The sequence below is a fragment of the Emys orbicularis genome, chromosome 3 (assembly GCF_028017835.1).
Source record: "Emys orbicularis isolate rEmyOrb1 chromosome 3, rEmyOrb1.hap1, whole genome shotgun sequence".
NCBI lineage: Eukaryota > Metazoa > Chordata > Testudines > Emydidae > Emys > Emys orbicularis.
Window position 1 is genome coordinate 160,761,751 of NC_088685.1, and position 121,896 is coordinate 160,883,646.

At 47.4% G+C, this 121,896-nt stretch overlaps 1 protein-coding gene across 1 annotated transcript; it reads left to right on the forward strand.

Annotated features, from left to right (window-relative positions):
- The first annotated feature begins 35,979 nt into the window (after nt 1-35,979).
- On the forward strand, nt 35,980-100,584 carry STUM (stum, mechanosensory transduction mediator homolog). The gene is made up of 2 exons (XM_065401480.1): nt 35,980-36,178; nt 100,352-100,584. Exons 1-2 carry the CDS (start codon nt 35,980-35,982, stop codon nt 100,582-100,584), a joined length of 432 nt encoding a protein of 143 aa, XP_065257552.1.
- Nucleotides 100,585-121,896: the final 21,312 nt, after the last annotated feature.

Genomic DNA, 121,896 nt, shown 5'->3' on the forward strand with positions numbered 1-121,896 from the left:
CTACCTTCATGCCTCCAGCTTCCACCCCGGACACACCACACAATCCATCATCTACAGCCAAACGCTGAGGTACAACCGCATCTGCTCCAACCCCTCAGACAGAGACCAACACCTACAAGATCTTCACCAAGCATTCTCAAAACTACGATACCCACACAAGGAAATAAGGAAACAAATCAACAGAGCCAGACGTGTACCCAGAAGCCTCCTGCTACAAGACAGGCCCAAAAAAGAAACCAACAGAACTCCACTGGCCATCATCTACAGTCCTCAGCTTAAACCTCTCCAACGCATCATCAGTGACCTACAACCCATCCTGGACAATGATCCCTCACTTTCACAGACCTTGGGAGGCAGGCCAGTCCTCGCCCACAGACAACCCGCCAACCTTAAGCATATTCTCACCAGCAACCACGCACCGCACCATAACAACTCTAACTCAGGAACAAACCTCGATGCCAACTCTGCCCACATATCTACACCAGCAACACCATCACAGGACCTAACCAGATCAGCTACAACATCACCGGCTCATTCACCTGCATGTCCACCAATGTTATATATGCCATCATGTGCCAGCAATGCCCCTCTGCTATGTACATTGGCCAAACTGGACAGTCACTACGCAAGAGGATAAATGGACACAAGTCAGATATCAGGAATGGCAATATACAAAAAACCTGTAGGAGAACACTTCAACCTCCCTGGCCACACAATAGCAGATGTAAAGGTAGCCATCTTACAGCAAAAAAAACTTCAGGACCAGACTCCAAAGAGAAACTGCTGAGCTCCAGTTCATTTGCAAATTTGACAACATCAGATCAGGATTAAACAAAGACTGTGAATGGCTATCCAACTACAGAAGCAGTTTCTCCTCCCTTGGTGTTCACACCTCAACTGCTAGCAGAGCACCTCACCCTCCCTGATTGAACTAACCTCGTTATCTCCATACTGATTTATACCTGCCTCTGGAAATTTCCATTACTTGCGTCTGATGAAGTGGGCATTCACCCACGAAAGCTTATGCTCCAATACTTCTGTTAGTCTTAAAGGTGCCACAGGACCCTCTGTTAGTTTTGGAGATGTTGCCAGGCTGAATCTATGGCCAAGGCTGGAAAGAAGATGAGAAACACAGCTGTACATTATGTAGTTGCACCCACTTTGTGACCTTAGAAACTAGTGAAGGTGTACTATGGATGAATGCCATATGCAACGTTCAGAGCTGAATCCAGGTTTGGATTTTAAACATCTTCAAATTTCTGGGGTGTGCAGAAAGATTCAGTGTTCTGATTCAGGCCCAGGCCTAATTTAAAGGCGAAAGTCTCCGATCATTTCAGTGCATCACAATGTGAAAATTGCAACTCTAGCTATGATGAGGAAACTCTGCTTAAGGTCAGAAGCTGGCCTATGGAAAGTTACATCTCTGTGAAGAGAGGTCCTTTTGTGTTGCTTGCAGCAGTCCTTACTCAGACTTCAGTAAGATTTCCGCCTGAGTGTGGACTCCAGGGTTAGACCCAGTGGGTGTTGAATTTAAATAAAAGGTCATTTTTCCTCTTGGTATTAATTGACTTTATATTCATTAGGTGTTAGTTAGGTCTCACATTCTCTTGTGAATGGATCGGATTACATCAGAGAAATTCCCCTTTGCTCATGGAAGCAATATAGAGAACCTTTTCTCTGACTATTGCCTGCACAATACTCTAACTACTAAAGCTACTGTAATGACTGAGAGCTCACTAGAATTCCTGTAAAGTGCAAGTCAGAAATCTGAGAATATAAAAACAATTTAACTCAAAATACATGCTCCATATGTTTCTTTTAATCATCTCTACTATCTCTGCTACCAATGAAAGATAAGCTATAGGAGTGTGAGGTAGATTCTATTCTTTCTCATGCATCATCAGTAGAATTGTCGCTTAAGCTCTATTTGCAGATTCTCTCTTACAAGTGATGGTGTAAGAGGCAGAACGCAGCTGGATTCTCAGAAAGTGAGTTGAGGCTATGGGCCAAATTCTCTGTTGTGTAAACTGACACAGCCCCATTGACTTCAGGTTGCAGAGGAAGCATTAAAGTGCAGTTATGCTCTGAATAGTGTCTGCAAAACAGACATTGTGAGGCTCCATATTCCTTCACTCGCAGCAGTTTTCAGATCAGGTTCTCAATTTATAACATTTTTTTAAACTGTCAGAGCTTCAGGCTACTGTCAGAGCCAAATTCTCTGCTGATATAATTTGGAGCTGCACCAATTTACAACGAGTTAGAAGCATGATTCTTTCCTCCTTGCTGATTTCCCACTCTCGTATCTTGTTCAGCTCAGTGTTTTGTCGTTCAGTATTTAATTAGTATCTCAACCAGTTTGTCGGTTAGTGAAGTAAGCCTTACAGGTGTGTAATTCCCAGGATTACCCCGAGAGCCTTTAAAAGGACAGGTACTACATTCGCTGTTTTTCAGCACAGTAGCTGATTTTAATGACAGGCTGCATATCTTGTTAGCAGTTCAGCCTCTTGCATGAATACTCTTTCGTCCTGGTGACTTGTCGCTCTTTAATTTATCATTTTGTTTCTGTGCCTTCTTTTGACACACCAGCCTCTGACAGTTGCTCACCTTTGTTGCCTGAAAAGAATACCTATCTCCCAAACATCCTTTCTTGTGAAGACTGATGCAAATAAATCCTTTTGCTTCTTTGTGGTGTGGCTTATCATTAAGGCTACGATTTTGTCATGGAGGTCGTGGAAGTCATGGAATCTGTGACTTCGAGGAGAACTCTGTGACTTCAACTCGCAGCAGCTGGAAGCTGCAGGGTCCCCCTGCCACCCACTGGAAGCTGCAGGGTACCCCCGATGCAGCAGGGGTCCCCTGAGCTGCCTGGGTGGCGGGGGGAACCCGCAGCTCCCGGCCACCGGAGGCTGTGGGGGAAGGGGGGTACCCTGCAGCTCTTGCCCACTGCAGCCCGCCCCCAAGCTCCCAGCTGCTGTGGGCAGTGCAGGCCCCCGGAGCTCCGAGCTGCGGGGGGAACCTGGAGCTCTGAGCTGTGGGCAGCGGGGGCACCCTGGAGCTCCAAGCCACCATGGGTAGTGGGGGCACCCAGAGCTCTCAGACAGGCCCCTCAGCTGCCCAGCCGCTACGGTTTGTGTGGGGACTCTGCAGCTCCCCATTTTGCCATGGATATATTTAGTAAAAGTCAGGGACGGGTCACGGGCGTCCGTGAATTTTTCTTTATTGCCCATGACCTGTCCATGACTTTTAATAAAGATATCGGTGACAAAATCTTAGTAGGAGTGATGATAAGTCAGGCTATTACCCAGAGTTCCACAGGCCTTGCTATTCTCTGACAGTGCTGTATGTCACAGGATCAACTGACCAAAGGAAAATTTAAACCTGAAACCTGGTAGTGAGCTCTATTCGACTGGCACAATCAGGGGCGGCTCTAGCTTTTTTGCCGCCCCAAGCACGGCAGGCAGGCTGCCTTCGGCGGCATGCCTGCGGGAGGTCCCCGGTCCCGTGCCTGCGGGAGCTCCACCAGTCCCGCGGCTTCGGCATACTCGCCGCCGAATTGCTGCCGAATCCACGGGACCGGCAGACCTCCCGCAGGCAAGCCGCCGAAGGCTGCCTGACTGCCGCCCTCGCAGGGAGCGGCAGGGCGCCCCCCGCGGCTTGCCGCCCCAGGCACGTGCTTGGAGCATTAGTGCCTGAAGCCGCTGCTGGGCATAATCTACCCAGGGGAGCGGCAAAAGCTTCATCACCTGGAGCATTGAATTATTAACTGGCCAATGCATTTGGGATTTTATGGCAAGGACTGATCCACCACTGCTCAGGGAGAGCCTGGATTAGAGGACTTAATACAACAGGTCTTTTCCCATCTAATTTAAGTGGGCCAAATTCTACCCTCAGTTACACTGAAACAATTCCCATTAAAGTCAGTGGTGGTTGCAGACATAGACAGTGAGCAATGGAGAACGTATCCCATAGACACTGATTTGGGAAAGGCTTAGGCTATGGCTACACTACAGAGCTGACACAGCAGGGCGCAGCTGCCCCGATACAGCTGCCCCACTGTAGCGCTGCTAGTGCAGATGCTCTAAGCCAACGGGACAGAGCTCTCCTGTCGATTTAATTACTCCAGCCCCAGCGAACGGTGGTAGCTATGTCGGTGGGAGATGCTCTCCCACCAACATAGCACCGTCCACACTGGTGTGTAGGTCAGTGTAACTTATGTCGCTTGGGGGGTGGCTTATTCACCCCCCATAGGTGACATAACTTATATTGACTTAAGCTATAGTGTGTACATAGCCTTCACGTACCAAGTCATCTAGCTCATTGTTAAGGGTAAGATTTTGTCATGGTTATTTTTAATAAAAAGTCACAGACAGGTTGCGGGCAATAAACAAAAATTCACAAAAGCCCGCAACCTGTCTGTGTGTGTGGGGGGGGGAGCTGACCGCAGGGGGGGCGTCTGAAACCTGAGCCCTGCCGTGGGGGCCGGGGGGGGGGAGGGGGGGGAAGAACGACTGACAGCTCCACCCCTGCTGCCCAGGGGCTAACAGCTCCAGCTGAAGAAGTCCCAGAGGTTCATTAAAGTCATGGAACCGGTGTCAAAATCATATCGTTACTCATCGTCTCCACTGACCAGCGAGAGCAGAATTATTCCCTATAGTATAATACTAAGTGCATTATCCAGTCATTGAAAATATGTTTTAGGGATTTTTTTTAGGGGGGGAGGGAGACAGGGCATGGTCATATATTAACTTTGGTCCTAAAAATAAGCATCAGCATGTTGAATAAGAAATCTGATGGCAAGGGAGGGAGAGCTCAGATTTAGGAGAGAGTTCAAGGCTCAAGTCTGAATCAAAGCTAAGGTTTGGGTTTGATGGTGCCAAATGATATGAGCAAGAATTGAACCCAACCCTTTGAAATTCAAAAAGGAATCGGCTTCAAGGTTCTGGTTTTGGCTCACCTAACACTTTACATACCATTACTCCTAATGGGAGAGCCAGTCGCTGAGTCTAGTGATGTATTAGAAGACAATGAGAATACTTTTTTTCCCTATTCTACATGGTAATGTGGCGGTAGAAGAAAGAGAGCTTTGAAAACATGGGGAGGAATAAGACCTTCCATTATGAAGATGCTTTAATTCATTGTCAGCCTGGCTGTTGTGAAATAGACGCTCCTCAGCCGCAATGTGCTGCTTTTGTGCCATCATCATTCATAATGTTTCATAATGACTTAACACAATGCCTTACCAGCTATAAAGAGTCACATGGCACATATCCAGAGGGAAGAACATGCTGATTTATTCCAGTTAGAGGAAAGAGGTTAAGCAGAACCTTTTAACTCACATCTCTCATCTATTTTTTTTTCTCCTCAATTTACCTTTGAGATTTCTGTGCTTTGTAAACAGGTGAAGGGGAAAAACAAATCTACTTGTTAGACAGAATGTTTAACTATGTTACAATTTCTTAGAAAACAGATAATAGAAGTTGGAAGTGGCTGAAGGTGCTCTGCAAACACGAGCCTCAGTCCATTTTCTAGCAGCCATGTTGGCATCACAAAAGTCACAACTGTAGTAGGAACACTTCACACTTAGGGTGATGGCTTCTACAGAAACTGAGGCACACAGAGATGAAATTACCTGCTCTGGGTCCCACAAGTAACCAGTAAAAAAAGCTGTATCAGGGCTCAGTTCATTAGCACATGCTCTAGATCGGGATTATGGCACATTGGCAGGGCAGTATATGGGGGAAGCTTGCACGGCCATTGCCCATCCTGTACCTGTTCTGTGGTTAAACAGGGGTCTTGTATCACTAGGGCTATTAATCTGCCAACTTTCACCAGCACTAAATTCACTAAAAAAAGTTAATTTAACAAACCCAAAGCACACTAATCAGAGTACAGGGTGCATGACCTCAGCTGGGCCAAGCTCTGTGTTTCTGGGGCCACTTAAAGACAGCAGGTGACTGCAGGGGCTTTTATATATTAATTAATGATCTCTACCTATGGCGAAAGTCTCAGTTGGAAGCAATAGGAAAGGATGGGAATCTTTCCCATAGAGAGGCAGCCAGTATATTGTACACATGTATTTCCTCAAGAAAGCCTATGATTCCTTTTCTAAAATGCATCCCACAGCTACTAAAATAATTTGTCATTGTGGATTAAGAAAAACATCTTTTGTAACTGCCTTCAGACTTTTCCCCTGGGACTCTGTTCCTGAGTTAAAGGTTGATGCGTATGTTAACTTTTCCCTTTCCCTTAATCTCTTTCACTCTTCCTTATCTCATAATGAGGAGTTGTACACAGTCAGTAGTTTTATATCCATCTGTAACAGTTGCTGCTAAAACAGAGAAACCCTGTCCATCATGGTTCCTTCTCCCCCTGCCTTCCCCCCCCAGCCAAATTCCTGGCACTTGTACTTCCAGATCTCACTTGATTGAGCAGATCATGCAGTTCTGGCACCATCAAATCCAAATTTTAGCTCGGAATTAACCTTAAACTTTATTCAAAATCTAATTCAGATATGGATACAAGTGCTGCCTTCTTCATTATTCATTCACACTGTTTGTTCATTGCCTCCCATTCCCCCTTCTTATGGTTGTACATTGTTTATATTTCAGAGTAGCAGCCATGTTAGTCTGTATCCGCAAAAAGAACAGGAGTACTTGTGGCACCTTAGAGACTAACAAATTTATTTGAGCATAAGCTTTCGTGGGCTACAGCCCACTTCATCGGATGCATAGAATGGAACACACAGAAAGAAGATATTTATACATACAGAGAACATGAAAAGGTGGAAGTAGCCATACCAACTGTAAGAGGCCAATCAATTGAGATGAGCTATCATCAGCAGGAGGAAAAAAAACCTTTGAAGTGATAATTGAGATGACCCGTAGAAGGTGTGAGGATACTTAACATGGGGAATTCAATTAGTGTAATGACCCAACCATTCCCAGTCTCTGTTCAAACCCAAGTTAATTGTATCTAATTTGCATATTAATTCAAGTTCAGCAGTCTCTCTTTGGAGTCTGTTTTTGAAGTTTTTTTTGTTGCAAAATTGCCACCTTCAAGTCTGTCACTGAGTGGTTAGAGAGTGTTCTCCCACTGGTTTTTGAATGTTATGATTCCTGATGTCAGATTTGTGTCCATTTATTCTTTTGCGTAGAGACTGTCCAGTTTGGCCAATGTATATGGCAGAGGGGCATTGCTGGCACATGATGGCATATATCAAGTTGGTAGATGTGCAGGTGAACGAGCCCCTGATGGCATGGCTGATGTGATTAGCCCTATGATGGTGTCACTTGAATAGATATGTGGACAGAGTTGGCATCGGGCTTTGTTGCAAGGATAGGTTCCTGGGTTAGTGTTTATGTTGTATGGTGTGCGGTTGCTGGTGAGTATTTGCTTCAGGTTGGGGGTCTGTCTGTAAGCGAGGGCTGGTCTGTCTCCCAAGATCTGTGAGAGTGAGGGATCATTTTTCAGGATAGGTTGTAGATCTTTGATGATGCGCTGAGAGGTTTTAGTTGGGGGCTGAAGGTGATGGCTAGTGGCATTCTGTTATTTTTTTTGTTGGGCCTGTCCTGTAGTAGGTGACTTCTGGGTACTCTTCTGGCTCCGTCAACCTGTTTTTTCACTTCAGCAGGTGGGTACTGTAGTTTTAAGAATGCTTGATAGAGATCTTGTAGGTATAAAATACCTTATCTAAGCTAACAGCCATACCAGGCAGAGCATTGTTTAGATTGTAAACTCTGCAGGGCAGGGATCTTGTTTTTATTCTTGTCGCTAGAGTGCCTGGCACTGTGGCACTACACAAGTAAATAAATACATAATAATAAAACCCAGGGAAAGACAGGAAGAACCAGAAAATGGTTTTTTTTTTTCCTAAGGGTGTGTCTACACTGCAATCAGAGGTGTGATTACAGCTTGTTTAGACATATCTGCGGTAGATTTAATCTAGCTAGCATAGCTACAGATTGCAGTGAAGACACAGTGGCACTGTACAAGCCCACCTAGAACTCTGAGTATGTGCTCATGTTCCTAACCCACCCTCAGGTCTGTGCCCCCACGTCTTGGTTGCTATTTTTAGCAATGCTAGCTTGATTAAAACTAGTGCTGGTATGTCTACCTGAGCTGCAATCACACCTCTGATTGCAATGTAGACAAATCTTAAATATGTTCCCTACCACACCAGGGGATGAATCCCCATGGTTAGGATCATTTAAAAGTGAACTGAACAAATTTCTGAATAATATACTGTAGGGAACAATCCTGTCTTGGCAAAAGGATGGATAGATGTGACTGTAATGGAATGTTAAGCTGTATTATACCGTTCAGCCACTAGGTGGCACTAGGTATAAAATAGCTTAGATAAGGTAACAGCCATACCAGGCAGAGCATTAAAGGATCTTATAGTGAACACATCTGGTGTGTATCTCTCTGAGAAGTATGCTCTGTAGTCAGTCCATATCTGATACAGAAGCTTGACCTGCTAGTAGCAGCCCTGCAACCTACTGTGTACAACATGATAGCGACTTATAAGGTCTTTTCCATCTTTAACTTCAGTGAGTCTGTGATGCTGAGACACAGTTGGTTGGAAATGGGATGAGATGCTGGGCATGCAGACGTAAAAGCCATTTTAAAAAAAACCTACCTCTCTTCCCCCATAAAAATGGATGCCTATGAACAAATAGTAGCAAATTATCCCACAGGGATTGGGTAAGGGCTATACTGGTCCTAGATCATTTCAGACACTGAAGAAGGCTTTCCATGCAAGAAACAGAACTGTTCAGAATATTTCTGATAAAAGATTTGCTGTTGTTGAAAAATAGGATTTCAGCAAAATGTTTTTTTGGTGAAGAATCAATCTTCAATGAAAATCAGGTTTTTGTTGAAAACCTCCAACTCCCCCCCCCCCCTTATGAAAACCCAAATTGTGTGTATGAGTGTGTGTGTGTGAATCCCTTCCTGACCAGCTCTAATGATAAGCCTTGGCATGTGACGAGCACTACAATAGTGGGTATGTCACTAGGGTGACCACTTCTGAATAATTCTCCCTTTTGTGAGAAATCAGTAGAGCCAGAACAGACAAAGGATGTTGGCACAAAACTAGCAGGCCTGGCATGGGCCAAGTATAACATTCATAAAAGTATACCTGGAAAGCAGAGCCTAGAATCTGTCTGTTAGAAGTCCCCGTGACTTGTAGAGGGATGGAATAAGTGATCTATTACTGTACTGTAGATTTTATTTCAGCCCCATCCCTTTGAATGGATCAACGCTTCAGGCCCCATATCCATTCCTTCCCACTTCCCTCACCAATCTCATTACACACAGAGGAGTTTAGTCCCACCAAGACCTTGCTGAAATCTTCACCTAGGCTGGTAGGATATAACCAGCGGGTTGAAACCAGGTGGACAATAAATCTGTAGGGACAGAGAGGACTTTGGCATGATCTCAGGAAGGGCCAAGGATTACAAAAGAGAACAACAGAGAGAAAAAGAAATTGCCAGGCCTGAGTATAAGTCCTAGAGAATGAGTGAGGCAAATAGCTTCTAGAGCAAGATCGAATGAGCCTAAATGTGCCCAGAGCATTCTGTGAAGTAACAGAAGTTGCATGAAAGCAGATACTGATGTATTGCAAGTAAGCAGAAGTTAAATAGATTGGAATGCTGATTCTAATAGTAGCTCATCTTAATCCTCAAGAAAGAAAGTGGAGGAATGTGTCAGTGGATGTTATGAGATGCAAATTGCAAAGAAAGAATATTACTGTTTCTGCATAAAAACAGACCCTGGATATATTTGCAATTCAAACCATGGTTGCATGTGATCTTATTTGTTTTCACAGTTTTATTTTTAAAGAAAAAGATGATTTATTTGATTCACACAACAAGAAAACATCCTTTAAAACAGGTTTAATAATTAAAAAAACACTTTCATCTGTCAGGCTATGGTTCATTATGCACAAAATACCACATTTTGGTCATTTGTCACACACTGCTGGCATCATGCACTAGCAGGTTTTAAGGGTCAGAGATATGCCTGAAAGTTAGGGCTGGTCTACACTGAAAACTTATATCAGCATGTCTATGTCTCTCAGGAATGTGAAAAATCCTCACCCCTGATAAATGTAGTTGTGCTAACCTAGCACCCGGTGTAGGCAGTGCTCGGTTGATGGATTAATCACAGTGACAGGAGGAACCCCTCCTGTTGCTATGGTGAGTGTCTACACACTTAAAGGTACAGCAGCACAGCTGCTGCAATTAATGTTGCCAACCCACCAGGATTGTCCTGGAGTCTCCAGGAATTAAAGATTAATCTTTAATTAGGGTTTATGTGATGAAACCTCCAGGAATACGTTCAACCAAAATTGGCAACCCTATGCACTGTGGCCTAAAACTCTGTGAGTAAAATAGAGCACCTATGTTGATGTTGCCTTTCCATGGAGTGGATAAGGGGAACAGACCAAAATGAATTGCTCCACAGATGACAATAATACACTAGAACTGAATCATGGCTGTGCTTTAAAAATGCAGGCCATGTCAGCAATACAACTAGCCCTGCCATGAACTGGCTGAGAGGACAAGCAGCCAGAAGAAGTGGGGAGATAATGTAATGAACGCGCAGGCAACAAATGCTATAAAATAAATACCAGCCTGAGTGAACAGCCCCATCTTACCTTCACAGGGCCTGATCCTAGGAGCTGAGGGAGCTCAGTACCTCATAGGATTCGGCCCACATAGGGTCTTTTATCCCAGAGCTCTTCATGGATACATGCGGCATCGCTGAAGTGAAGCCACATCTGTGGTGAAGGGCAGAATCCGAACAGCATATGTCATATGGCACAACAAGGGGGGTGTTGGTGGGGGGAGTGGAGGAAGGAGCATTTTTGGTCACAGACACAGCAGTACTCTTACAGGAGGTAGTTTAATGTCCCCACAGAACCTCAGGTCTTGAAGTCTCAGTGGACAGACATGAAATTGCCTGAGAATCTTTCCAACCTAGGGCTTGTCTACACTAGCAATTTACAGTGTTGCAACTTTCTCGCACAGGGGTGTGAAAACACACACACACACCCCAATCGCAGCAAGTTTCAGCGCTGTAAAGCACCAGTGTAGACAGTGCTCCCAGTGCTGGTAGCTACAACCCTCGTGGAGGTGGGTTTTTTTAGAGCGCTGGGAGAGCTCTCTCCCAGTGCTCTGCTGCGATCACTCTGCGCTTTAGTGTTGCCAGTGTAGACTAGCCCCTAAATGTATTTTAAGGACTAAATCCACCATGCTGGAATTTGTATCACAGGAAGACTAGTTATTGCAAAACTAGAAACCACTAGCCCACCTCTCCACTTTTCATGTGGCAGCAGGTAATCTGGGCCTATGGGAAGTGTCACAGTTCAAGACAGAAAGTCCTGTGGCACCTTATAGACTAACAGACGTATTGGAGCATAGGCTTTCGTGGGTGAATACCCAGGGCCGGCTCCAGGCACCAGGCAACCAAGCTGGTGCTTGGGGCGGCACCTGGAGGGGGGCGGCGCGGCGCTCGGGACGCGGGGAGAGCGGGGCCACAGCCGGGCTCGCCGCCCTCCCCCCCGCGCCCTCCCCCCGGCTGCCGGGGGGAGAGCCGAGCCCCAGCCGGGACTCGCCGCCCTCTCGCCGCCCTGCCCCCGGCGCTCTGGCCGCCGGGGGGAGAGCCGAGCCCCCGCCGGGGCTCGCCACCCTGCCCCCGGCGCTCTGGCTGCCGGGGGGGGGGGGAGGAAGAGCCGAGCCCCCGCCGGGGCTCGCCGCCCTCCTCCCAGGGCTCCGGCCGCCCTCCCCTCCGGCGCCCTCCCCCCAGCCGCCGGGGGGAGAGCGGATCCCCCGCCGGGGCTCGCCGCCCTCCCCCCCCGCGCCCTGCCCCCGGCCGCCGGGGGGAGAGCGGAGCCCCCGCTGGGGCTTGCCACCCTCCCCCCGGCGCTCTGGCCGCCCTCCCCCCCGCGCCCTCCCCCCGGCTGCCGGGGGGAGAGCCGAGCCCCAGCCGGGACTCGCCGCCCTCTCGCCGCCCTGCCCCCGGCGCTCTGGCCGCCGGGGGGAGAGCCGAGCCCCCGCCGGGGCTCGCCGCCCTGCCCCCGGCGCTCTGGCTGCCGGGGGGGGGGGAGGAAGAGCCGAGCCCCCGCCGGGGCTCGCCGCCCTCCTCCCAGGGCTCCGGCCGCCCTCCCCTCCGGCGCCCTCCCCCCAGCCGCCGGGGGGAGAGCGGATCCCCGCCGGGGCTCGCCGCCCTCCCCCCCCGCGCCCTGCCCCCGGCCGCCGGGGGGAGAGCGGAGCCCCCGCTGGGGCTTGCCACCCTCCCCCCGGCGCTCTGGCCGCCCTCCCCCCCGCGCCCTCCCCCCGGCTGCCGGGGGGAGAGCCGAGCCCCAGCTGGGGCTCGCCGCCCTCTCGCCGCCCTGCCCCCGGCGCTCTGGCTGCCGGGGGGAGAGCCGAGCCCCCGCCAGGGCTCGCCGCCCTGCCCCCGCCGGGGCTCGCCGCCCTGCCCCCGGCGCTCTGGCCGCCGGGGGGGGCGGGAAGAGCCGAGCTCCGGCCGCCCTCCCCTCTGGCGCCCTCCCCCCGGCCGCCGGGGGGAGAGCGGAGCCCCCGCTGGGGCTCGCCACCCTCGCCCCGGGGCTCCGGCCGCCCTCCCCCCGGCGGGAGAGCGGAGCCCCCGCCGGGGCTCGCCGCCCCCCTGGGGCGGCAAAAAAGCCAGAGCCGGCCTTGTGAATACCCACTTCGTCATGCGTCTGACAAAGTGGGTATTCATCCACGAAAGCTTATGCTCCAATACGTCTGTTAGTCATGAGGTGCCAAGGACTCTTTGTTGCTTTTTACAGATCCAGACTAACAAGGCTACCCCTCTGATACAGTTCAAGACAACTGCATCTATATTCTCCCTCTGTGGGGCATCCACTTTTAGGCTTCTGGCTCCAAGCCATAACCTCTCTTGGCTGACCCACATCTCTCTCCCTCCTGACCTGGGTTTCTCCAGGCTGCCCAGTACATTGTGAGTTCCCCTGTACGCCAGACTGCCTAGACAACCAGCATCTACACTTTGCTTTCTCCTCAGAGTCTACAAACAGTGTAATTCCACAGTTAAGTCACCACACAGCTCTTTCTAAGCAAGCACATGTATTCTTAAGGTGAAAGCCTTACAGAGAAAACATATTAAAATCAATAAAATCTAGACACATGATAAAAAACTTACCAGAGGTCCTCTCAACTCCAGCCTCAGGCTCTGGTAGGTGTTGGGCTTTCCAACCCTTCCCTAAATATTGGGGCCCCTCTGTTGACAGAAGGTTCTATCTGTTGGCTGGATCAGAAAGAAGGCCTTGAAACTCCAGCTACTTATCCAAAAGTCCTTTTTTTTTTTTTTTTTTTTTTTTTTTTTGGTCAGTTGGTCTCTAGTGAATCCAGCCTGAACCAGTGTATGTGAGCCTCTCCAGATGGAAGTAGTTCTCTGGAGGTGTTACAACCTGAGTGAATTTGCCTAATCACCTCCCACTGTTCTTGGTTCCTGGAGGGCTGTGGACACCATACCCCCATGTAATTACATACTACCCCTGGCCCACAATGATACATAAATTTAACGCAGTGAGAACTCCCAAAGATATCACAGGAAATTGCCATATCTGTCATATGAGGTAGTGCAGAAAACATGAAGGGGAGGAGAGGACTGCAAGAAGGACAAAGAAACTGAAAGTGATTGAAAGGATGATGAGAGAAGCAAGGGTGGAAACTAACCAAAAGAATGTGCAAACAATCTAAATGGAGGAGAAAGGTTCCAGTTACACGGAGAACAAGAGTTCATTTAAGGAGACAGGCCCCCAAGAAGGTAAATGGGTCAATTATAATATACAAAGAAGAAGCAGACTACTTAGTAAAAAATCATTTGCCTTGTGTTTACAAGGAGGGATGGAGGCCATGCCAAAAACAGCCATACTTTTTCTAAGGGAGACAGTAGAAATACTGTCAGTAGTTGAGCTCATGCCAGAAGTAGTGATCAAGAAATTCAGAATGCCACAAAGCTGACACAACATCAGGGCCAGGTGGGATCCATCTCAGAAAATCAAGCAATTAACTAAAAAATTACAGCAGATGGTTAAGCAAAGGAACACAGGAGACCAGAAAGACCAAAGTTCACCCATTCCTAACCCTGGCAATTGCACACCCCACCTGATCAGAGTAATGACCCTGATCAATGTTTCAGAGGAAGGTAAAACTCTCAAAGTTCCTGGCAATATATCTCAGGGAAAAACTCTTGAGTAAGTCTGGCAGTTAGCTGAAACCTGTGCATGTGAGCTAGTCACCATAAAAAAAAAAAAAAAAGGAAGAAGAAAGCATCTAATCTCATGTATGCTCTGTGGGAACACTGGTGTCCGCTGTCCACAATATTGCCTATTACCTCTTGAAGCCTCGTCAGATGGTTTCTGATGTTATCTCAGTGGCAAGAGCAGTTTAAAAACTCCCAAAGGAAACAAGGGAGAAGAGAAGTTAATGGGCTGGAGAGAAGTTAGTGTTATGCCTAGATTTATGAAGGGATCTAAGAAAGAACCAGAAAGCCACAGCTCGACTTCCACAATGAGGGGGTAGATACATAGAAGAGGCAAATAAGCACCCCTCAGGAAGTTATGACTTCATTAAGGATAATGAATAGAGGGAGAATTATACCTAACAAATCTGATGACAATGGATTTTCCAATTTAATTGGACTTTAGGGAAGCTTTTTCAAACTCACATAGTCTAATATAAAAGGTTATGCTATAAGATAAGCCTGGCAGGAGTCTGAGTGTTGCTCAATGGGCTAACGAATGGGTTTGGATACGGGAGAAGAGGAATTGTGAGAATCGTAAGCAACTCCTGCGGATAAACCACCAACGCTTAGGGTGAGATTGAGGCTTTCTGTCTCTGGCGGTCAGCTTGAGCAGGGCAGCACGGCCCTTACAAGCAGCTCATTGGTGGGAGTTGCAGGAAGAATTCCAGCTGGCTTAGGCTGGATGCCTGTGGGGCAGTGCGGAAGTGTAAACTGGAGTGAGCGCTTCCGTGGTACCAAGTCCAGTGCAGATTCCCTGTGAGGAGTCCAGTTCCACATCCCCTCCCACAGCCCATAGGAGATGCTTTTTTAGCACAGGAAAAGCCCCTTTGGGCTTGGTTATTTGTTTTTAAAGGGCCAGTGTGCCGTGGTTATAGAGTTCCTGTGCCCCCACAGTTACCAGAGAGGGCCAGGATCTGTTGCAAGCTGGGAGCTTAATAAATGGGGCAACTTCCTGGTTAGGGAGTTCTCTAGTTGCTGCTGAAAGCATAGCCCTTTGTGTCCTCATGCTACACAGGGTCAGAAGCGAGTGACTCCCTCTCCCTAAAGAAGGAGTAAAGGAAAGAAAAGAGACCCCCAGACTACAAGATTGGTGAGTGAATGGACAAAGCGGAAAAACACGGAGTTGACCTGTGAAAGCAGCAGCAGGAAGGAGGCGCACAGCCCTGTCTTAGCGCAGCAATGGAGCCCGCAGTGTAAATGGCTCTGTTAGAGAAGTTTGGTTTTGGTAGCTCAGGCAGCTGACCTTGCTGGATCCATAGATTTGAGCGATTCTAGATGGCTTTTGATTTAGCAGAGAATGCACAAGAATAGCAGATAAATGCCCTGATATTTGCAACTGGTGATGCTGCTGCTGCTATCATATGTGCCCTACCCCGCACTGACGAGGAAAAGAAAGAATACTCCAAAGTGAAAGAGATTGCTAAGGCCCATTTCATAGGCAGACAGAATATTATACATAAAAGGGCCAAATTTAATAGGAGATTCCAGGAACAAGAGGAAACAGCTGAGACTTTTATTACTGCACTTCATAGTCTTGCTGAACATTGCAAATATGGAATGTTAAAAGAAGAACTAATAAGAGACAGGTTAGTTGTTGGTATAAGAGAATTTATCTGTATAGCTTCAGTTAGACCAGATCTCACCCTAGCAAAAGTAAGAATGTAAGACGCCATAAACAGGGCCGGCTCTAGGTTTTTTGCTGCCCCAAGTAAAAAAAATTTTGGCTGCCCCCCGTCCCAGCCCTGGGCTCCTCACCGCACCCCCCTGCTGCCCCAACCCTGGGCTCTCCCCCCCCAACCCACACCCCCCTGCCGCCCACACACCCTGCCGCCCCAGCTCTGAGCTCCCCCCTACTCCCCCACCATTGCCCCACACACACACTTCCTGGGCTGTCCCCCCATGCCCTGCACCCTCCTTCTGCCGCAGCCCTGGGTAACTGGTAACTCGCTCCCAGGGCTGGTCATTCAGCAGGAATTTTGGATGTGCACAGAACACCGACAGGATTGGTTCCCATATGGTTACAGAACTGCAGTAAAGTGGAACAATTTTCAGCTTGCTTGTGTGACTGGAGGATATCTGGATGCATATTATAAGACTGTCCTACATAAATGAGGAAAAGTTGAGGTGCCTTTATTATTCTTTTGTTCCACTCTTTCTTTCTATGGGGAATTTGCCAATGCAATATCACTGTCTTCCTTTTAAACAAACAAACAAACAAACAAAAGGCAATGGCTGTTGAAAATAGCAATTCCAGTCCTAATAACCACTGGGAAGCATTTCTTGCTCAATTTTATCCTATTTTTTCTACAGCAAGTTACAGTGGATCAGTATATTTGATTTGGGAGAAATGAAGTAACAGCTGACCAAACTGAGCTTGAGCACTCCTGAATTTTGAGATGTTCAAATCTGGAAGGCAGGTGCTGGGGGGGGCTGTGGCTCCGCAGGGGAGCACGGCACCATGTATGCAGCAGCGTGTCTGGCGCTGTGCGAAGCCAGACACGCTGGTCTGAGTGGCACGGTAAGGGGGCTGGGGGGTTGGAGAAGGGGTAGGGGGTTCCGGGGGGGCAGTCAAGGGACAAGGAAAAAGGGGGGGTTAGATGGGTCAGGGGTTGGGGGGGGGCAGTCAGGGGACAGGCAGCAGTTGGATAGGCATGGGAGTCCCAGGGGTTTGTCAGGGGACAGGTAGGGGGTGGGATCCTAGGGGGAAGTTGGGGACAAGGAGAAGGGAGGCTTAGATGGGGGTGGGGTCCCGGGAGCGGGCAATCAGGGGACAAAGACCAGTGGGGCTTAGATAGGGGGTGGAGTCCTGGGGGGCAGTTGGGGCAGGGGTCCTGGGAGAGGATGATCAGGGGACAGGGAGCAGGGGGGTTGGGTTGGGGTTTCGGGGGGGGGGTAGTCAGAGGGAGTGGATGGTGGCAGGATCGGGCTACCCTCCCTCCCCATGGAGTGTCCTATTTTTTGAATGTTAAAATATGGTATCCCTACTCACAGTGCAGCTCTCCATTCAAAGCAGGCTGCAGCGTGAGATCTCAGCTTCCTCACTCCCTCCCCCTCTTTCCTGTTGGTAGCTGCCAAGGGAATGCTGGGAAATGTAGTTCTTTCCCTGCTCCAGGGCTGGCTCTATAGGCAGGGAGCTAACCAAGGAACTACAGCTCCCAGGGCCCCCTGTTGGTTCTCAGCTTCCATGCTGGATCCCTGCTGCCCCTGCAAATGGGCTGCCCCAAGCACGTGCTTGCTTTGCTGGTGCCTAGAGCCGCCCCTGGCCATAAAGAAATAACTGTGCGACTTGCATGCTTGCAGCATAGGGGAGACCACCTCAAACAATACTGACACAGTAGCAAAGAGAAAAAACACAGTCAGACTGAAAAAACACAGTCAGACCAAATTTACAACATAACCACACTGCAAAACTAGAGAGTGGGAGACCAAAGAACCTGAGTTGGAGAGAAGCTTGGAAAAGCTGTGGAAGATGTAGCAAGACACTAAGACACCAAGACCAGCAAAAGAGGCAGAATGTAGGATATGGCACAATAGGACAGTTTGCAATAATATGCCGGTCACCAAGAGCAGTGGAAACACTCCAAGAGGGAGTGTTATCATCAGATGACAATGAGTGCATATTTCTAGGGACTATATCCTCAATAGACCAGAAGCATGGATCTAAATGATAGGAACCTTAAATTAAAAATTGATACGGGGGGCAACAGTGGCTGAAATACCAAAAAAAGATTCTAATGGAGTGTTAGACTTGCTCTAGCAGATGTGACCATGTTGCCCTCTACTAACTGGAGGCTGAGCATACACATCTTACTACCACACCCAACTGACATGCTCCTTTAGTTCAAGGGGCAAAAGGTTCCTGAGTTTTATCCAGACTGAAAACCATCAGGTCCATTGGGCCACAGCATATGTGGCTGTGAAATCATTCCACGCACTGTGCTATCAGTGACCTGTAGAAGCCACCTTTCAGGCAAGAGCCTGCATCCTTCCTTAGTATCTCTACTAAATGTGCCCATAGAGGTACCAGTCGAGATGGCTTTATTTGTCATGTGGAGTCCCTGTCCCTAGGAACAGAGATCCAGCAACCTATGTCACCGACATCATTAAACGGGCTAGATCCCAGCCAGTAATATACAATACAGTGAAAAGGCTCCATATCCCAGTATGAATCCCCTGAGACATCCAGCCCCCCTTGCAGTGTTTAATATTTAGATTTAAGAGTATCCTTGCTGCTAGTACGTAATTCTGCAGGATCTACCCTGCTGGTTTGAACATAGTAGAGCATATTCTATCATTATGGATTACAACAGCAGGGACTGAACTGAGACGTTTTAGCTCTTCTGCCTGTGGGTGAAATATGTTTGTGAGTGTTTGCCCATTTTTTTTTTTTTTTTAGATTAGAAAGACATACCAGCAGGTTACCCAAACACATTCATTGCTCCTTACTGATGGGGATGGGATGGCTCAGAAGATTGCTAATGCACTACAGGTACTTTTATTTCTAGGTAGCTGGGTGAAATCCAGCCCAGGTTGTTTGTGTCTAAATGTTGTCACCATTTGAGGTCTGATCAGCACCTTATATAAAACTAGCTGGTAGTCTCAGTCCAACAGGCCTTACAAACCTGTAGGCAGTCTCAGCAGAGAGACGGGATCGATTCCTGGTTACTAAACATCCCCCTCATTCCTTAGACCAGTCCCTCCAGATTAGGGGTGGAGCAGCATAAGGGAAGTGGGTGCTGCGGCAGTTCCTGCGGTAATAAATAGAGGACTTCAGTCCCCCTACCAGGCATTCAGACTGGCAGCTTCCACCAGCATTACACATTCACATCTACAGACAAATCAGCTCTGACTGAATTGTGGTTCAAATTCAAAAGGAGAGCAGCACGTTCTTTTTTCAATTTCCCAGCTTTCTGAGAGGTCTGCCATGTAAAATATAACATTTCATCTGGTCTGGAACACGGTATATTGAGCAATAAAAAAGTAATTTGTAAGTGGCAAGAAATTTGGACTGAAACAGTTTCATTTAATGTAGGGTATCAAGGTATCTAATAACGTACCTCACAGCTAGACCTCGGTTCTGTTGCTATCAAGCCACCAGGGCTGGATTTAGGGGCAGGCGACCCAGGCCAGGCTTGGAGGGCGCCGAGCTCGGGGTGCTGTTTTTGTTGTTAGCGGCAAAAGGAAAAATAGAATGTTTGAAGTAAAATGTTTGAGGTATTCTGTATATGGATTCATTTTTCACTAACCTCCTAGAATGTTCTGGACCTTTGTAGACCTTTCCCTGATGCTGTGCTTCAGATCGTGAGGGCAAAGGTGAGAAAAGCGACCTTTTGAATTAAAAAACTAGTGTTAATGTTCTAAGGCTGTCACCTACTGTAACGCTATTTAATACTGGACCACCCAATGTTGGTGCACGGTTCAATTTCTTGATGTTAGTACATTTCAGTTATTTTTAAATTTAAGAAGTTTCTATAAGCTTAGAGGAAACAATTTTTTTTACTGGATTATGTATGGGATGAATCAATACCGATTTACAGATCCTAGCGTGCAAATTTATTGTCTGATATGACAGGAATAAATCATGCATGTAAATCGTGCATCAAAGTCGTGAAATGGACTACAAATGCAATAAAAAATAAGGTATTCAAAAGTTTAACAAATGGACGGGGGACACCGAAGACGCTCCTCGCCTGGGGTGCCATTTGGTCTAGGGCTGGTCCTGCAAGCCACAACCTGCAGCTTGGCTCCTTCAGATGTGATCCTGAGAGAAATGGCGCATAGTGTAATTTTGAAAGGTTTCCATCTCACCTCATAGTCACATCTGCAACCAGGTAGCCAGCAGCTCCTAGTACAAAGACCTTCTTCAGTGGATCACCGTAAATCTACAAAACAGTATTAACAAAACAGTTAAGAACTAGCTCTTGTGAAGAAGTGGATGGCTGAGGGAATTGGTAATGGGACATACAGCCATTTATCTATAAGACACCTGCTTGATTTCAGCCTAAGGAGGGAGCAATTAATAGTTGTGAACCTGTGATGCCATTTTGGTGTCTGACGTGAAATGAGTTTGGGATGTCAGTTTAGTTTGTAGTGGACAGGTGCTCATGTCACAACTGTCAATAGTTGGTTCTTTTCACTGGCAAAGAGGCTAGGGGTACGTCTTCACTTACATCCGGGTCCGGATGTAAGCAATCGGTTTTCTGAGTTCGATTTATCGCGTCTGGTTAAGACGCGATAAATCGATCCCGGATCGATCCCGGAAGTGCCCCGGATCGATCGCTGGTACTCCAGCTCGGCGAGCGGAGTACGCAGCATCGACGGGGGAGCCTTCCTGCCGCGTCTGGACCGCGGTAACTTCGGACTAAGGTACTTCGAATTCAGCTACGTTATTAACGTAGCTGAATTTGCGTACCTTAGTCCGAAGTGGGGGGGTTAGTGTAGACCAGGCCTAAGAATGTAATGGACAAAAGGACTAAATTCCCTTTTCTCCCTTCCACAGCATGGTTACAATACATTGGAAGGGCAAGACGGGGAAGCCTAAACTGCAGTTGTCTCTGTTGTACCTATTCAGTGGATAAATAGGAGTGTCCAGGGTTTCTTCAACCTCACCCCTTTCACCAGCATTAAATTCCAGCTTTAAAAAACAAAATGATTCTAGAGTCTTGCTACTGCACTGTAGCATCTATTCTGCCCTCCCATGGCGCACACAGTTCCCAGTACAGCTAACGGGGGTTATACATGTTCACTGGGTAAAATTCACCCATGTGCAGAGGACCAGAACAAGGCCTATGCACCACTTAGGTCCCACTTCAGCCTATCAAAAGGGTTTAAGTGCCGAACAGGCCTTGTACTGGCCCTCAGCCCAAGGATGAGTTTCACCCACAGAGAGTACAGAAGAGGCTCAAGACAGAGTAATAAAGCAGCTGTAAAGTGAGAGCATGATCATTTCTAAGGCCTTGTCTTGACTAGGATTTACAACACCCCTTTAATCCTTGTCAAAGCAAGACCCAAAGGGTTTGTATACAGAGATAAGCAGGTGAAGGTTTACTTCTGATACTTGCATAGATACATCCTACCACACATCTCACTTTGTTTTGTAGTGTTGACAGCTTAAAAATACTATTAAAATAAGAATTATGCAATTATTATTATCTGTAGTAGTGCAATAATGGTAGATGGCCCCAACTGAGACTGGGCCCCACTGCGCTAAGCACAATACAAATGCATACTAAGAGATAATCCCTGGCCTACCTAAAGAATTTGCAATCTATGCAGGCAGACAAAAGGTGAGGGGAGAGCAGCAGAACAGAGAAGTTAAGTGACTTGCCCATGGCGTCACAGTCGAACAGTGGCTGAGATGGAGTCCCAGCAGGCCAGCATCCTACCCACAAGATCAATCTGCCTATAGACTATTACTTATAGGCAGAGCTGATAGCACTACCTATTATTAAGGTTGTCTGACACACCAGCGCACCAAGCGTGTGCCTGGGGCGGCAAGCCACGGGGGTCAGCCTGCCGGTCACCGTGAGGGCGGCAGTCAGGCTGCCTTCGGCGGCATGCCTGCGGGAGGTCCGCCGGCCCCGCGGTTTCGGCGGCAATTCGGCGGTGGGTACGCCGAAGTCGCGGGACCAGCGGACCTCCCGCAGGCATGCCGCCGAAGGCTGCCTGACTGCCGTGCTTGGGGCAGCAAAATACATAGAGCCGTCCCTGCTGACACATCTCATTATAAGACTCTGTTTTCAGGTGCTTATAACATTGCCAAACTCTATCTGTTCTGGCTGAAATTTTACATGTCAGGTGTCTTCTTCACACTGAGGTTTTTGGAAAATTTCAGCCAGAACAGATCAGCCTTTCCAAGGACAAGGCTAGGGCAAATGATGTTGTGTTGCCATGTTAAAAAATTCTGGTGACCTATTCTTTAAGAAGCTCTAGTGTCCCCCCATGTTTTGGGGTGGGAACTTGCAATTTTGTGGTGGTGAGTGTGGCCTTTGTGTCAGTGTCATGCCTTTTGCCATCCTTGTGAAAATCTGCCCAAATTTGGCCAAGGTATAAACCTTTGAAAAATTGCAGTACACACATGCTCAGTAGAGACTAGCTAGAGCTTCACAGCTTAATCCCCTGGAGATTCCATCATCAATGGGCATGCTCCAGCCTGGGTCTGAACAGGACTTTCTTTGTACTTGCAGCTCTGGGCTGCTATGAGCTGTGCCAGGTCCAGGCACCTGAAATGCGAGAAGGGAGACTGTCTCTCGTGTGCCCTTAAAGCTCATCCTGCTGGGGCCAGGCTGTGTGGAGGAGGAAGCTGCCTGAATCAAATGCAGAGGGGACAAGAGCCAGGCATGGGAGGAAATATAGATTGGGACAAGGAGCCAGGGAAGTGGGCCGGAGACTGAACTGGAGGCTGATAGGAAGGAGAGAAGAAAATTGACTGGGGGTTGAGGTTAGGGGAGACTGGGACTGGCTGGAAAGGGAGAGTAGGAACCAAGGGGTGGTGGGAAAGAGGTTGGGAAAGCAGCAAGACAGATTTGATGGGCAGCTCCTGTAAGAAACAAACAGTTTAGAGAAAGAGAGTCTCAGGACACTTCCAAATACAACAGCTGCTTTTCCCGAAGAAAAACCCCAACCAAACTATGGTATAAAGAGAACTAAATGATCCAGGAAACAAATAATTAAATCAGATAGCCCCTAGTACCCTGTTATTTTCCAAACTTCCAGGCAAATGAATACTTGGGAGGACCTTATAATAGGGTCTGTGATCTCAGAAGGATTCATACTAGCCTTGGCAGAAAGGAAAAGATTGCTTAAAGCAAGTGGCATGAAAAGAGAATACAGGAATGTCAGCTGAGGGACAAAATGGTTTGTGAAGTGCTGTAATAGGAACACTTCCCTGAATAGTGCAGGCAATTAGAGGGGAGAGGAGGTGGTTAGGTGCAGGGAAGAGGGTTAAAGGGCCTTTTCAACACTGTCAAGGAGAATCTCTAAATCACTCCCTCTACACTCCACTGACATCCAAGCATCAGATGGCAAAAGTCCTAATGAGGGATGAAGATGTCCAAGGCTACTGGAAAATAAGCAAGTGGCAATGAGAATGACCTATACCTCAACAGAACCCAGTGATCAGCTGTGCAGACAATCTTTGTGCAAGGCAGTGGCAGCTGCATGTGTCACATACAAAAATCTTTAATCCCAGTGATATTTCCCATGAGCTCTTGAAAGAAGCCAGACATCGTGTGTGATATAGTGATAGTTACATGGGAACTGAGAAGAGATCTGGGTAGGGTGAAATTGCGGCCTTTTGTAGCTGGAGTAGAAATGGACCCAAACTGCCTGTCGCTGAACCTGAGCTTGGAGTAGTTTAGAACTGGATCAAGAGCAGCACTGAATTTTTTTGACTCAGGCTCATCTCTAATAAAAAAGCTGCCTGAAAAGGGAGAACAAAAGGAGTAGAGAACCAGGGTCTTAATCCTGTGGGCAGAGACCGTGCGGGTGTCAGATGGCTCACACTGACAGCATTGTCACAAACAGCTATAGTCACAATAGCACTGAAGCCGCAGCTGCACAGATGGTGGTACAGGCTCGCCCCAGCCACCCGGGACTCTGGGTACTTCTTGAATAGCTAACCCATGCCGCTGCCTTTGCTACCACAGCTTTGCTGCTATTCCTCTCAAGCTAGCTTTGATTTAGCTAGATCAAAGCAGTTCTGGGTCTATCTACACATGCTGCAATCACATCTCCCAACTGCAGTGTGGACATACACTTAGAGGTGGCTGTTTGGCAAGCAGGAGTGATGAGTAGACAACATAGGTAAAGACAGATATCCAGGGCAGGTTATTCTCTCTATTCTGAGTGATTCTTCTCCCTGCCACTTATGTAGGTTTCATTAGCTAACCTCTTTGTTAGTTTGTAACAATGACAGGTAAATTCTAGAGGGGATCTGTTTGAGCATTTAGAGATCAGGCTAAATGCACTAAATCAGTCATTTAGAGTAGCACAGGTTGTCAACAAGACTCTGTATATCTCAGTAGCCTGAACTTGTGATTCGTGGGTAAGTCAGAAAAGCTTTTGAACTAGAGACAGCCTGGGATTTAAGCACTTCTGGACTGTAGGTGAGGGAACCAGAATCTGAACCCTGATCTGCACCTGTATTTCACAAAGGGACTCTTAACCTTTGACTAAACCAAAACCCTAGGTCTGAACAGCTCCGGTCTGAAGAGTTTAAAATCTAGAACCTGATTCAAATGCTCTGGCTTGTGCTCATCTCTCACCTCAAACTCTGAACCTCTTTGACCTTCAGCTATCACTTTATATGAAGGTGTTCTTCATCCCAAAGAATGCTTGACATGTGTAAAATTCTTATGAGATGAACTGCCTAGGGCTGGTACTAGAATCTGTACAAAGTGTAGAAAGGCAGGATGGGCCCGGGAAACCATCACTAGCTCACCTCACATGTTTATAGGATGCAATGTCGTTTGGGCAATTAGGTGGGGAAACAGAGTGGTGGTTACTGGGGTGCTTGTCACTGTGGGTTCATCTTTCAAGGCAAGTGTGGATCACCCCCAATAACTAAAGGGCGTAGCCGCAGAGGTTTGTGCTGGGAGAGATTGCTGAGCAGTGTGCCTACACATGAACTATTATCTGCATAGTGCTCCACTGTGACACCTGACCTGCCAGATAGAATAGAGACTGAATTCGCTAGCTGTCCTCTCCCATTCCCTGCTTGGACAGTTTTGCTTTGTCTCCCTTTCTCTCTGGGCTTTCTGGTCCCCATAGGGGGGCATAAGAGGCCACAGAGGCTGACAAACAGATGAAGAGGGGATTTGCCACAGCCAGAAGCTGTTGTTGGTAAGAGGGAGCAGTGGACACCCGGAGATGGCAGGACCTGTCACCGGTACGGAGGACAGCTAGATGCATTAATTCTGGAGGACCCCATTAAACCTAGGGTCTGCCTTGTGACAACACCCTAGAGCTTCCTTTAACTGCTTGGATATGTACAGAAAGTGAAGGTGAAGTGATGATTCAAAATAGTAGACCTGAGGATTTAACTGGCTGAGAACAGACAGGGGAAATCTGAAGCTTAGTGGCACTCGCACTATTCACTCTTAGAAAGGAGCTGAACACATCTGCAAATGCCACTATTAAATCACATAGGCCATCTGGAACTGAGGCGGAAACCAGTGTTTTCTGTCATAATGATAGAGACAAACCATGTGACACAAGAGTAGTTTACAAATATAGGGCCAAATCCTGGCTCCACTTGAAATCAATGGAGGTTTTGCTGATAACTTTGGGGAGACCAAGATTAGGTCCAAAGGGCCCAGTTCTGCCGGAAGTTTTTTAGGTACAACTCCCATTGATGTTTATAACATGGACTCCACAATGACCAGGATTTGCCCCTGTATTGAAGTCAGTGGGCCAACTTCTGTTCTCGGTTGCACCAATGTGAGCTCACAGACATCTGTGGAAAGGCTCTAGTCTTACACTGGGGTGACTGGGTGAGATTCACCTCTGTGCAGACAGCTCACATAAGGCCTAGGTGCCATTTAAGTCAAGTTAACATAGAGCTGAAGTGGTGCTTAGGCCTGAGGCTGGTTCTCTGCACAGGAGCGAATTTCACCCCCAGGAGGCAGGTTTTGGCAGAAGAAGAGAGTTACACCTGCAAATTGGGGGCCCTAATCTTAGTTTCTCTGTTGAACAGCCTAATTATCTAGCAATACTGTAATGTTTGCATACTATGAATATAATCCCCTCCGTTGTAGTAATTAATTGACTTTTTATATTAGAAGCAAACTGGACTCCTGGTGCCAAATTCTGCCCTCAGCCACACTGGTGTAAATCCAGAGAAACTATTCAAATCCATGGAGTAACTCTGGATTTTTGGCAGTGTAACTGAGGGTGGAATGGGGCTGTGGCTGTTTTCCTGGCCCCAGGGGATTGTTAGTGAGCAGTAACTCTGCTGGGTCCCTTAGTGTCCCTGTTAATAACATTCTTCTTTTGATTTGTCTTTGGGCCTATTTTTGTATCTCTCCCTTAAAATGTTTGTATAATATGTAAGACTGCTGTGGAAAGAATTCAAGCTCCGTGATGTGGGGGTGTGTATTTTAAAGGGACAGTGCCCTGTTCACTCCAGATTTGCTAAGCAGTTACTGGTATTAGGATTTGAAACTTGCCTTGACTTAGAAGGCGAAGACAAACTGCGCTACTTTCACTATTAATAATAGTATAACATACAGAGCCTTTCATTCTCAAGGATCCCAAAATGCTTCACTGACTGCACAGGTACATCTCAACTAGAGCAATCGCTGAGGTGGAAGGCAGCACAGAACACACTGCACATGGGTGGAAAGGAAAACATTTGGCCAAAAACAATAGGGCAAACACCTGCACTTCAGCTATTAGATCTTTAAAGTCCATCTTGGGCTGAAAGGACCATTTTTTAAATTGAGGTCTCACTGAAAAGGCCCTTGCAGTACGTTGTATGGGGTTTGGTTTATCTCTCTTCCTTTCTGAGTCTCAAAAGGATGCGAAAAAGGGGAAAAAACCCAGTTGTCAGAGTAGTGCAAAGCCCTGTAGAAATTCTAGACTCATCATCGCTCCTTGAGAGCCAGGTAATGACTGTGACAATGAATGCCTTCTCCTGCCTTCACTTACCTAGGAGACTACAGACTGCAATAATGATCCACATGTCGGACGCCTCACGACATGATTAATGCACATTCCTTGGGTTGTTGATCAAGGTCAACCACAAGCTCCAGCTTGCCACTGAACGAATGGGACTAGCCACAAAAAGCTCATCGCAATGCTCTGTGCCCTGCGCTGCCTCCCTGTCTACCAGCAGGTCCAATTCAAATCTTAATCCTTAAAACACTTAATGGACTCAGACCAAGCTACCTTAGGGATTGTTTCTCCATTCACAGCTCTTTGAGATTGATGTGTTCATCAAGGACACAGAAGCAAAGATATGGCTACAGCTGCAGGTCTCCACATGCTTAAACCCAACATCTCCCTCCCCTGCCCCGCTGCCAACACATACCCATCCACACATAAAGCCCTCGGACATGTGTCTGTACGTCCTCAGAACATGTGCTTGCTGGCTCGTCTGAGTGCAGAGGTACAAGCTTGTGACCCACTGTAGTGTGTGTCTCCACCTGCTCACTTTGCAGTAGGCCCTACCACTACAGAAGCCTTGTCTCTGGCTCCTGTTGGTCTCATCTTGGGCACAACACTACTACCAACCCGGCCTAGTGCCTTTAACAACTGTCTGCTCACGAAAGCAGAAGGCAAGAAGAACATGGAGAACAGGTATCTGAAGACTGATGCTTAGACTGCTAAGCCATGCCCTCTAGTATAGCTACAATTCTGACCTTCATTTTTGATTGTTTGCCTTCTACAGCACTGCTGCCGTAAAGTCTGGGGAGGGTTTAGGGAAGATGTAGTCAGAGTCAGGGACAGATTAAGAGATCTACACTGATACAGGGATGTTTGTGCTGCAATGCACAATGGGAGTAATGCTGTAATCTGGGGGCCCCTTTGAAACACGGGCCTGTTTCCACCTCCAGTCTGTTTGTGATTACAGTGCAATGGTTTCGTGTGTAACTAAACCAAATCTGAATGCTGTTTCCATGCTGAGAAGATGAAGTGAGACTTGTATTTATTATTAATTTGAACAAATCTTAGTAAAATGTTTGGTGATTAAAAATCCCACCTTTTGTCTGAGTAAGAATGTTCACCCCATTACCCTGGCCAAATTCCAGCTCCAATAATTACACTCTTCTTAGATTCCTGCTGTAGTTTTTCAGCTGAATACTGTGTCCTTCCTCATTTTAAACCCTTCAAGGCAGGGAGCTTTTTTCCTAAACATCCATAAAGCACCTACACACTGGTACTACATGAATAAATAATCTGTTGTATAGTGTTATTGGGTGCTACTAAATAAATGATTTGTTCCACTTCAGAAGTGGCTGCATTTCAATGGTGGATAAAGTAATCCCTACAGATTCCTTACCCACCTCAAAGGAATATTATGAAATTTAATTAATTTCTGTTTGTAAAGAACTTCAAGACTCTCCAAGGAAATGTTCCATAGAAGCACAAACATATTACTAATATAATATTTTTTAAATTGATCTCTGCTCCTGTTGTTGTATTTTGTCTAGTCTCTTTCATGAAACACAATGGCTTACTATTTGCCTATTTTTAGTCTACATAATGTAAACTCACCCTCCCACAAATACCAGAATTGTTAGCAGTTTATCACCTGGTTGAGAATGTAGAGAACGATACTACAGTATTATTATTAATTATTATTATTATTGATTGAGTTCCAAGAATGCACTTAGCCTAGTATACAACCTAGCTACACAATCTTCTTGGCCTCAGGATCTTACAGTGTAAATGTAATTTTATTGCCCAGACATTGGAGAGATTGATAGATCCAAAAATCATTTCCATTAGGATCTAAAAACAGGTGCATACCTGAGATAGCCTTCTAATCTACAGCATTTAAAGTCCTGTGGGGTGTCAAGCTCTACTGTGATATGAATAAATGATGTCATCATAAGTATTCTAGATGCCTAAAGGATGTCAATTACTGTAGTCCAGAAAAATGTCCAGATTAACTACTGAATCAAATAAATTAGAGAAATTTGTAGATCAGATACACTTCCCGAAGCAAGAGCTAACAAACGTGGTTACAATTTCAGAGTTTACACTGGATGTCTACATTTTGGGGGATTGTTGCCCATGTATTTGAAAAATAACACCCAGACTTGAAATATACACAGTTCCTAGAAAATACACTGTAGGGAACAAACCTGCCCTGGCAATGGGATTACTTAGATTACCTAAAAGACTTCTCCATACTCATTTCTGTGATCCTGATCCTATTGTTAAACTGTATGTTTACATTAGATGGGGTTCCGATTACACATAGAAACCACTTAAGCTTTGCTGTCATGGTTAAAATTCTTAACAGCCCTTAAGCCAAATGCAGCTTTGAACTGTATAGTGGCACACAGGTTATTTTCTATTGATCATTGCCATAGAAATATAAAATGCGTGTCACGCTTACTCTTTGTACTGTGATTAATGCCGCTGATATTTCCCATGATTTCTTCACTCAAGACTATCTGCAATGATCAGCATTGTCATCACTTTCAACAACAGATACCTTCACGTTCTATTACCATTTCATCCATCAGACTGCACACTGCATGGTAATCACCAGTCATACAAAAGGATGTTACACCTTATGATAACGATACAAACTAAGATATATTTTCACTCTGTTCCAAACCCAGATTAACTTCTAAGGGGCATATATTTGTTTTTTTCTTTACATTTTCAGAACCACTTTTTTTCCCTAAAGCAACATTTTGCGGGTGTATGAGTGGGTTTAACTTTCAACATTGCCTGCACCCTCGAGAACAGCTTTTTTCTAATATCAAAAGCTATCCGTTTTTGTTATTTTTGTGGTTTTGTGCTGTTTTGCAATGGGTTTCCCCCTCAAAATGATTAAATCAAATACCTTTCGGCCCTGCCTTTCGGCCCTGCCTTTCTCTTATCCTCATTTGCCAGATGTGCAGTGTCTGAGAGACAGTCTTGAAGCGTCTATGTACGTGCAGCATATAGTTGAGATTGGGGGAGAGCATGTGTGACAATGGGCCTGCTTTTCTCACCAACAGCCATTTCACACCAGTGTGGCTCTATTGATTTCACTGGAATTACTCTTGGTTTATGCTGGTAGAAGCTCTCTCTCTCTCTCTGTGTATGAGAGACAGTGAGTTGTATAAGTGTAAGGGTATGTCTACACTACAGTTGCATGGCTAGGGTGGTACAGCTGTGCTGCTGTAGCAACATAGCATAGATGCTTCCTGCACTGAAGGGGGGTTTCCACCAATACACCTCTCTGAGAGGTGGTAGCTAGGTTGATGGAAGAGTTCTTCTATGGACCTAGTCACATCTGGGGGTGGTGGTGGTGTAGGTTAGGTTTTCACAGCCCTGAGCAATGTAGCTAGGTGGATCTAATTTTTAAGTGTAGACCAGGCCATAGAGAGCCACATGTAGGTAATGTGTGTACATGACGAGGTGTATGTCAGTATGTGGATGTCTGTGAGTGTAGCTGGACATGCAGAAGGCTATGGGGGTGGGTTTTAGAGAATGTGTGTGAGAGAGACTGTAAGCATGTGGAGACTAGGGAAAAGGGGCATGTTTTAAAACATTAATTAACATGCCCATTTGACTCCCGTCAGTGTTGACCAGGATCAACTAACCTGTTTTAACTAATATGATTTTAAACAGGACTTTGCACCCAGCCTACAAAGGGCAAGTCATGTCTGAAAATGTGAGCTGGTCCTGCTCAACCTTGGGGTGTGAGCCTAGGCTTGTCTACACAGGCAATACCATATAACTACATCACTTTGGTTTTACCACTCTAAGACCTTGTCTACACTGGCAACTTTCTGCCCTGCAAAGCATCTTTCTGTGGTGTAACTCCCGAGGTGTACACACTGCCAAGCCACTTAGTGCACAGAAACTCTGCAGTTGCAGAACTGTAAAAAACCCACCCCGATGAGAGGCATACAGCTTTCTGCGCTGGGGCTACAGCGCTGCAGTGCCAGTGTAGACACCCTGGTTGATTACAGCGCTACAATTGGCCTCTGGGAGGTTTCCCACAATGCCTGTTCTCGCCTCTCTGGTCATTGGTGTGAACTCTACTGCCCTGCCCTCAGATGACCAACTGTGAGCCCCACCCCTTAAATTCCTTGGGAATTTTGAAAGTCCCCTTCCTGTTTGTTTGGTGACGTGTGCAGTGGTCTCAGCGCATCTTTCCAGATGACCATGCCTGCTCCATGCACCAGGCGATCCCCTGCTTGGAGTAATGCAAAGCTGCTGGACCTCAACAGCATGTGGGGAGAGGAGGCTGTCCAGTCCCAGCTGTGCTCCAGCCGTAGGAATTATTATACCTATGGATAGATTTCATGATGCATGATAGAAAGGGGCCATGATCGGGACACACTGCAGTGTAGGGTCAAAGTGAAGGAGCCGCGGAACGCCTACCACAAGGCGCGGGAGGCAAATCGCTGCTCCGGTGCTGCGCCCATGAGTTGCTGGTTCTATAAAGAGCTGGATGCAATACTCGGTGGCAACCCCACCTCCACTGCGAAGGCCACTGTGGACACTTCAGTGGCTCGCGTGCCAGTCGAGAGTGGACCGAGCCAGGAGGAGGAAATCTTGGACGAGGATGTGGAGAGGGAGGGGGACCCAGAGGCAGAGGACGACTCAGAGGTCAGAGATGCATGCAGCCAGGAGCTCTTTTCTACCCTGGAGGCCAGAGGAGGCTAGCTAGTCACAGCTATTGGAGATTGGCAAAACGCAAACAAGAGAGGAGGCCCCTAGTAAGTGGCTTTGATTTTGGAGATCACTGAAGGAAGTTGTTGGGGGCAGGAGGGTTGCAGAAAGCAGGCTTGTGTCTGTATGATGCATGTACCACCACATGCCTAGTCTGACTGGCGGAACAGGGTGTTGATTGACTCCCTGGGAATGTGCCTCAGAGATCTCCAGGAAACTCTCATGGAGATATTGGGCAATCCGCTACCACAGGTTCTTTAGCAGAGCTGCTTTGTTTCTTGCCCCATTAAGGGTAACTTTCCCACACCACTCTGGTGTAACTGGGGTGGGGGTGGGAGGGGGACCATTCCTGCACACAGGCAAGCTGCATAAGGGTCAGGGCAGAAGCTGCAGTCTTGGAGAAGACCCTCCCTTGATTCCCTGCTCACCCTCAGCAGCGAGATATCTTCCATAATGAACACAACCTGTGGAAAACGTGGGGACAATAATGATTATAAGGCCCCCCCTACAGTGCTGGGTCTCCCCAAGAGTCACGTGCCCAGTGTACAGTACGATCCTGGAACACTGATTTCCCCGCCCCTGTGGTTACTCACCCTCATGTGTGCTTGCCTGGGGTCAGCCAGTTAGTGACAGGTGTGTGAATAGTGGCTGTGTTTTAAATCACTGAATCAGTGGTCTCTGTGTTGCAAACAATACTGCTTCTGTAAAATGTTGCATTTTGCCTTCACAGATATGACCTTGGGAGCCCAGCCTCCCTCTTTGTTATCGCCGGCTGAACGGCTGCGCAGAATTAGAAAGCGGCCACGAAAAACTAAAGAGGACTTTCTGCATGATGTCATGATGCACTCTGCTGCCGAGAAACAGGAATTGAAGGAGTGGCAGGACAGCGAGAAGAGGGACCGAAAGGAAAATCCGGTGCACCAGAACGAAGCCACGAGCGGCTCTTAAATGTTATGGAGCGCCAAGCGGACACACTCCAGGCGCTACTAGCACTGCAAACTGAGCAGCTACGTGCCTGCCCTCCCCCGCAGCCGCTGTCGCAAAACTCTTTCCCATGCGCCCCCCCAGACACTACCAACATACTGCTATCAACCTCCCATCTCCAGTCTGTACCCACTGCATTCCACTCCTGCCCCGTCACAGTCCAGCCCCATGGACTCCCAGTACCCACTGCACTCAACACCCATCCCTGTGCAGGTTAGCCCTGCTGAAGTACAGTACCCACTGCACTGTACTCCAAAGGACAAAGTTGCATATAATACCTGGACATACACAAATCTTTAACTGTCCTGGGACCCAACCTCCTCCTAGGACCCTCCTTTCCCCGATCCCCCACAGTGCTGATTTGTTTTGTTGTTGTTTTTTTGTCTCTCTCCTCCGGTTGTTGTTTTTTAATAAAATAATTGTTTTGGTTTGAAAGCAATCTTTATTCTATTAATTGAAATCAAATAGAGCCCTGTACATCAACAGGCAATTTTCTTAAACATTCACAGTGCATCATTTGCACCAATCACAATCACCTCCTAGCATTACAAGCACTGCACTCCTGAGCATAGCAACAAATATTAGTGGCTTTCAGCTTCAAATTGCTGCCTCAAGGCATCCCTGATCCTTATGGCCCCGCGCTGCGTCCCTCTAATATCCCTGGTCTCTGGCTGTTCAAATTCAGCCTCCAGGCACTGAGCCTCAGTGGTGCAGCCCTGAGTGAAGCTTTCACCCTTCCCTTCACAAATATTATGGAGCGTGAGGCATGCGGCTATAAGCATAGGCATATTGTCATCAGCCAGATCCAGCTTCCCATAGAGGCAGCACCAGTGGGCCTTTAAACGGCCAAAAGCACACTCAACAGTCATTCTGCACTTGCTCAGCCTGTTGTTGAACTGCTCCTTGCTGCTGTCAAGGTTCCCCGTGTATGGTTTCATAAGCCACAGCATTAAGGAGTAGGCAGGGTCTCCCAGCATCACAATGGACATTTCGACTTCCCCTACGGTGATCTGGTCCAGGAAGAAAGTCCCAGCTTGCAGCTTCCTGAACAGGCCAGTGTTACAAAAGATGCATGCATCATGTACCTTTCCAGACCAGCCTGCATTAATGTCCATGAAACGCCCATGGTGATCCAGAAACACCTGGAGAACCATAGAGAAATACCCCTTCTGATTAATGTACTCAGTGGCTAGGTGGCCTGGTGCCAGAATTGGAACATGCGTGCCATCTATTGCCCCTCCGCAGTTAGGGAAGCCCATTTGTGCAAAGCCATCCACAATGTCACAGACGTTGCCCAGAGTCACAACTCTTTTGGAGCAGGATGCGATTAATGGCCCTGCACACTTCCATCAACATGAGTCCTACCGTCAACTTTCCCACTCCGAACTGGTTAGAGACTGATCCGTAGCAGTCTGGAGTAACCAGCTTCCACAGTGCGATCGCCACACACTTCTCCAATGACAGGGCAGCTCTCATTCTCGTGTCCTTGCACTGCAGGGCTGGGACGAGCTCAACACACAGTCATAGGCGCTGACTCTGTGGGTGCTCCGGGGCTGGAGCACCCACGGGGGAAAATTGGCGGGTGCTCTGCACCCACCGGCAGCTCCCCACTCCGTCCCCTCACCCCAGCTCACCTCTGCTCCACCTCCTCCCCTGAGCGCGCCATGTCCCCACTTCTCCCCCTAGCTCCCAGTGCTTGCCGCCGTGAAACAGCTGTTTTGCGGGGGCAAGCGCTGGGAGGGAGGGGAGAGGAGGGGGAATGCGGCGTGCTCCGGGAAGAGGCGGGGCCAGGGCGCGGATTTGGGGAAGGAGTCCAATGGGGCGGGGAGGGGGCGGAGTTGGGGCAGGGACTTTGGGGAAGGGGTTGGAATTGGGGCAGGGAAGGGATGAGGGGGGCGGGGCAGGGGTGGAGTCGGGGCAGGGACGGGGACGAGCACCCACCGGCACCAGGAAAAGTTGGCGCCTATGCACACAGTCCCATGAATATGGCTTTCCTCATTCGAAAGTTCTGCAGCCATTGCTCGTCATCCCAGACGTGCATGACGATGTGATCCCACCACTCAGTGCTTGTTTCCTGAGCCCCAAAGCGGCGTTCCACTGTGGTCAGCAAGTCCGTGAATGCCACAAGCAATCTTGTGTTGTAGCTACTACGCGTGGCGAGATCAATGTCGAACTCCTCTTACCTTTGTAGCTTAAGGAATAACTCCACTGCCACTCGTGATGTGTTAGAGCGAGCAGCATACTGGTCAACAGTTCGGGATCCATTCCTGCAGACCGAAGAGGCAGAGCGCGCAGTACACAAACTGTTGAAAGATGGCATCAAATGTGGATGGAAGCACAGGGATTGCTGGGATGTGAAGCAATGCATCACGGGTCATTGGTACTGGACCCAGGATGCCCCACGACCCACTCCACCTTCCCACAACTCTTAGCGGCAGAAGAGGAAGAGATGCTCTGTGGGATAGCTGCCCAGAGTGCACTGCTCTGAATACTGCTGCAAATGTGGCAAGTGTGAACATGCTATTGTGTAGGCAGCTCACAGTGTGAATGCACAACAGTGGTTGTCCTTCAGCGCTCTCTGAGTGGCACTGTAACTGCTGGCGAGATAACTCTGCCAGTGTAGACATATCCTAAATCCTTATGCAGACCTGTATTTCAGAATCAGAGTGCCCTTTTCCAGTTTAGTTAATACATTTTAAACATGACCATCTATCCTAGTCTAGAGAGAGAGAAATTGAGGAGTGAGATTAGATGTAGGTGTGTGGAGAAGTGTGTGTGTGAGAGAGAGAGTGTGTGTGAGAGAGAAAGAGAATGTGCATTGGGGAGAGCGTGAGGGAGACTGTGTGTGAGTGTGTGTGTGTTGGGGGAGTGTGTGAGGGAGACTGTGAGAGTGAGAGAGTGTGTGTGTGTTGGGGACAGTGTGTGTGAGCGTGTGTGTGTTGGGGGACTGTATGTGAGAGAGAGGGAGTGTGTTGGTGGAGTGTGTGTGAGTGACTGTGTATGTGTGTGTGAGAGAGAAGGTGCGTGTGAGAGAGAGGGAGTATGTTGGTGGAGAGTGTGTGTGAGCGACTGTGTATGTGTGTCTGAGAGAGAAGGTGCGTGTGTGAGAGAGAGGGTGTGTGTTGGGGAGTGTGGGGGGGAGACTGTGTGTGCCTGAGTGAGTGTGGCAGCGCACTGTCTCTTTAAGCCGAGCACTCAGGACCCGGAGCGCTTGTTCAGCACAGCAGCAGCGGCAGCTCCCACTCCTGAGCCAGAGACACCAGCACAGACAGGCTCCCTGTGCCCCCAGCCCAGCTCAGCCGAGACCCGCTCCGGCGCGGCCGCCTCTAGCAGCGGGCGAGCTCCGCGCCAGCCATGGATCCGCTTCCCAAAGAAGGGGCGCCTGCCCCGGCGGCGGCGGGGGCCGGGGAGCCCAGCAGGGGCACTGCCTCCTCCAGCGGGGTGGTGGTGCAAGTCCGGGAGAAGAAGGGACCCCTGCGCGCTGCCATCCCCTACATGCCGTTCCCCGTGGCGGTCATCTGCTTGTTCCTCAACACCTTCGTGCCAGGGCTGGGTAAGGAGCCCCCGAGCTGCCCTCCGAGCCCGGTGCCCGGCAGGGGGGTCCGGCGGGGGGGGGGGGGGTCACTGCAAGGGCGCTTCTGTGCTTGCAAACCAGGGGCGGCGGGGTCACTTATGCTGGGGGTGGGGAGAGACTTCAGGGCTACTGTGTGCACAGGTGGCACCGTATAGATCTGTCCGGTAGGGGAGTGGGTCTGTACCGGGCACGGAAGGGTTACGGTGTGTAACGGGGGTTACGGTGTGTTGCATGGAGGGGTTCCCTTCCCGGCTCCAAGGGCTCCGGGGTGAGGCCAGGGGATTTGCTGTCATTGTTATTGCTACTGTAGCGAACCACCTTCCCTTCTAAGCAGACAAGAGCCAGGCTCCGTCCTTGATTCCCCCCAAGCTTCGGCTCCAGTTTGCTCCCTGCTGCTTGCAGATTTTGCAAGCGGTTAACTGCACGGTGAGGGCTGAGAGTGGCGTGGTGATGGGGCGATCCCGGCCGGGGGGGGGGGGGGCGGCGCTGGAGGACTGGACTGCACCCCCCCCCCCAGCCTAGATGCTGCTACCGCTACTTTCCTAGGACAGCATGGGAGGGGGGAGGCTGCTAACAACTTTTCCTGGCCCGATCTAACAGGGGAATGAGGACTAGTGCCCTACCCTCTCTCCTCCTCCTGGGGCAGCCGCTGCCCTCGCTCGGTAACCTCAGGCTGATTTCGCCGAGCTCTGATCAGGGCGGCTGATGCCAGGAGGTGAGGGGCGAGGCCGCCCCTCTTTAGTCACTTCACACGACTTCCCCTCTCCAGCTGGCCACCTTTTGGCCCGAAGCAGTGCGGGAGATCGCCCCAGGCTGGGCTGGGCGTGGGGCTGCTCCGGGCACTTAGTCTAGTGTGTAACAATTATACTTTAGTTTTGCAAGAGGGGAAGCCGGTGGTAGGGGGGTAGAAGTTGTCTAGACTTCCTGGCTCTTAGGGGGCCGCCTGCCTCTCCCTCTTTCTCGGACCCCGCGAAGATCTGCACCTTCGCTGGCCCTGGTGTGTTTTTCTGCCCACAGCTAGATTCGGATTGTGCAGCGCTGTAACCCCCTGGGGAGAGAGGCAGGTCTGGGGCTGAACCCCCGCCCGGCCGCTTGGCCACGCAATACCCCGCGCCCCTCCGGGATGTGGCAGACAGGGCCCTGCTGAGCGCAGGGAAGGACCAGCTGGCTCCAGAGGTGCCAGGCGCCCGCCCTCGATTCCACCCATGCACCAGCGTCTGTGCCGCGGCGATGGCACAAGGTGGTGGGTGTTCGCGCTCTTAGAAGGTCCTTCCCTACTTCACTCCACCCCCTGCAAAATACCTTTGCAGTGCCGGAGAATCAAGGTGGGGGGGGAGTAGGAGAGAAGCCTGAGCTGTGCCCTGGGCTGCTGAGCTTGGAGGGCCTAAATCCCTTCCCCTGGCTTCAAAGGGCTTTGGATCAGGCACCCTGGAGCTTTCACCAACCTGCTGTGCTTTGTAGAGGAAGTGCTTATAGATCAGGCTCCTGAGGTCACTACTTTTCCTGGCAGAAAGTTCTTCTTAAGGGGGTAGAACTAAATATCAATATTTTGTTCTAGATTGGGGGGTGGGGACAGCATCAGGGAACCCCCTCCAGCCCCAGCTCTGGCTGAAATCTTGGCTCCACTGAAGTCAGTTGCAAGACTCCCCTTGTCTTTAATTGGGTCAGGATTTCATCTTCTGTTGCCTGTTCCTAGTTAGGTAATGTATTTATCCCCTTCTCCTTTCTCTGTACTCTTGTCTGCTTTGCATTGTTCTAAATAATGACACACACAAGCCTGTGGCTTCCCCCATCCCCTTTAAGAAGTGGCACAAAAATGAACTGTTGCTTTTTTTAATACTCAAAGGAACTGCCTTCTGAAAAATCAGTTTGTTCGAACAAGTGACATTCAACTGTGTCTCACTTCCTGCAGCTCTGAGCACAGACACAGCCTAGACACAGGAAACAGGAGAATGTCATTTTAGTCACAGCAGAATTTTCCACCTGCTAGAATGAAAGCATATTTTTCTTCATCTGTTAAAACAGGAATTAATAGCATCCACTGTACTACATCTTATATTTCATTTATTTTTAAAAAGCAATGATGGAAATGCCAAAATATGAATTTTTACAGCAGCCAGGAAATGATGCCAAGACTGAGATGGCATCCTTCTGGCTCCCCCTACCCTGTGCTCACTGTGTGGGTTCACAGCTGAAGTTGTGGCTGCACAGAGACCCAGCAATCTAGTAATTATTCTTATCATAAAGTTCTCAGGAATTTCTACCCCTTTGGACCAGTTAGCCTGCCCTTTAGGCAGGGATTTTCCACAGACTGTTTGGAAGCTGTGCAGTCTAGTGGTTAGAGCAGAGGACTGGCACTTAGGACTCCTGGGTTCTAATAGCCTAGCTCTGATAGTGACTACACTAAGTGACCATGGTCAAGCCACTGAGGTCAACATTTCTGGAAACTTCCATTAATTTTGTTGGCCTCCATTTTTAGATGCTCCCTTTGAGGCGCATTGGTGCTTATTCCACTTCAATCAATGATGTCCATGGAAACTGTGGATGCTAAGGTCTTTGACTATCAGACGTCTGGTTATTCTAGTAGTAGGACAGTCCCCAACTGAGGCCGCTCTTGAAAATGTTAGCTTTAACCCTAGTTTCCTCATTTGTAAAATGGGGATACGTGCCTACTGCAATGCAGAGCCATATGGATCCCTGAGCCTTAGCAGTACAAGGATTCAAGGAATGCAAGGCCAAATCACAGTTTAACAACAACAAAAAACAAACAAACAAAAATCAGGAACAACCCATACCTCAGAACTCCCATTCTGGGCTGTAGAATCCGTACTGCTGTTCCTGCTAGTCTTTCCTTCATCAGAGCCTTCCCTCTGGAGATTATTTTATATCCTAGAAAGATTTCCCACCTTGCCCTGCTCTTAAAGGGATAGCACCTTGCCACACCTATTTTGCAGGTGTGTTTGTATGGTTTAATGCATGCATAATGACTGAGTTCCTGTGATGAAAGTAGTTACGTAAGTGCAACACCATATACAAACTAATGTCTTTACAATGTATGCAATGTTTTAAAAAACCCAGGGATCTATTTCAAAGGAAAATATTATTTTTTTAAAAAGTTGTGTTATATAATTATGACCCTGGAGTACATGCTTCCATATTACACCCTTCAGGTATGTTACATTAGTGATCCTTGTACTCAGCCACTTTAGAACATAGATTAATGGACCATGTACAAGTACTCCAGTTGAGTGCCTCGGTATCTTTATCATGTGACCCTTTATCACATAGAATTTTCTCCACCTCCCCCCAAAAATATTTTGAAAACCAGTTTTCCTTCTATCTTTCTGAACATATCTTTCTATCACAGGAGAAAATATCCCCCCCCCTTTGTAGAATTATAAGAATATCTGGCAATGGAGAGGCTGTCAGTACCCTTTCCCCTATTTATTTGAATACATTATTTGGGGACTACTACAAGCTACTCAGAACCCTAAAAATTGCCTCATCATTTTCCCTGGGCCACCATGGAAGGGCATAGGGGAGCTGTCTTTATGGATCTCTTTCATTCTTTGTATAGGGTTTTCTCCCTGACCAAACCCTGCAGAAAGCCCTCTGTAGTTCATCAGTGCCATTCTTTGCAGAAGGTATTCCCTCCCTTCTAAGGTCTGAGACTTCTACCTTCACAATACTTCCAGTCTTTGCCAGGCTGGGAGCTTTAGGCTTGGACTTGGATCTCTGCATCTGTGCATATTGTATTACCATCAGATCACTAGGCCAACCCAAAGTCCTTTTTTCTTAAGATCCCTAGATCATTCAGATCCCTCTTCACATTGATCTGCTGATTTCAATGGTACTTTGTGGCTGGACCACTTTCCACTCTGATTTTCAGCTGTAAAAGCAACAGAAAAGAAAAAATACCAGCCTTCTATGTCTGTGCATGGGCTTCTGAGAAGGGGTTGACTCACCGCTAGTGACTTCTTCTGGCCAGGCTTGGCATAGCAGCTGTCTCCCCATCAGGTACCTTCTGTGGACAGTTGCTCCTAGCCCAGGGGTCGGCAACGTTCGGCACGCAGCTCACCAGGGTAAGCACCCTGGCGGGCCGGGCCAGTTTTATTTACCTGCTGACGCGGCAGGTTCGGCCGATCGCGGCCCCCACTGGCCGCGGTTCGCCGTCCCGGGCCAATGGGGGTGGCGAGAAGCGGCGCGGGCGAGGGATGTGCTGGCCGCGGCTTCTCGCCGCCCCCATTGGCCCGGGACGGCGAACTGCGGCCAGTGGGGGCCGCGATCGGCCGAACCTGCTGCGTCAGCAGGTAAATAAAACTGGCCCGGCCCGCCAGGGTGCTTACCCTGGCGAGCCGCGTGCCGAACGTTGCCGACCCCTGTCCTAGCCTGTGGTGACCTGTCTCTTCCTGTGAATTGGTCCTTCACACAGGTCACTTCAAAGTCTTTCTCCTTCCAGGGTAATCAGTGAACAAAAACAAGGAATTGAGTTCACAGATAAAAGGGATTGATTCCCTCTCAATGTCCATTAGCATCTGGCCCTCCCTTTTCTGAGGAGGGGACACCAGTGAACTGTCAGCTGGGGAGCACCTGCCTTCAGTCAGCCCTCTCTTCAGTAGCTGAGCATTGAAGATTTGCTCTCCTCCTTGGTCTGCCATCAGCTGAGCTGGGGCTTTTCCTCTGAAGTGTCTCCCTCCAGGCCTGTCATTTCTCACAGCTGCAACAGATTGGAACCACCTGAGCCTTCTTTAGCTCATTAAGCCCAGGTTGTGCTGTGTGGGGTTCGTATAGCCCATCGCAGGTTCCTGTTGACTTTGGTCAGAATAATACATTTGCATCTGAGGCAGATTTTGGCTCTAAATTTGACTTATTTACTTACAGTCTGTCCTGTGATGAAGCTGGTAATATCCTACACATTTCAATGGGAATTTACCCCAGGGGCATAAGGTCACTAAAACAGCCAATGTGAAAGTGACTTTTGACTGTCCTGGCCAAATCCTGGTAATATGTCTCAGGCTACACATGATGTGAAGCAGTAGGTGCCTAAATGTGCTGCAAGGGGTATCCAGTACAAGAGAGCTCACCATCTCAATATAACATCCTAAGCCATCTCTACCTACTGTTGGGTATTTGTTACTGCTTCCTCCTTAAGTGTTTCCTCACTACTAGTGTTGCCATTTTGTCTCTTGCCTAGGTACTCATCAGACTTAGGGCCAGCCATTCCCTTTATCCCTCAAGCCATATTTCTTGTGTGTATTGTACATTTCCAGTCATGTGTGCTTGCTTCACCTCTCATGCCTCATGGTGGGCTCCCATTTGGGATGCTGGCTTATTGAATATGCAATCTTAATATCTTCCCCTTGTTATCCAACAGACCTTGCACTTTGGTCCCATTGATCCACATGGGGACTGTTGTTTTGGTGGGTCCTTTTGTCCATCAGGGGGCATTCTCTTCAGATGTGTCCCAGTAGCCCACATGAGAAACCCTGTAGTGCTTTGAGCCTATTGTCTCATCTGGCTGGCTTCACATCAGGGTGGATTAGCTTCTTAGCCCCAGGTTGTCCCTTCCCCCTAGTTCAGGGGGTTCCCCTGAGGCTATAAAGTTTTCTCATCAGCTGCACGGCCTCTGATAGAGAGCCTGGGTGGCGTCTCAGTATCAACCAGTGGGGGAATATTTGTATGAACTGTTCAACCAGTACTGACTCAGCCACTTGGGCTGCAGTCTGCTTGTCTGGCCATAACTATCAGCAGCAACATTCCTTCTGTTTTTGGGCCAACACCCTCCCCCTCCACACACACACACATGTTGGGCTCCCATTTCCATCCAGAAGTGGCAGCAGTGCATTTCTTTTAAGATATTGAGAAAGTTCAGGATGGCAGCCTTAACCTGTGTAATCCCACAGGGTCAAACCCTCAGTAGGCTGCCTAGACTGGGCCAGTCAGGTAGGGGGCCAGCACAAGGGCTCAGTGTTCTGAAGGCCATTGGGAGGCCACTGCCACTCACTCAAAAATGGTCCAGAAAGCCTCAGGGAGTCGCCAGGCCCCATCTTAGTCAGCTTCATTGGTACTGATGGGAGCACAGGCCCTAGGCTCTCACCCTGGCTGCCAAACTCCAGCTGCCCTGGCAGGCTGTAGCCCTGTCAGTAGTTGTAGCAAGTTTGGTTGCAGGTTCTTCTGCTGGTTGCCATCGCACCTAGCAGCTGCTGCTGTTGGGTTGTTTGTAGCTGTTGTTGAGCGGCCCACTGTTGTAACAGTTGCTGCAGAAACTGCTGTGGCTGCCTGTTGTCGCTGGCTCTCCATCAGCCATTTGCATCCCTGCTCTGGATCAGTGCTGCTTGGATTTTCTGTCTCTCCTGTGCATGGGTTTCCCAGCTTCCGCTAATTTACTCTTGTGTCAGGGTTGGGAAGCGCTCACCTGCATTCACTGCCATTTGTAGCAGGCTATACCTCTCTACTGCCCCCTTGGGGAGAGGGTGGGCGCTGCTCCTGTCAGAGTCAGAGGCACGGCCCTCTGGCTGTGGTACTTAAAGTATTGACCCTTTTGCGGGGGGTGGGGGGATGAGGGGGAAGAAGTGGGGGAGTTAAAGTTGTCCACACCAAAAGTCAGTGTGATTCCTCAGGCCACAAAAAGCGGAGTCCTAGGCCCGTGGGAAGCCAATGAAAAGAAAAGTATCAGCTCTTCTCCTTTCTGAGAGGGCCAGGGCCGCCCAGGCTCACGAGCTGTTTTGCTGGTCAGCATCCCCTGCTTTCAGGGGCTGTGGAGCTCTGAGTTACAGTCCCGCTCCTCTCAGAGTGTCACACTATGCTGAGATCCTCTCCTTTAAGGACCTGCCCATTTCCAGGCTTGACAAGCCTGCCAGGTGCGCTGGGTTGGGGCTGATTACGGGCAGACAGGACCGGCTTTAGGCCGATTCCCCCAATCCCTCCGAATCGGGCCCCGCGCCTAAAAGGGCCCCACGCCCTAAAGAAGAGCGCCTAACTTAGGCGCCTTTTTAATTTTTTTCCTCACCCGGCGGCGGTCCAGGTCTTCGGCGGCACGGCGGCGGCGGCTCCTTCACTCGCTCCGGGTCTTCGGCGGCATTTCGACGGTGGGTCCTTCAGTGCCGCGGAAGACCCGGAGCGAGTGAAGGACCCGCCGCCGAAGTGCCGCCGAAGACCCGGACCGCCGCCAGGTATTCGAATCAGGCCCCGCACTTCCTAAAGCCGGCCCTGTGGGCAAAGGAGCTCTTTAACCCTTTCCTGACTGGGGTAGGGATGTGCCCCACCACATGTACTAAACCAGACTTGATCACCTTAGATTGTGAAATCTGAGAATTTTTAAACATCTAATTTACTTTTCACTGTTAATGCTAATTGCTCCATTTTGGGCCATGAAAATAGGTTAGTCACTTCCACTTGCTTTGCCATAACTTCGGGCCAAATATGACCTGCACGAGTCCCTTTAGATCATCACATTGTATGCTGGCATGGCAGAACATGGGGTACTTACCTTCCTACACTGCTTGGATTCATCTGCGATATTTAGACATAAAAGCTTGTGGAGCTGCTGGATCCGAATTTTCAATCTGCCTTAGCTGCATCTCTCCTCGCTCTGCCTTTCTGACAATACAAGGCACAGTCAGAGAAATAATGGTGGCATCACAAGTTCAGGTCAGAAAAGGGGAAGATACAGGCTGAGAGAGAGAAAAGGGAGAGCCAGAGTCCAGGCACAGGACTGAGCATCAGAAGATCTGGCTTCTGTTCCTGGCTCTGCTTCTGGGTGACCTTGGGCAAGTCACTTCCCATCCCCATGCCTCAGTTTCCCCATCTGCTATGTATAGTGCTTTGAGCTCTACTGATGAAAAACATGATCTAAGAACTAGGCGTTATTTCTAGCTCTGTTACAGGCACTTTGAAGTCAATGGGAGTTAGCTATATCCTGCAGGAAGAACTTCAGGAAGAGAGGCTGTTTTTAAGCCTCAGTACTAAATCCTTCTCTGGCCAGCCCTGAGAGTGGCAGCCAGAGGAGCCAGAGACACTCCTCAGGTGCATCTTCTGCTCCACAGATCCTGTAGGTGCTGGAACTAGGGATGCTGCTGCTGCACCCTCTGGCTTCAAGTGGTTTCCATCATATACATGGTTTACAGTTTGGTTCAATGGCTCTCAGCACCCGCACTATACAAGCTGTTCCAGCACCCCTGACAGATCCTGCTGGATTTCACAGTGCGAGCCACCAGCTAGCATGTGCTGCAGATGGCAGCTGAGATGAGGGGCTGGCCATGCCCCTTTGCTGGCAGACTATGTTCCCTTGGAGCTGCCATGTGCCAGCCAGCGTGGGAGTGGATATGGCTCTCTAGCATTCCCCCTGAGCCAATACACTGAAGTCGTGCCCCTCTCCCTACACATTTCTCCTCCACTAAAGCACGTGGTGCTGTGGGGGGCGTTGGAGGAAATATGAAAAGTGAGTGGAATGATCTGAAAGTGCGAGATATTCTCCGGTATGAATACCCCTTTTCAGAAGGGGGTGGAGGTTTGGACCATGTCCTGTATTGTTCAGACTTGGTGGCTTTAAAGAGAGCATCTTTGTGCATTAACTGAAAGAAATAGCTTAAAATAATGTGAGGACAAGATGGGGGAGCCACCACCAGGTAACCCCTGAAGGTCCAAGTTGAAGGATGTGTGGTCCATGGCCTCCCACAGATATGCAGAGAGGCAGGGAATGATTCTCATCCCACTGAATGTTTTTCTTTAGTGCTGTGCAATTCTTGTTTATCCTGAATGTTTCCATTCTTGATCACAACTCTTCTCTTCTTCTCCATCTGTTTATTCAGTTTACAGTCTCCTTGTTGAAGTTTAAGGGCCGGATCCTTAGCTGGTATAAATTCGTGTAGTACCATTGACTTTAATGGAGCTACATCCATTTATTCAAATGGACGATCTGCCTAAGGGCTCTAATTACAACTCTGTGACAGAGGGCCTCGTTGAGTTCTCTATGCATAAGCTGAATAAGGGCACAAAAAACATCACCTGCAACAGTCAGAAGAATGAAATCTGCATGATGATATCAATATCCTATTTATTTCTGCTGTCATATTCATTAAATGGATGTCTCAAGACAAAGTCTCCTCCCTTTGTTACCAATACTAGGGTGACCAGATAGCAAGTATGAAAAATTAGGACCGGGGGTGGGGTAGGGTTACTAGGTTCCTATATAAGACAAAGCCCCTAATATTGAGACATCTGGTCACCCCATTACCAACAGCACCTCAGTTTATTAAATCGAAGAATTTTAAAACATTCTTATTGTCACATGTAGTATCTGGCAAATAATACAAAAAGAAAAAAGGACTTTCCAGCCTCTGTGCACTAAACCCAGAAACTCATTGTGGTATTTTTTCCTTTTTGTCCACAAATGTGGAAATGAGTGATTTTGTTTGGTTTGTTTGCAAGCAAGTTTGTGGAAAGCAAACACCTGTGCACGTTTGGGTTCATGTGAAGGTTCACAGTGGAACTCTCAGTACAGAACTCTGGCTGAATTTGCACTGTCAAAAAAGAAGAAGACCTGTAATTCATCATGGTGCCCCAATGGTGGAAGGTGTAGTATAGCTGGATCTCAGGGTTAGGTAACACAGTGACAGTAGTAAGAACACCCGAGTCTCGTATACACTACAGCTTCCACCATTGCAGGTCCCATTTTTGCCAGTGTAGAGAAGGCCTTTGATTTCTCTCCTGTTTACAAAAGTTTCAGTCAAATCAGAAAGAATACCATGTGTCTAAGGGCTTGTCTACACTTACTGGGGGATTGACAAGCGGCAATCGATGCATCGGTGGTCGATTTAGCGGGTCTAGTGAAGACCTGCTAAATCGACCGCAGATGGCTCTCCCGGCGACTCCTGTACTCCACTGGATCAAGAAGAGTAAGGGGAATCGACGCGAGAGCATCTCCTGTCGACACTGTGTAGTGTGGACCCCGTGGTAAGTAGATCTAAGCTACATCGACTTGAGTTATGCTATTCACGTAACTCAAATTGCATAGCTTAGATCAACTGTTCCCTGTTGTGTAGACAAGGCCTTAGGCCACTGATTGCAAATAATAACTGATCAAAAATCTGGTCAAATGGGTCTGGAATATGTTTGTAGCATGAAGAGTTTGGATGATGTGGAATAACAAGCAAACTCATAAAATCAAAGTCTGTTAAGATAATTTGTGTACAGAAGAAAGGGCAACATTCATCCAATAAATGATTTGTTACAGAGTCCTCCTGGCTCTCAGGTCAGAAAGGGCTGAGGTTGTGGATGTGCTGTGCGCTAGATGGAATTCACTTCCCATTGATAGCCACCTCCATCCATCTTTCCCCATGTCTAAGAAACATCTCAAAGCTGTTTTCCACCCCATTGTTGTATTTCATTATGGCCACTGCAGCCCCAATACTTATTCCCTTCCTCTTCCCCACTTTTTATGTATTGGATCCTTTAGTTGGGTTTATCTGTTTGGCTTTAAGAGATTATGAATTTATTGTTACAATACTCCAAGCACTTGAACAAGGACAGGCATGGCTGTGCTTTATAAATACAGTTCTCAGCTCCCTGGGACAGGGACATGGCTGTCTACATATGGTTCCTAGCTGAAGGAGGCCCTGATCCTGATTGGGGGCATATAATGGGGTGAGACTCACCACCGCAGTGCCTCCTGCTGCCGTGCTGGGAATTAGCTCTTGGTTGCCAGTGCACCTTCCCCTAGTGTCTCACCGCCGTCACTTCTGCTACACCTCTAAGACACACATCGCTCCCCGGCATCCTCTTCTGGGCACAGCCCTCCATCTGTGCTCCACTCTCTTCCCCTTCCGGGGGAACCAGCTGTCTCTAGTTCATCCACTTGCCACTGTGGCCTACTGCAGCCTTCGGTCTAGCCCCCTCACCTCAAGGGGTAAACTACAGTCTGAATACTGGCCACCCCTCTTTGTGGCAAGTGGGGGAAAAAAGGGGGGGGCAGGCCAGCCCGCTACTCCAGCCACTGACCCAGGGACCCTATAGCCAGTGGCCACATGCTGCCGTTCTTCCAACTCCTGCCGCCTATTTCCCTAGGCCACTTCCCCATAGCCCTAGGATCTTCCAAGTCCTTTGTACTAGGGGCCTCAGTCTGGCAGTCCTCAAGCTGGAGCTCCCTACTGCTCCTCTGACCCTGCCTAACACTGCTCTATCTAAGGTACTCCTCTAAGGCAGCCAGTCCTTCTCCTTTGCACTCCAGGGAGAGACTCCCCTTGCTCTGCTGAGCAGCCCTTCTTATATGGTCCTCCCTGGCCCTGATTGGCTGCTCCAACAAGCCTTCTTCTGATTGGTTCTCTACAAGCCCTCCTCCCATTGGTTGGGTTTTGCGCAGCCTCCTTGATGGCTGCTTTAACCTTCCATCTCCCTGTGTGTGGCAGCTGCCCCACCACAGGGCACTACCACAATACAAATAATAATATTTTTATTTATGTTGTTTGTGTATTTTTTCACTTCAGTCAGCTTGACCAGCGAAAGTAGTCTGGTCAGTTTTATTCTTGATTATAGTGACTCTCTAGTCAGTTTCATTTTCAGGGCATCATGCACTAGCCCAGTGCCACAGTATTTGGGGTGCAGCCACTCCGGGCCGGATTTACACCTGGGGCACCCCAAGTACAGGGGCTCGGACCACCCCCCACACCATCCACGGTGGCTTGGAGTACCCCCTGTCATCTGCAGTGGCTCGCAGCCCCACCCTCCCCCACTGCCCATGGCGGCCGGGAGCTGCGAAGTGCCCCCGCTGCCCACAATGGCTCGGAGCACCCCCCCCCCCGCACAGCCCCACTACAACTTCCCAGTGCCTCCCACAGATCTCCCACTGCCCAGAGCCACCCACAAACCCCCCACACTGCCCAGCACCCCCACCCCCTTACTGCCCAGAGCCACGCCACAAAGCCCTCCAGAGACCCACTCTCCCAAGCCCTGTCCCCCGGCCACACTCACCAGCCCCACTGGGAAGTAGTGACTCTGTCCACCGGATTGAGTGAGGAGCACTCCAGCAGGGCTGCGTGGGGCTGTCTCCCCCTCAGCCGGCCCTGGCCCTGCCCCCGATGGACCCAGGACTAGCAAAATTTGAATGTTTAGGCACTTCTTGAATGCCAGTGCCCCATGGCATGTACCTACTGTGCCTAATGGTCAATCCAGCCCTGCAGCCACTGAAGAGCCAGATTAAATCCAAACAACCCCTCCTATTTTCATCAAAATGGGAAAAGAAAAAAACGAGTGAATAAAAGCACATCTGTTCTCTGCTGTTGTCTATACAATGTCATAGGTGTACATTGCACTTAACAAACAACCAAGAAGACAGAGTTCGCTGAGCATCTCTTGCAATCCAATTCATTCCCTAATGTAATTCAGACAGATACTTTAGGAAGATTAAAGGTGAAGGTGGGAGCAGACAGCAGGAAGAGGAGATTGGTGATACATGACTACATGAATAAAGTGAATTTAAAGGATGCTATTCCAGTCACAAGGTATGATATAAAGGAAAGCACAAAGTCAAGTGTGGGAGGAGAAAGGAGCATGCGGGGGAGAGGACTGGACTTGAGGGGGCTTTATACAAGGAAACGAGAGTTGATCAGTTTGCCGGGGACAGAGCTGTGCAGAGCCTTGAAGGGCAGAATAAGGAGCTTGAGCTCTGTGCAGAGGGAGCGGGGAACCCAGTGAAAGCATCTGAAGAGGGAAGTGACTTGGACAAGGAAGGTACTTTTAGCTGAAGCATTTTGGCTAGACCGGAAGCGGCAATATTCCTATATCCTCCATCCACAAATCTCAGACAGCCTGACAGACATTGATAAAGGACCCTTGCGTGAAGCAGGTTAGTATTATCATCTTCATGTTTACAAACGGTGAAACAGAGAGGTTGTGGACTTGCTTGAGAGAGTCAGTGGGTGAGCTGGGAATAGAATCCAAGTTCAGTGGAGGAGAAGCTGGATATGAGTCAGCAGTATGCCCTTGTTGCCAAGAAGGCTAACGGCATATTGGGCTGCATTAGTAGGAGCATTGCCAACAGATCAAGGGAAGTGATTATTCCCCTCTATTCGGCATTGGTGAGGCCACATCTGGAGTATTGCATCCAGTTTTGGGCCCCCCACTACAGAAAGGATGTGGACAAATTGGAGAGAGTCCAGTGGAGGACAACGAAAATGATCAGGGGGCTGGGGCACCTGACTTATGAGGAGAGGCTGAGGGAACTGGGATTGTTTAGTCTGCAGAAGAGAAGAATGAGGGGGGACTTAATAGCTGCTTTCAACTACCTGAAAGGGGGTTCCAAAGAGGATGGATCTAGACTGTTCTCAGTGGTACCAGATGACAGAACAAGGAGTAATGGTCTCAAGTTGCAGTGGGGGAGGTTTAGGTTGGATATTAGGAAAAACTTTTTCACTAGGAGGGTGGTGAAGCACTGGAATGGGTTACCTAGGGAGGTGATGGAATCTCCTTCCTTAGAGGTTTTTAAGGTCAGGGTTGACAAAGCCCTGGCTGGGATGATTTAGTTGGGGATTGGTCCTGCTTTGAGCAGGGTGTTGGACTAAATGACCTCCTGAGGTCTCTCCCAACCCTAATCTTCTATGATTCTATGATTCCTGACACCTAGATGCACACCCCTGACCAACATCTCTGTGCTGGCAAAAAAACATGGCCTAAGCTATACCAGTATAAGCACATTTACACCATTAAATATGCCTCCAACACTAGGGGTAATATTGGTGTAACTATATTGGTAAAAGATCCCACCCCTAACTGACATCATTTTATCAGTAAAAAGAATGTGTGTAGACCAGGCCTTAGAGATAGCAGGAGTGCCAAGTCTGGATTTCCCTGGTTTTGCTGAAGGTTCCTGATGCGGATTGCATGCTTTTTCATTCATTTATAAGGGCAAGGGTGACAAATTTTTAACAAAGAGGTTTTCCCCATATGTTTTTTGAGTGTTTGAGTTAAATAGGTGTTAAAAAACCAAAGTGATTTGAAGTCTGAATAAGAATCACTTCCCCTCTCATTTAATTGGTTTTCACTTGTTGGTATATCTAATGTTATACACTTACTAGGTTTTGCAGTCTGAGGAGTCTTTCAGGAAAAAACACTGTAGATAAGACTTGAATTTCTAATTTAAGATATAAGGAGAAAATCCCCTCATCCTCTATTTCTCTCTTTTTTTAAACTGCTTAGGCCTTCTTTGAAGATGTGAAAGAACCCTTCTTATACAGATGTGCAAAAGCCCCCCCCCTTCCTCCCCCTCTTTGCAGGTCACCTTTAAGACAAACTAAATCTTTGTCTTAATCTACTTGACATTGTCCCAACAAAGGGCCTATCTACATTCATGGTGCCATCTAAACTCTTGCAATAGATGGCGTTTTTCTTAAATCCCCAGTACCTGGAGTCTTTAGATTAGGTGAGAGTCTCAGCTTTCATTCAAGAAAGTAAGGTTCTAGAGCTCTCATGGTTGCGGAGAAAAGTTTGAAAATGTGAGCCCTAACGTCTCAAAATCCAGAAAGCAAATAAAAAGAATCCCTTATATTTTATTTATTTAAATCTCTTGATTTTGGGGACTTGGGATTGGCAAAACTGCACTAGAGTTTTTAAACTCAAGTTAATTGATTTCCAGTTAACACACTAACATGTTTGTACAAGCTAGTCTGCACAAACCCACAAACATTAGAATCATAGAATATCAGGGTTGGAAGGGACCTCAGGAGGTCATCTAGTCCAACACCCTGCTCAAAGCAGGACCAATCACCAACTAAATCATCCCAGCCAGGACTTTGTCAACCCTGACCTTAAAAACCTCTAAGGAAGGAGATTCCACCACCTCCCTAGGTAACCTATTCCAGTGCTTCACCACCCTCCTAAGGAAAAAGTTTTTCCTAATATCCAACCTAAACCTCCCCCACTGCAACTTGAGACCATTGCTCTTTGTTCTGTCATCTGGTACCACTGAGAACAGTCTAGATCCATCCTCTTTGGAACCCCCTTTCAGGTAGTTGAAAGCAGCTATTAAGTCCCCCCTCATTCTTCTCTTCTGCAGACTAAACAATCCCAGTTCCCTCAGCCTCTCCTCATAAGTCATGTGCTCCAGCTCCCTAATCATTTTTGTTGCCCTCTGCTGGACTCTCTCCAATCTTTCCACATCCTTCTTGTAGTGGGGGGCCCAAAACTGGACACAGTACTCCAGATGAGGCCTCACCAATGTCGAATAGAGGGGAATGATCACGTCCCTCGATCTGCTGGCAATGCCCCTACTTATACAGCCCAATATGCCGTTAGCCTTCTTGGCAACAAGGGCACACTGTCGACTCATATCCAGCTTCTCATCCACTGTAACCCCTAGGTCCTTTTCTGCAGAACTGCTGCCTAGCCATTCGGTCCCTAGTCTGTAGCAGTGCATGGGATTCTTCTGTCCTAAGTGCAGGACTCTGCACTTGTCCTTGTTGAACCTCATCAGGTTTCTTTTGGCTCAATCCTCCAATTTGTCTAGGTCCCTCTGTATCTAGGGTGACCAGATGAGAGGAAGAAAATATCGGGACACAAGGAGGGGGGGGTCACCGGCGGAGCAAAAAAATCCAAAAACCGAATGCTGCCGGTGTAACGACACAAATAGCTCCCTCTCCCAATTCCCTACTGTGGCCCAGTGCTACCAGCAGTGGGGGAGGGGGGGGAGGGCGGGGGGAGAGCCGAGAACAGCCGAGTGCTGTGGGCAGTCAGAGGAGATTATGCACCCTCCCTTAGCTATGCATACCTTCAGCCTCTGGTTTTCAGGAGAGGGGGGGGGAAAAAACCAACCGAGAACAGCTGAGTGCTGCCGGCAGTCAGAGGAGGGGGGGGGGGAAAAAAAGCCGAGAACAGCTGAGTGCTGCCGGCGGAGAAAAAAAAAAAGGCGGAGTGCAGCGTCCCGACCGAAGATCGAGCGGGACGTGGGACAAACAACTAAATATTGGGACGGTCCCGATTTTATCGGGACGTCTGGTCACCCTACCTGTATCCTATCCATACCCTCCAGCGTATCTACCACTCCTCCCAGTTTAGTGTCATCTGCAAACTTGCTGAGGGTGCAGTCCACGCCATCCTCCAGATCATTAATGAAGATATTGAACAAAACTGGCTCCAGGACCAACCCTTGGGGCACTCCGCTTCCAACATTTGTGTCCTGGAACAAACTATTTTTCAAGTATCCAGACTAGTGTGTACTAAAGCATTAGTTAACTAAACTTAATTGGCAATCCATTAGCTCGAGCTAAAAATTCTAGTGCAGACATATTCTAGTCTAGACATATTCGCTGGGTTTTTGCCCCTGTTGTAACCTGAGCCAGTTGTTTGACAATTGACCCAAGTTAGCTTATCTACACACAAAAGGTTGTACTGCTTTACTGAGGCCAGGTTTAAACCGCACAGTTTTGTTGGTATAGTTATGTCAGTCAGGGTGTAAATGAACCAACTCCCCTCGCTGACACAGCTAGGCTGGCAAAATACCCCATGCAGAGGCAGCCGTGCCAACAGAAGAGTGCTTCGAATAGCTAATATCATTTGGGGAGGTGGTGTTACTGTACCAACAAGGAGTTTTTCTTTTGGCATAAGCTGTGTCTACATTAGGGGCTTCTGTGGTATAGCTGTACTGGTATATCTATACTGGCAAAGGGCCTGTAGTATAGGCAAAGCCTGAGATCTGTATAGTTAAAGTGGTACAAACCCCCTAGTGTGGACTAGATATAAGGGTGCTTTTTTACAGCTTTAGCTGTTCTTGTACAGGAAGGGAATAAGCTATACCAGTATAAGGAATCTTTACACTGATATAACTGCATCCACACTAGGGGTTATAGCAGTACAACTATTTCAGTAAAAAGAAATCACACCCCTAACTAAAATAGTTATACTAGTACAAAATCTGTGTGTAGACCAGGCCAAACACCTATGGAAATGCTAATTTAGACATATCATAAAGATTCATAGAGTTCAAGGCGAGAAGGGACCCTTGTGATCAGCTTGTCTGACCTCCTGTACATCACGGGCCATAGACCTTCCCCAAAAGAATTCCTAGTGCAGAGCTTTTAGAAAAACATCCCATCTTGATTTAAACATCGCCAGTGATGGAGAGTCCATCATGACCCTTTGGAAGTTGTTCCAATGATTAATTACTCTTACTGTTAAAAATATGCACCTTATTTCCAGTCTGAATTTGTCTAGCTTCATTTTCCAGCTGTTGAATCATGTTATACCTTTCTCTGCTAGATTAAAGAGCCCCTTATCAAATATTTGTTCTTCATGTAGGTACTTACAGACTGTAATCAAGTCACCCCTTTCTCTTTGTTAAGCTAAATAGATTGAGCTCCTTGAGTCTATCACTATAAGGCATGTTTTCTAATCCTCTAATCAGTCTCATGACTTTTCTCTGAACCCTCTCTAATTTATCAATATCCCTCTTGAACTATGGAAATCAGACCTGGACACAATATTCCAGTAGCAGTTGCACCAATGCCAATTACAGAGGTAAAATAACCTCTCTACTGTTATTCAAGATGCTCCTGTTTATGCATCCAAGGATTGCATTAGCCCTTTTGGCCAAAGTATCACACTGGGAGTTCATATTCAGCTGATTATCCACCACAACCCTCAAATCTTTTTCAGAGTCACTGCTTCCCAGGATAGAGTCCCCCATCCATTAAAGTATGGCCTATGTTCTTTGTTTCTAGATGTGTACATTTATATTTAGCTGTATTAAAATGCATATTGTTTGCTTGCGCTCAGCTTACCAAGCAATCCAAATTGTGCTGTGTCAGTGACCTGTTCTCTTCATTATTTACCACTCCCCCCTATCTTTGTGTTATTTGCAAATTTGATCAGTGATGATTTAATGTTTTCTTCCAGGTCATTGATAAAAATGTTAAATAGCATAAGGCCAAGAACCAATTCCTAAGGGACCCCACTGGAAATACACCTGCTCGATGATGATTTCCCATTTACAATTACATTTTGAGAGCTATCAGTCAGCCAGCTTTTAACCTATTTAATGTGTGCCATGTTAATTGTATATGTTCTAGTTTTTTAATCAAAATGTGCAGTATCAAGTCAAATGCCTTACAGAAGTCTAAGTGTATTACATCAACACTATTACCTTTATCAACTAAACTTGTAATTTCATCAAAAAAGACATCAAGTTAATTTGACAGGATTTATTTTCTATAAACCCATGTTGATTGGCATTAATTTTATTCCCCTACTTTAATTCTTTATAAATCAAATCTCATATCAACCACTCCATTATCTTGCCTAGGATTAATGTCAGATTGACAGGTCTATAATTACCTCGGTCATCCCATTTACCCTTTTTAAATATTGGCACAACATTCAATTTCTTCCACTCTTATGGAACTTCCCCAGTATTCTAAGATTTATTGAAAATCAATATTAATAGTGCAGCAAGCACCTCAGACAGCTCTTTTAAAACTCTTGGGTACAAGTTATGTGGACCTGCTGATTTAAAATGTCTGATTTTAGTAGCTTCTGTTTACATACTCCTGAGATACTAATGGAATGGAAAGAATGTTATCATCATTGAATGATATCATCATCTTTTTCCCCAAATACAGAACAGAGATATTTATTGAACGTGTTTTCCTTTTCTGCATTATTATTGATAATTCTACCATTTCCATCATGTAATGGTCCAATACCATTGCTAGGATTCTTTCTGTTCCTAATATACTTCTAAAAAAGGTTTGTTCAAAGCCACAAATATTTGTTATTTACTCTAGGCTGAGCTTTCAGCAAACCACAAACATTATGCATGTCTATGCTGGAGTTCATAGTCAGGGTAATTAACACAGGTTCATCGGCAAGCAATAAACTTGAGTTAAACCACGACCAAAAGTCTAGCAAAGGCAAACCCTAAATGGCCAAATTGATTTTATTGAAAATTTATACAAGAAAACAATCTAAACAAACCAAGTATTGCTTTGCTGTAACCCTGGAGCCAAGCACATTTTCAGAGCAGTGTTATAAACCCCCGAGAAACTGGGTTTTTAAATGGAGATTCACAAAGTCATAGAGACACCAGGATTAAACACTGTTATAAATGTACTAGTTTAAAAAACAGAATAATCTTACTGAGTATGAATCATAATATTATTTGTGTGACAATATTTTACCTGGTGAGAAATTAATAAGCCCTAAAGTGTTCTGAATAATGATCACCCTGAAACTGAGCTCTGCTTTTCTAAATTTTAAAAAAAAAAAATCCACCAATATCAGGAGGCAAAATCTCCGGTTTAGATTATTTCTTTATTGTGTAGATAGCAAAACATTTTTTAAAGTCTATTTTAAAATGTATTCATAAAAGAATGGATTTTGGATTTCATAAATGGGTTTTGTTAATTTACTATTTTTAAAATACTGGTGAGACCTTTGCTGTTGCCATGACAATTTCATTTCCATAAACATGATTTTGTGTGTGAGTGCATATTCAACATTTCAGTTGGTATGCAGTATTGGGAAAAGTAGGTGGCAACTTGGCACAGGAACATAGGAATTTACCATTCCAAATCACACCAGTGGCCCATCTAGTCCAGTATCCGGTCACTGACAGTTGCCAGAACCAGATGCTTCAGAGTAAGATGCAAATAACCCTGTAATGGACAATTATATAGCTTGCCCAATAAGGGAAGTTCTTTCCTATGACCAGGTAGTTAGTGGTTAGTTTGGGTGCTGGAATCATGAGGGTTTAGATCTCCATATCTAATGTAACGGTGGAAATTTACATTATCCATGTAACTGACTAGCTAGCCCTTTTCTGAATCTCAAGCAAAGGCTGAAAAATTGATTCTAAGAATCCTAGGCACAAATTCTGGCTGAAAGCAGAAATGGACCCCAAATTGTTGCTTACCTACAAAGCAGTCACAAGAACTGCACCTGTGAACTACTGAGTACCCTCAGCTCTCATTGCTTTGTAATCCTCTCTGTGGCTTCTGTCATGGCTTTGGGATAGGACATAGAATCATAGGACTGGAAGAGACCTCAAGAGGTAATTTAGTACAGTCCCCTGCATGGTGGAGCCAGTGGTGTAATGATTATGAGACTCTATTGGTCACATATTCATGTGTCTGTGAGGGAAGCCTATAGTATTCCAAGTTTCCCCATGCCATGCCTGTGTAGGTTACAACTCCCTCTGAAGCCCTGTGTAGTGCAAGCCCTGATTCTGATCTCATTTACACCAGATTTCTTCTCCAGTTATTCAGTGTGAATGATGGCTCATTGGCTTTGCTGTAGGAAGACTATTCAGTGAAGTAAGAATGTTCAGGATGGGGCTTTACATTAGCTCTCACATTCCAAATAAGTCTGAAAACATCGCCAGCTCCGCCCATATAAATGGCAATGATTGTATATGTTTTTATCATGTGTATTTGGAATAAGAGGAGTGAAGGCGTTTCTGAGCTCTGAGTTTGACAAACAAACTATGATTAATGTCTGAGGAGGTAAAAGGGGATTGAGAGAGAGATATTCAGAGTAACTAATATTTTGGTCTCGGTATTGGAAAGACATCAGTTTTTTTCTCCTGCTGACAGTTCTTTATGGTTACAGAGGCCATTGCTTGTGTGACCGAAAGGGACAAGGAGCTGCTAGGAGACTCATAGACTCATAGACTCATAGACTTTAAGGTCAGAAGGGACCAATGTGGTCATCTAGTCTGACCTCCCGCATGATGCAGGCCACAAAAGCTGACTCACCCACAACAGAATCTTCCAGCCTGTGACCCCTGCCCTATGCTGCGGAGGAAGGCGAAAAACCTCCAGGGCCTCTGCCAATCTACCCTGGAGGAAAATTCCTTCCCGACCCCAAATATGGCGATCAGCAGAACCCCGAGCATACAGGCAAGATTCTACAGCCGGACCCTCATTTTACCCGCGATGGCACGTTAATGCCTAATTGACTAAAATCATGTTATCCCATCAAACCATTCCCTCCATAAACTTATCAAGCCTAATCTTGAAGCCAGAGAGGTCCTTCGCCCCCACCGTTTCCCTCGGAAGGCTGTTCCAAAATTTTACCCCTCTGACGGTTAGAAACCTTCGTCTAATTTCAAGCCTAAACTTCCCCACGGCCAGTTTATATCCATTCGTTCTCGTATCCACATTACTACTAAGCTGAAATAATTCCTCTCCCTCCTTGGTATTAATCCCTTTGATATATTTAAAGAGAGCAATCATATCCCCCCTCAGCCTTCTTTTGGTTAGGCTAAACAAACCGAGCTCCTCGAGTCTCCTTTCATAGGAAAGGTTTTCCATTCCTCGGATCATCCTAGTGGCCCTTCTCTGTACCCGTTCCAGTTTGAGTTCATCCTTTTTAAACATAGGAGACCAGAACTGCACACAGTACTCCAAATGAGGTCTCACCAGCGCCTTGTATAACGGAAGCAGCACCTCCCTGTCCCTGCTAGAAATACCTCGCCTAACGCATCCCAAGATCGCATTAGCTTTTTTCACAGCCACGTCACATTGCCGACTCATAGTCATCCTGCGATCAACCAGGACTCCGAGGTCCTTCTCCTCCTCCGTCACTTCCAACCTATGCGTCCCTAACTTATAACTAAAATTCTTGTTAGTCATCCCTAAATGCATCACCTTACACTTCCCACTATTAAATCTCATCCTATTATTGTTACTCCAATTTACAAGGTCATCCAAGTCTCCCTGCAAAATATCCCGATCCTTCTCCGAATTGGCAATACCTCCCAACTTTGTGTCATCCGCAAACTTTATCAGCCCACTCCTACATTCGGTTCCGAGGTCAGTAACGAATAGATTAAATAAAATCGGACCCAAAACCGAACCTTGAGGAACCCCACTGGTGACCTCCCTCCAACCCGACAGTTCCCCTTTCAGTACTACCCGCTGCAGTCTCCCCTTTAACCAGTTCTTTATCCACCTCTGGATTTTCATATCGATCCCCATCTTTTCTAATTTAACCAGTAATTCCTCGTGCGGCACAGTATCAAACGCTTTACTAAAATCTAGGTAAATTAGATCCACTGCATTTCCTTTATCTAGAAGGTCTGTTACTTTCTCAAAAAAGGAGATCAAGTTGGTTTGGCACGATCTTCCTTTCGTAAACCCATGTTGTAATTTGTCCCAATTGCCATTCACCTCAAGGTCCTTAACTACTTTTTCCTTCAAAATTTTTTCCAAGACCTTGCATACTACAGAAGTTAAACTAACAGGCCTGTAGTTACCCGGGTCACTTTTTATCCCCTTCTTGAAAATAGGAACCACATTAGCTATTTTCCAGTCCATCGGTACCACCCCCGAGTTTACAGATTTATTAAAAATTATCGCCAAGGGGCTTGCAATTTCTCGCGCCAGCTCCTTCAATATTCTAGGATGAAGATCATCCGGTCCACCCGATTTAGTCCCATTTAGCTGGTCAAGTTTGGCTTCCACCTCTGATACTTTAATGTCAATTGCCCCTCCTTTATTCCCCTCTGTCCCGCTCCCTCTATTCCTAAGCCCTTCATTAGCCTTATTAAAGACCGATGCAAAATATTCATTTAGATATTGTGCCATGCTTAGATTGTCCTTAATCTCCACTCCATCTGCAAGCTTCAGTGGCCCCACTTCCTCTTTCTTTGTTTTCTTCCTATTTATATGGCTATAAAACCTCTTACTATTGGATTTAATTCCCCTCGCGAGGTCCAACTCTACACGGCTTTTGGCCTTTCTCACCGCATCCCTACATGCTCTGACCTCAATAAGGTAGGTTTCTTTGCCGATCTCTCCTCTCTTCCATTCTTTGTACGCTTTCTGTTTTTTCTTAATCGCCCCTTTGAGACGCCCGCTCATCCAGCTGGGTCTAATTCTCCTGCCTACTGACCGTTTCCCCTTTCTCGGGATACAGGCCTCGGACAGCTCGTGCAACTTCAGCTTGAAGTAATCCCAGGCCTCATCTGCCTTTAGCTCTCTAAGTATGTTAGCCCAATCCACTTCCCTAAGTAGTTGCCTTAATTTATTAAAGTTGGCCTTTTTGAAATCGTAAACCTTAGTCACAGTCATAGTTTTATTTCTGTTAACCCTTCCATTTAGTTTAAACCAAATTAGCTCATGGTCACTCGAGCCAAGGTTGTCCCCTACAACCATTTCCTCAACGAGGTCCTCACTACTCACCAGCACCAAATCTAAAATGGCATCCCCCCTCGTCGGTTCAGCTACTACTTGATGAAGGAATTCATCTGCTAGCACGTCTAGAAACATCTGAGCCCTATTATTGTTACTAGCATTTGTTCCCCAATCTATGTCTGGGAAGTTAAAGTCCCCCATGATCACACAGCTCTTATTAGTTTTTACTTCCTTAAAAACATTAAATAGTTCTCTGTCCGCATCCAGGCTAGATCCCGGCGGTCTATAGCACACCCCAAGCAGTATCTCAGGGGAGGCTCTAGTAGTTCTTTTACCCAGTGTAATTGTTGCCCAGACAGACTCCGTCTTATCCATTCCATCACTTATTATTTCTTTACATTTTAGCTCATTATTGACATACAATGCCACACCCCCACCTTTACCTTTTTTCCGGTCATTCCTAAACAGCACATACCCTTCCATACCTGTACTCCAGTCATGACTACCATTCCACCACGTTTCTGTTATTCCTACGATATCAGGTTTCATTTCTTGGACCAGGAGCTCCAATTCCTCCATTTTGTTACCTAGGCTTCTCGCATTTGTGTATAAACATCTTACCGTATGCTGTCTATCCTTTCTCCCATTAGTTATGCACTTTGGTACGGACCCCGTAGTGTCCATCTGCCCCCTCCTTCTTATGTCCAATTCCCTACCCCTACCTATATCTGTGCTTTTCTCCTCGCCCTCTTTTTCAGTGTTGGAATCTGGCGTGGAGATCAACTGGACATCTCCCAACCGTCTCCCCCAAGTTCCTAGTTTAAAGCCCTTTTGATGAGATGAGCCAGCCTCCCTCCCAGAAGTCTATTTCCTTCCCTACTCAGGTGAAGTCCATCCCGCGAGAACAGCTGTCTGTCCCCGAAAGCCTCCCAGTGGCCATACATCCCAAAGCCCTCCTTATAGCACCACTCCCTTAGCCAGCTATTTATCCTCACAATCCTGTCTGCCCTTTGCTGTCCTTCTCTAGGAACAGGCAGAATCCCACTGAAGATAATCTGAGCCTCGACTTCCTTAAGCGTCTTCCCCAGCCTGGCATAATCTCCCTTGATTCTCTCTAGCGAGAACCTAGCCGTGTCATTCGTTCCTACATGAAGGACGATCAAGGGGTTCTTACCCGCTCCTTTTAGGATCCTTTTCAACCGCAGGTCCACATCCCGTATCTTAGCGCCCGGCAGACAGCACACCCTTCTGTTTTCTGGGTCCGCCCTGGTCACAGGCCTGTCTAACCTCCTCAGTAAGGAGTCCCCAATCACATAAACCTGCCTTTGCCTGGGGGCAGCGCAATCTACCAATCTATCCCCTGTTCCCTGCGGCCGTAACTCCTGTCTGTCTCTATTTTCACTTGTGTCATATAAAAGAGGAAACAGATAGCGGGGTCCATGGATACTGACTGGTGTGGGCACAAACCCTTTTCCTTGTTTTTATTTTAAAACATTAAGTGATAGTGGTCATGTGCTTACCAAATTTGGCTGTCTTACACCCAGCCGTCCCACTGAAGCCAATGGGATGGCATGGATGTAACTGAGCAGAATGGGTCCCCTTGACTCTTAGGGTATGTCTATCCTACAAGCGCTACAGCGACACAGCTATAGTTAGACACTCACTACACAGACAGAAGGAGTTTTTCTATCGCTGAAGTAAGTCCACCTGTGACGTTTTGGGATCACCCAGACCAGTAAGGGGTTCTGTCACCACCTGCCCTGTGACCTTGGGTTCCTTCATGCTGTGGTTCAGAGCCCTGACACCAGTAGTTTGCCCACAAGCACAAGGTCTCACCCTGGCTTCCACCAACTCAGTTATTCCTTGCAGGGTGACCCCAACAGCCCTTCCAGTCCCAAGTCTCCCCAAATCCATCTACCCCAAGCTCTTAACTACCAGACACTCAGACTTTTCTCCTCTGGTTCATCCCCCCAAAGATGTAAAACCAGTCACCCAGACACCACTTCCTTTGGCACATGCACTCCACAGTTTGCACAGCAGAGACCTGCTTGGGGTAAAAAATAAACAAAAACATGTATTTAAATAGAAAAACCACAGATTCAAAGATGAAATAATGGGGCAAAGCAAACATATACAAGCTACACAGAAAATCAACAAAAAGATGCAGTCTGAGGCTTTGCACTTTCAAATTAGATACCTTCCCTTTTCTAATACAAGTTACCTATTGCCTCGGACCAGTTTCCCAGCATGCCCCCTGCCATAGAGGGGACCTAAAGTTTCACAGACAGCACCCGCCCAGTGACTGTCCCTAAGGGCAAGTCTACACTACACATTTAAGTCGACCTAAGTTACATCTTACAGCTACCACAGTAATTGAGTCACCTTTGCATGTCCAGACTACACTCCTTGTGTCAGCGGTGTGTGTCCTCCCCACAAGTGCTCGCACCGATTAAACTGTCAGTGTGGCGCATTGTGGGACGGCTTCTGAAAGGCAGCAACAGTCAATGTAAGCAACACAGTGTCTATAGTGACTCTGCGTTGACCTAACTACATCAACCAAAGTGCTACGCCTCTCGCGGAGGTGGAGTTATTAAGTCGGTGTAGTGGGCGAGTTACGTCGGTAAGAGCTACATTTTAGTGTAGATGCTTACAGAGTTAGGTCGACATAAGTGTAAGCTGCTTTACGTTGACCTAACTCTATAGCGTAGACCAGGCCTCAGTTTCTAGATGAAGACCTCAGTTTCAAGCCTCCTTTTTAAAGGGATTTTTTCCTCTTCTTCCCCCCCCCCCCACCTTTTCAGACTACAGTGACTCATGGCTATTCAGATTGGGGAAATTCCCAGTAGTCTCAATGTCTTCCCATTAACTTCAGTGGTCCACCATTATTCTTTCTTTGGGCTGGACAGTGGATAATTGCTTGGAGCCGGTTTTGTGTAAACACCTGGTTGGTGGGCATAACTGCTCACTGCCCAGCTGTGAGATGTAGCTGAATGTTGAAGCACAAATTATGAGCACAGTTTTATATATACACAAATACATAAATTCATGACCACAATCTGTCTACATCTCATAATGACCATCAAGTTCAGAACATTACAAGCCTTCATAAAAGACATTACTCATAATACTTTTATAGTACAATAATACTTCCTGCAATCAGTTGGCTTAACTGCTTATTCTGGGGGGAGGTTAAACCTGCTGTTCTCCCCTTGGTGAATCTGGACCCTGTTTGTCACACCACTCTCTGAGAGGCGGTAGCTAGGTCGACAGAAGAATTGTTGTCAACCTAGCTGCATCTACAGTGGGGGGTTAGGTCGGCCTAACTACATCGCACATTTTTCACCGCCCCAAGCAATGTAGCTAGGTCAACCTAAGTTTTGGGTGTAGACCAGGCCTTAGTGAAGTGGACATTCAGCTGCGGTGGAACTGATGTTTTAGACAAACTTCAAGTACCCTGAGGTGGCCTCGCTCATACACCTCAAGGGCTAGCTCCTCAGTTGGTGCAAATGAGCAGAGCTCCATCGAACGGTGGCATTTTACATCCCCTTTGCACTACTGTAAGTAGCTGTTCAAGGTGCAGGGCAATGCTGAAGCAAGCCCTTCGTGTGATGAGAAGGAAGGGATTCTGTGGGTGTGTCTACACGCAAACAAAACACCCACAGCTGGCCTGTGCCAGTTGGCTTGGGCTCAGGTTGTGGGGCTATGAAACTGCAGTGTAGTCGTTTGGGCTGGGCTGGAGCCTGGGCTCTAGGACCCTGTGAGGGGTGACAGAGAAGAGAATTTGCCCCTTATGGCATGTACATTTAATGGAGGTCTGCTGATTTACACCAGTGGATGACTTGCCCATAAGGTCCACTCACTCACGATACTTTAAATCCACTGAAGACGTTGTCACTGCTCTTTTAATACATTGGCATCCAGGTAAACAGGCAGGTGACCAGGCCCATAGAATCCCTTACTTCTAATTGCACTAAGGGCTTAATCCAGCATCCCCTGCACTTGTGCAGTAATTACACCAGAGTAAAGTGGGTGTAAAATGGCACCTGTCAGAACTGACAGCGTTCTACACCCAAAGAGCATGGCTGTGGCTGTACAAGGTGCAGGGCAATATTGAATCAAACCCTTAGGACCGGATTCAGCAACTTCTGCTCACCTTGGGTCTGATTCTCTTCTCACACTGGTGGAAATCAGGGATAGCTTCACTGATATCAATGGAGTTACACCAGTGTAAAAACAGAGAGAGAAAATCAGGCCCACAGAGTTGTACTTACATGAGCAACCCCATTGAAATAAATGGGTTTGCTCATGTGAGTAAATACTACTCACAGTGAGAAAAGGTTGCAGAATGGGGCCCCTAAGTGGCACGCCAAACAATATAGACCCTGGTTATTTGCACTAATGACTAGGAAATCTATTGAGAATTATTGTGTTTTCCAAATGAGCAAACAACCACGATTAAAAATCCCAGCATAATGCCTCACAATGTGTACTGTTCTTTGAGAAATGCAGTTTAGTTTTAATTATTTATGGTGCTTCACTGTGTACTAGTCAATGTTTGGTAGTATAGTTTGTAAAAATAATGAAGTCTTAATAAAAGGAGACCTCACTCCAGTGACTATTATGAAATTTTTTCTAAGAAGTGAGCAGAGACTGGCAATTACTGTGTTTGAAGCATAGAGTAGGCAGATTAGCAAGATTTGACTGTATTATTATTTTTATTACAGTAGAACTTAAAGGTCCCAACCAAGTTCAGGGCCCCATTGTGTCAGGTGCTGTGCAAACACATACTGAAAGACAATCTCTGCATCCAAACTGCTGACAATCTAAATAGACAAGACCGACAAAAGTTGTCTTCCTTGGCATTAATCCCATCAAACGGATCACTTGATGATTACCTGTTCTGTTCATTCCCTCTGGGGCATCTGGCATTGGCCATTGTCAGAAGACAGGATACTGGGCTGGATGGACCTTTGTTCTGACCCAGTATGGCCGTTATGTTCTGCGTTATGAGTACTCTCTCTCCAAAGTGATCAATGCCATTTCCTCTATCACACCACAATCTAGCATATCTTCCTCATGAGATCCCAACACTTCTTCTTGGGTTGGCCTCTCTTTTTTTCTTTCAGTCTTGATCTTTTTGACTCTTACCCACTTAGTTGTCAAGACTGCGCTTTACATGATCTTTTTACAGGCTTTACATCTGAGCCCGCACTTCCTCATTCTTTAATTTATGGGTGTTATTTTGAGCAGGTCCCTAACATACACATTCCTCACATGTCTTGCTTACGCCACTCGTCCATCTCAACCATCGCATTTCTAAGGAACAGTCATTTGCTCATGTTTCCTCTTTGCTGGTCAACACTCAGCGCCATACATTAAAACTGGATGGACCACCACTTTATAGACGTTCCCTTTTAATCTTACTGGTATTTTCCTGTCACACTACATCACTTCTCTCTCTCTCTCCATTTGAGCCAGGCATTTATTCTCCTAGCTCTCATTTTGTCCTGCATTTCCCCAGATTCTGGAATCTAGATACTTTACACAAAGCCTTAGTGTGTGCCCATCAGATGCTAGGCACCTACTTGGTGTGGCTAGCCCATCCCATGGCTCGTGTGGCTGTGGCTATACTCTATATTTAGCGCACTGCTGAATGAGAGCTAGCGTGGGTATGTCACCCCTTTGAGCTGGGGATGAGATTCCCAGCTCAAGGTATGTCTACACTGCAGCTGGGAGGTGTGATTCCCTGCCTGGGAAGATGTACATGTGCCAGCTCTGCTTGAGTTCATGTGCTCAATATAGCAGCACGGCCACAGTAGCATGGGTGGTGGTTTGGGCTAGTCACCCAAGTCCGTACCTAGGATCTCAACGGGATTGTATTCAGGGGGCTAGCGTGAGCTGCCAGCCAGGCCACTGTGGCCACACTACTACATTTAGCATGCTAGCTTGAGCAGAGTTAGCACATGTATGTGTATCCGAGCTGGACATCATACCCTTCGGGTGTGTCTGCACCGGAGTCAGGAGGAGTGACTGCAGCAAGTGTAGACATAGCTGAGCTTGCTTTGATCTAGCTAGATCAAGCCTAGTAAAAAGAAATCTATAATAAAAACACACACAATGCAATTAAGTGAAAAGACAAATATTTTCCTGAGTTGTCTGTTTAAACGCAGAGTTTTAAAGGCACAGTTGGGACTTGTTTCTTAGCAACAGTGCTCATCTAAGCCACGTGAACCCTGTCATGTTGTGAAAAGATGCCCACAAGAAAAATGCAGTATAAAAGGACTAGAAACAGCCAAATTTGGGCGATGTCTTCCTGAACATGTAGGAGCATTTCATCAACGTTACAAAGCCTTCAGGCAGTGGTCAAGGTCATTCTGATAAAGACTCTGATCACAGCAAATAGATGTGGGAAAGAACTTGCTTTCACCTGACTTGCTTTAAAGGGAAGAATGATGAAAGTATTTTTAAAAATAGTAAATAGGTTTTTCAGCTCAGATCCTCTCCCCCTTCCACAATAAGTTCATATTTTATATCAGAGCTATAAGAGTCACTACACTGGATCAAACTCATAGTCCATCTAGTCCAGTGTCCTATCCAGTGCTAGATGCGTTAGAGGAAGGTACAAGAAACCCCATAATGAACAGTTGTACAATAACCTGCCCATGGTGTAAATTTATTTCTAACATAGATAATTATTGGTTCACTTATGCACTGAAACATGAGTTCATATCGCTTATCAATTAGTTCAATGGTGAATGTTCTTGTTATTCATACACATTAAGTATTGTGTAATAGGAATATTGCCTTTGATCAACGTTAAATGCATTGCCTGTTCATCTTATTGGTTGCCCTCTTGTTCTTATCATTATGAGAAAGAATAAATTGGACTGACCTTCTCTACAGTGTTCATTAATTTATATCGATCTAACATCCCATATTATTTATCTCTTCTCTAAACGAAACCATCCTAATCTTTTTAATCATGCCTCACATAAAAGCCTTTCCGTGCCTCTGATGATCATCATTGTCCTTCTCTGGACCTTTTGTGTTTCTGCTACATCCTTTTGGAAATGGGGTCACCATACCAAACAGGATTCAAGAGGAGGGCATGCCATTGATTTCTATAACACATTATAATCTCTTCCCTATTTCTAATGCAGTCTAGATCTTGTTAGCCTTATATGGCGGAAAGGAGCCTGTTTCTCCTCCAAAGCACCTGTTAGCCAAGAGGAAACAAAAACAAGGGAGAAAGAGCCACCAGGGACACAGCTGGGAGAGAAGGGGAGTCACCAGGGAATGGGAAGGGGCATGTGCCAGCAGGAGCAATAGGGGAGTGGGGAGGGTCAAGAAGCACTTTCAGACTTTTCCCCCTGCTGATGCGTTTTCATGACAGTTGTGCTTGGCTGGATTACACAAGCAGCAGCAGCTCCATATGTTTCTTCAGCTGGAGCAAAGTATATGGCGGCCCTTCAATAACACAAATTCCACATTGTGCATGGTAGATTGGGGATAAGCATCCAAAGACTGCCTGTGTCTGGCTGTATTAGAACAGCTGCACACCTCCAAGGTACGATGGGGGGAACTTGCATTAAAAGGAGGGTGCCGCTGACAGGAGAGGGCTTTGTATGTGTAGACATTTACGTTAGTCTGTTCTTGGAAACTGGTCCCTTCTCAGGAAGGGTTGTCGGGAATGAAAGGTGGCTAATCCTTCAAATAAAGCGCTAAGACAGTGTGGGCTATTTTCATTTTCTTCCTCTGACATCAAGCCCCAAGGTAGTGTCACCTACCTTTGTAACACCATGGCTGTTCTCTTTTGAGTTCAGGATTGAGGTGACCTTTACTAGCTGTTGAGAGAGCGTAGTCTAGCAGAAAAATGAGGGGATTGGGAGGCAGAACTTGTATGTTCTAGTCTCACCTCTGCTCTTGACTTGTTGTGCAACCTTGGCCAAGTCACTTAACCGCTGTAAACTTTCTGTGAGTTTACCCATCTGTATGAGGATAACAATCCTATGCTACCTCAAATGGGATTATGAGGCTCAACTGTTTAACACTTACCAGGTGCTTAGAGGTCCTTGGATGAAAGTGCAAAGCATCATTGCTGTGAAGTATTAGAAGCAATTACATCTTTCTGCTTAATTCAGTAGAATAAAAGGAGCCTTCTACAACCAAAAGGGGCTTTCCCAGGAATGGCTTACACCTTGTGTGATTGACAGTTCATCGCAAACATGCCCTAGAGCTCACATGGTGGAGAATGGCAGACATCAATAGTTACCTGCTGAGGACAGGTTTCTGATTTGGTAACCGATCTTGGCATACTTGGCAGATCACGTAAGTAACACCACAAAGCAGTTTGTAAAGCTTAAGGAATTTCCCCTCTAGTGTTAAGGATAGAGCAACAAGTTACAATTAATTTAGTCCTATAAATAGAGCTGGTCAGAAACGTAGTTTCATCGGGAAATGCAGATTCATTGGCCCAAAATGTTTAGCTGAATCTATTGCAGATTTGACAAAACTTTTGCCAATCCACAGCTCTGTGGCAGGGGATAAGTCAGTCCCTGGAGCCCTGGCTAGAGCCAGGTCTCTCAGGGCTGATAGGGTCCCTACTCTAAGGCTCCAGAGCAGATCCTCCAGGCGGACTACCCCAGCCATGGGGACCCCAGTGCTTCTGGTGCAATGCAGCCCCTGAACCAACCCCCCTGCCCAAAACACACCAATTATTTGCTCAGCTGTACCTACAAACCCTCATCCTGATTGTTATGAAGAGTTAAAGAATTCCTGGAACTGACAAGGCAGATGAGATAATATCTTTTATTGGACCACCCTTCTTGTCTCTCTAATATCCTTGGACCACCCATCTTGTCTCTCTAATATCCTGGGACCAACATGGCTACCACACTTGAAGTAACAAGACTGATGGTAAACTTCCCCTCTCTCTCACTATTTGAGTTGCATCCCATCCGTCATCTGTACAGTGTCTATTTAGTTCGCAAACTTTTTGGGCCAAGGATCTGTTTGCTTGCTTGCCTTGAGGCTTGACTGTAAAGGGTCTAGCATAATTGCTGGTGCAAAGAAGATCTAATACTAATTGTAACAGTTTAGGTCACAGTGACCTGCTGGGCAAATGTGGCCTTCAGAGTTCTACAATTTGTAGATCTTTAATAGAGAGGAGACTACTGGCGCCAGCATGTACGCTCCATTTTCATCACAGCAGAAGGCCTTGAGGAGGAGGGTGGTTTAAGCCAGGAACTCCTGAATTTCAGTCTAGCTCTGACACTGGCTCCCAGTGGGGCCTTTGGCAAATCACTTAATCTATCTGCCTCAGTTTCCCCAGAGGTAAAACAAAGGATAATGAAAACAAAGGACAAGACCTACCTGTGAAGTGTGTACGAAATACCAAAGATGAAAAGTGCCACTTTCAGTCAGACCGCTTAGCTGAGTTAGGAGAGAAGCAGCAGTGTGTTCAAATCAGAACAAAACAGGAGGATATGCGCAGAGTTATTTGCATATGTTTAAAAAAATGCATGAATTATAAATAGTTCTGAGCCAGACATTTGAGAAATATGAGAGCTGTGTTGGTAGTGTCTCCTTGGGAAGGAATTTGGCTTGGTTGCTAATATTCTGCAATAACTGGAAAATAAAAGACACTTTGGAAAAAGGAGTTTAGTATGGGGGGGGGATGGAATCCGAAATTTTGTGGGTACATTTGGATCACGATTGTGATATGGGGTTGTGCCCATCTAACACCGTTTGTCCTGCAGCTAACAATGCTGATACTTAGCACCTAAATAGTACTGTACAGACATTATGGACGCTGTCACTTCTCTCCTAACTCTCCTACATATTTGTACAGGCAGAGATGTATTAGGGGGCACAGAGGGTGTAAGCAGTGCTGGGACTTGTTAGGGAAGGAAAGGAAGTTCAGGTAGTGATGGCTGGGGGTATTATGTCTGCATTATGCAGGAATCATGCCTACAAGGCACTAGAGAAAGCATACACAAAAATGCCAACTTTAAACATGCTAGCAGTGCCCTTGCAATGCTCCAACCCACCCGCTGATAGTCTTTGGAGAGTGGAGTGCCATCAGCCGTCCCTGGAGGAATTGCTTACATGGAAAGTAACATTAAGAAATTATTTCTATCGTCATTGATCTGTCTTAGTGCAATACATGTTCTGGCCATTGTGAAAAGTGTTGCTCATGCTGCCTGCTGTTTCTCTCCATTTCTTCTCCCCATCCCCATCCTTCTCTCTGTCAGGAGACCAATAAAGGCAGTCAGGGCCCAGGGTCAGAGCAGGGGAAAACCTGAGGCTAGGAGTAGCCAAGCAGTTCGTAGTCATGTCCAGGCCAGGGTCAATACCTAGGGTCAGAGTCCAAGTCACACCATGAATTAAAGAGCAAGGAACAGTCATGGCAGCTACAGGAGTTCCACACCATTGCCTGGACACTTCCTGGAATGCCCCTTGGGTTTATATAGGGCAGGGAGCCAGTCAAGAGCCATAGGGCTACTGTCTGTCAACCACTTGAGGCGGAACTTCCCATCGTCTGTGTTCACAGTGGGTCAAGGGAAGTGGAGCATAAGGTAGTTATAACTGCTGCTGGGTGGCAGGCTGGAGCTGTCAGCTACCTAAAAGCTCCACAGGCCTGGGTTCTAGACCCATGGGGCCTTACATGCTTAGCTGGATACACAGAAGAGAGTTTGTTCCATGTGACTAATTAGCTCTGTGTGGACTTCTAGCAAGTCATCAACAAATCAGTTGGGAAACTTCTGCTGTAGACCTTGAGGGCTTGTTACTGTCTTTGTATCAACCATGTTTCAAAGGTCGCTGTGTTGTTCTAGTTCCAAAAGATCAAATGGCATCTATGGAATCCTGTACAGCACCTCATATCTGCCTGCTTGTCAAGGGGACCTTAAACAAATGGCAATTTTTGGTCATCTATCACAATGGTTCTCAACTTTTCCAGATGACTATACCCCTTTCAGGAGTATGATTTATCTTGAGTACTCCCAGTATCACCTCACTAGAAAACTACTTGCAAGCAAAATCAGAAATAAATACAAAAGTCTCACAGCACACTATTACTGAAACATTGCTCACTTTCTCATTTTTACCATATAATTATCAAATAAATCCATTGGAATATAAGTATTGTACTTACATTTCCCTGTGATACTGAGCCTGATTTTCACTTGTGAGCCTTGTCTGAAGCCCAAGCCCTGTTGCCTGGGGCTGAAGCATGTAACTTAGCTTTGTGGGGGGCCCTTATGGCATGGGGCTCCGGGCAATTGCCCTGCTTGCCACCTCCTAATGCCAGCCCTGCATTTGCGACCTCCCTAAGCCTGTCCCATGACCATCCTTGGGGCTGCAAGCCCCAGATAGAGAAACACTGATCTAGATGAGTTGAGTACCTCCTGGAAGACCTCTGAGTACCCCCAGGGGTCCACGTACCCCTGGTTGAGAACCACTGATCTATCAAACAAGATACAAACAACAGCAGCTGTCATAGTTGTAGCAGCTGGTAGAATGCTCTAAACCTTGAGCTCGACACATCCAGACCTAGGTCCTCCACTGTGGCTGAAGAAAGCATAGTGTAATTTAGAAAGGAGGACACAAAGGTGGCTTTAAGTCACATTTCTGCTCCCCTGAACCTGAATTTAATGCGTGCTGCCGCAGTTCCAGTTGGGCTCTCCTTGCCAGCAACCCACCAGATTTCCACTCACTCTAGCTCCCCCTTCCCTTGGGAAATGTAGGCAGCATTCCTTCTCCTCTCCCCCGCCCACCTCATCCAGCTCCTGCAGCAGCTTCTCTCGTCTTAAGCTCGTAAAAATTGCCAAAGAGAGAGAGCAACAAAAGGAGCTTCTGCCCTTTATAATCTTCTCGTCCCTCCGTCAGAGTCCTACCAGGTGATTTCGTTGTTGGTGACCTTCCCCTGCTAAAACTAGTTCTCCTAGTTGGCAGCCAGTCTCTTGTTAAGAGTGATTACATTTCAGTGGGAGAGCCCTTAAGTCAACTACCCTCTTTTGTTAGCCCTTTGCCACCCAACCTTGGAATTCCAGTCTAACGTGGAGGCAAATGGACAATGGAGAAGGTAAAGTGCTGCATATTGAAAATGGAGCGTGCCACTTGGTAAAGATACATACAGAGAGTTCAGAATCTCACATGGAATTCATGAATTGTACAGACCGATTCCCCAAATCATCCCAGGGCCACACTGGAGGTGGCTGGAGCACCTTAAGACTTCAAGTAGATCCAAAGTTTCTAGCCATGCCTAAGTTCTGACAGCCCCCACCCCCCCGACCCTTTTGCCAGTTACAGGAAGAGTGGTGGAATAAGAGCTGCTATGGCATCTGCGCATCCTCACAATCAGCCTGCTCTGGGGTGATCTTTCATTAACCAGTTACTCTAGCTTTAGGGCTGCTTTTCACCACCACTGCTCCAAAAAGCAACCACAGCCTAGCCCATGATTCAAATCTCCCTAGTGTCAGTGCAGCTCTTCATTCATCCAAGGCAGAGATACTGCATAGGTTATTGTGCAAGGGTAGTTTGGATGAGACCTTACATTCTGAGATTGGTTGCATGTGGTCATTAAAGTTCCTATGGCGCTTTTCATAAGAGCAAGTGTTTGCTTCATCATTCTTGGCCCTAAAGCTCCCATCCCTCACTACTGAGATATGTGCCAATTTGCTGCTGTCTACCTCAGCAGAAAGAGGTGCATTTCAGGGTAGTATATGTACAGTACTGTATATGGCTATACAGTGGCTATGACATTCTCTCCTGTTGAGGGTCTTACTCTGCGCTCATTACTGTGATGGTCAGTGCAAGTTATGTATGATTTTTCCCATGTGGCCATGCACGTCTCAGTGTCTGGTTGATCCTGTTCTAACTGGTCTCAGAGGAAAGACACCAGTATGTGGCATGGCCCTGGCACTCTGGTATCTCTGGATTTCACTTGGTACCAGCAAACCTTATCTGTAGAACATTATGATCATAAAAATGAAGGTAATTTTTTTATGACTGCATCTTGTTAAGCAAATGTTCTTTTGAAGACAAGCTTTTGCAATCAGACTGTTCTGGGTAGCACAGTCAGCTAAAAATACTTGCTTATTTTTTCATAGCATGCACAATAAAAAAGGGCAAAATGGCTCCATCTAATGTGGCAGAGAGAACTGTTTTCGAATGATATTGAACTTAGAAAATTCTTTTTTTGTAAAAGCCTAATGGAAGAAAAATTCCTACCTTTAAAGAGAAAGAAAAAGGAATTGTTTTAGCTAGAAATGTGGGGCTATTTAATGCTTATATGTAGGCTATAATGACTACATAATTATGCCATAGACACCTATATGAGTTAAAATAGCAGAGTTAGGGATCCTGCATAGGAAGATAATACTGATATACTGCAACATACCAATGGTCTGTCTAGCTCCGTAGTCTGCCTTGGAGGGCACACTTTGCCTGATACTTCAGAAGAAAGTGTAAATTCTCCCCAGTTTGTGTCACTGGTTAATAGTACAGTACAACGGTGGAGGGAAATTTCTTCCTGACCTTAGTTCATGCCTGAGGCATGAGAAGGTCGAGCCTTTGTCATTTTATTTCAGCTTGTTAGAACTGCAGGTGCTTTTCTTATTCATACAGATTTCTAATCCATTGCTTGGTCTTACATTTCCGTGACAGCAAGTTGCCTGTCATCACCTATCTGTTGGCTACTCAAACAATCTCTTCAGGGCTCTGCCAGATCCTTTTTGCCCTGCAGGCTAAGAGCAGATGCACCCAGCCCCCGAGCCTTTCTGGAAGCACCCCCTTGTAATATCCAGCCCCTCTCACTGGACATTCACAGCAATTACCAGGATTGCTGGCTGCCCCACAGGGAACAGCGCGCACGCAGCTTGGTAGTCCAACTCAGGATCAGGTTCTTTATAAGATCACAGCACTGAGATTTAGCTGTATTGGAAATAATCATAAGCGTATCAAAGATAAAGGTTTAAGAGATTGCGAGTAAGGATAATAAGTGGAAACAAAATGGTTGCATGTAAAACAAAAGTGTAACACGCTTCTGATAGACTAAATTTCACTTCAACGGGCTAACCATCTGTCTGACAGCAGTCTGATCTCACCCAGAGCTTTCTTGCAGCATTTCCAACCAGGACAAGTTGGGATTCCGTTTTCGTGGATGTAATCACTGATTGCTTCTTCAGGTGCAGGATAACAGGGTGCTGTCCCTGTCCCCCAGTTACAGTCCAACCAACCTTTGAAGTGCACCCTCAAGACAAAGCTCCCCTGCCCCTTGCTGTTCTTCTCTTCCTGTTAAAGCTCATCTGCATTTAGCTCAGACTAGTGATTGTGAAGGAGACACTAACGGACATTTCATGGCTAAACATCTCTGGTCTGGCAGAAGACCAGTTTTTCACCTCTGCTGTGGAGTAACACCTTGACACACACTATGAGGCCCTATTTTCAGCACATATAGACACAACTCCTCAAATATCATCTGTATGAAGCCACACCCACTCACAGCGATGATCAGAATCAGTATGACATAAGCTTTTATTGGATACCTTACATTATATTCTTGATGGATAAATAGTATGAAAGTGGTGTGTTAGGTGTAGTGAGTTTGTCAGGCCTGGTAGGAGTTACTGACCCCGAGTAGTGAACCCTTTGCCAGCTGGCACCGATGGGCTTCTGAGTCACAGCATGGGCTAAAGGAGAGGAAGGCTTAACAAAATTAATTCCCCCAATTGTGGGCCTGGGTGATGGGAAAAATGGTGGTGTTGTCACCAGTAAGGGAAAACGGGGGAAGTGGCTTGGAAGGGAAGATAAGGAGTTTGATTTTGGGCCACGTTCAGTTTTACACAAGAAGAGGACATCCAAGAGGAGGTAGCAGAGAGACAGTGTGAGATGTGGGGCTGGCAGAAGGAGACAAGCCAGGGATAAAGAAGTAGATTTGCGAGTCAGCAGCACAGAGACGGCAGTTGAAACTTTGAGTGGCTACGATTGGCCAGCAATAGGGTGTAAAGTGAGAAGAGAATGGGGCCATAGACACATCCCTGGGGTACCCCATCCCCCGCCACAGGGTACATCTACAATTCAAGCTGGAGGTGTAATTTCCAGTTTGAGGAGACATACCCATGCCAGTTCTGATTGAGCTAGTGCGCTAAAAATAGAAGTGTAGCCGTGAGAGGCAGGAGGGGCCAGTTGCCCTGGATACAATCCCTTCTGAGACACTGGGTATGTACTCGAGGCGGCTAGCCCCTCCTGCCGCTTGCGCCAACACAGCTCGGTCAGAGTTAGCACGGGTATGTCTCCTTGACTGCCCCCAGCTCCAATATACCCGCAGTGAGAGAGGAGAGGATGACGACCCACTGAAAGAGATACTGAAGAGACTGGAAGAGAAACAGGAGAGGACAGTATTCCCACAGCCCGCTTATGGAGAGAGAGAGAGGATGACTGACAGTGTCAAAAGCAGCTGAGAGGTCCAGGAGGCTGAAGATGGAGTAGAGGCCCTGAGATGTGGCCAGCAGTTTCAGCAGAGTACAGAGGGCAGAAGCCAGATTTGAAGAGAACTAAGGTGGAGTTGGAGGAGAGGAAGTTGAAGCAATGACTGTGATCAGCCCACTCAATGAGTTTAGAGATGAGTGGGAGGAGGTAGATTGGGAGGTGGGCTGGAGAAGCAGGTAAAGTTAGAGGACTCTATTCAAGTCAGTAGATTTACACCAGTGAGTGGGTGCAAATTCTGTCCTCCGTTCCACCTGTGCAACCCCAATGGACTGTAGGTGGGTGCACCTTCTCTGAAGCCATGTCAGAATTTGGCCCCTGGATTCCAGTGCAGCTGCAACATTTGGTAACTGTGAGCCCATTATTTTCTTAGCACTACAGCAGTGCTACAGAAGTCAGCACAAATATATGTCATCCAAATTGCCACAGCCTTTCTGCACAGATTGGTCCTGGAGGGCTGCAGAATCGCCAAGGCCCATGGTTCTGATTGTTATAGCGTGAAAACGACACCAGACAGTATACTGAGCTGAATCCACCCCTGATGTAATGTCTCAGAAATCAATGATGTTACGCCAAAGTTACTTTGGGCCCCTTATGAATTTGTGGTTATGAATCCTCTTTAAGAGCTAGCTAATCCTAACTAAACCTCACAGACACATACTCATGTCAGCCCTGCTCAGGATTATGTTTGTATTTGATTTGTCAGCCACACGCTGAGAAGTAGAACTCCAATCTGACATTGTTTGTTGTGGTCTGCGAACATAGTTCCTTTGACTCATCTTCCTGGTGTTTGCACTGCTGAATTGCTGCCAAGGGCCTCCGGTGGGCCAAATTCATCCTTGGTGTAACTCCACTGCAGTCAGTGGATTTATGTCAGGGATGAATGTGGGTCCAGTATCATTTTTATGGCAGTAGAAATAGAACAACAATAGAAAAAACGCATAAAGGACACCCCCGGAGCTGAAAACTTGCCCTTTCAGCTAGAGTGGTCCCTATACGTCAGGCCATAAAGATGTTGCAGTTGGCTAGGAGAGACTCCCCCCGGCCTCACACTGTCCCCTTCGCAGAGATTTTGGACTGTGCCATAGCCTGCAGCAGCCCCTAAGTGGTCCTTGTGAGGCACAGCAGAGACTCTGTCCCCACGATAGTTTAAAGGGACGCTGTCAGGGACGGTGGGCCCAAAATGTGGGTGTTGAAGAAATGACAAACTCCAATATTAATATAAGCTCTTTGGGGCAGGGACAGTCGTTTTGTTCTGTGTTAGTACAGTGCCTAACACAATGGGGTCCTGTTTCATGACTGGGGCTCCTAGGCGCTGCTACAAAACAAACAATCACAAAATAATAATGAACTAAATCTAATCAAAACACTGGCTTTTTAGTTTGTTTTCCTTTGTAGCAGTGGTTCTCAACCAGGGGTACATGCACTGCTGGGGGTACACAGAGGTCTTCCAGGGAGTACATCAACCCATCTAGATATTTGCCTAGTTTTACAGCAGGCTACATAAAAAGCACTAGCGAAGTCAGTACAAACTAAAATTACATACAGACAATGACTTGTTTATACTGATCTATATACTATACACTGAAATGTAAGTACAATATTTATATTTCAATTGATTTATCTTAGAATTATATGGTAAAAGTGAGAAAGTAAGCAATGTTTCAGTAATAGTGTGCTGTGACACTTTTGTATTTTTATGTCCGATTTTGTAAGCAAGTCGTTTTTAAGTGAGGTGAAACTTGGGGTACGCAATACAAATCAAACTCCTCAAAGGGTTACAGTAGACTGGAAAGGTTGAGAACCACTGCTTTGTAGAGTTGGAAACCCAAACACAACAGCACTTTCCAAGACTATAGAACCAGAAAGAGAAACTGACTAGGTACAGACTATAAACCAATCCTCTTTCCCAAGCTAAGGCAACTACAAAAAAAATAAACACAATCTATCCTTTTCTGCTTAGGTGGTTGCACTCTGCCTGTCACTGTGGTATCTGCCATCCCAGTGTCAACGCTGATTTTCAGAATGTTTTCTTTTAATAATCTAAGGTGATCTTATACCCAGGAGAGGAAATTTATACAAATGTGAGACTTTTATTGTCCCTTTAATATTAAGGCCACTATTTCCAGTACACTTCCAGTAGAGATTTAAACTATTTCAATCCACCCCAAAAGCCCAATTTATCCTTTTATAATTCTCAGATAAAATAAAGAATCACAGATAGTATGAAATCCTGATAACTTCTGGTTTACCTTTTGATAGCACTTTTCTTAGTACTTCACAATCCTGCGTGTATCTCTGCTCTAATCTTTAAAGCAAGGCATTCTTGAATCTTTGCAAATAGAGTTGTTATTCTTCTTGCTACACGCACAATGTACATTATGCTAGGAATACAGTTAGATATGTATATACACATATGCATATACATTTACACCTACAAAGACACACACAAATATATAAATATGTATTTAAATGCATGTGAGTGTATAATATATCTATCAATAGATGGTCAAAATATGTGACACCCAAAACAAGGGTAGATTTCCTGTAAATTGGAAACCCAAGAATTCCCAGAGGCAGTGGTGGGTGTGGGACATTCAGATAAACGATTCTGGTTTGGCCCATCTCTAGTACGTACAACAGATACATCTCACATGCACATACCCTTCACAGTTCTGCCCCGATCAGGTCTCAATGCAAATACAGCTGTATGAAAGAGTAGAAAGGGATGAGATGATGCGTAAAGAATCTTAACAGGATTCAAATGACCCATATGCTGAATGTGGGGCGATGCAGAGCTATTTCTCTGACTCACCTTTGCAGCTATACAAGGTGGGTTCCTTCAGCCTCCATTTGGAGATATAAAAGGCTGAGTGGCTCTCTGGGGAAGAGAATTTTGACGGAGATAAGCTTTTTTACATGTGAAAGCACAGTCCTGCTTTAGCGCTTTGCTACTAAAGGCAAACCCCAGAAAGTGGGGAGAGTGCTTGGACAACAGTGTGTGTGTCCCGTAGTAGTGGTGAGGAATGTTGTGGGACTCTGCCTTTACACGGTTACATTTCACAAGTTATTGGGCATGTGGTTCCTTGTGAAAGTATTTCCCATTCAGACATTAATTCCTAGGAGAGTAACTGGACCCATATGTTCAGGTATCAGACAGCTGAATATGGCTTGGCTCCACATCCATGAGTGTCTTGTGTTCAAGGGCGGTCCATGACATGGTGGCACGAGAATGTTGCACAGTAAAAAGAAGCTGAATTTTGATGCCGATCATGCCAGGCAGAGCGTATTTTACTTTGATTTTTATACACAGGGACAAGGGAATAAGGGAGGGGAAGGCAAACTCCCCATAGAGATTACACAGGCTGGTCTTTATCAGCAGTTTATTTTTCAGTATGTAAAACACAGATGCTTCAAAAGGTTTGGGAGTCCCTATTAGGTTTCCCATTAATCAACCTCTATTTATATCAGCTAAAGCCCAGAAGAGACTGGCTGGAATTCCTGAAATATCACAGGATATTTACTAACTGCCTGGTAGTGCTGGTACAGTGCATCAGCCTCCATATTCTCTGCATTTTGTTAGCCCTAATAGGAAACCTTCAGTTCAGAACACTGTGTGCGTTATCTGTAGCTGGGTTTATATTGCCTGGCTTATTCCTAAAATGGGCTCTCTTATCTAGTTTGGTACAGTATCTGCTGTGCACATAGATAGTGAAATTAATCTCATCTCCACAAAGCCGGAGCTTTGGCTTTGTCAGAGGGTGATCAGTGTGTGAAATAATAACAGCCCCTGTCGTTCTACATCCCCTGTGCGCACAGAGTTCCTAGGTTGCAGAATCTGTGCAGCCTGGACCCCCCTGGTCTAGAGTCTCTAGGTATTTATGAAGTGCCCATTCAGTGTGGTATCAAGGCACAGGCATCATGGTCCCGCCTTCAGCCTGTCACCACACCTCCCCTGTATGCTGGACTGTTTGGGGCTACCATAAAGCACCTCTCTAATGCATGTAGGGAGGGATGTAGTTATACCTCTGCACTCGTGATCCTCCCACTATCCTTCCCTGAGAAGCTAAATTGCAGGGCATATGTTGTGTCATGTGTAGGGCCTTGCATTGAATTTCACCTATCACGATTCTAAAATGGATAGGCTGAAAAAGGATCTAGCCAATCAGACCCATCCTGATTGCAGTCTGAATTCATGGGGACTCTTGTCTTCCTCACTCCATGCTATTCCTTTCTAGAAATGATCCTGGTTTGAGAGTCATCATTCAAAGGGTGTTAGTGTTTGCTCTGACTCCTGGGCAGTTATCTAGATGCCTCTGATTAAAGGTAGGACTGGTTATGCCCCAGAAACCTTTCCCTATTTTTCCCCGAACAGGACAATTGGCTTGTTTTCCTTACAGATTTTAAGTGGCTCCTATGTTGAATTCTTGTGCCCGTTCATCCATTCGAGCCACTAAAGAGCATGATAGCCAGATTTGTGGAGTAAGTCACCTTATCCTAAACTGAGAATCAACCTGAATATTGTACATGTCATCAAAATAAGTGACTTTGCTGATAGCAGCACCAGGTCGTCCACAGAAACAAGAACGTGGAGCTTGTGACAGTTCTCTTCTGTATAAAGAGAGTGATGGTCATTATTTGTATTACTGTAGCACCACTGAGATCATTCTCCATTGAGGAATTGTACAGACACATAGTTAAGAGACAGTCCCCTGCCCCAAAGTGTTTACAAAAAACAAACAAAGGAAGTTTTATTATCCTTGTTCTATCGATGGGGAACTGAGGCACAGAGAGATTAAAATGATCACATAACGACTCTGCAGCAGAGCTGGGAACTGAAGCCAGATTTCCCAAATCACAGTCCAGTGGCTTTATCGCAAGGCCACCCTGCCTTGCCTCACACTGTAGTTCTTTAAATGTTGTGCTATGGCTCCTTTTAATTCCATGTTTCAAAAATGTGGGTTTCATATAAAAACTTTTATACTGATTTTGTAAAGAATTATTTCTGCCTTCATAAGAAACTGTTCTTTGCCCACCATCAATGTAGATTACCAATACTCTTGGGAGCTGGTCGCACATGTGGCTCCAGAACCCAAAAGTGCATGATCAGCTTTGTGTTGTGTTCCTATTGTGCTGGGGGCTGGGGCACTTACTCAATTACAGATACACTCAGGTTATTCTGGTCTGTATCCAGTCTAGTTGCCACATGTCCCCATCTAACTTTTTAATACAGTTGATTCTGTCTTGTGTCTCCATAGCCCTGAATTAATGTAATTTGTCTCTGTGGTAAAAGGACTCTAGGGCATCTCAGTAAACCCAGATTCAAACCACCACGCATTGAGGAGTGAATCTGGGAAGTATTTCATCTGTTCCTCCATAAATGAAGAAATGTTACTAGGTAGTTTAAAAGGGCCAGATTAGATTAACAACTCAATTGGAGATAATGGCTGAAGAGACTGAGTGAGAAGCATATAGGATCTGACAGGGTCCTAGTTATAGGCCTTAATCCTTGGCTACTGTTGGACTACACATAGAGCATAGATGTGGGTGGCTGTTACAGTTTGCTGACTCACCACCTTGGCACCTCCTGCTGGTTACCTCGGGAATTAGTTCTCCAGCCTCAGAGCACCTCCTACTGGCCAGTGTCTCTCCTGCCTCAGGGTCCATGTTCCTCCTGGACCCCAGTGCCCTTTACCGTGGGGTTCTGCCCACAGCAGTACCCCCAGACTCTGGATCTCCCCTCCCAGGGGAACCCCCTCCCCCATGCCCACCTTGCCTCAGTGGCTACTGCCAGTCATCATCTGGGGAAAAGTGCAGTCTGTCATGGCCACTCATCATTGGCAAGGGGGTTGGACCAGCTGCCTCTGCCTATCCCCGAGTTGCACCTCTGCAGCCCCAGTACCTCCTTAGGCCTCAGCCTGGGGAGTTACCAGGCGGGAGCTCCCCAGCTCCTCTTGCCCTTCCTCTGCTCTGCTTTGCTTCAGGTACCCCGTGCTCCCACAGAGCTAGGTCCTTCCCACTCCAAGGCTGGAGTGAGACTGACCCAGCTCCTCCCTTAGCCCTTATATCAGGGCCAGCTGTGGCCTGATTGGGTGTGGCCACAGCTGTGGCCTGATTGGGTGTGGCCACAGCTGTGGCCTGATTGGGTGTGGCCACAGCTGTGGCCGCTTCCCCAATCAACCTACCTTTTCCCCCAGGAGCGGGGTAACTGCCCCGCTACAGTGGCTTAAAGGTCAATTTTATACTCCCTTGCTCCTGCTACTGCTGCTGAGTGCAGGTCTGATCTCCTTGTGCTGAATTAGAGCAGCCTGAGGGCTGCTATAACTTACACCGGCTGCTAATGGTCCCAAAGAGCTGAAACCACAGCTGGGGACTGGTGTGGAACACGGGCATCCTAACCATGCCCCTTTTCCTCTGGCCACACCCTCTTTTCCCTACCATGCTGGCAGCAGATAGAGGGAGTAGTGCAAGAACCTCCAGGCCTGCTTGACAGCAGTGGATAAGCCCCTTTTCACTGAGTGGTTCTCTCAGGGCTAGACACTGATTTTAGGGCCAGAATGAGTGGCCAGGGCATTGCAAAGCACCACGTTGACTTTTAGGGCTACCTTACACTAGCACATTTTGCTGGTTTAACTATACCAGTATCATTAAACTAGCAAGACCCTTATAGTGTGGATTCACGTAAAAGTGCATATTATACCTGTATAGCTGTCAGTACAAGGCACAGATAAACCAGTATAACTGCATCCACACAAGGGCTTATACTGGTATAGCTATATTAATTTTAAAAATATCACACACTCCTGACCAACATAGCATACCTTTTCTAGGCCAGGTCTACACTACAGCCTTCTGCTGGCTGGCATGGCTGTGTCAGTCAGGGGTGTGAAGAGGTGTGATCCCTGACCGACAGCTGTGCGGGCAAAAGCCTTTAGGGTAGATGCAGCTATTCCATCAAAGCTGCGCTTTTGCCATTACAGCTTGTTTCACGTGGGGAAGGGCAGGGCCTGAAATAAACTATTCCAGCAAAAGTGCTGAGTTTTGCTGGTATAAACTGCACCCACACGAGGAGTGTAGTGTACCTGTCTACCTATATTGGCAATGTGCGGCTAGTGTAGACATAGATCAGCCCTAAGTCCTGCCATTTCCCAACAAATGGAACGCTTGTATGGCTGCTTGTACCGGCCAGGAATAAAACAAGAAGTGATGTGTGCTGTGCATCAGCTAGTATGCCACCGTAATATTTATTACAAATTATTCATCATTATTGCATTTTAGTGTATCGTTGTACTGCACTTTGTCTACAGCTCATATTTCTAGGCCATCCCCATGGTTTCTAGGTGTCATCACCGATTAAAGCATGTATAAACAGGCCTTCAGAAGAAAGCCAATTTTCCTGTCTAGTTACAAGTAGTTGTCCATGCCTATTTTACTCCAAGGGCACATTGATTGGGCTACTCTGTAACATGGCTATTAAGGGAATCTCCGGCAAAAGGAAACAGTCTTCATCTGATCTGAAGATTGCAAGATTTGGACTCCGCATTGTCTTGAAATTTACAGATTGCAACACAAAACTTAATACACAGAGGGCTGGCTGTTTCAAAAACTAGCCCTGAGACTATACAGACCCTTATGCCCTTCCCATTCTATTCCAGCACCAATCACTGACCCTGGGTATCAGATTATTTATTCATTTGGAGGCTGAAGACATGGGATAAAAAAAATCAGAGAAGTAGTGAGTTTCATCACAACTTTGACCTGCTTGGGCTCCTGAATCTACATCTTCTGCATGGTGACAGAATGCAATGCTCCACCATGGGATTTTAATGTAAACTGTGACAGGGTTCGGTCAGAGAGACCCCCCTGGGACTGTCACCTGATGTGCTGAAATTACCTCTGAGCCCATTTTCCCTGTCATTTGGGACTCCAGAACCCTGTCTTGTTGAGCCAGACATGCAAGCCTGATGCAACACAGACCCAGGGTCTGAACCACGTCCCCAAAGCTGCAGGCTTTAACTGGAAACAGCACAGCAGGTACTCCTGTCTCTAGCAACCAGACACCCAGCTCCCAATGGGATCCAAACCACAAATAAATCCGTTTTACTCTGTATAAGGCTTATACAGGGTAAACTCATAAATTGTCCGCCCTCCATAACACTGATAGAGAGATATGCACAGCTGTTTGCTCCCCCAGGTATTAATCACTTACTCTGGGTTCAATAATAAACAAAAGTGATTTTATAAAGACTAAAAAGTAGGATTTAAGTGGTTCCAAGTAATAACAGACAGAACAAAGTAAGTCACCGAGTAAAATAAAACAAAACACGCAAGTCTAAGCCTAATACATTAAAAAACTGAATACAGGTAAATCTCACTCTCAGAGATGTTCCAATAAGCTTCTTTCACAGACTAGACTCTTTCTTAGTCTGGGCCCAATCCTTTCCCCTGGTACTGTTCTTGTTAGTTCCAGCTCAGGTGGTAACTAGGGGATTTCTCATGACTGCAGCCCACTTTGTACTGTTCCATCCCCTTATATATATTTGGCACAAGGCGGGAATCCTTTGTCTCTCTCTGGGTTCCCACCCTTCCTCCTAAATGGAAAAGCACCAGGTTTAAGATGGATTCCAGTATCATGTGACATGTTCACATGTCCTGTGAGACTTCATTACTCACTGGCTGTCACCCACAAGTAAACAGAGCCATTTACAACCAATTGTTCTAGTTGATGGGAGCCATCAAGATTCTAAGCCACCATTAATGGCCCACACTTTGCATAGTTACAATAGGACCTCAGAGTAATACTTCATATTTCTAGCTTCAGATACAAGAATGATACATTCATACAAATAGGATGAACACACTCAGTAGATTATAAGCTTTGTAATGATACCTTACAAGACACCTTTTGTATAAAGCATATTCCAGTTACATTATATTCACATCCCAAGCCTATTTTCATAAAGCATATGGAGTGCAACATCACATAAACTATAGCACGAAGGAGCCAATCTTCACCTTAAGAGCATAAGAATATAATTGTCAGGAGAAGGAGCCTAAGGAGAATGAAAGGATAATGAGGAGGGGAATGGATATAAAAACCTGAATAGACTAGAATAGAACAGCAGGAGCATGAGGGGCAATGAAGGCCATGAAGCAGGAGGGGATGTGGTCACTGGGACAGTTATAGGGTACAGAGGAAAAAAATAAGAAAGCACTAATTTAACTGGCATGTCAAGGCAGGTCCGTAGTCAGGGCCGGCTCTAACTTTTTTGCCACCCCAGGCAAAAAAGAAGAGCGCCGCCCCGCCGTACCCCCCCCCCACGAGCGCCGCCGAAATCCCCGCCCCCCCAGCGCCACACCGCCCAAAGCCCCGCCCCCTCCAAGCGTCGCACTGCCCGAAGCCCCCGCACCCCTTCCGAGCGCTGCACCGCACCAGCCCCCGCCCCCCCAAGACCCCGCCCCCCCGAGCACCACGCCGCCCAAAGCCCCCGCCCTCCCCCCGAGCACCACGCAGCCCGAAGCCCCCGCCCCCCCTCCGAGCACCACGCTGCCCAAAGCACCGCCCCCCTCCGAGCACCACGCCGCCCAAAGCACCGCCCCCGAGCACCGCCCGAAGCCCCGCCCCCCCTCCGAGCACCACGCCGCCCGAAGCCCTGCCCCCCCTCCGAGCACCACGCCGCCCGAAGCACTGCCCCCGAGCACCGCCCGAAGCCCCCGCCCCCCTCCAAGCACCGCACCGCCTGAAACCCCGCCCCCGAGCACCACCCGAAGCCCCGCCCCCTCCGAGCGCTGCGCCGCCCGAAGCCCCACCCCCCCTCCGAGCGCCGCGCCGCCCGAAGCCCCACCCCCCCTCCAAGCACCACGCCGCCCGAAGCCCCCGCCCCCCTCCAAGCGCCACGCCACCAAATCCAAAAATAAAAAATTGAGCGCCGCCCTGCCCCAAGGTGCCGCCCCAAGCATGTGCTTGGTCGGCTGGTGCCTGGAGCCGGCCCTGTCCGTAGTGCCTGAAAGTCCTTACCACCTGATGGTTGTGTTCGGTGGTCTGTTAAAAGAGTTCGGTTGTCTCAGTCCAGTTCCTACTGGCAGGTGTCCATACCACAAAAACCAAGACCACAATCCCCACCCTTGCTGGTTATCTCGGCAGGTCAGGTTTTTTGCCGGTTAAAATAAAGGTCTGGGACTCCTGGGTGCTATCCCTGCATCTCCCACTGACTCACTGTGTGGCACAGGGCCAGTCACTTAACCTCTCTATCTCATCTCCTTGCTGTATACTACCATCATCGACCTCTGACCCCAAGCGCCAAACTATGAAATACCCATACGCTGATGTGGTGAGGTGCCCAAGGTACAAAGGGGGAAAGGAGAGAGCTACACGTGCAGCTACGTGTTTTTCCCACCACTTCATGCCCTTCCAGGTATTTTGCACAGAAAACAGACAAAGTTGCCAATTTAAGCCCTCCACAGCTATTAACTCTGCTTATTAATGCAGAGGCTATTGTTTCAACCTCCCCATTAGGAAAATCACCAGTTGTCATAGTTAATGAATTTGGGAATCCTCTTGGTCAGAGGACAAGGCCATATGAAAACAAGGGATGGATTTCATTAGATTTTCTGTTTTAGGAAATTCTCAGCGGCTTACGGGCCCAATCCTGCAAAATACCGAGCACTCTCAGGTCCCTCAGATTGTAACTGGAGTTGAAGCCAGTCAGCATCTTGCTGCAAAAGGCCCAAATAGAAATGTTGTACTTTGTCAGAAGTACTTGCAGCTTAGAGACCTGTACTGGGAGGGGGATTATGGAGCCAGGACTCCTGAGTTCTAGTCACAGCTTTGCCATTCACTGACTGTGCAACAATGGGCAAGCTACTTACCCTCTCTGATCCCTTAAGTTCCACATCTCTAATGTGTGGATAGTGACCATTCCCTGCCTCACAGAGGTATCATGAGCAGGGCTGGATTTCCAATTAGGCACAGTAGGCTCATGTCTAAGGGCACCGGCGTTCTAGGGGCACTTTAGCTCTCTAAAACTGTGTGCAACATGAAGATCAGCTGTAGGCGGGGCGGGGGGGCCCTGAAGATGCTGTGCCAAGGGGCACGTAAAGTGTAAATCCAGCCCTGATTGTGAGACTTGATTCACTAATGACTGCTAAGTGATTTGAATGAAAGACTGTAGAGACTGGCACAGGGATAATTATTATTAATGGGGCATCAGCACAATCTCAGGGTATAAACGTGAATAGACAGTGATTGCTATTTGTATGCCTGGGTTGAACTGATCATCAATTAAGGCCTTGGCTACACTCGCGGACCCACAGCGCTGCCGCGGCAGCGCTGTGAAGCGCGAGTGTAGTCGCGCCGCCAGCGCTGCGAGAGCTCTCTCGCAGCGCTGCAAGTACTCCACCTCTCCGAGGGGAATAGCTTGCAGCGCTGCGAGGGAGCGTGCAGCGCTGCAGGCGCTGATTACACTGGCGCTTTACAGCGCTGCACTCGCTGCGCTATGGGGGGGTGTTTTTTCACACCCCTGAGCGCAGCAAGTGCAGCACTGTGAATTGCCAGTGTAGCCAAGGCCTTAGAGTTGGGAAAGAATTTCACCCTGTTGGGATGTACCTTGGGAGGGCGGGGTTATTATTCCTTAAAACTGAGTGAGGATCATCCCTTAGGCTCAAGAGAGTTTATCCCAACTCATCAGTTTCTTGTGATTGCAGGTTCCAGGCACTGGTTGGTAGGTCCCAGTCTTTCCTGTTTCCGGCTATTCCTAAGTTTCTTTGTAATATTTTTTTTTCCTTTCAGAGTGTTATAACTTCATCCAAGAATATCACTGTGGTCCAAAACGTTGCCTAAAAAATCTCAGTGCTAGGAACGTGTTTTTATTTAATACTATTTAGAAGAGAAAAAGTCGTCAGGCTATTGAGCAAGTGTCATGACAACTGTAAAATCAGCAGCATTAGGCCCCAGGCCTGCGATGAGATCTGTATACAAATGCAAGCGTCCCACAGGACTCCACATAGGTCTGCCCATGCAGATCCCATTGCAGGAGTGGGGCCTTAAGCTGCAATTCAACAAAGTACTCAAACACTTGCTTAACTTTAAGTATGAAGTCAATGGAATTTAAACATGTGCTTAAAGGCTTTGCTGAACTGGGGCCTTAGGCAGAGGGGGAGGAGGGGTGTCGGATTCCTAACTCTGAAAATTATTAGGAAACATTGGCAGGAGAACATGCTGTACTGTGGTCTATTTATCAGTAGTTGTTGATTTTTTGTTATCCGGTTGTTGTTGTTTATGTACAAAATATAGCAGTGTTACAGGATAAAAATAATGCTACTGGATCTGTGGGTAACTGAAGCTTCAATAAAACACTTTACTTTCACACAAACCTGGACAACCTGAAATTTTTGCTGTCTATATTTTCACAGGTTTGAAAGTGTCAGTGAAAATCACTTTACAGTCAAAATTTTGACCTTCGTAGCAAACATTTTGAAATTTACAGCAAAACTTGAACTTTTCCAAATTAACTAACAGTTTTTTCCATGGAACAAAAATAACCCCAACTTTTTGAGGCAGGAACTGCCTCTTTTTCCTGTGTGTGGGGGGACAGCACTTAGTACTTTGTGGGTGCTACCACAAAGCAAATTAATAATAATGCAGGCCATGCTGAATGCATGAAACAAACCAAACTATAATGTAAACAACTGTAGCTCTTTATCTGAGCTCTAATGACATATTTGGAGCTGTTCCAATCTACCTTGACTCAGTAAATTATGTGTTTTGTAAACATCTTTTAAAGACATTTTTAATTTAATGGGGCAACTAACAAGATAATTCAATATCAAAAGCTGCTTCTTAAAGGGACGTTGAAGTTGGGACAAACCCAACCGAGATGGGAGACAAAAAGTGCAAATCCGACTCTTCAGCTTTCACTCATCAAGCTGTTGTATATTTTTGTTCATAGTGAGTCAAGAATGATTGGTCAGAGAGTCAGGCTTCACACAGAATTTCCTTGCTTTGCTTCGCTTCTGCCATAACCTTTCAATGTTATTTTAAACATAGCTGTTTTCATGGCAGACGAAAAAATCACGAGAGATGGACTCAGTGGCAATGGCTGGATTCCATCACATTTGCTGCGCATTTTTTCCTCTAGTCTTTTCCATCTCCTCTTCCTATCCCCGCTACTCCCATTTGTGTCACCTGGATCCTGGGTGCGTTCCTGCCTGCTGGGGTGAGTTTTGAAATCTGTGGTAGTTAGTAATTGGTCTCATTGCTGCAGGTGTCCACCAGTATCGCCCGCTGATTTTTTTCTTCATTCCACCCAAACTTGATCTGAAAAGGGAAACTTGTCAGGATAGTGGGTTTAGGAGACCAGTTCTTCAAGAAGAGAGGCAGCTAATTGTGGAGATTGAGTCTCAATATATTTCCAGCATTTAGGTTAACTGAGTAATTAAGTGCTGCATGTTGCGTTTCATTGACCTATATATCTCCTTATAGGTGTAATCCTACAGCTTGCCAAGTAATGTCTTGCTTTATTTCTAGAGCAAAGAAAATAACTGGATCATTAACCGATTTGTTCTTTCATTTGAATACAGCTGTAGAGCTAGAACAGGGGTGGGCAAACTACAGCCTGCGGGCCAGATGCAGCCCGCCAGCTGTTTTAATCTGGCCCTTGAGCTCCCACTGGGGAGCGGAGTCTGGGGCGTGCCCCACTCCAGCACTCCAGCCAGGGAGCAGGGTCGGGGGCTGCTCTGCGTGACTCCCATAAGCAGCAGCATGTCCCCCCTCTGGCTCCTACAGGTAGGGGCATCCAGGGGGCACCGTTCCGCACGCTGTCCCCGCCCCAAGTGCCACCCTGCAGCTCCCATTGGTTGGTAACTGTGGCCAATGGGAGCTGCAGGGGCGTCGCCTGCAGATGGGGCAGCACTCAGCAGAGCCACCTGGCTGCACCTCCGCGTAGGAGCTGGAGGGGGGACAAGCTGCTGCTTTCGGGAGCCGCTTGAGGCAAGTGCCGCCCAGAGCCTGCACCCCTGAGCCACACCCCCCCCCCATGCCCCAACCCCTTGTCCCAGCCCTGATCCCCCTCCTGCCCTCCGAACCCCTCGGTCTCAACCCGGAGCATCCTCCTGCACCCCAAACCCTCATCCCCAGCCCTCCCCCCACCCCCTGCCCCAGCCCTGAGCTCCCTCCCGCACCCTGAACTCCTCATTTCTGGCCCCACCCCAGAGCCTGCACCCCCAGCCAGAGTGTTCACCTTGTCCCGAATCCAACCCCAATTGTGTGAGCATTCATGGCCCGCCATACAATTTCTATACCCAGATGTGGCCCTCGAGCCAAAAAGTTTGCCCATCCCAAGCTAGAAAATGATCACCTGCTCATTTGAGACAGGCCAGTTCTGCACTATAAGCATTACCTGGTATAGCAGTATTGGCTAAGGGTGTGATTTAAAAAGAAAATTTTCTACTGGCAGAAGCCGTAGTGTAGACGCAGTTGTACCAGCATAAGAGTGCTTTTGCTGGTATACCTTATTCCATTTGGAGAATCTGTATAAGCTATACTGGCAAAAGCACTATTTTGCATAGGAGAGTTTACTGGTATAGCTATACCAGCAAACCTTTTCCAGTATAGATTAGGTCCTCGTTGGAGCCAGAATCACAGCAGCTGAAGATGGAAGGGACACATTCATTCTATTCTTCTGGCCAATGAAGCTCTGATCCTAACAGTATATTCTCGAGGGTCTTTAACTAGTGTCTGCCATCTCAAGCAAAGAGAAACTTGCTTTGAGAAACTATTCCAAAGTATAAGGCATCTCACGCTCAGGAGATGTTCCCAGATCATCAGCCTGAATTTTATTATTTTGCAGTTTCATTCCGTGACTTGTAAGCAGTGCCCCTTGGACGGCGCTCTGTTTACTCGAAAGGTGGAAAATCCAAGGAAGGAGCAAGGAATTGTTTAGACAGTTAACAGACATCCTCCTTGTTTGGCTAAGCATTTCCGTAGTTATTTTTATCTCTCCTCATACCGCAGAGTGTGGCAATCACCATCTTGACTGACTCTGGGGATTGAATTGAAGATATCCAAAGCCAAAAACACAAGTCTCTACAGCTACACCTAAAGAGCCAAGAGACCTGTAGCAGACTCACATCCTCTGTGGATCACGCCCAGAGGGGATGCATAACACACACTGACTAGCGGGCTACAGGTGCACATGTACACCCACCACACACCAGGAATAAACCCAATCCTCACACACATTTTCTCCCTCTTTCTTCCTATCACATGCTCTGATCAGGGCTTGGGTTCACTATACATCTCCACAATACAGCCACAACATACTACGTCACCACACCCACACATACCCGCCAACATTGTCCAACACAACAACTGAGCATCATTTTCATGGAAATGCAGCTCTACACTCCGCAACAATTCCAGGCCAATTAATTCTGCTGCCCTGCCCTCCCACAATCTAATTCTACCTCCCACCACCAACTGAGTCCCCCGCCTACCTCCTACACAGTCCCTTTTATTGCTTCTGCCACTGTGTCCCTTTGCCCTGGGCTCTTTCACCACTGCCTCCCCTTGCTCTCCCTGCCCATGAAGTGGTTCTGTTTTCTCTGCTGGGGGTGGGGAAGGGGATTCTCAGCCAGCTTCAAGCCCTGTCCCAATTTCAGGCTATGGGGGCAGTATCAGGAGCATCGTCCAGTTTTGGGGGAGGGGGGAGGGGTGCCCACCAGCAGAATTGCAGAGCCAGCAGGGAGGAGTTGTTCCCCAGCTGGCTTGCAGCTCTAGTGCTTCAGATCTTGAGTCTGTCTACATAGCAACTAGACACTCCTGGCTGGCCCATGCCAGCTGGCTCGGGCTCGCGGGGCTTGGGCTGCAGTCTGTTTCATTGCTGTGTAGACTTCCGGGTTTGGGCTGGAGCCCAAGCTCTGGGACCTTCCCACCGAGCCTGGAAGTCTACACAGCAATGAAATAGTGCCTCAGCCTGAGCCCTGCGAGCCCGAGTCAGCTAGCATGGGCCAGCCGCCAGTTCTTCCTTACTGTGTAGATATAGCCCTTGTGTTTGCATGGGAGAGGGAGCATGAGCACTGGCTGCTCCACATGCCCAGAGACCGGTTGTCCATCATCACATGGAGCAGCTTTGATTGTCTGCTCTTCCCCATTCCCCTGCCTCCTAAGGCAGACAATCAGATGGGGATTTCCTTGTTCACAAGGGTTTTTCCCTGCAGACTTGTAGCTAATTTTAAAAACCTGTATATGGGTTGGCTAGGGCAGCCAAAGCCCCTACAGTTACTGTGCATCCCGCTCCTCACACCATCATCCTTATTCCCTGGCTGTCACTCCTGCTTTGATCAGTCTCCCCCACTCCTCTCTCAGGCTAGGAACCAGAAGGTTATGTTGGGTGGGAAGGCTGGGAGTGTGGGAAGACCAGCATACAGCTGGCAATGGAGAGAATGAGCCAGCAGTTTGAAGCCATCAGCATGTTTGGAGTGGAGTGGAGGGCTGCATCTTGGATGGTCACCAGGGAAGAGCACGAGGACTTGTTTGGTAGAGGAGAGGAGAGAGGGAGCAGGAACATGGAAGAAGGCAGGGAAGGAGAGGAGCTGGCAGACTAGCTCAGTCTACACAGCGAGCAGCAGCTTGTCCCAGAGCCCAGGTTGACATCCTCAGGCTTGCGGGGCTCAGGCTACTTCACTAAAAATAGCAGTGTGGCCGTTCTGGCTCAGACTGGAGCTCGGGCTCTCAGGCCTAGGTAGGGAAGTGGGGAAGCATCAAACCTCGAGCTCCAGCCTGGGCAGGAACATCTACACAGCTATTGTTAGTGCCATAGCACGGACGCCATGAGCCTGAGTCTGTCGATCCGGGCTCAGAGCCTCACTGCCGCAGGCTGCTGCTGGCTGTGTAGCCGTACCCGTAAAGTCCCCTCAGGATGAATATACCGTACTCTCCGCCAGGTTCAAAGGGTCAAACTGCTGAAATTGAAGCCTTCCCAAATTTGCTTGTATAATAAGAAATTGTTTGATTCTGTTGATAGCAAAAGCAAACGCAGCGTCCCAGAGGCTGTTTCCCATTTCCCCTGCAGTCTCTCTTTCCTTGCTTGCCTATTACCAGTTGCAGTGCCTACATCCTACTGACACGTCTGGTGCAAAAAGAGTCATGGTAGTGTCACAGGCTTCCTGATTCTGCCCATCACTGCTGCATCTGTGTCCCTCAGCTGCTGTAGAGAGGCAAAATTCTACCCCAATCCACCCTGCAGTTTCTTCCCACCACCCCAGGGCTTAGTGCCTGAGAGCTCCAACCAGATCCCAAGCTGAGGCCGTAGCGGGTAAAACAAACACGCCCAATCAGCGCCTAAGAGGATCATTCAGGGGGTTGTGATAGGCCTTGACGAGCTGAAGTGCCATAATCATTAGGCAGAGCTGACAAATTATTTGACACAGTCTGTCTTTATTTTTGGCAATTTGTCTACACAGAGATCACAACATGTATTCACTATTCCATATTATTACAAAATATTTGAAGCAGATAATTCTTGGATGCTTAGTTCTTTCCTGAGAAACTTGTTGGGAATATTCACAGTCTGTGTTGTATTGCCTAGTGCAATTTTTTCTTGGTACAGTAGGGCCCTTGATTTGGCAATCCCCTTAGGCAACTAAGGGCTCAATTCTGCTCCCCTTAGGCTTGATCTACGCTACATACTTCAGTACAACTAGTCACTCAGGGTGTGAAAAATCCACACCCCTGAGCGACGTAGTTCTACCAACCTAAACCCCCGCCCCCGTGTAGACAGCGCTATGTTGGCAGGAGAGCGTCTCCCACTGACATAGCTACTGCCTCTCATGGAGGGGAGTTATTAAGCCGACGGGAGAGCTTTCTCCCGCTGGCTTAGAATATCTTCACCAGACACACTACAGCAGCGTAAATTTGTAAATTTGTAGTGTAGACTTGCCCTTAGACACATTGAGCAATACTTTAATCCTTCAGTAGTCCCATCAACTTCAATGGAACTGCCTGTGGAGTAAAAGAACCATGAGACCAGGGTCACACAGAGATGTGGGGGGGTCCAGGGCAAAATCTAAAATGGAGGCCCCCCATCCTTCAAAAAAAATTACCACAGAGGGGAAGCGGGGGAAGGAAGTTGGAGAGCAAGCCTGTCCCGCACTCATCCCCCCATGATAGCTCCTGTCCTGCGGGGCTGGGCCCAGCTCTCCGCTCTGAGCATTGCAACCTGGCATGTAGGGTTGCAGAACTCCTCAAGTTTGGCCCAGCTGCCTCTCCATCATGACAGAGGAGCTGTCAGGCTAAATTTCAGTTAATGGCACTGTGACCCCTGCCCTCCATGAAATACTATTGGAGTATACAGTAAAGGCTTGTCTACATGAACGCTTAGTATGTGGCAAGCTGGGGTGTAAATCCCTGCACTAGCCTGCTGCACTAAGTGTGCATGTGGACCCCGCTGATGTGCACTAAAAGTTCTGTAGGGTGCGCTGATATATAGTGCTTTGAAATGGGACTAGATCAAAGTGCACCATAGGAACTGTTAGTGCATGTTAGCAGGGTCCACGTGGGCAGTTACTGCATGGCAGGCTAGTGGGGTTAGATTCATGCCATAGCTTGCCAGGAGCTAAATGTCAGTGAAAATAGTACTCAGTGCAAGAAAAGGAACCAGGATCATGCTCCATGTATGTATTTGTATTTAGATTAACCTCAGTATTTGCCGTTTTGAAGGTATTTCTTATATTACCTATAGGGAAGTACAAGGAAATACTGCAGATATTCAAAGAAGTTCATCTGTTTACATTAGGTTAAGATTGCAGGGTTTTCAGGGACACCAATGTATATTCAACTGTAATTTTAGCAGCTTACATCGTGTTGCATAGGCGCCGACTCCGTGGATGCTCCGGGGCTGGAGCACCCACGGGGAAAAATTAGTGCACTAGCCTGCCATGCAGTAACTGGCCACGTGGACCCTGCTAACATGCACTAACAGTTCCTATGGTGCACTTGGCTCTGCACCCACTGGCAGCCAAGCTCCCCCCTCCTTGCCTCCTTCTCCCCCACCCCCCCCAGCGCGCCGCGTCTCTGCCAGTGGCGTAGCCAGGTGGAGGGAACAGGGGGAGCAATAAAATAAAAGGTGCCACCAGCTGCGGCGCTTTTACTCACCCGGCGGCGCTCCGGGTCTTTGGCAATGGGCCCTTCACTCGCTCCGGGTGTCTTCGGCGGCACTGAAGGACCCGTCGCCGAAATGCCGCCAAAGACCCAGAGCGCCGCCGGGTGAGTAAAAGCGCCGCAGCGGGTGGCGCCTTTTTTTTGATCACTCCCCCTGTTCCCTCCGGGTGAGTAAAAATTAAAAAGGTGCCAAGAAATTGACAAGGCGCCACTTGTGCTCAGTGGGGGAGCAGCCACTGCCCCGCTCCCCCCCCCCCCAGCTACGCTACTGGTCTCTGCTCCTCACCCTCCCTTCCAGCGCTTCCCGCCACCGCGCCGCCTAACAGCTGTTTGGCAGTGCTTACGACTTTCCAGGGGGGAGGAGGAGGAGCGGGGATGCGGCGCGCTCAGGGGAGGAGGTGAAGAAGAGGCGGGGCAGGGGTGGGGACTTGGGGGAAGGGGTGGAATGGGGGTGGGGCGAGGGCGGGGCAGGGGCGGTGAGGGGTTGAGCACCCACTGGTAAGAGGGGATGTTGGCGCCTATGTCATGTTGGTTAGTTACATCAGTCCTCCAATCAGGGAACAGAAAAAATATCACATGATCAACTTAACTAACCAGCACAGTGAAAGTTGCAAATTTTACAATCAAATAAACAACCTGAAATTCTCATTTGTATCCGAGTATCCGAGTTTGTGAATCACACTTTGTGGGTATTCACCCTAGGGAAGCTTATATGCTTCAGGGAAATGCAAACGCTCAGAGGTCCTAGGCATGGTCAAGTTAATTTGCTTTAGAATTAAAATAAATATTCACTGGTGATTTCCCCACCTAGCTATTCACTCAGCTCTATTAGACTTCTCACTGGGGTTTGTAGTTGCAGACTGAGTGTCACTGGGAGGTCTAGTGTTACCATATTTCAGGTTCCCAAAAAGAGGACACTACCAGAGGGGGGAGGAGTGGGAGGCGAAGCTGGGGGAAAGAGGAGGAGCAGGAAGGGGAGCTGGAGGGGGTGTGGCTCCAGCTGTCATCCAGGAGGTCAGACTAGATGATCACAATGGCCCCTTCTGGCTTTACAATCTATGAATCTATGTATCCTAGTTTATAAACAAATTCTCTCTCTAGGCTTGGGCACACCACTTTTCTGTGTGCTGCCCCATCTTGTGAATGGGAACAAACATGCTTCTCTACGGTACAGGGGTGTTTGGGAAGGTTAATTAGCTAATGCGGTACAGCGTTCTGCCGGGATGAAGTATTGAATAAAAACATCATTGGAAGGGTCTGTATAATAGAACCCCGAGTATTGAGAATTATTTTTCATTTACAAACTATTTCGTAAGCTTGAAGAATCAGGTGGGGGAGAGAGAGTGGAGGGTTATTTTAAATGTAGACTTAGCATACTGACATCCATGGGAATAGAAACGTCCATCCATCCTCTAAGCTATCCCTGATCCAAGTTTGATCTCAGGGTCTCCTAATCCAGTTTTTACAAGGTTTGGGGGATATGCCAACTCCTTTTCTTGCCTTTCTAAACAAACGGTACAGGGAAAGGTAGGGAAAGTAGGGAGGGAGACATCAGGCTATTTCCTCTGGACTGATAGCAAAGCCACTGTGTCAGAGCGGGTTGCCTCTGATAACAAGCAAGGGTGAAGCTGTTGCAATACCCAGAGGGATTAAAATAATTACCCCCTCTCCCCTTTCCCGCCCAGCCTAACCAGCCATTGGCTCAGGCATCTGTCCTGGAAAACAATCTGCCTTATCCGACCTCACCGATTACACACAGCCAGTTGGCACCAGAGTGGTTAATGTTACTTGCCCTTGCCTCCCAAAGAAAGATCCCCCTCCCCACCCTCTCCTAGTTAGAGAGACAAGGTGGGTGAGGTAATATCTTTTAGTGGACCAACTTCTGTTGGTGAGAGAGACAGGCTTTCGAGCTACACAGAGCTCTTCTTCAGGTTCCTAGCTGTAAACTGCATCTTTTCCCATCAGTAAAGAGAAAGGTGACTGTAAAATGACAGTTCATTCGGGGGGTGCAGGGTGGCAGCAACTCAGCTGCCTCTCAAAGGGCTTTTAAAAGGCCTTTCCACCATGGAGATTTTTAAAAAAATCATAGCTAGATTCCTACAATCTCATCTCCCCATCCTCTGCCTCAGACTCCTCTCACATTAACTCAGCTTTCTTGGCATACTACTGTACACTCCCTGCCTGTCTGCCAGCCTCTGGCAAAAAGTCCTCAGGATGAATAAAGCAAGTCCAGATAATCAGTGGTAGTCACAGGCAATTGCATGGGCACCAACATGCATGCAAACATCTCATCTGAATGTGCAAAGCATGTGCACATTACATATAGATCTAACTGGCAAAAACAGTGTAGCTGATATGCATAGAGGCAATATACCTGATACATGCATGTACATCTGACATTTGAGTGCATGTACATGTGCACACATCTCTTTTATGCCATCGTGGGTTGCCAATGAGGACTCAACCTGGGACCCCAAAAGCTGGTGGCAGCGGTGGAGCAGCCTCTAGACAGGAACACACAGCACAAGCTGAACAGTGGGTAATATATATTCACAACTGCATGTCCCCACCTTTAAACTCTGGGAAGACCTGGAAGATTTGCCTGTCCATCCCCACTTCTCTGCTAGACTCCTCCTCAGATCCCTCTCTGCCAGGTACATGCCATACTGCCCCCCAGGAAGAGAACACATAGCTAATAGGTTTCAGAGTGGTAGCCGTGTTAGTCTCTATCAGCAAAAACAACGAGGAGTCCTTGTGGCACCTTAGAGACTAACAAATTTATTTGGGCATAAGCTTTCATGGGCTAGAATGAAGTGGGTTCTAGCCCATGAAAGCTTATGCCCAAATAAATTTGTTAGTCTCTAAGGTGCCACAAGGATTCCTCGTTGTTATGGCTAATAGAGGAAGTACTGTTTCCAAAGAACAGCATAGGGCACAGTTGCTGTTTACCAGGAAACTGAGATGAGGCTTTGGTTGTCCTGGGCTGACAACAGTTTTCCCAGCCTGTGTACCTGGCACTGAAAGTACATTTTGTCTTGGTGGCAGCAATGAAGGGGTTAACTACACAGATGGAACTTCAGGCTTCAGCAGCTCCAAATGTAAAACCCTGGATATCAGAGCCTGAGCAGTAGGAGGCTAAAACCCTGAGGGGATTTCTCACATGGGGGAAGAACTCCCATCTCCCCTCCCCACAATGTTCCAATGCGGGGCTGCCTCCCACTGCTTCAGCAGTTCCCACCTACTCCATTTCTCTGTGTTGCCTCTAAACTGCTTCTCCGCTCCCATCTTCAAGCTGCTGCAAAGGAAATGAGGTGGGAGTATGAAATAAGTTCAAGGCAGCGGCAAGAAGAGAAGTGGGGGCTTTACGAGCTCGGGAAGCATTTGAAGGCAACTGGAGTTGGAGCCTGCAGAAGTTTTTGAGATTAAAAATAGGCTGTAGCATCTCTCCTTCAGCCTTCATCAGGTTTTTAGTTGTCTGGCAGTCCGCCCTCCTTTGCCCCACAGCTCACAGAATCAAATACATCAGAAATGGGTGAGATCATCAGTCCATCTCCCTGTCAGTGGAGCATTGGAGAACCTCGTCCCAGAAGACCTGGTGCTCTCTCTAGAGGGAGACCTACTCCCTTCTCTAGAGCAGAGCACAACTGTAAAAGAGTCATTTGGTAAAATGACTCAGGCACACAGCCCAACAAAGCATTGGAGCATGTAGCCACTCTCACATGTGCAAAGTTGCTCACATGCTTCTGTGCTTTGCGGGATTGGGGCCATACTGCATAGACAGAGCATAGAGATAACTGGACAGGTTTATACAGGACTCTTTAGGCATGTCTACACTTCAATTTAAAACCCATGGCTGGCCTGTGCTAGCTGACTCGGGCTTGTGGAGCTAAGGGGCTATTTAATTGCGGTATAGACATTCAGACTCCTGCTGGAGCCGGGGCTCTAGGATCCTGTGAGGTGGGAGGGTCCCAGAGCTCAGGCTGCAGCCTGAGACCACAATTAAACAGCCCCTTAGCTCAAGCCTGGGGAGCCAGAGTCAGCTGGCACAGGCCAGCCATGGGTGTCTGATTACACCCTTTATGGCCAAACATTCATCAAAGAAATAGGTTTAGGAGGGGGTCATTTCTGTCACCCCTTGTCTATTCTTTACTCTTTGTCTTGCTGTTGTTGGTATTTTGAGGTGTGTCTTGTGTGAGATACAGTACACAACATTTGGATTCAAGAAAGCACTGTAGACAATTCCATCATGACAGCATGTGTTGATATACACACTATGATGAGTAATTGAGTCTTCAGGCCAGGAACTCATTAATTATGGGGTCAGGAAGGTATTTTTTCCCACCTGTCAACAATGTTGCACAATTATTCAGGCAAATTATAGGGGAGGTTAGTCTTTCTCTGAAGCAATTGGGATTGGCTACCAACAAAAGCAGGAAACTGGACTTGATCAACCAATGGTCCCATTCAATATGGAAAAGTCAATAAAAACCTTCCTAACAGTGGGATCTGTCAGATGTAGACTAGTCTCCTATAGGAAGTTGTGGAAGCTTCATTCTTGCAGACATTTAACATTAGACAAATCACTAGAAAATGTATTGTAGGGAACCCCTTTGTATTAGCAGGGAGATGGATGATATGACCTAGTGGGTCTTTTCCCGCTCTAACTTCCATAAGTTCATGAAACGCTACATCTGTATTCCATTATTAAGCAATTTTAAGAGTTTGCAAGTTTCATAAATTTGGCCCGGTTTGAACCAAGGGCTGTGATGCCAACCCAGGAAAGCACAAAGCTGCATGGTGATTTAGAACGGGCCACCCCAATACCCCAAGAGAACCTGCATCAATACAGAAATACAGCCTCCTCCAACTGCACACCCCTAGCTGTCATCTGCACCCCACACTGGAACCCATACGGGGTATCATCAAACAACTACAACCCATACTTTATGGGGATCCCATTGGAAAGAAATCTTTCCCAAATCCCTTATTCTGGCCTTCAAACAACCCACCACCCAGGGCCGGCGCAACCCATTAGGGGACCTAGGCGGTCGCCTAGGACACTACAATTTGGGGGGCGGCGACTGCGGCGGTATTTCGGCGGCGGGACCTTCCGACGCCTCTGTTGGGGGCGGGACCATCTGCCAACTAAGGCAGCAGAAAAGCTGGCGGCGCTCCTGCCACCACCCTCTCCAAGTTCATCATCAAAAGCAAGTTCCCCACAGACCAGGACAGACCAACTCAAAGCAGCACCAGACCCTGCCAGAACAATAGATGCAAAACCTGCAGACATATCTCCACTGCTACAATGATCAATACCTCCCACAACACAACTTTCAAGAGTCATGGGTCCTACACATGCCTATCACATGTGGTGTACCGCATCCAATGCTCTTAATGCTCCAATAGCAACTCTGGGGGTGAAATGAGACAATCACTACACTCTCAAATGAACTCACACAGGAAAACGATAAAAGACAAAAACACCCTATCACCTATAGGGGAACACTTATCACAAAGTGATCACTCTACATCTGACCTCTCAGTCCTCATCCTCAACGGAAAACCTGCATGACACTTTCAAAAAGACAAGCCTGGGAGCTTAAATTCATAACTTTGCTAGTCTGTGTGTGAGGGGTGAGGAGATCTCAGCCCACCAAGACCTGAATAGAGAGGCAGACTTGCTTATTAAAACATGCAGCAATGTGTCCCTACAGGGCGCGATACTGCCATAAAAGGAAGGTTGGAGTTTTAAATTCAGTGGCACTTGGTTATTGCTAAGTTATTCTTAAAGGATGATTATTCCATGCACTTCTGTGGCACTCATCACCATATTGTCTGGCCACTAAATGCAGCACAGCCTTGCCTAGCTGAAGCCTTGAGGTGATGCTGTATGTAGTGTTCCTGGGGCAGATACTGGGGAAGTGAAGCCAGGGCACAGTGAGAGGAGGCTGCCTGCCTTGCCAAAGGCCAACCAGATGAAGGGGGCTGTGGCAGCCAGTTTCCTGACAATCCAGTGCAGGCTGTACTCGGGATGCCCCAAGCCCAGGGTATGCCCAGCAGCTGGACTGTGTCCCCTAGAGAGCTGGCTGATCTCTAAAATCAAGGTGCAGCCTCAGTTTGATTGAGCATTTGTTTCTCAGAAGGAGTCAACACCTCTTGAGATGTCTGGGCAAATACTGTGATGCGTTTTGTGAACAGTTTCATGCTTGTAGCATTTCTATAGCGGCAGCACTAAAAAGAGGGATGCTGTGAACACCAGATCTAAAATAAGAGTTTGGTGTGGGGGTCTGGAAGGAGCGTCGCTGTTTTCTGGGGAGGCGCTCACATCCCGGCTCCTGCCGTTTCTATGTCAGGCTCTCCACTGAGTGTTTACTGTTGCTGTTTCCACAGGGACATTCGTGTCTGCCTTCACTGTGCTGTGCGGAGCCCGGACTGACCTCCCTGACAGGCACATGTGCTGCGTCTTCTGGCTGAACATCGCCGCGGCGCTGATTCAGATTCTGACGGCTATCGTGATGGTTGGCTGGATCATGAGTATATTTTGGGGGATGGACATGGTCATTCTTGCTAGTAAGTACGGCGCGATCATTGTCTCCACCCCCACGTTGTTAGGGCTCAGCTAGCGTCCTGGACCCCAGCCCGGGAAATGAGGAAAGTGGAAACAGTACCAGGCAGCTTTCATTAAATGGGGACATTCACACTGAAACAGAGGGAAAAGAGACATAAAGAGCGGATCTGCCCCAGCACTATCGGGAGGCTAGTGGTGGCATTTGCTTGATTTCTTCCCATGATATCAAGCTCTGCTCCCAGTCCCAGATGTAGCTGAATGTTTCTGTAAGATGCTTAACAAAGTTCACCTTTCAATTGGAATCATTATGCTTCAGAGTGAACAGTGTTGCACTCAGCAGAAGTAGTCCCCACTTCCTTGAGCGATTGTTCCACAGCCTCTCTGCACACTCAAATGGACAGCACGGTGTTGATTCACATTTGGAAAGTTTTTTTCCCCCCCACACCATTAAGACCAGGAATGTGCTATTCCGTTTTAGAATGAAAGCTGTAGAAATGAATGGGGCCACCAGAGAAGTGCTGGCACAGAATACTGCCCCCTTCTGGTTCAGCCCAAACCCTGCTTTACAAGGCCCCATTTCCTGATGTTGCATCAATCGGTGTTCGAATAAGCACTCTCGCCCTCAGCAGTCCCGCGGCATTCTACCATTTAACCATACTCCAGCTAACTGAGGTGAACCCAAGTTTAGTTAGATTCTCTGGTGTTGTACTTTTAGACTACATCTACACTATGCACTAGGGGTCTGAGTCTCCTGCTCGTGTACACATAAAATTAGCTGTCATGAAGCTATCATGAGTATAAACAGCAGTGTAGCCGTGGTAGCATGGGTAGTGGCAGTGGAGGCACTGCTGAGCCGTGCGGAGTACGTACCTACCGCGGGGTTGTACTCTGCCTGGCTCAACTGTGCTCATAGTGTAGACAAAGCCTCAGGTAGCTACCTCCACAGATGCCTTGAATCCTCCTCACTCTCTGAGTGGCTGACTCCCCACTTCCTCATAAATCCCATTTATCCAAAGGTTTCTTAGGATCTCATTCAATTTGTAGGCAAACGGGGTTATCAATGCATCTTAAAGTTTTCTCCAATGTAAAAGTCCCCCTTTGAGACCTTGAAACACCAAGAAAGACCACAGTCTCAGGGGAAGAAAGAGACAAATGCATCTCTAAAAGGCCTGGTCTACACTAGACAGTTAGGTCAATGTAAGTGCATGCGTCTACACTGAAATTTGTCTCCAGCCGATTGAAGTGTCACTTTACAGTGACGCAGTCAAACCACCTCCCTGAACAGCATGGAGCCATGGTCAAGCTACTGAGGTCAGTGCAGTGCAAGTACAGACACTACGTGGCCTGTGCCAACCTGAACAGTCTTCCAGCAGCTGTTCCATAATGTCCCGTGCCCTGCAGCACTGACCACTCTGGTCACCATTGTAACCTCCACTGCCTAGGGGCCACGGAGACTGGAAGCATCTCCCTTTAAAGTCCTCTGCATGTTTTTGAAATGCCTTTTCCACATCGCTCACCTTTGTGAGCACACCAAGTAGTTCACCCTCGTGTGCAACTCCCCAACCGACCGTGCTGGCTCCATGTGCTAAACTTGCTCTTGCCAGGAGCAGACAGGAGGTATTGGATCTCCTGGGCCTGTGGGGAGGAGAGGCTGTGCAAGCACAGCTACGGACCAGGTAGGAACATGGATATCTATGAACAGGAGATGCAGGAAAAGGGGTATGACAGGGATCAGCAGCAGTGCTTTGTGCAAGCAAAGGAACTTGGCCAGGCATACCACAAGGCCAGGAAGGTCAACAATAGATCTGGTAGTGCCTCATAGATCTACTGCTTTTACAACGAGTGGCATGTCAGACTTGGCGGAGACCCCACCCAGCAGACCATTGAGGATATCTGGGAAGTTAAGTTCCCTCTAAGCTGCGCAGTCACATGGCCGCGCAGCAGGCTATCAAGGAATGTGCAGGTGTGCAGGGGGGAGAAGCGGCTCTCCCCCAGCCCCAGCCCCGGAGCTGCTGCGGCCAGGGAGAGGCACCTCTCCCCCAGCCCAAGCCCTGGAGCTGCCCTGGCTGGGGAGAGGCGCCTCTCTCCCAGCCCCGGGCTGCTGCGGCGAGAGAGGGCTGGGGGGAGTCCTCTCTCCCCACCACAGCTCGGGGCAGCCTGCACCCCAAGCCCCTCATCCCCAGCCCCACTCCAGAGCCCACACTCCCAGCCGGCGCCCTCACCCCCCTAGACCCCAACCCTCTGCCCCAGCCCTAAGTGCCCTACTGCACCCCAAACCCCTCATCTCCAGCCCCATTTTTGGAGAATAAAATTATCTTTATTCATTGACAACGCATACTGCAGAATACACAGCAGCACTCAAAAGGAACGGTACTTGTAAATGTACAGCAAGTACCACGTAATTCAGAGTGTCAGGAAAACACTGAGTCCTTGTTCTAAATGCACAGCAAATCTTAGCGGCACCCAAAGGCCCAGAGAACATGCCAGTAGAGAACACTACTGCGGCTGACTGTTAAAGTGCTCTTTCAAAGCCTCCCTCAACCGAATGGCTCCCCGCTGGGTTCTTGTAATGGCCTCTGGCTGCTCAAAGGCCGCAGGCAGCAGCTCACCCTCCACCCTGGTGGCAGCTTGTCCCTCTTTGCCTCACAGATATTACGCAAGACACAACAGGCCGCTATAACCATTGGGCTGTCGTTCTCACTGAGCTCCTGTCTAAGTGAGTAAACGCTGCAGGCAACCAAAAGCGCATTCAACTGTCATTGCGCACTTGCTGAGCAGGGAGTTGAATCTTTCCTTTGTGCTCTCAAGTGGCTGGTGTACAGCTTCATGAGCCAGGGGCAGGGTGGGTTCCCCAGACTCACTATAGGCATTTCAATATTGTCAGTGGTAATCCACCAGTCAGGAAAGAATGACCATGGTTGGAGCTTTCTGAACAGTCCAGTTTTCTTAAAGATGTGAGCATCATGCACCTTCCCTGACCACCCCACATTGCTTGTGGAGAAGCATCTCTGGTGATCCACCAATGCTTGCATAACCATAGAAAAGTAGCCCTTTCTGTTGATGAACTCTGTGGCCAGGTGGGCTGGTGCCAAAATAGGGGTATGTGTGCCGTCTATTGCCCTGCAACAGTTCAGGAACCCCATTGCAGCAAATCCATCCATTATGTCCTGTTCATTGCTGAGAGTCATGGTCCTGCATAGTTGGATATGATTAATGATCCTACATTAATCATGATGACGGCCGCCACTGTGGATTTTCCAGCTTCAAAATGAAAATGATTTCTCACTGACTGGTAGCAATCCAACACTGCAAGATTCTGGAGTGTGATGGCCACTTGCTTCTCCACCGTCAGTACAGCTCTCGTTATAGTGTCCCTGCACTGGAGGGCTGGGGCAAGCTCGGCCCAGATCTAGGAAAGTGGCCTTTCACGTCTGAAAGTTCTGCAGCCACTGCTCGTCATCCCAAACCTGCATTACAATGTGTACCCCCCAGTCAGTGCTCATTTCTCGGGCCCAGAAGTGGTGTTCCACCATCAGCAGCTGCTCCATTAACAACCTTTTATTGGTTTTTGCTATGTCCCTTAGCAAACTGTCCTAGAAGAAATCATGTCCTCTGCTGCTGTGGTACTTACTGTAGGGCTGCAAATACAGAAGGATCATGCATCCTGTACTTGCAATGCTCATGAGAATAGTGCAGAGCTCTGCAGGCTCCATCCGAGATGGCGGACTCCAAAAACTGCTGGATGGGTTTGCAGGATTTTTTTTTTAAAAGGCACAAAAATGATGGCATATGTATGGCATTATGGGATGAAAGAAGTTGAATGCTGGGAACTTGACCTCTACCTCCCAGAGACCCATGGATGAGTCATTTCTACTGTGAAAATTTCCCAAAAGGTATTGCACCAGATGGTAGTGCATGGCATACTGGGTTACCTACCGGTGATGCACCGCACTTTGCCTTGATGCAAGCATTCCTGGTGAGTTGGCACAGTGTCGACGCAAGAAGCAAATTATGCATCTGCCCGAGTGATATACAAACTTTGGCAGCTGCATGCTGATTTCACTTGCATTGACCAAAGTTTGTAGTGTAGCCATAGCCCAAAGAAAACAAATTAGAACATCCAGTTAGCTAACCTTGTATTGTCTCCTTATTTTACACCTAGGTTATAACTTGACCTGATAAAAATCAAGCTAAAGGTGTTAAACTATGGCTAATACTGGTGCTAAGTGGAGTTTTCAGTCAAGTTAAACTAGCTCAGTTGAACCAACTTCATCAAAAAAGCACCTTTTCCCATAGTCTAGGATCTAGGCAAGGCCCAACTATGCCTCTCTAATTTACTGTAGCTATGCCAGCCTAACGTAGCTATGCCAGCCTGGGGTAGACACAGCTCTGTCGATGGAAGAATGCCTCTGTCAACCTAGTTACTGCCGTTCAGGGAGGTGGAGTTCCTATAGCGATGGAAAAACCCCTTCCATTGCTGTAGGACGCATCTGCACTGCGGGGTGACTGCGGCATAGCTGCACCACTGCATCTACAGAGCTATAACTCCATAGTGAAGATGAGCCCCAAGTCCCATTGGTGAGTGGATAGTGCAATGCCAATCATCTGGGCAGCAGGCAGAAAGGCTGGGTCTCAAGAGGCTCTGAGTAATTTTCCAGCCTGGTTGCTAGGAAGGAAGGTGCAGCTGGGAAGTATCTGTCACAAGTGGCTCCTGTTGCTAGTGTAGTTCCCTCTGATGAATTTGAAAGCTGGCAGATACCATCTCCAAGAGCAATACACATCTGCCAAGCAGAAGGAGGCAGGTGATTAAGTTCAGGCCAAGAGGTGCCAGAACATAACAGCAAGATTTAGCGAGTGCTGCTCTGTTTGTTCTGCGCAGGGAGGGTGAGAGACGTCAAAAGCACATTTTATTCTCCAAGGAAATACGCGTGACAACAACTAGTGACAATCTGGCAGCTGGAGCTTGGGTTAGCTTCTGACTTGGCATCATCTCACAAGAATGTCCCTCCCTCCCCACCCCTCACTAAGCTGGCATAAGGACCTATAGATGTGCCATTATATGGATCATTGTGGGTTTTTGGGGGGAGGGGGAAAAGGCATCAGAAAGTGCATCATATCTAAGGGTAATGGGGCCAGCAATGAAAAAAGGGACCAGGGAGAGGGAGAGTCCTAGGTCCTTGTTTTGGGCCACCATTTTGCTTTTGGTTTTTGTGTGTATTTAGTGAGGGACTAGTGCCAGTCTTACTGGCTAGATGCAGGTGTGAGGCACTGTGTGCTGAAAAAGGCTTTGGCCGCCTAATGGTAGCTTTGTAGTTGCGGTTGTATCCTGAACTGTGACTCTCCCCGCCGCTCTGGGCCTGAGTAGAGCTGGGCACATTGTAGCTGTTCCACTTTGTATAAATATTCATTGGAGTGAGGACAAGGGACTTCAGTTTGGGTCTTCTTCCCACCCCATGTCATCGGTGAGTGCTCAGACTATAGAGTCATTCTCTCTCTGGCCCAAATTCTGCTCCTATATTTTAGACCAAGCAGGACAGCTTCAACAGGAGATTGAGGGAGGCCCATCACAGACTAGCCTATAGGCTAGGTTAGGGTACTCACCTGCCCAGGGAGAGCTGCACCAGAGAGGGGATTCCAACTTGGATCTCCCACACCCCCATTTGAGTGTCCTAACCACACCACTGCGCAAAACGTTATAAGGAGGGCAGTGACAGCCCTACCTCCTCCTCTGGCCATTTTGTGAATTTGCCCCTTTAAAAATGCCCAGAAACAAAACATTTTGGATCAAACACCACGTTGTGTTCAACCCAAAATGGACTTTTTGGACTCACCAAAACTCTTTGGAATATTTAGATTTGGTTTGACTCCAACCACACTTTTTCCCCAATGTTTCTGAATGGCCAATGAACTGAAAAATCAGTTATTCACCCAGATCTACTTCTGAGCCACGGTATAGCCAATGTACCTCAGTCCTGATCAGTGACTCTCAGATTCCAGCTCTGGACCCCACTACAGCTCTGCTAAACTCAATTACTAGAAAGTGGTCTGGTGAGTTATTGACTACAGCGGTCCCAGTCTTAGTCGACGGACGGATTAGGCAGCCTATGCTTACAGCTGACCCTGGGAAGGAGCCAGAAGAGCAGCTGCCTTTCTCATATGAGAGCTTTGTACTTAGAGAAGAGACACCAGCATCTCATTTTAGATACCTGCAAAGATTCCTCAAGAACCCTGAGGGTGTGGGTGAAACTATAAACCCTGTTTGTAAACTCCTAGAGAGAGAAGCTTAGGTTAAGGTGACTTTGCAAAGTCTCTTGCTGTAAAAGCCTGGAAGACGCTAACATTTTGTATGGGAATTGTTGCTGGAATCTTTACTGAGTTTGCCTGTTGCCCAGATCTCTTCAGCTCACTAGGATAAAGAGTATGGGTTGAGCCAGTTCAATGAAGAGGGCTTGGAGGTTGCTCTAGTATTTCACACGTTGCCCTTTTGTCAGGGATCCACCCAGGGCCGGCTCTAGGTTTTTTGCCGCCTCAAGCAAAAAATTTTTTGGCTGCTCCCTGTCCCAGCCCTGGGCTCCTCACCGCACCCCCCTGCTGCCCCAACCCTGGGCTCTCCCCCCCCACCCGCACCCCCCGGCCTGGGCTCTCCCCCCCCCGACCCGCACCCCCCTGCCGCCCCAGCCCTGGGCTCTCCCCCACACACACACCCTGCTGCCCCAGCTCTGAGCTCCCCCCTACTCCCCCACACACTTCCTGGGCTGTCCCCCCACGCCCTGCACCCTCCTTCCGCCGCAGCCCTGGGTAACTGGTAACTCGCTCCCAGGGCCGGTCATTCAGCAGGAATTTTGGATGTGCACAGAACACCGACAGGATTGGTTCCCATATGGTTACAGAACTGCAGTAAAGTGGAACAATTTTCAGCTTGCTTGTGTGATTGGAGGATATCTGGATGCATATTATAAGACTGTCCTACATAAATGAGGAAAAGTTGAGGTGCCTTTATTATTCTTTTGTTCCACTCTTTCTTTCTATGGGGAATTTGCCAATGCAATATCACTGTCTTCCTTTTAAACAAACAAACAAACAAAAGGCAATGGCTGTTGAAAATAGCAATTCCAGTCCTAATAACCACTGGGAAGCATTTCTTGCTCAATTTTATCCTATTTTTTCTACAGCAAGTTACAGTGGATCAGTATATTTGATTTGGGAGAAATGAAGTAACAGCTGACCAAACTGAGCTTGAGCACTCCTGAATTTTGAGATGTTCAAATCTGGAAGGCAGGTGCTGGGGGGGGGGAGGGGGCTGTGGCTCCGCAGGGGAGCACGGCAGCATGTATGCAGCAGCGTGTCTGGCGCTGTGCGAAGCCAGACACGCTGGTCTGAGTGGCACGGTAAGGGGGCTGGGGGGTTGGAGAAGGGGTAGGGGGTTCCGGGGGGGGCAGTCAAGGGACAAGGAGAAAGAGGGGTTAGATGGGTCAGGGGTTTGGGGGGGGCAGTCAGGGGACAGGCAGCAGTTGGATAGGCATGGGAGTCCCAGGGGGGGTGGGATCCTAGGGAGGAAGTTGGGGGGAGTCTCAGGAGGGGGCAGTTGGGGACAAGGAGAAGGGAGGCTTAGATGGGGGTGGGGTCCCGGGAGGGGGCAGTCAGGGGACAAAGACCAGTGGGGCTTAGATAGGGGGTGGAGTCCTGGGGGGCAGTTGGGGCAGGGGTCCTGGGAGAGGATGATCAGGGGACAGGGAGCAGGAGGGGTTGGATGGGTTGGGGTTTCTGTGGGGGGCAGTCAGAGGGAGTGGATGGTGGCAGGATGGGGCTACCCTCCCTCCCCATGGAGTGTCCTATTTTTAGAATGTTAAAATATGGTATCCCTACCTTCACAGTGCAGCTCTCCATTCAAAGCAGGCTGCAGCTTGAGATCTCAGCTTCCTCACTCCCTCCCCCTCTTTCCTGTTGGTAGTGGCCAAGGGAATGCTGGGAAATGTAGTTCTTTCCCTGCTCCAGGGCTGGCTCTATAGGCAGGGAGCTAACCAAGGAACTACAGCTCCCAGGGCCCCCTGTTGGTTCTCAGCTCCCATGCTGGATCCCTGCTGCCCCTGCAAATGGGCTGCCCCAAGCACGTGCTTGCTTTGCTGGTGCCTAGAGCCGCCCCTGGATCCACCCCAGGAGAAACAATAATTGAACTCAGTTTTATTATCACAGGTAATTACTTTTTGACTGTCCAATTTTAAGGGACATTTCCCATCTCTTTCCTAATTTAAATGAATTGCCAGCTGGCCTCATTAGCTACCAAACAGGTATCATCTCTAACCAACCATATATGGCTTTTGAAACAGCCTCCTGTTTCATTTGGGGCCTGAAAGCAAAAAGAGCTCGCTGGCAGTATAGGTGGGGGACTTGTCACCAGAGTGCCTCCTTGTGGCCAGGTGTAGCAGAGTAGCTCTCTCCCAAACTAGTGCTCCCTGCCACCAATCACTCTGGCACTGCAGTGATCTCTCTTCCTGTAATTCAGCCCTCTGGCCAGGGCACAATTTAATTCACGCCTTCAAGGGTAACAATGTCCAGCAAATAAAGGATCCAAACATCCTCACCCAAAGGTATTTGGCCCCAACTGCAGACCTTTTGGCATTACACCCTCGCAGAGCTCTTCGTTGGTCCTTATCCACTTCTCAGGAGTTTCACACCACCTTCTCTGCGGGCCTGGGAACCGAGGCCCTCCCTCTGCACCAGGCATCAGCCCAGGGACCCTATAACCAGCAGCCAAAGGCTGCTCCGTCCTACTCCTTGTTGCTGTTTCCCGGGGCTTCTTTCTACCCAGCCTTTCTCCCTCTCAATTTCTCTAAATTCAACTTTGTTTCAGGGGTGGGACTCTCAGGCGCCCCCTCCCCTGGAATCCCCTAACAAAGTCCCAACATAAAAGTATAAACAAAAACCCACTTCCTCCCTCCTTGGGCTTGACCGTACATCCCTCTCAACTAGATGCATCCCTCTCCCTGAAAGTCCAGTTCCTGCCCTTTTGTCAGGGCTTCCCACCAGAGCCAGCTCCTCTCCAATGCCTCTTCTGTGTCACTGTGGCCATTTGCCAGCCTCTTGCACTTAGGCAAGGATCCCAGTACTTGCTCTCCCCCTTGGCCTCCCTAATCTCTAATCCCAGAGAGTGACTGCTAACTCTCCCTCAGCAGCCCCCTTCTGCTCTAAGCTTCCTGACTTTCTGATCACCACCCAGCCCCTCCCCAGCTGCTAGCTGCTGAGCAGTGTTTAGAGACTAAAGCCTCTGTGAATCTTTGATTGCATCCATGAGGAGGCTGCAAAGATCTACAATGAAAGGGAGCTAATTTTTAGTTATCTGGCCAATCAGACAGATGTTTTTGGGCGAGTTCCCCCTCCACTCCCACATAAATCAGTCCTTGGGGTATGTTCCCACCATCCCAAATGTTAGCCAAATGAGTGTCAGATAGTTTGAACAAAATTGCCCTTTTTAGAAGCTCACCCATTTGCTTTAGCAGTGCCTCATTGTAAAAAAAAAATTACACTAATTGTTGAAAGCAACCTACAAAATAATCAATACCATATCTAGGTAGTGAGGATAGTAGATCTAAGGGACCGCCTGGCTCAGGGGATTGGTAATGGTCTGTGGGGGGAGCCTTTCACCTCTAGGTTGAACCCGACTTGAGACTGTTTACCATCTGACCGTCATTGTATGTGAAATGAGCTGGGGTTAGGTCTCAGCCCAAGTCCTAGTGGACAAGTGTCTGCAGCAGAAAGGCTCTCCACGTAAGTGGCCTCAACAGAAAATGACAGATCCTGGATAATAAGCTCCCCGAGCACTGCCAGTGATGTCTGTTCAGATCACAGACGAGGCATTTTCTGGAGAAGGTTGCCCTCCTGCTGACGGTGCTTTACCTGTCTGAGCCTTTGGCCCACAGGGTTGTCAATCTAGCGCCTCTCAACAGCACTGAATTCACATTCAAAATAATATCCTGCTCTCTGATGTACCAGAGACTCTGCCCATGAAAGCCACTTAAATTATATCAGAGCAAAGGGGTCAATTCACACCTTTCCCCCTTTAAATTAGCCAGTCGATATAGACAAAAAGTGGGGTATGGTTTTTTAAAGAGTCCCTAGCTCAGCCTCTTGTTTTCTACTTACAATGTGTGTGTCTGTGCCCACAAATAACTGCAGCCATAATTACTCTGGGTTCAAGGAACACTTGGTTTTCATGGGCTACAGCAGACTCTTACAGTCACATCTCAGAAGGTTAACAGGTGTCATGATGCTGGCTGTCAAGTCTTCATTACCAACTGGTAATAAGAAATTACCTGTAATCATGCCATCCACTTGTCACTCGTTTGCTAACTGCAGTGCTCAGAACCTGCTAGCAGCACAGAATGATAACGTGGCTACTGTACTTTTAGATTGTAGGGGACTTTAGAAAGGCATATCCAGCATTCTTTTCTTCATGCTGCAGCTGCCAAGTGTTGCTAAAACACACAATAAAAGCAAAGCCAGAACCAATTATCTGACTGAGAAAGCCTTCCTGGGATGAAAGAAATTTTGAGGAGACAGTGATTGCTTACCTCTATTTATTTATTTTTAACTCCCTAAAGCTGCACTTCACCTCTGCCAGAAAAAAGTATGTAAAAGTAGCCTTTTCTGCACTTTCAGACCCAATACTGATCTACTTTGTAATAGGATAAGAATCGCAAAGCATTTTACAAACATTAATTATAACCAACCATTGCAACGCTTGACGGAAAGGTAGCATTATCCCCACTTCATAAACAGGGAAACGGAGACACAGAGTGGCTGCTGACTTATCCATGGGCACAGATCAAATCAGTAGCAAAACTAGCAAAAGAACCCAGGAGTTTTGTTTTCCAGTCCCCTACTCTAACAAATAGGATACACCTCTTCCTGTGTGATACTGTCCTGCTTCCTGTATACCCCAATTTCAACTCTTCTCCTTCACCAACACACATGAAATGGCTACATTGCTAATGTAGGTTTTGTCAGGTAATCATTTTGATCATGAAGTGTCAACGTTTGTTATTGGCCTAGGTCCAGTTACGTAAAAGCAAGTAGGGATTTCCCCGTCACAAAATGAAATCAGCTTCTTGAAATTGAAGGATATTAATAAAGAAAGCCTGTTTAGCTGTGTGTGAATGTTTAATTGCAGGGGAGCTACAATTTACTATGTTTACTATGTAGCCTCAATGTACTTATTCTTTTCTAGTTCTTTATATGTTTCGGATGTTGCCTGTATTGTTATATTTTTCCCTTTTCTCTTTCTTTTATGCTTCCTTTGCCTCCGTTTGTTCATCTTCAAAGTTTCACAAGGTAAGTTTTTCTTCTAATTCTTCTCTTAACTTCCAGTGGCTAAAATCCTGTTTTACCTACTCCGGCAAATTTCCACTGAAGTCAATGAACGTTTGCCCTAGTTAAAGACCTTAGGATTCAGTTCAGCACGTTTTACTCATTTTCTGCCAAAATCTGACCTTGCACGTGTGTGCAGACAGCTCCCAGTCACCTGAGTAGGAGATCTCTACAGGCACAGCCAAGGTTTACTTAAAGGTGTGGTGTTAAACTGATTTAGTTAAATCGGTGCAATTTTGTGTGTGACTCAATTTAATTCTAAAAGCTCTCGACTCTAGAAACTTGTACCACTTTAACTATACCAGTATGGTGAAGGGGTACAATCCTCCTAGTGTGGATGCAGTTATATTGGTATAAAGGTGCTTTATAATAGGATTGCTAGTTCTGTATGGGAAGGGGAATAGCTATATCAATATAAGGCATCTTTATATAGGTATAACTGTGTCCACACTAGGTCAATGCTGAAAACTTCTATATTGGCATAGCTATGTCAGGGAGGGGTGTGAAAAAAAGAAGGGGGCTTTTGTTAACGTAGCTCACTGCATTCAGGGAGGTGGTGTTCCTGCACTGACAGAAAAACCCCTGGCTGTGTGTACACTACTAGGTTATGGCAGCATAGCTATACCACTATAGTCTCCAGAATGTGAATCTGGGTTTTTACCGGTATAACTACTTCCTTTAAAAAAAAATCACACCCCTAACAAAAATAATTATACTATTAAAGCTTTTAAGGGTAAACCAGGCCTTATATTGGTTGATCTTGCACCTGTAAATTTAGAAGTGTAAGCTAAACTGATATAATTAAGAGTATCCACACAGGAGTTTGTACTAGTCTAACTAAATTGGTTTTTAAACTGCTTTAAGTTAAATCAGTGCAATTTCTGTGCATAGAGAGGCCCTTAATTTTTAGGATTTTTTTGTCATTTAATCTTGCCTTCAAACCTAATTCCCATGTTCTAGTTAAGAAATGCAGAGGAAACCTTCCTTATTTACTTTGAAAGTGCTGTTTGGAAAAGCAGAATGTATTTCTGGTGTCTATTTATCTGCACAACATCTAGAACAAAACTGAAAATCGACTTAGAAATAGTAAGAGTGCTAATCTCTTTTCTTTGCACCCCTTTATTACCTGTGATAGACCCAGGCTCCAAGATTTGCACCTGGATCTGAATTTTTCTGATGTGCAGGGATGTTCCTATCTTGGGTTTAGTTTTTTAAATCTCTATCTCTGGCTATTACTTGTCATAAAAGTTCCTCAAAGATACAGATTGGGACACTTTCCAGTAGTTTTCATTTAGCATTTGTATTCAAAGGGTTTTACAAACAGTGATGTAAAGAAAATGAAAGAGTGGAAAGCTGTTTCAGGATTTAAATATTCCCCTACAATGTTGGGCATTTGAAAATTGCTTGAGATTCAAGAAGTGATATTGACCAGTCTAGTTTCACTGTCCAGGCTGGGGTGGGGGTGAAAAGGAAACTGCATTTTAATTATTTCATTTTAAACATTTCCATTGTTACTGGCGACACAGATAAGGACAATTATTTTCTTAAATAGATGAGCTCCACATTGATGCCATTATAATAACCATTGGCTCTATTGGGAAAAATCAGGTGGTAATTCTGGTAAAGACTTTGTGACCACCTGGATAAAGTTAAAAGAACTAATGCTGTCATGGTCACGTGCCATCATGACAAACAGGTGGAGAGAGGTTTTCCTGCCCCTCTCCCCTGACCGTAGCCATCTGGGGAGTAGTCACAGGGAATGGAGTTCTACCTGCAGCTGTGCCCCAAATAGACCCCCAACTCAACCACCAGGCGTAGAAAAACAGATACAAAGGTCCATGTTCATGAGCACGTGTCAATGGCATCATCCAGGAGGGCAAATTCTGTGTTCCCAGAGGAATGAGACACAGGAACCCATGGCACCATCTGGGAAGTCAGTTCTTGTGTTCCCAGGAGAAAGGTGGGAGAGAAGACGAGAAGCAGGGAAGAATAGGGGATTGGGTCCCAGCTCTCGGAGTGTCTAAAGCTGGGCACTGAAGTCCCCTGGCTGGACTCCTGCATTTCTGTAGACCATAGGGAAAAGCCACTAGTGCGTTGCTTCCTTGATGATGACATAAGCAAACAGTGACTGGTTACCTTTATCAGAGTAGGGTGGGCAAGGCCTGGGACGTAATGAGAGAAGCCTTTCCTGCTCCTCTGTCTCATATCAGATCATAGGCTTTTCCCTATGGTCTATAGAAATGCAGGAGTCCAGCCAGGGGACTTCAGTGCCCAGCTTTAGACACTCCGAGAGCTGGGACCCAATCCCCTGTTCTTCCCTGCTTCTCGTCTTCTCTCCCACCTTTCTCCTGGGAACACAAGAACTGACTTCCCAGATGGTGCCGTGGGTTCCTGTGTCTCATTCCTCTGGGAACACAGAATTTGCCCTCCTGGATGATGCCATTGACACGTGCTCATGAACATGGACCTTTGTATCTGTTTTTCTACGCCAGAAGTCACCCAGTGCAATTGGTTTCTTCACTACAACTCCTTGCACTTTTACAAATCCATCAGCACAGCTGTGCCCTGATTAGAATGCATGAGATTCGGATGTGCTAGTTCAGCAAGAGCACGGAAACATGGATGTCGAGGAAGGGAGCATGAAGGGGTGAGCTCGCTGGTGGGGGCCTGAGATTTGTGTTCCAACCCTGGCCTATTAGCCCATAACCTACGTCTCATCCTAACCTCTAGTGGATGTTTGTCCTCCTCATCAGACCACCCTCAATCTGGCACTGCTGGGGAGCTCTATGAGAGAGGGCCATGCCTGGAAAAAGCCAGGGGTATTTCAGCTAAGCCTGGAAGAGCAGCTGTCTAAGGGAGATTGCACAGCTCCTGCCTGGTTCTTGTTAGCAGACTCTAGTGAGCACTAGATTCATACAAGTTTAAATAAAAGAACATGTGAACTTTCCTTTAGCATCTCAGATGAAAGTATCACAAAAGTTATTAAGCCAGCAGTGTCTGAAAACTGCAGCTGCTGAAACGCCTTGGGAGTAATATTGATGTTTTCATTCCCCTTAACTCTGTCCTCCTCCTGAAAAATAATATACATGCATTCAATAATGTAGGCAGAAAAGTTCACATTTACAGGAAGGGGTGTGCGGAGCACAGAGCACCACTGAATTTTGTCCCCATAGGCTCATCCATTACTACCCCTCCCCTGCCCTATACGCATTTCTGCAATCTCCCCAGGATCTCTCAAGGCAGACCTGCCGCTGCACACACTACAGTTACTAACAGCAGGTGCAGTTAGACAGAGAGCCGGCAGTGGGGAGGACCAGAAAAGCCAGTCAGCCGCCAGAAGAAATGTTGCCTCCAGGAAGTTGTGTGCCCTGTGACGCCTAGTGCACATGCCTCCAGACGGAGCAGGCCAGCCATACCTAGGGTGATGGAGCAGGCCAGCCATACCTAGGGTGATGCTTGTCACCACAGGGGAAACCTGCCAAAAGAATTGCTGGGTTAAAACTAGCGCTGTGGAAATCCTTCATTGTGAAAGCAGGGGAAACTCACCTGTTTTCATTTTTGATGCAGGCCCTCTGCTTCCCTTCCAGAGATTCACAGACCATTCAGCAAGCTGCTTGGAGCCAAATTTCAACCAAGACCTGGGCGGATTTATGGCTTTGGGTGGAAACCAGTCAAAATGGGGCTGTTTTGGTTAAGCTTTGCTGGGGGCTGTAGGATGGGTTTGATCCCCAATTTCAAAGCAAGGCTCATGGCGACGTGAACCCACATGCACTGAACCTGGGGAAAATGTTTGGGAGCCCCCTGTGAACCAGAAGGGCTGAGACTGCCATTGGGAAATCTGTGTTAGGGACACAGGGACGCTGTGGGCCAGTGTGGCTGCTGTTACAAGGGCATGTTGTGGGGGGCGGGGCATGCAGCAGGCAGCCAGAACATTAACATTTGCGCTCCCTGAGTGCAATGGCACGTGGGCAAGGCCCGGGCAGCAAAGACGCTCTGTTATTACTGTGCTGTGCTAGCTCCTACAGGCCCCCATCAGGACCCCACTGTGCTAGGTGCTGTACACACAGCTAACAAAAGACAGCCCCTCCCCCCAAGAGCGTTCACTCTACGTTTATGATGAGGCAAGAGGTGGATACAAGAAACAGACGGGGGAACATGAGGTAACAGTGAGATGGTTACAGTCAGAACAATAGGCTGCAGGCCCAGCACGCCACTTGCCCAGTTTGCTGTCAAGTGTTTGTAGGCATCACATCGGAGGTGAGTTTTAAGGGGAGAATCTGAAGTATAATAAAACCCATCCCAAAGGGGAGCCTGGCTGGGCAGGATGGGGGCATTGCCAGTTCCCCTCGCTCTGTCTGCCCCCCTAGCACTCTGAGGCCAGCCCGAGGGGAGGGAGCTGCAGCCATTGCTCCCCAGTGTACTTTGCACAATGCCCTAAGAGGCACTCTGAATGGGCTGGCTCTGCGTCCTGCAAACCATGCCTGTCCGCCCATCCCAATGCACGTGTGGCCGCAAAAGCCAAAACCCAGACCCAATTTCCTGTCAGAACTGCGCATCAGAAAGGGCAATGACCAATCTGCCCCAAAATGGTCTAAGTCAGCAATGATGACCTCAAAACCAAGTCCCCCACAACACATGCCCTTGCATGGGGGAAATAAGTGAAAGAGAAAATTCTCTCTCCCCCCCTTCTCAGCTGACCAATGGGGTGGGTCCTGTTAAACGTGACCCATTGCTGATTGCTTGTTTGCAGCTCACCAAGGCTGCGAACCACGAAACCACATTTTAATCATGTTCCCTTCCCACCCACCCCCACAGGCTACAAGGAACAGGGGATCCCACAGCAGCTGTAATGGCTGGGACAAGGGTGTTCCAAGGAACGTGGCGAGAGGTTGTGTTTGGCAGCTGTGGGCACAAGGACCTTTCCATTTCCATTTTCATTTTTCTTTTCTTTTGTTTTTTAAACCAATGCGTGCGTCTGTTCAGCGGAGCGGAGGTGCAGAGCAGCAGATGGAGACCTTCACTGATCCCTTTTAGAACCGGCGATGAGGCAAACATGACGTGGGTTAGGACTGGCACAGCCAGCTCGTCGTGATGGGCGGCCAATCCCGAGGAGGGAGGAAAACATTGGTAGAATGAGATGCTGCTGTGGAAGATGGCACTTCGGCCGGCGGTGAGAAGAGCGGGGATGCTGCTTTCTCCAGCCGCTGGGTGTGAAGCAGCTGGAGACATTTGCCCTTCTTGTAGTTCACCATTAAAGGAGCCCAGCTGTGAACATCAAGATGAAGGAGATATTTATAGATATATGTCCAGTATGTAAAAGCCAAAGCTGAGTGGTACCTTGTTTCCTGAGAGTCCTTTCTTGACTGTTTTGTGATAACAGGGGCTCAGCTCAGCCTCTCCTGCTGTGTGTGTTTATGATGCTCACTGAACCTCTGTCGTTGCAGATGCTCTGACGTTTTGCTTGTGGCTGCTCTAAATCATACTTTACTGGTGACCCATGCTGTGAATATGCCCTACCTGCTTCTACCTGCTGAAAGAAGAGAAAAGACTGGACCTGCCACGAGCCAGCAACAAACTGGTTCTTACAAAGAACTGGGACGCCGTGGTGTGACGTGTGCTTTGTGCGGGGGGTGGGTGGGGTGAGGTTTTGTGCTGTCTAATGCTTCCGGTTTAAACTGGTATTTACAGAGACTAAAATGCCCATGAAAGAGACTTGTGGATAAATAGCACCATAATGTGGAAGTTAATATACCTATTGTGTGTGTTTTGTTGCCTGTGTTGCATGATATAGTGGTCTCGGTCCTCTTCCCAGTGGACAAGTACCCATATTTCAAAGACCACTGCAACAGATGGCACTAACTGGACACCATGTTAGCAGTCTTGGCCACGAGGCCAAGGATGTACCGGGGCACGGAAAATTAACTACCCTTTCAAGCCTAGAGTGGTGGTCCCTCCAGGTCAGGGTTGAGCCAGACTGATATTGTGAAGCACTGCCACTGGCTAGCCTTCAAATAGATGCAGCATAAAGAAAGGGCTTAATTCTCCAGGCCCCTCCATCCAGCACACCAGAATGAAATTCATGGGAAGACTGATGGCCTGACGTTCAGAAGTGCTCTGGGTGTTCAGCACTTTTGAATATCAGACCCTTAGTGCATTGCGAACAATGGACAGAACCGTGTTTGCCAGTCACTTTCCCTCTATGAGAAGATGATGAGAGGAGCCATTCAGGAACAAAATCATACTGCCATTGCCACCCTTTGGGAACTATCCTTTCAGCAAGCTAGTTAAAAATTCCCATAGCCTTAATTGAGATGCATCAAAACAGAGACACGTCCAAGTGCAAGACTCCTCAGTAACTCTCTCTCTCTCATACACATCCCTCTTTGTTTCATAGGTAAGAGAACCAGTGGGAGAGGGGCTAGGGCATGAAATCCCACCTCCACGTAGCTTTCTATCCAGATCTCCCTCTCCCTATTTGCTTTTGGATCATGCTGTCGTTTTTCAGAGTCAACGTTCACTTAGAATGACCTTTGTTCTCGTTTATAGAGAACAAAGAACAAAAGTAAAGTCTCTATGATGGAGCACCAGTGGCAGATGTGAGCCCCCTCTATAAAAGTCTGCACTGGACTGAACATAAAAATGGCTGCCTGGCTCTGCAGCGAGCCAAGTCCTTTCAGATTTAAAGTGATAGTGCTCAGAAAACCAAGAAATAACAGTTACATCATTAGATACACCACAGGTCAGCCCCTCTGTCCAGACTGAGATGAGGACTGCATTTTGTAGACCTGTATGTAAATAACTACCACAGGTTATGAGAAGGACAGTAAACTAATTTCAACACTATTGTCACTACAAAGCAGGTAGCTCAGACCGTCTCTAATCTCAAATGTTCTTCTCCCAGCTGTAACTGGGCAGCTTGTCTTCACTGAAGGCTGTGTTCATTTTTCTTCTGAGAAGCCAGGGTTTCCTTCCTCCCCCCACATCACCCTCACATCCTCCTGCTCCTGTCACGGTTTCACCAGTGCATTTCATTAATCTTTTTCTGGATTTCAGAAATAATTAAGACAGCTCCTCAGTGCGTCCATCAGAAACCTGTCAGAAGGGGAGACACCCATCAACTCGCTGCACTTCTCTCTACTCAGAAAAAAGCACTTCTCCCATGGTCATGGGGCAGGCATAATTTAAGGTCCTGCTCCCGTTGACTTCAACAGAAGCTGGAGCCAGATTATTATTTTTTTAGTACCAATCAAAATAATTCAGGCTTACCCATCATCTACATAAAAACCTTCCTATCCCACCGAGCTGATCCAACTCTCCTTCAGTCCACTCTCTCAGGGCAGGTCTACACTGCATTCTAAAACCCTCAGCAGCCAGTCTCAGAGCCCGGGTCTGCAGACTCATGTTCACACTACAGCGCTAAAAACAGCTGTGTCGACATTCGGGCTCAGGCTGGAGCTTAAGATCTGAAGCCCATCTCCCTCCCAGCCTGAGCTGCAATGTCTACACTGCTGTTCTTAGTGCCACAGCACGAGCCGAAGTCATAGACTTTAAGGCCAGAAGGAAGCATTATGATCGTCTAGTCTGACCTGCACATCACAGTCCACAGAACCCCTACCCATCCACTCCTGTAATAGGCCCATAACTTCTGGCTGAGTCACTGAAGTCCTCAAATCTTGATTTAAAGACTTCAAGTTACAGAGAATGCCCCATTTACTCTCGTTCAAACCAGCAAGTGACCCATGCTGCAGATGAAGGTGACCCCCCCGCCCCTGATTCCTTCACAACTACAAATATAGCAATCAGTTTGACCCACCAGCCAGTCACCTGGGAAAGAATTCTCTCTAGTAACTCAGAGCCCTCCCCACCTAGTGTCCCATTTCCGGCCACTGGAGATATTTGCTGCTAGCAGTCACAGATGGGCCATATGCCATTGTAGGTAACCTCATCATACCACCCCCTCTCTAAACATATGAAGCCCAGTCTTGAAACAAGTTAGGTTTCGTTGTCCCCAATGCTCCCCTTGGAAGGCTGTTTCAGCACTTCACTCCTTTGATGGTTAGTAACCTTTGCTTAATTTCAAGCCTAAACTTATTGATAGCCAGTTTATATCTATTTGTTCTTGTACCAACATTGGCCCTTAACTTAAATAACTGTTCTCTCCCCCTGGTATTTATCCCTCTGGTGTATTTATAGAAAGCAATCATATCTCCCCTCAGCCTTTGTTTTGTTAGGCTAAACAAGCCAAGCTCCTTGAGTCTTCTCTCATAAGGCAGGTTCTCCATTCCTCTGATCATCCTAGGAGCCTTTCTCTGTGCCTGTTCCAGTCTGAATTCATCCTTCTTAAACACGGGAGACCAGAACTGCACACAGTATTCTAGATGAGGCCTCACCAGTGCCTTGTGTAACGGTGAGAACACTTTTCTATCTCTACTAGCAATACCTCACCTAGATCTGGGCTCTGAGAGTTCCTGCAGTGGGCTTTAAAACACAGTGTAGACATACTCAGAGATCAGGCATGGGAAAATAGATCAGCATTTCAGCCAACAAACTACCCTGATGGGCAATAGGTTGAGGATCTGTCAGGCATGGAAAGGAAGGAGAGTGAGTTCAAGAGTCCAGGAACCTTCACTGAAATTTTTTAAGTTTCTTCCATTTAAACCTGGGGGCTGTTAGCTCAAGTACTTAAGCTGATCTCAACTGCCTTGATATCACACATGGAGACTGCAAGAGAGACTATCTATCAGGAGCCAAATCCTTAATATAAACAATGGATTTTATGTAGTTATATATTTATTAGGCCCAATTTTTGCTGGGCTGATATATTTTAGGCACACACAGACATTACCTGATGTGTAAGTACCAAGCTAGGAAGATCTCTAACCAGCCAACACGCTCACACAAATGCAGGGTTTACTTGTGAAAATGTAGACGTTCAGCTGAAAATGTATCCCCATATGTCTACATCACATGGGGAAGGGGGATGCAGCATTTGATTAATTTGGGAGGGTGGACAAGCCTGTTTATTCTGGTTCTTCAAGCACAACCGGCACAAATTCAGAAAAAGGAGTGGTACTGGGGACAGCTCACTCAGGATAAGATCAAACAGCACTGGATTGGCAGAAGATCAATCAGATTAGCTTTTCTTGCCATAACAGAGTTGCCTGAGCTATCCCTTCATGTGGCCTGGCTGAATGCTAACAATAACACTATTTGCCTGTAGATCTCAGAGCACTTGATGAATGTAGGCATCATTATCTCCAATTTGCCAATGAGAATCTGAGGCACAGGGAAGTCAAATGACTTGACCAAGATTCTACAGCAAGCCCATGGCCTTGGCCTGATGCCCTATGCATTGGACCACACTGCTAAGCTAAATACCTAGCATTTTATACCCTTTATTAAAGATAAATAAATATCCTTTATTAAAATGTGGCTGCTGTGCATGGCTAGAATTCGCCTCTCCGTTCTGCACTGTAGAGAAGAGCTCTGCAGAGTGGAGCAGAGAGGAAAGTTTTGCCCTTAAAATTTTGGAGGAAGGTAGATTTAAAAAACAAAACACCAACCCTGGAGAGGTTGGGGTTTTTTTTTGAATCGCACAATACAGACAGCAGCAAAGTGGGTTTGTTTGAGTGATAGGTGCCAGTTTTTGCTTCTCCTTAACACGCTGCTAGGAGTGATTAACAAAGAAAACTGCTATCGTTGTCATTACACAACACTCAGAGGCAGAGAGACGGTTACTTCACTTTGCCCCTTAGAAAGTTCCACAACAGCAGCATGTTAAAAATCAAGGCCCAGTTAATCATTGGCGAATTACACTGGAAATGTTACCAAAGTATCATGTGAATCACCTGTATTAATGCCAAGTGATAAAAGCATCAGGATTACTATTACTACAGGAATTCTCCTCAGAATTTAAGTCTTTCTGGTAATTTATACCAACTAGAATACATTACTGCATGGCTGCTCATTATTCACGGATCAATATTATAATAGTCCCTTGCAC

Bases quoted from the DNA above. Each gene is read 5' to 3' on its own strand.
- STUM (XM_065401480.1), top strand. From the start codon at position 35,980: ATGGATCCGCTTCCCAAAGAAGGGGCGCCTGCCCCGGCGGCGGCGGGG. The intron at 36,179-100,351 runs GTAAGGAGCCCC...CTGTTTCCACAG, and splicing joins CACCTTCGTGCCAGGGCTGG to GGACATTCGTGTCTGCCTTC.